This window comes from Macaca mulatta, chromosome 6 (assembly GCF_049350105.2).
Source record: "Macaca mulatta isolate MMU2019108-1 chromosome 6, T2T-MMU8v2.0, whole genome shotgun sequence".
NCBI lineage: Eukaryota > Metazoa > Chordata > Mammalia > Primates > Cercopithecidae > Macaca > Macaca mulatta.
Window position 1 is genome coordinate 52518572 of NC_133411.1, and position 144179 is coordinate 52662750.

A 144179-nucleotide genomic window follows, 5' to 3' on the forward strand; every position below is an offset into this window, starting at 1 on the left:
CAAAGTGATATTTGGAAGCCCATAGAGGGCTATGGTGAAAAAGGAAATATCCTCAGATGAAATCTGGAAAGAAGCTTTATGAGAAACTGCTTAGTGTTCTGTTAATTCATCTCACAGAGTTACATCTATATTTCGTGGATCTCTTTGCTAGCCTTATTTCTGTGGAATCTGAGAACAGATATTTCGGATCCCTTTGAAGACTATAGGGCCAAAGGAAATATCCTCCGAAAACTAAGAGAAAGAAGCTTTCTGAGAAACTTCTTTGTGTTCTGTCAAATCAGCTCACAGAGTTACAACTTTCCCCTCAAGAAGCCTTTCGCTAAGACAGTTCTTGTGGAATTGACAAAGTTATATTTGGAAGCCCATAGAGGGCTATGGTGAAAAAGGAAATATCCTCCGATGAAATCTGGAAAGAAGCTTTCTGAGAAACTGCTTAGTGTTCTGTTAATTCATCTCACAGAGTTACATATATATTTCGTGGATCTCTTTGCTAGCCTTATTTCTGTGGAATCTGAGAACAGATATTTCGGATCCCTTTGAAGAGTATAGGGCCAAGGGAAATATCCTCCGAAAACTAAGAGAAAGAAGCTTTCTGAGAAACTTCTTTGTGTTCTGTGAAATGAGCTCACAGAGTTACAGCTTTCCCCTCAAGAAGCCTTTTGCTAAGACAGTTCTTGTGGAATTGGCAAAGTGATATTTGGAAGCCCATAGAGGACTATGTTGAAAAAGGAAATATCCTCCGATGAAATCTGGAGAGAAGCTTTCTGAGAAACTGCTTAGTGTTCTGTTAATTCATCTCACAGAGTTACTTCTATATTTCGTGGTTCTCTTTGCTAGCCTTATTTCTGTGGAATCTGAGAACAGATATTTCGGATCCCTTTGAAGACTATAGGGCCAAAGGATATATCCTCCGATAACTAAGAGAAAGAAGCTTTCTGAGAAACTTCTTTGTGTTCTGTGAAATCATCTCAGAGAGTTACAGCTTTCCCCTCAAGAAGCCTTTCGCTAAGACAGTTCTTGTGGAATTGGCAAAGTGATATTTGGAAGCCCTTACAGGGCTATGGTGAAAAAGGAAATATCCTCAGATGAAATGTGGAAAGAAGCTTTCTGAGAAACTGCTTAGTGTTCTGTTAATTCATCTCACAGAGTTACTTCTATATTTCGTGGTTCTCTTTGCTAGCCTTATTTCTGTGGAATCTGAGAACAGATATTTCGGATCCCTTTGAAGACTATAGGGCCAAAGGAAATATCCTCCGATAACTAAGAGAAAGAAGCTTTCTGAGAAACTTCTTTGTGTTCCGTGAAATCATCTCACAGAGTTACAGCTTTCCCCTCAAGAAGCCTTTCGCTAAGACAGTTCTTGTGGAATTGGCAAAGTGATATTTGGAAGGCCATAGAGGTCTATGGTGAAAAAGGAAATATCCTCCGATGAAATCTGGAAAGAAGCTTTCTGAGAAACTGCTTAGTGTTCTGTTAATTCAGTTCACAGAGTTACATCTATATTTCGTGGATCTCTTTGCTAGCCTTATTTCTGTGGAATCTGAGAACAGATATTTCGGATCCCTTTGAAGACTATAGGGCCAAAGGAAATATCCTCCGATAACTAAGAGAAAGAAGCTTTCTGAGAAACTTCTTTGTGTTCTGTGAAATCATCTCACAGAGTTACAGCTTTCCCCTCAAGAAGCCTTTCGCTAAGACAGTTCTTGTGGAATTGGCAAAGTGATATTTGGAAGGCCATATGGGCTATGGTGAAAAAGGAAATATCCTCAGATGAAATCTGGAAAGAAGCTTTCTGAGAAACTGCTTAGTGTTCTGTTAATTCATCTCACAGAGTTACATCTGTATTTCGTGGATCTCTTTGCTAGCCTTATTTCTGTGGAATCTGAGAACAGATATTTAGGATCCCTTTGAAGACTATAGGGCCAAAGGAAATATCCTCCGATAACTAAGAGAAAGAAGCTTTCTGAGAAACTTCTTTGTGTTCTGTGAAATCATCTCACAGAGTTACAGCTTTCCCCTCAAGAAGCCTTTCGCTAAGACAGTTCTTGTGGAATTGGCAAAGTGATATTTGGAAGCCCTTAGAGGGCTATGGTGAAAAAGGAAATATCCTCCGATGAAATCTGGAAAGAAGCTTTCTGAGAAACTGCTTAGTGTTCTGTTAATTCATCTCACAGAGTTACATCTACATTTCGTGGATCTCTTTGCTAGCCTTATTTCTGTGGAATCTGAGAACAGATATTTCGGATCCCTTTGAAGACTATAGGGCCAAAGGAAATATCCTCCGAAAACTAAGAGAAAGAAGCTTTCTGAGAAACTTCTTTGTGTTCTGTCAAATCAGCTCACAGAGTTACAGCTTTCCCCTCAAGAAGCCTTTCGCTAAGACAGTTCTTGTGGAATTGGCAAAGTGATATTTGGAAGCCCATAGAGGGCTATGGTGAGAAAGGAAATATCCTCAGATGAAATCTGGAAAGAAGCTTTCTGAGAAACTGCTTAGTGTTCTGTTAATTCAGTTCACAGAGTTACATCTATATTTCGTGGATCTCTTTGCTAGCCTTATTTCTGTGGAATCTGAGAACAGATATTTCGGATACCTTTGAAGACTATAGGGCCAAAGGAAATATCATCCGATAACTAAGAGAAAGAAGCTTTCTGAGAAACTTCTTTGTGTTCTATGAAATCATCTCCCAGAGTTACAGCTTTCCCCTCAAGAAGCCTTTCGCTAAGACAGTTCTTGTGGAATTGGCAAAGTGATATTTGGAAGCCCATAGAGGGCTATGGTGAAAAAGGAAATATCCCCCGTGAAATCTGGAAAGAAACTTTCTGAGAAACTGCTTAGTGTTCTGTTAATTCATCTCACTGAGTTACATCTATATTTCGTGGATCTCCTTGCTAGCCTTATTTCTGTGGAATCTGAGAACAGACATTTCGGATCCCTTTGAAGACTATAGGGCCAAAGGAAATATCCTCCGATAACTAAGAGAAAGAAGCTTTCTGAGAAACTTCTTTGTGTTCTGTGAAATGAGCTCACAGAGTTACAGCTTTCCCCTCAAGAAGCCTTTCGCTAAGACAGTTCTTGTGGAATTGGCAAAGTGATATTTGGAAGGCCATAGAGTGCTATGGTGAAAAAGGAAATATCCTCAGATGAAATCTGGAAAGAAGCTTTCTGAGAAACTGCTTAGTGTTCTGTTAATTCATCTCACAGAGTTACATCTGTATTTCGTGGATCTCTTTGCTAGCCTTATTTCTGTGGAATCTGAGAACAGATATTTAGGATCCCTTTGAAGACTATAGGGCCAAAGGAAATATCCTCCGATAACTAAGAGAAAGAAGCTTTCTGAGAAACTTCTTTGTGTTCTGTGAAATCATCTCACAGAGTTACAGCTTTCATCTCAAGAAGCCTTTCGCTAAGACAGTTCTTGTGGAATTGGCAAAGTGATATTTGGAAACCCATAGAGGGCTATGGTGAAAAAGGAAATATCCTCCGATGAAATCTGGAAAGAAGCTCTCTGAGAAACTGCTTAGTGTTCTGTTAATTCATCTCACAGAGTTACAGCTATATTTCGTGGATCTCTTTGCTAGGCTTATTTCTGTGGAATCTGAGAACAGATATTTCGGATCCCTTTGAAGACTATAGGGCCAAAGGAAATATCCTCCGATAACTAAGAGAAAGAAGCTTTCTGAGAAACTTCTTTGTGTTCTATGAAATCATCTCCCAGAGTTACAGCTTTCCCCTCAAGAAGCCTTTCGCTAAGACAGTTCTTGTGGAATTGGCAAAGTGATATTTGGAAGCCCATAGAGGGCTATGGTGAAAAAGGAAATATCCCCCGTGAAATCTGGAAAGAAACTTTCTGAGAAACTGCTTAGTGTTCTGTTAATTCATCTCACTGAGTTACATCTATATTTCGTGGATCTCCTTGCTAGCCTTATTTCTGTGGAATCTGAGAACAGACATTTCGGATCCCTTTGAAGACTATAGGGCCAAAGGAAATATCCTCCGATAACTAAGAGAAAGAAGCTTTCTGAGAAACTTCTTTGTGTTCTGTGAAATGAGCTCACAGAGTTACAGCTTTCCCCTCAAGAAGCCTTTCGCTAAGACAGTTCTTGTGGAATTGGCAAAGTGATATTTGGAAGGCCATAGAGGGCTATGGTGAAAAAGGAAATATCCTCAGATGAAATCTGGAAAGAAGCTTTCTGAGAAACTGCTTAGTGTTCTGTTAATTCATCTCACAGAGTTACATCTGTATTTCGTGGATCTCTTTGCTAGCCTTATTTCTGTGGAATCTGAGAACAGATATTTAGGATCCCTTTGAAGACTATAGGGCCAAAGGAAATATCCTCCGATAACTAAGAGAAAGAAGCTTTCTGAGAAACTTCTTTGTGTTCTGTGAAATCATCTCACAGAGTTACAGCTTTCATCTCAAGAAGCCTTTCGCTAAGACAGTTCTTGTGGAATTGGCAAAGTGATATTTGGAAACCCATAGAGGGCTATGGTGAAAAAGGAAATATCCTCCGATGAAATCTGGAAAGAAGCTCTCTGAGAAACTGCTTAGTGTTCTGTTAATTCATCTCACAGAGTTACAGCTATATATCGTGGATCTCTTTGCTAGGCTTATTTCTGTGGAATCTGAGAACAGATATTTCGGATCCCTTTGAAGACTATAGGGCCAAAGGAAATATCCTCCGATAACTAAGAGAAAGAAGCTTTCTGAGAAACTTCTTTGTGTTCTATGAAATCATCTCACAGAGTTAAAGCTTTCCCCTCAAGAAGCCTTTCGCTAAGACAGTTCTTGTGGAATTGGCAAAGTGATATTTGGAAGCCCATAGAGGGCTATGGTGAAAAAGGAAATATCCTCCGATGAAATCTGGAAAGAAACTTTCTGAGAAACTGCTTAGTGTACTGTTAATTCATCTCACAGAGTTACATCTATATTTCGTGGATCTCCTTGCTAGCCTTATTTCTGTGGAATCTGAGAACAGATATTTCGGATCCCTTTGAAGACTATAGGGCCAAAGGAAATATCCTCCAAAAACTAAGAGAAAGAAGCTTTCTGAGAAACTTCTTCGTATTCTGTGAAATGAGCTCACAGAGTTACAGCTTTCCCCTCAAGAAGCCTTTCGCTAAGACAGTTCTTGTGGAATTTGCAAAGTGATATTTGGTAGCCCATAGAGGGCTATTGTGAAAAAGGAAATATCCTCCGATGAAATCTGGAAAGAAGCTTTCTGAGAAACTGCTTAGTGTTCTGTTAATTCATCTCACAGAGTTACATCTGTATTTCGTGGATCTCCTTGCCAGCCTTATTTCTGTGGAAACTGAGAACAGATATTTCGGATCCCTTTGAAGACTATAGGGCCAAAGGAAATATCCTCCGATAACTAAGAGAAAGAAGCTTTCTGAGAAACTTCTTTGTGTTCTGTGAAATCATCTCACAGAGTTACAGCTTTCCCCTCAAGAAGCCTTTCGCTAAGACAGTTCTTGTGGAATTGGCAAAGTGATATTTGGAAGCCCATAGAGGGCTATGGTGAAAAAGGAAATATCCTCCGATGAAATCTGGAAAGAAGCTTTCTGAGAAACTGCTCAGTGTTCTGTTAATTCATCTCACAGAGTTACATCTACATTTCGTGGATCTCTTTGCTAGCCTTATTTCTGTGGAATCTGAGAGCAGATATTTCGGATCCCTTTGAAGACTATAGGGCCAAAGGAAATATCCTCCGAAAACTAAGAGAAAGAAGCTTTCTGAGAAACTTCTTTGTGTTCTGTCAAATCAGCTCACAGAGTTACAGCTTTCCCCTCAAGAAGCCTTTCGCTAAGACAGTTCTTGTGGAATTGACAAAGTGATATTTGGAAGCCCATAGAGGGCTATGGTGAAAAAGGAAATATCCTCCGATGAAATCTGGAAAGAAGCTCTCTGAGAAACTGCTTAGTGTTCTGTTAATTCATCTCACAGAGTTACAGCTATATTTCGTGGATCTCTTTGCTAGGCTTATTTCTGTGGAATCTGAGAACAGATATTTCGGATCCCTTTGAAGACTATAGGGCCAAAGGAAATATCCTCCGATAACTAAGAGAAAGAAGCTTTCTGAGAAACTTCTTTGTGTTCTATGAAATCATCTCCCAGAGTTACAGCTTTCCCCTCAAGAAGCCTTTCGCTAAGACAGTTCTTGTGGAATTGGCAAAGTGATATTTGGAAGCCCATAGAGGGCTATGGTGAAAAAGGAAATATCCTCCAATGAAATCTGGAAAGAAACTTTCTGAGAAACTGCTTAGTGTACTGTTAATTCATCTCACAGAGTTACATCTATATTTCGTGGATCTCCTTGCTAGCCTTATTTCTGTGGAATCTGAGAACAGATATTTCGGATCCCTTTGAAGACTATAGGGCCAAAGGAAATATCCTCCAAAAACTAAGAGAAAGAAGCTTTCTGAGAAACTTCTTCGTATTCTGTGAAATGAGCTCACAGAGTTACAGCTTTCCCCTCAAGAAGCCTTTCGCTAAGACAGTTCTTGTGGAATTTGCAAAGTGATATTTGGTAGCCCATAGAGGGCTATTGTGAAAAAGGAAATATCCTCCGATGAAATCTGGAAAGAAGCTTTCTGAGAAACTGCTTAGTGTTCTGTTAATTCATCTCACAGAGTTACATCTGTATTTCGTGGATCTCCTTGCCAGCCTTATTTCTGTGGAAACTGAGAACAGATATTTCGGATCCCTTTGAAGACTATAGGGCCAAAGGAAATATCCTCCGATAACTAAGAGAAAGAAGCTTTCTGAGAAACTTCTTTGTGTTCTGTGAAATCATCTCACAGAGTTACAGCTTTCCCCTCAAGAAGCCTTTCGCTAAGACAGTTCTTGTGGAATTGGCAAAGTGATATTTGGAAGCCCATAGAGGGCTATGGTGAAAAAGGAAATATCCTCCGATGAAATCTGGAAAGAAGCTTTCTGAGAAACTGCTTAGTGTTCTGTTAATTCATCTCACAGAGTTACATCTACATTTCGTGGATCTCTTTGCTAGCCTTATTTCTGTGGAATCTGAGAGCAGATATTTCGGATCCCTTTGAAGACTATAGGGCCAAAGGAAATATCCTCCGAAAACTAAGAGAAAGAAGCTTTCTGAGAAACTTCTTTGTGTTCTGTCAAATCAGCTCACAGAGTTACAGCTTTCCCCTCAAGAAGCCTTTCGCTAAGACAGTTCTTGTGGAATTGACAAAGTGATATTTGGAAGCCCATAGAGGGCTATGGTGAAAAAGGAAATATCCTCCGATGAATTCTGGAAAGAAGCTCTCTGAGAAACTGCTTAGTGTTCTGTTAATTCATCTCACAGAGTTACAGCTATATTTCGTGGATCTCTTTGCTAGGCTTATTTCTGTGGAATCTGAGAACAGATATTTCGGATCCCTTTGAAGACTATAGGGCCAAAGGAAATATCCTCCGATAACTAAGAGAAAGAAGCTTTCTGAGAAACTTCTTTGTGTTCTATGAAATCATCTCCCAGAGTTACAGCTTTCCCCTCAAGAAGCCTTTCGCTAAGACAGTTCTTGTGGAATTGGCAAAGTGATATTTGGAAGCCCATAGAGGGCTATGGTGAAAAAGGAAATATCCCCCGTGAAATCTGGAAAGAAACTTTCTGAGAAACTGCTTAGTGTTCTGTTAATTCATCTCACTGAGTTACATCTATATTTCGTGGATCTCCTTGCTAGCCTTATTTCTGTGGAATCTGAGAACAGACATTTCGGATCCCTTTGAAGACTATAGGGCCAAAGGAAATATCCTCCGATAACTAAGAGAAAGAAGCTTTCTGAGAAACGTCTTTGTGTTCTGTGAAATGAGCTCACAGAGTTACAGCTTTCCCCTCAAGAAGCCTTTCGCTAAGACAGTTCTTGTGGAATTGGCAAAGTGATATTTGGAAGGCCATAGAGGGCTATGGTGAAAAAGGAAATATCCTCAGATGAAATCTGGAAAGAAGCTTTCTGAGAAACTGCTTAGTGTTCTGTTAATTAATCTCACAGAGTTACATCTGTATTTCGTGGATCTCTTTGCTAGCCTTATTTCTGTGGAATCTGAGAACAGATATTTCGGATCCCTTTGAAGACTATAGGGCCAAAGGAAATATCCTCCGATAACTAAGAGAAAGAAGCTTTCTGAGAAACTTCTTTGTGTTCTGTGAAATCATCTCACAGAGTTACAGCTTTCATCTCAAGAAGCCTTTCGCTAAGACAGTTCTTGTGGAATTGGCAAAGTGATATTTGGAAACCCATAGAGGGCTATGGTGAAAAAGGAAATATCCTCCGATGAAATCTGGAAAGAAGCTCTCTGAGAAACTGCTTAGTGTTCTGTTAATTCATCTCACAGAGTTACAGCTATATATCGTGGATCTCTTTGCTAGGCTTATTTCTGTGGAATCTGAGAACAGATATTTCGGATCCCTTTGAAGACTATAGGGCCAAAGGAAATATCCTCCGATAACTAAGAGAAAGAAGCTTTCTGAGAAACTTCTTTGTGTTCTATGAAATCATCTCACAGAGTTAAAGCTTTCCCCTCAAGAAGCCTTTCGCTAAGACAGTTCTTGTGGAATTGGCAAAGTGATATTTGGAAGCCCATAGAGGGCTATGGTGAAAAAGGAAATATCCTCCGATGAAATCTGGAAAGAAACTTTCTGAGAAACTGCTTAGTGTTCTGTTAATTCATCTCACAGAGTTACATCTATATTTCGTGGATCTCCTTGCTAGCCTTATTTCTGTGGAATCTGAGAACAGATATTTCGGATCCCTTTGAAGACTATAGGGCCAAAGGAAATATCCTCCAAAAACTAAGAGAAAGAAGCTTTCTGAGAAACTTCTTTGTATTCTGTGAAATGAGCTCACAGAGTTACAGCTTTCCCCTCAAGAAGCCTTTCGCTAAGACAGTTCTTGTGGAATTGGCAAAGTGATATTTGGAAGCCCATAGAGGGCTATGGTGAAAAAGGAAATATCCTCCGATGAAATCTGGAAAGAAGCTTTCTGAGAAACTGCTTAGTGTTCTGTTAATTCATCTCACAGAGTTACATCTACATTTCGTGGATCTCTTTGCTAGCCTTATTTCTGTGGAATCTGAGAACAGATATTTCGGATCCCTTTGAAGACTATAGGGCCAAAGGAAATATCCTCCGAAAACTAAGAGAAAGAAGCTTTCTGAGAAACTTCTTTGTGTTCTGTCAAATCAGCTCACAGAGTTACAGCTTTCCCCTCAAGAAGCCTTTCGCTAAGACAGTTCTTGTGGAATTGACAAAGTGATATTTGGAAGCCCATAGAGGGCTATGGTGAAAAAGGAAATATCCTCCGATGAAATCTGGAAAGAAGCTTTCTGAGAAACTGCTTAGTGTTCTGTTAATTCATCTCACAGAGTTACATATATATTTCGTGGATCTCTTTGCTAGCCTTATTTCTGTGGAAACTGAGAACAGATATTTCGGATCCCTTTGAAGAGTATAGGACCAAGGGAAATATCCTCCGAAAACTAAGAGAAAGAAGCTTTCTGAGAAACTTCTTTGTGTTCTGTGAAATGAGCTCACAGAGTTACAGCTTTCCCCTCAAGAAGCCTTTCGCTAAGACAGTTCTTGTGGAATTTGCAAAGTGATATTTGGTAGCCCATAGAGGGCTATTGTGAAAAAGGAAATATCCTCCGATGAAATCTGGAAAGAAGCTTTCTGAGAAACTGCTTAGTGTTCTGTTAATTCATCTCACAGAGTTACATCTGTATTTCGTGGATCTCCTTGCCAGCCTTATTTCTGTGGAAACTGAGAACAGATATTTCGGATCCCTTTGAAGACTATAGGGCCAAAGGAAATATCCTCCGATAACTAAGAGAAAGAAGCTTTCTGAGAAACTTCTTTGTGTTCTGTGAAATCATCTCACAGAGTTACAGCTTTCCCCTCAAGAAGCCTTTCGCTAAGACAGTTCTTGTGGAATTGGCAAAGTGATATTTGGAAGCCCATAGAGGGCTATGGTGAAAAAGGAAATATCCTCCGATGAAATCTGGAAAGAAGCTTTCTGAGAAACTGCTTAGTGTTCTGTTAATTCATCTCACAGAGTTACATCTACATTTCGTGGATCTCTTTGCTAGCCTTATTTCTGTGGAATCTGAGAGCAGATATTTCGGATCCCTTTGAAGACTATAGGGCCAAAGGAAATATCCTCCGAAAACTAAGAGAAAGAAGCTTTCTGAGAAACTTCTTTGTGTTCTGTCAAATCAGCTCACAGAGTTACAGCTTTCCCCTCAAGAAGCCTTTCGCTAAGACAGTTCTTGTGGAATTGACAAAGTGATATTTGGAAGCCCATAGAGGGCTATGGTGAAAAAGGAAATATCCTCCGATGAAATCTGGAAAGAAGCTCTCTGAGAAACTGCTTAGTGTTCTGTTAATTCATCTCACAGAGTTACAGCTATATTTCGTGGATCTCTTTGCTAGGCTTATTTCTGTGGAATCTGAGAACAGATATTTCGGATCCCTTTGAAGACTATAGGGCCAAAGGAAATATCCTCCGATAACTAAGAGAAAGAAGCTTTCTGAGAAACTTCTTTGTGTTCTATGAAATCATCTCCCAGAGTTACAGCTTTCCCCTCAAGAAGCCTTTCGCTAAGACAGTTCTTGTGGAATTGGCAAAGTGATATTTGGAAGCCCATAGAGGGCTATGGTGAAAAAGGAAATATCCTCCAATGAAATCTGGAAAGAAACTTTCTGAGAAACTGCTTAGTGTACTGTTAATTCATCTCACAGAGTTACATCTATATTTCGTGGATCTCCTTGCTAGCCTTATTTCTGTGGAATCTGAGAACAGATATTTCGGATCCCTTTGAAGACTATAGGGCCAAAGGAAATATCCTCCAAAAACTAAGAGAAAGAAGCTTTCTGAGAAACTTCTTCGTATTCTGTGAAATGAGCTCACAGAGTTACAGCTTTCCCCTCAAGAAGCCTTTCGCTAAGACAGTTCTTGTGGAATTTGCAAAGTGATATTTGGTAGCCCATAGAGGGCTATTGTGAAAAAGGAAATATCCTCCGATGAAATCTGGAAAGAAGCTTTCTGAGAAACTGCTTAGTGTTCTGTTAATTCATCTCACAGAGTTACATCTGTATTTCGTGGATCTCCTTGCCAGCCTTATTTCTGTGGAAACTGAGAACAGATATTTCGGATCCCTTTGAAGACTATAGGGCCAAAGGAAATATCCTCCGATAACTAAGAGAAAGAAGCTTTCTGAGAAACTTCTTTGTGTTCTGTGAAATCATCTCACAGAGTTACAGCTTTCCCCTCAAGAAGCCTTTCGCTAAGACAGTTCTTGTGGAATTGGCAAAGTGATATTTGGAAGCCCATAGAGGGCTATGGTGAAAAAGGAAATATCCTCCGATGAAATCTGGAAAGAAGCTTTCTGAGAAACTGCTTAGTGTTCTGTTAATTCATCTCACAGAGTTACATCTACATTTCGTGGATCTCTTTGCTAGCCTTATTTCTGTGGAATCTGAGAGCAGATATTTCGGATCCCTTTGAAGACTATAGGGCCAAAGGAAATATCCTCCGAAAACTAAGAGAAAGAAGCTTTCTGAGAAACTTCTTTGTGTTCTGTCAAATCAGCTCACAGAGTTACAGCTTTCCCCTCAAGAAGCCTTTCGCTAAGACAGTTCTTGTGGAATTGACAAAGTGATATTTGGAAGCCCATAGAGGGCTATGGTGAAAAAGGAAATATCCTCCGATGAATTCTGGAAAGAAGCTCTCTGAGAAACTGCTTAGTGTTCTGTTAATTCATCTCACAGAGTTACAGCTATATTTCGTGGATCTCTTTGCTAGGCTTATTTCTGTGGAATCTGAGAACAGATATTTCGGATCCCTTTGAAGACTATAGGGCCAAAGGAAATATCCTCCGATAACTAAGAGAAAGAAGCTTTCTGAGAAACTTCTTTGTGTTCTATGAAATCATCTCCCAGAGTTACAGCTTTCCCCTCAAGAAGCCTTTCGCTAAGACAGTTCTTGTGGAATTGGCAAAGTGATATTTGGAAGCCCATAGAGGGCTATGGTGAAAAAGGAAATATCCCCCGTGAAATCTGGAAAGAAACTTTCTGAGAAACTGCTTAGTGTTCTGTTAATTCATCTCACTGAGTTACATCTATATTTCGTGGATCTCCTTGCTAGCCTTATTTCTGTGGAATCTGAGAACAGACATTTCGGATCCCTTTGAAGACTATAGGGCCAAAGGAAATATCCTCCGATAACTAAGAGAAAGAAGCTTTCTGAGAAACGTCTTTGTGTTCTGTGAAATGAGCTCACAGAGTTACAGCTTTCCCCTCAAGAAGCCTTTCGCTAAGACAGTTCTTGTGGAATTGGCAAAGTGATATTTGGAAGGCCATAGAGGGCTATGGTGAAAAAGGAAATATCCTCAGATGAAATCTGGAAAGAAGCTTTCTGAGAAACTGCTTAGTGTTCTGTTAATTAATCTCACAGAGTTACATCTGTATTTCGTGGATCTCTTTGCTAGCCTTATTTCTGTGGAATCTGAGAACAGATATTTCGGATCCCTTTGAAGACTATAGGGCCAAAGGAAATATCCTCCGATAACTAAGAGAAAGAAGCTTTCTGAGAAACTTCTTTGTGTTCTGTGAAATCATCTCACAGAGTTACAGCTTTCATCTCAAGAAGCCTTTCGCTAAGACAGTTCTTGTGGAATTGGCAAAGTGATATTTGGAAACCCATAGAGGGCTATGGTGAAAAAGGAAATATCCTCCGATGAAATCTGGAAAGAAGCTCTCTGAGAAACTGCTTAGTGTTCTGTTAATTCATCTCACAGAGTTACAGCTATATATCGTGGATCTCTTTGCTAGGCTTATTTCTGTGGAATCTGAGAACAGATATTTCGGATCCCTTTGAAGACTATAGGGCCAAAGGAAATATCCTCCGATAACTAAGAGAAAGAAGCTTTCTGAGAAACTTCTTTGTGTTCTATGAAATCATCTCACAGAGTTAAAGCTTTCCCCTCAAGAAGCCTTTCGCTAAGACAGTTCTTGTGGAATTGGCAAAGTGATATTTGGAAGCCCATAGAGGGCTATGGTGAAAAAGGAAATATCCTCCGATGAAATCTGGAAAGAAACTTTCTGAGAAACTGCTTAGTGTTCTGTTAATTCATCTCACAGAGTTACATCTATATTTCGTGGATCTCCTTGCTAGCCTTATTTCTGTGGAATCTGAGAACAGATATTTCGGATCCCTTTGAAGACTATAGGGCCAAAGGAAATATCCTCCAAAAACTAAGAGAAAGAAGCTTTCTGAGAAACTTCTTTGTATTCTGTGAAATGAGCTCACAGAGTTACAGCTTTCCCCTCAAGAAGCCTTTCGCTAAGACAGTTCTTGTGGAATTGGCAAAGTGATATTTGGAAGCCCATAGAGGGCTATGGTGAAAAAGGAAATATCCTCCGATGAAATCTGGAAAGAAGCTTTCTGAGAAACTGCTTAGTGTTCTGTTAATTCATCTCACAGAGTTACATCTACATTTCGTGGATCTCTTTGCTAGCCTTATTTCTGTGGAATCTGAGAACAGATATTTCGGATCCCTTTGAAGACTATAGGGCCAAAGGAAATATCCTCCGAAAACTAAGAGAAAGAAGCTTTCTGAGAAACTTCTTTGTGTTCTGTCAAATCAGCTCACAGAGTTACAGCTTTCCCCTCAAGAAGCCTTTCGCTAAGACAGTTCTTGTGGAATTGACAAAGTGATATTTGGAAGCCCATAGAGGGCTATGGTGAAAAAGGAAATATCCTCCGATGAAATCTGGAAAGAAGCTTTCTGAGAAACTGCTTAGTGTTCTGTTAATTCATCTCACAGAGTTACATATATATTTCGTGGATCTCTTTGCTAGCCTTATTTCTGTGGAAACTGAGAACAGATATTTCGGATCCCTTTGAAGAGTATAGGACCAAGGGAAATATCCTCCGAAAACTAAGAGAAAGAAGCTTTCTGAGAAACTTCTTTGTGTTCTGTGAAATGAGCTCACAGAGTTACTGCTTTCCCCTCAAGAAGCCTTTTGCTAAGACAGTTCTTGTGGAATTGGCAAAGTGATATTTGGAAGCCCATAGAGGACTATGTTGAAAAAGGAAATATCCTCCGATGAAATCTGGAGAGAAGCTTTCTGAGAAACTGCTTAGTGTTCTGTTAATTCATCTCACAGAGTTACTTCTATATTTCGTGGTTCTCTTTGCTAGCCTTATTTCTGTGGAATCTGAGAACAGATATTTCGGATCCCTTTGAAGACTATAGGGCCAAAGGAAATATCCTCCGATAACAAAGAGAAAGAAGCTTTCTGAGAAACTTCTTTGTGTTCTGTGAAATCATCTCAGAGAGTTACAGCTTTCCCCTCAAGAAGCCTTTCGCTAAGACAGTTCTTGTGGAATTGGCAAAGTGATATTTGGAAGCCCTTAGAGGGCTATGGTGAAAAAGGAAATATCCTCAAATGAAATGTGGAAAGAAGCTTTCTGAGAAACTGCTTAGTGTTCTGTTAATTCATCTCACAGAGTTACTTCTATATTTCGTGGTTCTCTTTGCTAGCCTTATTTCTGTTGAATCTGAGAACAGATATTTCGGATCCCTTTGAAGACTATAGGGCCAAAGGAAATATCCTCCGATAACTAAGAGAAAGAAGCTTTCTGAGAAACTTCTTTGTGTTCCGTGAAATCATCTCACAGAGTTACAGCTTTCCCCTCAAGAAGCCTTTCGCTAAGACAGTTCTTGTGGAATTGGCAAAGTGATATTTGGAAGGCCATAGAGGGCTATGGTGAAAAAGGAAATATCCTCCGATGAAATCTGGAAAGAAGCTTTCTGAGAAACTGCTTAGTGTTCTGTTAATTCAGTTCACAGAGTTACATCTATATTTCGTGGATCTCTTTGCTAGCCTTATTTCTGTGGAATCTGAGAACAGATATTTCGGATCCCTTTGAAGACTATAGGGCCAAAGGAAATATCCTCCGATAACTAAGAGAAAGAAGCTTTCTGAGAAACTTCTTTGTGTTCTGTGAAATCATCTCACAGAGTTACAGCTTTCCCCTCAAGAAGCCTTTCGCTAAGACAGTTCTTGTGGAATTGGCAAAGTGATATTTGGAAGGCCATAGTGGGCTATGGTGAAAAAGGAAATATCCTCAGATGAAATCTGGAAAGAAGCTTTCTGAGAAACTGCTTAGTGTTCTGTTAATTCATCTCACAGAGTTACATCTGTATTTCGTGGATCTCTTTGCTAGCCTTATTTCTGTGGAATCTGAGAACAGATATTTAGGATCCCTTTGAAGACTATAGGGCCAAAGGAAATATCCTCCGATAACTAAGAGAAAGAAGGTTTCTGAGAAACTTCTTTGTGTTCTGTGAAATCATCTCACAGAGTTACAGCTTTCATCTCAAGAAGCCTTTCGCTAAGACAGTTCTTGTGGAATTGGCAAAGTGATATTTGGAAGCCCTTAGAGGGCTATGGTGAAAAAGGAAATATCCTCCGATGAAATCTGGAAAGAAGCTTTCTGAGAAACTGCTTAGTGTTCTGTTAATTCATCTCACAGAGTTACATCTACATTTCGTGGATCTCTTTGCTAGCCTTATTTCTGTGGAATCTGAGAACAGATATTTCGGATCCCTTTGAAGACTATAGGGCCAAAGGAAATATCCTCCGAAAACTAAGAGAAAGAAGCTTTCTGAGAAACTTCTTTGTGTTCTGTCAAATCAGCTCACAGAGTTACAGCTTTCCCCTCAAGAAGCCTTTCGCTAAGACAGTTCTTGTGGAATTGGCAAAGTGATATTTGGAAGCCCATAGAGGGCTATGGTGAGAAAGGAAATATCCTCAGATGGAATCTGGAAAGAAGCTTTCTGAGAAACTGCTTAGTGTTCTGTTAATTCAGTTCACAGAGTTACATCTATATTTCGTGGATCTCTTTGCTAGCCTTATTTCTGTGGAATGTGAGAACAGATATTTCGGATCCCTTTGAAGACTATAGGGCCAAAGGAAATATCATCCGATAACTAAGAGAAAGAAGCTTTCTGAGAAACTTCTTTGTGTTCTATGAAATCATCTCCCAGAGTTACAGCTTTCCCCTCAAGAAGCCTTTCGCTAAGACAGTTCTTGTGGAATTGGCAAAGTGATATTTGGAAGCCCATAGAGGGCTATGGTGAAAAAGGAAATATCCCCCGTGAAATCTGGAAAGAAACTTTCTGAGAAACTGCTTAGTGTTCTGTTAATTCATCTCACTGAGTTACATCTATATTTCGTGGATCTCCTTGCTAGCCTTATTTCTGTGGAATCTGAGAACAGACATTTCGGATCCCTTTGAAGACTATAGGGCCAAAGGAAATATCCTCCGATAACTAAGAGAAAGAAGCTTTCTGAGAAACTTCTTTGTGTTCTGTGAAATGAGCTCACAGAGTTACAGCTTTCCCCTCAAGAAGCCTTTCGCTAAGACAGTTCTTGTGGAATTGGCAAAGTGATATTTTTAAGCCCATAGAGGGCTATGGTGAAAAAGGAATTATCCTCCGATGAAATCTGGAAAGAAGCTTTCTGAGAAACTGCTTAGTGTTCTGTTAATTCATCTCAAAGAGTTACAGCTATATTTCGTGGATCTCTTTGCTAGGCTTATTTCTGTGGAATCTGAGAACAGATATTTCGGATCCCTTTGAAGACTATATGGCCAAAGGAAATATCCTCCGATAACTAAGAGAAAGAAGCTTTCTGAGAAACTTCTTTGTGTTCTATGAAATCATCTCACAGAGTTAAAGCTTTCCCCTCAAGAAGCCTTTCGCTAAGACAGTTCTTGTGGAATTGGCAAAGTGATATTTGGAAGCCCATAGAGGACTATGTTGAAAAAGGAAATATCCTCCGATGAAATCTGGAGAGAAGCTTTCTGAGAAACTGCTTAGTGTTCTGTTAATTCATCTCACAGAGTTACTTCTATATTTCGTGGTTCTCTTTGCTAGCCTTATTTCTGTGGAATCTGAGAACAGATATTTCGGATCCATTTGAAGACTATAGGGCCAAAGGAAATATCCTCCGATAACTAAGAGAAAGAAGCTTTCTGAGAAACTTCTTTGTGTTCTGTGAAATCATCTCAGAGAGTTACAGCTTTCCCCTCAAGAAGCCTTTCGCTAAGACAGTTCTTGTGGAATTGGCAAAGTGATATTTGGAAGCCCTTAGAGGGCTATGGTGAAAAAGGAAATATCCTCAAATGAAATGTGGAAAGAAGCTTTCTGAGAAACTGCTTAGTGTTCTGTTAATTCATCTCACAGAGTTACTTCTATATTTCGTGGTTCTCTTTGCTAGCCTTATTTCTGTGGAATCTGAGAACAGATATTTCGGATCCCTTTGAAGACTATAGGGCCAAAGGAAATATCCTCCGATAACTAAGAGAAAGAAGCTTTCTGAGAAACTTCTTTGTGTTCCGTGAAATCATCTCACAGAGTTACAGCTTTCCCCTCAAGAAGCCTTTCGCTAAGACAGTTCTTGTGGAATTGGCAAAGTGATATTTGGAAGCCCATAGAGGGCTATGGTGAAAAAGGAAATATCCCCCGTGAAATCTGGAAAGAAACTTTCTGAGAAACTGCTTAGTGTTCTGTTAATTCATCTCACTGAGTTACATCTATATTTCGTGGATCTCCTTGCTAGCCTTATTTCTGTGGAATCTGAGAACAGACATTTCGGATCCCTTTGAAGACTATAGGGCCAAAGGAAATATCCTCCGATAACTAAGAGAAAGAAGCTTTCTGAGAAACTTCTTTGTGTTCTGTGAAATGAGCTCACAGAGTTACAGCTTTCCCCTCAAGAAGCCTTTCGCTAAGACAGTTCTTGTGGAATTGGCAAAGTGATATTTTTAAGCCCATAGAGGGCTATGGTGAAAAAGGAATTATCCTCCGATGAAATCTGGAAAGAAGCTTTCTGAGAAACTGCTTAGTGTTCTGTTAATTCATCTCAAAGAGTTACAGCTATATTTCGTGGATCTCTTTGCTAGGCTTATTTCTGTGGAATCTGAGAACAGATATTTCGGATCCCTTTGAAGACTATATGGCCAAAGGAAATATCCTCCGATAACTAAGAGAAAGAAGCTTTCTGAGAAACTTCTTTGTGTTCTATGAAATCATCTCACAGAGTTAAAGCTTTCCCCTCAAGAAGCCTTTCGCTAAGACAGTTCTTGTGGAATTGGCAAAGTGATATTTGGAAGCCCATAGAGGACTATGTTGAAAAAGGAAATATCCTCCGATGAAATCTGGAGAGAAGCTTTCTGAGAAACTGCTTAGTGTTCTGTTAATTCATCTCACAGAGTTACTTCTATATTTCGTGGTTCTCTTTGCTAGCCTTATTTCTGTGGAATCTGAGAACAGATATTTCGGATCCCTTTGAAGACTATAGGGCCAAAGGAAATATCCTCCGATAACTAAGAGAAAGAAGCTTTCTGAGAAACTTCTTTGTGTTCTGTGAAATCATCTCAGAGAGTTACAGCTTTCCCCTCAAGAAGCCTTTCGCTAAGACAGTTCTTGTGGAATTGGCAAAGTGATATTTGGAAGCCCTTAGAGGGCTATGGTGAAAAAGGAAATATCCTCAAATGAAATGTGGAAAGAAGCTTTCTGAGAAACTGCTTAGTGTTCTGTTAATTCATCTCACAGAGTTACTTCTATATTTCGTGGTTCTCTTTGCTAGCCTTATTTCTGTGGAATCTGAGAACAGATATTTCGGATCCCTTTGAAGACTATAGGGCCAAAGGAAATATCCTCCGATAACTAAGAGAAAGAAGCTTTCTGAGAAACTTCTTTGTGTTCCGTGAAATCATCTCACAGAGTTACAGCTTTCCCCTCAAGAAGCCTTTCGCTAAGACAGTTCTTGTGGAATTGGCAAAGTGATATTTGGAAGGCCATAGAGGGCTATGGTGAAAAAGGAAATATCCTCCGATGAAATCTGGAAAGAAGCTTTCTGAGAAACTGCTTAGTGTTCTGTTAATTCAGTTCACAGAGTTACATCTATATTTCGTGGATCTCTTTGCTAGCCTTATTTCTGTGGAATCTGAGAACAGATATTTCGGATCCCTTTGAAGACTATAGGGCCAAAGGAAATATCCTCCGATAACTAAGAGAAAGAAGCTTTCTGAGAAACTTCTTTGTGTTCTGTGAAATCATCTCACAGAGTTACAGCTTTCCCCTCAAGAAGCCTTTTGCTAAGACAGTTCTTGTGGAATTGGCAAAGTGATATTTGGAAGGCCATCGTGGGCTATGGTGAAAAAGGAAATATCCTCAGATGAAATCTGGAAAGAAGCTTTCTGAGAAACTGCTTAGTGTTCTGTTAATTCATCTCACAGAGTTACATCTGTATTTCGTGGATCTCTTTGCTAGCCTTATTTCTGTGGAATCTGAGAACAGATATTTAGGATCCCTTTGAAGACTATAGGGCCAAAGGAAATATCCTCCGATAACTAAGAGAAAGAAGGTTTCTGAGAAACTTCTTTGTGTTCTGTGAAATCATCTCACAGAGTTACAGCTTTCATCTCAAGAAGCCTTTCGCTAATACAGTTCTTGTGGAATTGGCAAAGTGATATTTGGAAGCCCTTAGAGGGCTATGGTGAAAAAGGAAATATCCTCCGATGAAATCTGGAAAGAAGCTTTCTGAGAAACTGCTTAGTGTTCTGTTAATTCATCTCACAGAGTTACATCTACATTTCGTGGATCTCTTTGCTAGCCTTATTTCTGTGGAATCTGAGAACAGATATTTCGGATCCCTTTGAAGACTATAGGGCCAAAGGAAATATCCTCCGAAAACTAAGAGAAAGAAGCTTTCTGAGAAACTTCTTTGTGTTCTGTCAAATCAGCTCACAGAGTTACAGCTTTCCCCTCAAGAAGCCTTTCGCTAAGACAGTTCTTGTGGAATTGGCAAAGTGATATTTGGAAGCCCATAGAGGGCTATGGTGAGAAAGGAAATATCCTCAGATGAAATCTGGAAAGAAGCTTTCTGAGAAACTGCTTAGTGTTCTGTTAATTCAGTTCACAGAGTTACATCTATATTTCGTGGATCTCTTTGCTAGCCTTATTTCTGTGGAATCTGAGAACAGATATTTCGGATCCCTTTGAAGACTATAGGGCCAAAGGAAATATCATCCGATAACTAAGAGAAAGAATCTTTCTGAGAAACTTCTTTGTGTTCTATGAAATCATCTCCCAGAGTTACAGCTTTCCCCTCAAGAAGCCTTTCGCTAAGACAGTTCTTGTGGAATTGGCAAAGTGATATTTGGAAGCCCATAGAGGGCTATGGTGAAAAAGGAAATATCCCCCGTGAAATCTGGAAAGAAACTTTCTGAGAAACTGCTTAGTGTTCTGTTAATTCATCTCACTGAGTTACATCTATATTTCGTGGATCTCCTTGCTAGCCTTATTTCTGTGGAATCTGAGAACAGACATTTCGGATCCCTTTGAAGACTGTAGGGCCAAAGGAAATATCCTCCGATAACTAAGAGAAAGAAGCTTTCTGAGAAACTTCTTTGTGTTCTGTGAAATGAGCTCACAGAGTTACAGCTTTCCCCTCAAGAAGCCTTTCGCTAAGACAGTTCTTGTGGAATTGGCAAAGTGATATTTGGAAGCCCATAGAGGGCTATGGTGAAAAAGGAATTATCCTCCGATGAAATCTGGAAAGAAGCTTTCTGAGAAACTGCTTAGTGTTCTGTTAATTCATCTCAAAGAGTTACAGCTATATTTCGTGGATCTCTTTGCTAGGCTTATTTCTGTGGAATCTGAGAACAGATATTTCGGATCCCTTTGAAGACTATATGGCCAAAGGAAATATCCTCCGATAACTAAGAGAAAGAAGCTTTCTGAGAAACTTCTTTGTGTTCTATGAAATCATCTCACAGAGTTAAAGCTTTCCCCTCAAGAAGCCTTTCGCTAAGACAGTTCTTGTGGAATTGGCAAAGTGATATTTGGAAGCCCATAGAGGACTATGGTGAAAAAGGAAATATCCTCCGATGAAATCTTGAAAGAAACTTTCTGAGAAACTGCTTAGTGTTCTGTTAATTCATCCCACAGAGTTACTTCTATATTTCGTGGATCTCCTTGCTAGCCTTATTTCTGTGGAATCTGAGAACAGATATTTCGGATCCCTTTGAAGACTATAGGGCCAAAGGAAATATCCTCCAAAAACTAAGAGAAAGAAGCTTTCTGAGAAACTTCTTTGTATTCTGTGAAATGAGCTCACAGAGTTACAGCTTTCCCCTCAAGAAGCCTTTCGCTAAGACAGTTCTTGTGGAATTGGCAAAGTGATATTTGGTAGCCCATAGAGGGCTATGGTGAAAAAGGAAATATCCTCCGATGAAATCTGGAAAGAAGCTTTCTGAGAAACTGCTTAGTGTTCTGTTAATTCATCTCACAGAGTTACATCTGTATTTCGAGGATCTCCTTGCCAGCCTTGTTTCTGTGAAAACTGAGAACAGATATTTCGGATCCCTTTGAAGACTATAGGGCCAAAGGAAATATGCTCCGATAACTAAGAGAAAGAAGCTTTCTGAGAAACTTCTTTGTGTTCTGTGAAATCATCTCACAGAGTTACAGCTTTCCCCTCAAGAAGCCTTTCGCTAAGACAGTTCTTGTGGAATTGGCAAAGTGATATTTGGAAGCCCATAGAGGGCTATGGTGAAAAAGGAAATATCCTCAGATGAAACCTGGAAAGAAGCTTTCTGAGAAACTGCTTAGTGTTCTGTTAATTCATCTCACAGAGTTACATCTACATTTCGTGGATCTCTTTGCTAGCCTTATTCTGTGGAATCTGAGAACAGATATTTCGGATCCCTTTGAAGACTATAGGGCCAAAGGAAATATCCTTCGAAAACTAAGAGAAAGAAGCTTTCTGAGAAACTTCTTTGTGTTCTGTCAAATCAGCTCACAGAGTTACAGCTTTCCCCTCAAGAAGCCTTTCGCTAAGACAGTTCTTGTGGAATTGGCAAAGTGATATTTGGAAGCCCATAGAGGGCTATGGTGAAAAAGGAAATATCCTCCGATGAAATCTGGAAAGAAGCTTTCTGAGAAACTGCTTAGTGTTCTGTTAATTCATCTCACAGAGTTACATCTACATTTCGTGGATCTCTTTGCTAGCCTTATTTCTGTGGAATCTGAGAACAGATATTTCGGATCCCTTTGAAGACTATAGGGCCAAAGGAAATATCCTCCGAAAACTAAGAGAAAGAAGCTTTCTGAGAAACTTCTTTGTGTTCTGTCAAATCAGCTCACAGAGTTACAGCTTTCCCCTCAAGAAGCCTTTCGCTAAGACAGTTCTTGTGGAATTGGCAAAGTGATATTTGTAAGCCCATAGAGGGCTATGGTGAAAAAGGAAATATCCTCAGATGAAATCTGGAAAGAAGCTTTATGAGAAACTGCTTAGTGTTCTGTTAATTCATCTCACAGAGTTACATATATATTTCGTGGATCTCTTTGCTAGCCTTATTTCTGTGGAATCTGAGAACAGATATTTCGGATCCCTTTGAAGACTATAGGGCCAAAGGAAATATCCTCCGAAAACTAAGAGAAAGAAGCTTTCTGAGAAACTTCTTTGTGTTCTGTGAAATGAGCTCACAGAGTTACAGCTTTCCCCTCAAGAAGCCTTTCGCTAAGACAGTTCTTGTGGAATTGGCAAAGTGATATTTGGAAGCCCATAGAGGGCTATGGTGAAAAAGGAAATATCCTCCGATGAAATCTGGAAAGAAGCTTTCTGAGAAACTGCTTAGTGTTCTGTTAATTCATCTCACAGAGTTACATATATATTTCGTGGATCTCTTTGCTAGCCTTATTTCTGTGGAATCTGAGAACAGATATTTCGGATCCCTTTGAAGAGTATAGGGCCAAGGGAAATATCGTCCGAAAACTAAGAGAAAGAAGATTTCTGAGAAACTTCTTTGTGTTCTGTGAAATGAGCTCACAGAGTTACAGCTTTCCCCTCAAGAAGCCTTTTGCTAAGACAGTTCTTGTGGAATTGGCAAAGTGATATTTGGAAGCCCATAGAGGACTATGTTGAAAAAGGAAATATCCTCCGATGAAATCTGGAGAGAAGCTTTCTGAGAAACTGCTTAGTGTTCTGTTAATTCATCTCACAGAGTTACTTCTATATTTCGTGGTTCTCTTTGCTAGCCTTATTTCTGTGGAATCTGAGAACAGATATTTCGGATCCCTTTGAAGACTATAGGGCCAAAGGAAATATCCTCCGATAACTAAGAGAAAGAAGCTTTCTGAGAAACTTCTTTGTGTTCTGTGAAATCATCTCACAGAGTTACAGCTTTCCCCTCAAGAAGCCTTTCGCTAAGACAGTTCTTGTGGAATTGGCAAAGTGATATTTGGAAGCCCTTAGAGGACTATGTTGAAAAAGGCAATATCCTCCGATGAAATCTGGAGAGAAGCTTTCTGAGAAACTGCTTAGTGTTCTGTTAATTCATCTCACAGAGTTACTTCTATATTTCGTGGTTCTCTTTGCTAGCCTTATTTCTGTGGAATCTGAGAACAGATATTTCAGATCCCTTTGAAGACTATAGGGCCAAAGGAAATATCCTCCGATAACTAAGAGAAAGAAGCTTTCTGAGAAACTTCTTTGTGTTCTGTGAAATCATCTCACAGAGTTACAGCTTTCCCCTCAAGAAGCCTATCGCTAAGACAGTTCTTGTGGAATTGGCAAAGTGATATTTGGAAGCCCTTAGAGGGCTATGGTGAAAAAGGAAATATCCTCAGATGAAATCTGGAAAGAAGCTTTCTGAGAAACTGCTTAGTGTTCTGTTAATTCATCTCACAGAGTTACTTCTATATTTCGTGGTTCTCTTTGCTAGCCTTATTTCTGTGGAATCTGAGAACAGATATTTCGGATCCCTTTGAAGACTATAGGGCCAGAGGAAATATCCTCCGATAACTAAGAGAAAGAAGCTTTCTGAGAAACTTCTTTGTGTTCTGTGAAATCATCTCACAGAGATACAGCTTTCCCCTCAAGAAGCCTTTCGCTAAGACAGTTCTTGTGGAATTGGCAAAGTGATATTTGGAAGGCCATAGAGGGCTATGGTGAAAAAGGAAATATCCTCCGATGAAATCTGGAAAGAAGCTATCTGAGAAACTGCTTAGTGTTCTGTTAATTCAGTTCACAGAGTTACATCTATATTTCGTGGATCTCTTTGCTAGCCTTATTTCTGTGGAATCTGAGAACAGATATTTCGGATCCCTTTGAAGACTATAGGGCCAAAGGAAATATCCTCCGATAACTAAGAGAAAGAAGCTTTCTGAGAAACTTCTTTGTGTTCTGTGAAATCATCTCACAGAGTTACAGCATTCCCCTCAAGAAGCCTTTCGCTAAGACAGTTCTTGTGGAATTGGCAAAGTGATATTTGGAAGGCCATAGAGGGCTATGGTGAAAAAGGAAATATCCTCAGATGAAATCTGGAAAGAAGCTTTCTGAGAAACTGCTTAGTGTTCTGTTAATTCATCTCACAGAGTTACATCTGTATTTCGTGGATCTCTTTGCTAGCCTTATTTCTGTGGAATCTGAGAACAGATATTTAGGATCCCTTTGAAGACTATAGGGCCAAAGGAAATATCCTCCGATAACTAAGAGAAAGAAGCTTTCTGAGAAACTTCTTTGTGTTCTGTGAAATCATCTCACAGAGTTACAGCTTTCATCTCAAGAAGCCTTTCGCTAAGACAGTTCTTGTGGAATTGGCAAAGTGATATTTGGAAACCCATAGAGGGCTATGGTGAAAAAGGAAATATCCTCCGATGAAATCTGGAAAGAAGCTCTCTGAGAAACTGCTTAGTGTTCTGTTAATTCATCTCACAGAGTTACAGCTATATTTCGTGGATCTCTTTGCTAGGCTTATTTCTGTGGAATCTGAGAACAGATATTTCGGATCCCTTTGAAGACTATAGGGCCAAAGGAAATATCCTCCGATAACTAAGAGAAAGAAGCTTTCTGAGAAACTTCTTTGTGTTCTATGAAATCATCTCACAGAGTTAAAGCTTTCCCCTCAAGAAGCCTTTCGCTAAGACAGTTCTTGTGGAATTGGCAAAGTGATATTTGGAAGCCCATAGAGGGCTATGGTGAAAAAGGAAATATCCTCCGATGAAATCTGGAAAGAAACTTTCTGAGAAACTGCTTAGTGTTCTGTTAATTCATCTCACAGAGTTACATCTATGTTTCGTGGATCTCCTTGCTAGCCTTATTTCTGTGGAATCTGAGAACAGATATTTCGGATCCCTTTGAAGACTATAGGGCCAAAGGAAATATCCTCCAAAAACTAAGAGAAAGAAGCTTTCTGAGAAACTTCTTTGTATTCTGTGAAATGAGCTCACAGAGTTACAGCTTTCCCCTCAAGAAGCCTTTCGCTAAGACAGTTCTTCTGGAATTGGCAAAGTGATATTTGGTAGCCCATAGAGGGCTATGGTGAAAAAGGAAATATCCTCCGATGAAATCTGGAAAGAAGCTTTCTGAGAAACTGCTTAGTGTTCTGTGAATTCATCTCACAGAGTTACATCTGTATTTCGTGGATCTCCTTGCCAGCCTTATTTCTGTGGAAACTGAGAACAGATATTTCGGATCCCTTTGAAGACTATAGGGCCAAAGGAAATATCCTCCGATAACTAAGAGAAAGAAGCTTTCTGAGAAACTTCTTTGTGTTCTGTGAAATCATCTCACAGAGTTACAGCTTTCCCCTCAAGAAGCCTTTCGCTAAGACAGTTCTTGTGGAATTGGCAAAGTGATATTTGGAAGCCCATAGAGGGCTATGGTGAAAAAGGAAATATCCTCCGATGAAATCTGGAAAGAAGCTTTCTGAGAAACTGCTTAGTGTTCTGTTAATTCATCTCACAGAGTTACATCTACATTTCGTGGATCTCTTTGCTAGCCTTATTTCTGTGGAATCTGAGAACAGATATTTCGGATCCCTTTGAAGACTATAGGGCCAAAGGAAATATCCTCCGAAAACTAAGAGAAAGAAGCTTTCTGAGAAACTTCTTTGTGTTCTGTCAAATCATCTCACAGAGTTACAGCTTTCCCCTCAAGAAGCCTTTCGCTAAGACAGTTCTTGTGGAATTGGCAAAGTGATATTTGGATGCCCATAGAGGGCTATGGTGAGAAAGGAAATATCCTCAGATGAAATCTGGAAAGAAGCTTTCTGAGAAACTGCTTAGTGTTCTGTTAATTCAGTTCACAGAGTTACATCTATATTTCGTGGATCTCTTTGCTAGCCTTATTTCTGTGGAATCTGAGAACAGATATTTCGGATCCCTTTGAAGACTATAGGGCCAAAGGAAATATCATCCGATAACTAAGAGAAAGAAGCTTTCTGAGAAACTTCTTTGTGTTCTATGAAATCATCTCCCAGAGTTACAGCTTTCCCCTCAAGAAGCCTTTCGCTAAGACAGTTCTTGTGGAATTGGCAAAGTGATATTTGGAAGCCCATAGAGGGCTATGGTGAAAAAGGAAATATCCCCCGTGAAATCTGGAAAGAAACTTTCTGAGAAACTGCTTAGTGTTCTGTTAATTCATCTCACTGAGTTACATCTATATTTCGTGGATCTCCTTGCTAGCCTTATTTCTGTGGAATCTGAGAACAGACATTTCGGATCCCTTTGAAAACTATAGGGCCAAAGGAAATATCCTCCGATAACTAAGAGAAAGAAGCTTTCTGAGAAACTTCTTTGTGTTCTGTGAAATGAGCTCACAGAGTTACAGCTTTCCCCTCAAGAAGCCTTTCGCTAAGACAGTTCTTGTGGAATTGGCAAAGTGATATTTTTAAGCCCATAGAGGGCTATGGTGAAAAAGGAAATATCCTCCGATGAAATCTGGAAAGAAGCTTTCTGAGAAACTGCTTAGTGTTCTGTTAATTCATCTCACAGAGTTACAGCTATATTTCGTGGATGTCTTTGCTAGGCTTATTTCTGTGGAATCTGAGAACAGATATTTCGGATCCCTTTGAAGACTATAGGGCCAACGGAAATATCCTCCGATAACTAAGAGAAAGAAGCTTTCTGAGAAACTTCTTTGTGTTCTATGAAATCATCTCACAGAGATAAAGCTTTCCCCTCAAGAAGCCTTTCGCTAAGACAGTTCTTGTGGAATTGGCAAAGTGATATTTGGAAGCCCATAGAGGGCTATGGTGAAAAAGGAAATATCCTCCGATGAAATCTGGAAAGAAACTTTCTGCGAAACTGCTTAGTGTTCTGTTAATTCATCTCACAGAGTTACATCTATATTTCGTGGATCTCCTTGCTAGCCTTATTTCTGTGGAATCTGAGAACAGATATTTCGGATCCCTTTGAAGACTATAGGGCCAAAGGAAATATCCTCCAAAAACTAAGAGAAAGAAGCTTTCTGAGAAACTTCTTTGTATTCTGTGAAATGAGCTCACAGAGTTACAGCTTTCCCCTCAAGAAGCCTTTCGCTAAGACAGTTCTTGTGGAATTGGCAAAGTGATATTTGGTAGCCCATAGAGGGCTATGGTGAAAAAGGAAATATCCTCCGATGAAATCTGGAAAGAAGCTTTCTGAGAAACTGCTTAGTGTTCTGTTAATTCATCTCACAGAGTTACATCTGTATTTCGTGGATCTCCTTGCCAGCCTTATTTCTGTGAAAACTGAGAACAGATATTTCGGATCCCTTTGAAGACTATAGGGCCAAAGGAAATATCCTCCGATAACTAAGAGAAAGAAGCTTTCTGAGAAACTTCTTTGTGTTCTGTCAAATCAGCTCACAGAGTTACAGCATTCCCCTCAAGAAGACTTTCGCTAAGAGAGTTCTTGTGGAATTGGCAAAGTGATATTTGGAAGCCCATAGAGGACTATGTTGAAAAAGGAAATATCCTCCGATGAAATCTGGAGAGAAGTTTTCTGAGAAACTGCTTAGTGTTCTGTTAATTCATCTCACAGAGTTACATCGGTATTTCGTGGATCTCTTTGCTAGCCTTATTTCTGTGGAATCTGACAACAGATATTTCGGATCCCTTTGAAGACTATAGGGCCAAAGGAAATATCCTCCGATAACAAAGAGAAAGAAGCTTTGTGAGAAATTTCTTTCTGTTCTTCTAATCATCTCACAGAGTTACAGCTTTCCCCTCAAGAAGCCTTTCGCTAAGACAGTTCTTGTGGAATTGGCAAAGTGATATTTGGAAGCCCATAGAGGGCTATGGTGAAAAAGGAAATATCCTCAGATGAAATCTGGAAAGAAGCTTTCTGAGAAACTGCTTAGTGTTCTGTTAATTCATCTCACAGAGTTACTTCTATATTTCGTGGTTCTCTTTGCTAGCCTTATTTCTGTGGAATCTGAGAACAGATATTTCGGATCCCTTTGAAGACTATAGGGCCAAAGGAAATATCCTCCGATAACTAAGAGAAAGAAGGTTTCTGAGAAACTTCTTTGTGTTCTGTGAAATCATCTCACAGAGTTACAGCTTTCATCTCAAGAAGCCTTTCGCTAAGACAGTTCTTGTGGAATTGGCAAAGTGATATTTGGAAGCCCTTAGAGGGCTATGGTGAAAAAGGAAATATCCTCCGATGAAATCTGGAAAGAAGCTTTCTGAGAAACTGCTTAGTGTTCTGTTAATTCATCTCACAGAGTTACATCTACATTTCGTGGATCTCTTTGCTAGCCTTATTTCTGTGGAATCTGAGAACAGATATTACGGATCCCTTTGAAGACTATAGGGCCAAAGGAAATATCCTCCGAAAACTAAGAGAAAGAAGCTTTCTGAGAAACTTCTTTGTGTTCTGTCAAATCAGCTCACAGAGTTACAGCTTTCCCCTCAAGAAGCCTTTCGCTAAGACAGTTCTTGTGGAATTGGCAAAGTGATATTTGGAAGCCCATAGATGGCTATGGTGAAAAAGGAAATATCCTCAGATGAAATCTGGAAAGAAGCTTTCTGAGAAACTGCTTAGTGATCTGTTAATTCATCTCACAGAGTTACATCTATATTTCGTGGATCTCTTTGCTAGCCTTATTTCTGTGGAATCTGAGAACAGATATTTCAGATCCCTTTGAAGACTATAAGGCCAAAGGAAATATCCTCCGAAAACTAAGAGAAAGAAGCTTTCTGAGAGACTTCTTTGTGTTCTGTCAAATCAGCTCACAGAGTTACAGCTTTCCCCTCAAGAAGCCTTTCGCTAAGACAGTTCTTGTGGAATTGGCAAAGTGATATTTGCAAACCCATAGAGGGCTATGGTGAAAAAGGAAATATCCTCCGATGAAATCTGGAAAGAAGCTTTCTGAGAAACTGCTTAGTGTTCTGTTAATTCATCTCACAGAGTTACATATATATTTCGTGGATCTCTTTGCTAGCCTTATTTCTATGGAATCTGAGAACAGATATTTCGGATCCCTTTGAAGACTATAGGGCCAAGGGAAATATCCTCCGAAAAGTAAGAGAAAGAAGCTTTCTGAGAAACTTTTTTGTGTTCTGTGAAATGAGCTCACAGAGTTACAGCTTTCCCCTCAAGAAGCCTTTTGCTAAGACAGTTCTTGTGGAATTGGCAAAGTCATATTTTGAAGCCCATAGAGGGCTATGTTGAAAAAGGAAATATCCTCCAATGAAATCTGGCGAGAAGCTTTCTGAGAAACTGCTTAGTGTTCTGTTAATTCATCTCACAGAGTTACATCTACATTTCGTGGATCTCTTTGCTAGCCTTATTTCTGTGGAATCTGAGAACAGATATTTCGGATCCCTTTGAAGACTATAGGGCCAAAGGAAATATCCTCCGATAACTAAGAGAAAGAAGCTTTCTGAGAAACTTCTTTGTGTTCTGTGAAATCATCTCACAGAGTTACAGCATTCCCCTCAAGAAGCCTTTCGCTAAGACAGTTCTTGTGGAATTGGCAAAGTGATATTTGGAAGGCCATAGAGGGCTATGGTGAAAAAGGAAATATCCTCAGATGAAATCTGGAAAGAAGCTTTCTGAGAAACTGCTTAGTGTTCTGTTAATTCATCTCACAGAGTTACATCTGTATTTCGTGGATCTCTTTGCTAGCCTTATTTCTGTGGAATCTGAGAACAGATATTTCGGATCCCTTTGAAGACTATAGGGCCAAAGGAAATATCCTCCGATAACTAAGAGAAAGAAGCTTTCTGAGAAACTTCTTTGTGTTCTGTGAAATCATCTCACAGAGTTACAGCTTTCATCTCAAGAAGCCTTTCGCTAAGACAGTTCTTGTGGAATTGGCAAAGTGATATTTGGAAACCCATAGAGGGCTATGGTGAAAAAGGAAATATCCTCCGATGAAATCTGGAAAGAAGCTCTCTGAGAAACTGCTTAGTGTTCTGTTAATTCATCTCACAGAGTTACAGCTATATTTCGTGGATCTCTTTGCTAGGCTTATTTCTGTGGAATCTGAGAACAGATATTTCGGATCCCTTTGAAGACTATAGGGCCAAAGGAAATATCCTCCGATAACTAAGAGAAAGAAGCTTTCTGAGAAACTTCTTTGTGTTCTATGAAATCATCTCACAGAGTTAAAGCTTTCCCCTCAAGAAGCCTTTCGCTAAGACAGTTCTTGTGGAATTGGCAAAGTGATATTTGGAAGCCCATAGAGGGCTATGGTGAAAAAGGAAATATCCTCCGATGAAATCTGGAAAGAAACTTTCTGAGAAACTGCTTAGTGTTCTGTTAATTCATCTCACAGAGTTACATCTATGTTTCGTGGATCTCCTTGCTAGCCTTATTTCTGTGGAATCTGAGAACAGATATTTCGGATCCCGTTGAAGACTATAGGGCCAAAGGAAATATCCTCCAAAAACTAAGAGAAAGAAGCTTTCTGAGAAACTTCTTTGTATTCTGTGAAATGAGCTCACAGAGTTACAGCTTTCCCCTCAAGAAGCCTTTCGCTAAGACAGTTCTTCTGGAATTGTCAAAGTGATATTTGGTAGCCCTTAGAGGGCTATGGTGAAAAAGGAAATATCCTCCGATGAAATCTGGAAAGAAGCTTTCTGAGAAACTGCTTAGTGTTCTGTGAATTCATCTCACAGAGTTACATCTGTATTTCGTGGATCTCCTTGCCAGCCTTATTTCTGTGGAAACTGAGAACAGATATTTCGGATCCCTTTGAAGACTATAGGGCCAAAGGAAATATCCTCCGATAACTAAGAGAAAGAAGCTTTCTGAGAAACTTCTTTGTGTTCTGTGAAATCATCTCACAGAGTTACAGCTTTCCCCTCAAGAAGCCTTTCGCTAAGACAGTTCTTGTGGAATTGGCAAAGTGATATTTGGAAGCCCATAGAGGGCTATGGTGAAAAAGGAAATATCCTCCGATGAAATCTGGAAAGAAGCTTTCTGAGAAACTGCTTAGTGTTCTGTTAATTCATCTCACAGAGTTACATCTACATTTCGTGGATCTCTTTGCTAGCCTTATTTCTGTGGAATCTGAGAACAGATATTTCGGATCCCTTTGAAGACTATAGGGCCAAAGGAAATATCCTCCGAAAACTAAGAGAAAGAAGCTTTCTGAGAAACTTCTTTGTGTTCTGTCAAATCATCTCACAGAGTTACAGCTTTCCCCTCAAGAAGCCTTTCGCTAAGACAGTTCTTGTGGAATTGGCAAAGTGATATTTGGATGCCCATAGAGGGCTATGGTGAGAAAGGAAATATCCTCAGATGAAATCTGGAAAGAAGCTTTCTGAGAAACTGCTTAGTGTTCTGTTAATTCAGTTCACAGAGTTACATCTATATTTCGTGGATCTCTTTGCTAGCCTTATTTCTGTGGAATCTGAGAACAGATATTTCGGATCCCTTTGAAGACTATAGGGCCAAAGGAAATATCATCCGATAACTAAGAGAAAGAAGCTTTCTGAGAAACTTCTTTGTGTTCTATGAAATCATCTCCCAGAGTTACAGCTTTCCCCTCAAGAAGCCTTTCGCTAAGACAGTTCTTGTGGAATTGGCAAAGTGATATTTGGAAGCCCATAGAGGGCTATGGTGAAAAAGGAAATATCCCCCGTGAAATCTGGAAAGAAACTTTCTGAGAAACTGCTTAGTGTTCTGTTAATTCATCTCACTGAGTTACATCTATATTTCGTGGATCTCCTTGCTAGCCTTATTTCTGTGGAATCTGAGAACAGACATTTCGGATCCCTTTGAAGACTATAGGGCCAAAGGAAATATCCTCCGATAACTAAGAGAAAGAAGCTTTCTGAGAAACTTCTTTGTGTTCTGTGAAATGAGCTCACAGAGTTACAGCTTTCCCCTCAAGAAGCCTTTCGCTAAGACAGTTCTTGTGGAATTGGCAAAGTGATATTTTTAAGCCCATAGAGGGCTATGGTGAAAAAGGAAATATCCTCCGATGAAATCTGGAAAGAAGCTTTCTGAGAAACTGCTTAGTGTTCTGTTAATTCATCTCACAGAGTTACAGCTATATTTCGTGGATGTCTTTGCTAGGCTTATTTCTGTGGAATCTGAGAACAGATATTTCGGATCCCTTTGAAGACTATAGGGCCAACGGAAATATCCTCCGATAACTAAGAGAAAGAAGCTTTCTGAGAAACTTCTTTGTGTTCTATGAAATCATCTCACAGAGATAAAGCTTTCCCCTCAAGAAGCCTTTCGCTAAGACAGTTCTTGTGGAATTGGCAAAGTGATATTTGGAAGCCCATAGAGGGCTATGGTGAAAAAGGAAATATCCTCCGATGAAATCTGGAAAGAAACTTTCTGCGAAACTGCTTAGTGTTCTGTTAATTCATCTCACAGAGTTACATCTATATTTCGTGGATCTCCTTGCTAGCCTTATTTCTGTGGAATCTGAGAACAGATATTTCGGATCCCTTTGAAGACTATAGGGCCAAAGGAAATATCCTCCAAAAACTAAGAGAAAGAAGCTTTCTGAGAAACTTCTTTGTATTCTGTGAAATGAGCTCACAGAGTTACAGCTTTCCCCTCAAGAAGCCTTTCGCTAAGACAGTTCTTGTGGAATTGGCAAAGTGATATTTGGTAGCCCATAGAGGGCTATGGTGAAAAAGGAAATATCCTCCGATGAAATCTGGAAAGAAGCTTTCTGAGAAACTGCTTAGTGTTCTGTTAATTCATCTCACAGAGTTACATCTGTATTTCGTGGATCTCCTTGCCAGCCTTATTTCTGTGAAAACTGAGAACAGATATTTCGGATCCCTTTGAAGACTATAGGGCCAAAGGAAATATCCTCCGATAACTAAGAGAAAGAAGCTTTCTGAGAAACTTCTTTGTGTTCTGTCAAATCAGCTCACAGAGTTACAGCATTCCCCTCAAGACGACTTTCGCTAAGAGAGTTCTTGTGGAATTGGCAAAGTGATATTTGGAAGCCCATAGAGGACTATGTTGAAAAAGGAAATATCCTCCGATGAAATCTGGAGAGAAGTTTTCTGAGAAACTGCTTAGTGTTCTGTTAATTCATCTCACAGAGTTACATCGGTATTTCGTGGATCTCTTTGCTAGCCTTATTTCTGTGGAATCTGACAACAGATATTTCGGATCCCTTTGAAGACTATAGGGCCAAAGGAAATATCCTCCGATAACAAAGAGAAAGAAGCTTTGTGAGAAATTTCTTTCTGTTCTTCTAATCATCTCACAGAGTTACAGCTTTCCCCTCAAGAAGCCTTTCGCTAAGACAGTTCTTGTGGAATTGGCAAAGTGATATTTGGAAGCCCATAGAGGGCTATGGTGAAAAAGGAAATATCCTCAGATGAAATCTGGAAAGAAGCTTTCTGAGAAACTGCTTAGTGTTCTGTTAATTCATCTCACAGAGTTACTTCTATATTTCGTGGTTCTCTTTGCTAGCCTTATTTCTGTGGAATCTGAGAACAGATATTTCGGATCCCTTTGAAGACTATAGGGCCAAAGGAAATATCCTCCGATAACTAAGAGAAAGAAGGTTTCTGAGAAACTTCTTTGTGTTCTGTGAAATCATCTCACAGAGTTACAGCTTTCATCTCAAGAAGCCTTTCGCTAAGACAGTTCTTGTGGAATTGGCAAAGTGATATTTGGAAGCCCTTAGAGGGCTATGGTGAAAAAGGAAATATCCTCCGATGAAATCTGGAAAGAAGCTTTCTGAGAAACTGCTTAGTGTTCTGTTAATTCATCTCACAGAGTTACATCTACATTTCGTGGATCTCTTTGCTAGCCTTATTTCTGTGGAATCTGAGAACAGATATTACGGATCCCTTTGAAGACTATAGGGCCAAAGGAAATATCCTCCGAAAACTAAGAGAAAGAAGCTTTCTGAGAAACTTCTTTGTGTTCTGTCAAATCAGCTCACAGAGTTACAGCTTTCCCCTCAAGAAGCCTTTCGCTAAGACAGTTCTTGTGGAATTGGCAAAGTGATATTTGGAAGCCCATAGATGGCTATGGTGAAAAAGGAAATATCCTCAGATGAAATCTGGAAAGAAGCTTTCTGAGAAACTGCTTAGTGATCTGTTAATTCATCTCACAGAGTTACATCTATATTTCGTGGATCTCTTTGCTAGCCTTATTTCTGTGGAATCTGAGAACAGATATTTCAGATCCCTTTGAAGACTATAAGGCCAAAGGAAATATCCTCCGAAAACTAAAAGAAAGAAGCTTTCTGAGAGACTTCTTTGTGTTCTGTCAAATCAGCTCACAGAGTTACAGCTTTCCCCTCAAGAAGCCTTTCGCTAAGACAGTTCTTGTGGAATTGGCAAAGTGATATTTGCAAACCCATAGAGGGCTATGGTGAAAAAGGAAATATCCTCCGATGAAATCTGGAAAGAAGCTTTCTGAGAAACTGCTTAGTGTTCTGTTAATTCATCTCACAGAGTTACATATATATTTCGTGGATCTCTTTGCTAGCCTTATTTCTATGGAATCTGAGAACAGATATTTCGGATCCCTTTGAAGACTATAGGGCCAAGGGAAATATCCTCCGAAAAGTAAGAGAAAGAAGCTTTCTGAGAAACTTTTTTGTGTTCTGTGAAATGAGCTCACAGAGTTACAGCTTTCCCCTCAAGAAGCCTTTTGCTAAGACAGTTCTTGTGGAATTGGCAAAGTCATATTTTGAAGCCCATAGAGGGCTATGTTGAAAAAGGAAATATCCTACAATGAAATCTGGCGAGAAGCTTTCTGAGAAACTGCTTAGTGTTCTGTTAATTCATCTCACAGAGTTACATCTACATTTCGTGGATCTCTTTGCTAGCCTTATTTCTGTGGAATCTGAGAACAGATATTTCGGATCCCTTTGAAGACTATAGGGCCAAAGGAAATATCCTCCGAAAACTAAGAGAAAGAAGCTTTCTGAGAAACTTCTTTGTGTTCTGTCAAATCACCTCACAGAGTTACAGCTTTCCCCTCAAGAAGCCTTTCGCTAAGACAGTTCTTGTGGAATTGGCAAAGTGATATTTGGAAGCCCATAGAGGACTATGGTGAAAAAGGAAATATCCTCAGATGAAATCTGGAAAGAAGCTTTCTGAGAAACTGCTTAGTGTTCTGTTAATTCATCTCACAGAGTTACATATATATTTCGTGGATCTCTTTGCTAGCCTTATTTCTGTGGAATCTGAGAACAGATATTTCGGATCCCTTTGAAGACTATAGGGCCAAAGGAAATATCCTCCGAAAACTAAGAGAAAGAAGCTTTCTGAGAAACTTCTTTGTGTTCTGTCAAATCAGCTCACAGAGTTACAGCTTTCCCCTCAAGAAGCCTTTCGCTAAGACAGTTCTTGTGGAATTGGCAAAGTGATATTTGGAAACACATAGAGGGCTATGGTGAAAAAGGAAATATCCTCCGATGAAATCTGGAAAGAAGCTTTCTGAGAAACTGCTTAGTGTTCTGTTAATTCATCTCACAGAGTTACATCTATATTTCGTGGATCTCTTTGCTAGCCTTATTTCTGTGGAATCTGAGAACAGATATTTGGGATCCCTTTGAAGACTATAGGGCCAAAGGAAATATCCTCCGATAACTAAGAGAAAGAAGCTTTCTGAGAAACTTCTTTGTGTTCTGTGAAATGAGCTCACAGAGTTACAGCTTTCCCCTCAAGAAGCCTTTCGCTAAGACAGTTCTTGTGGAATTGGCAAAGTGATATTTGGAAGCCCATAGAGGGCTATGGTGAAAAAGGAAATATCCTCCGATGAAATCTGGAAAGAAGCTTTCTGAGAAACTGCTTAGTGTTCTGTTAATTCATCTCACAGAGTTACATCTGTATTTCGAGGATCTCCTTGCCAGCCTTATTTCTGTGGAATCTGAGAAGAGATATTTCGGATCCCTTTGAAGACTATAGGGCCAAAGGAAATATCCTCCGATAACTAAGAGAAAGAAGCTTTCTGAGAAACTTCTTTGTGTTCTGTGAAATCATCTCACAGAGTTACAGCTTTCCCCTCAAGAAGCCTTTCGCTAAGACAGTTCTTGTGGAATTGGCAAAGTGATATTTGGAAGCCCATAGAGGGCTATGGTGAAAAAGGAAATATCCTCAGATGAAATCTGGAAAGAAGCTTTCTGAGAAACTGCTTAGTGTTCTGTTAATTCGTCTCACAGAGTTACTTCTTTATTTCGTGGATCTCTTTGCTAGCCTTATTTCTGTGGAATCTGAGAACAGATATTTCGGATACCTTTGAAGACTATAGGGCCAAAGGAAATATCCTACGATAACTAAGAGAAAGAAGCTTTCTGAGAAACTTCTTTGTGTTCTGTGAAATCATCTCACAGAGTTAGAGCTTTCCCCTCAAGAAGCCTTTCGCTAAGACAGTTCTGGTGGAATTGGCAAAGTGATATTTGGAAGCCCTTAGAGGGCTATGGTGAAAAAGGAAATATCCTCAGATGAAATCTGGAAAGAAGCTTTCTGAGAAACTGCTTAGTGTTCTGTTAATTCATCTCACAGAGTTACATCTGTATTTCGTGGATCTCTTTGCTAGACTTATTTCTGTGGAATCTGAGAACAGATATTTCGGATCCCTTTGAAGACTATAGGGCCAAAGGAAATATCCTCCGATAACTAAGAGAAAGAAGCTTTCTGAGAAACTTCTTTGTGTTCTGTGAAATCATCATACAGAGTTACAGCTTTCATCTCAAGAAGCCTTTCGCTAAGACAGTTCTTGTGGAATTGGCAAAGTGATATTTTGAAGGCCATAGAGGGCTATGGTGAAAAAGGAAATATCCTCCGATGAAATCTGGAAAGAAGCTTTCTGAGAAACTGTTTAGTGTTCTGTTAATTCAGTTCACAGAGTTACATCTATATTTCGTGGATCTCTTTGCTAGCCTTATTTCTGTGGAATCTGAGAACAGATATTTCGGATCCCTTTGAAGACTATAGGGCCAAAGGAAATATCCTCCGAAAACTAAGAGAAAGAAGCTTTCTGAGAAACTTCTTTGTGTTCTGTGAAATGAGCTCACAGAGTTACAGCTTTCCCCTCAAGAAGCCTTTCGCTAAGACAGTTCTTGTGGAATTGGCAAAGTGATATTTGGAAGCCCATAGAGGGCTATGTTGAAAAAGGAAATATCCTCCGATGAAATCTGGAAAGAAGCTTTCTGAGAAACTGCTTAGAGTTCTGTTAATTCATCTCACAGAGTTACTTCTATATTTCGTGGATCTCTTTGCTAGCCTTATTTCTGTGGAATCTGAGAACAGATATTTCGGATCCCTTTGAAGACTATAGGGCCAAGGTAAATATCCTCCAAAAACTAAGAGAAAGAAGCTTTCTGAGAAACTTCTTTGTGTTCTGTCAAATCAGCTCACAGAGTTACAGCTTTCCCCTCAAGAAGCCTTTCGCTAAGACAGTTCTTGTGGAATTGGCAAAGTGATATTTGGAAACCCATAGAGGGCTATGGTGAAAAAGGAAATATCCTCCGATGAAATCTGGAGAGAAGCTTTCTGAGAAACTGCTCAGTGTTCTGTTAATTCATCTCACAGAGTTACATCTATATTTCGTGGATCTCTTTGCTAGCCTTATTTCTGTGGAATCTGAGAACAGATATTTCGGATCCCTTTGAAGACCATAGGGCCAAAGGAAATATCCTCGGAAAACTAAGAGAAAGAAGCTGTCTGAGAAACTTCTTTGTGTTCTGTGAAATGAACTCACAGAGTTACAGCTTTCCCCTCAAGAAGCCTTTCGCTAAGACAGTTCTTGTGGAATTGGCAAAGTGATATTTGGAAGCCCATAGAGGGCTATGGTGAAAAAGGAAATATCCTCCGATGAAATCTGGAAAGAAGCTTTCTGAGAAACTGCTTAGTGTTCTGTTAATTCATCTCACAGAATTACATCTATATTTCGTGGATCTCTTTGCTAGGCTTATTTCTGTGGAATCTGAGAACAGATATTTCGGATGCCTTTGAAGACTATAGGGCCATAGGAAATATCATCCGATAACTAAGAGAAAGAAGCTTTCTGAGAAACTCCTTTGTGTTCTATGAAATCATCTCACAGAGTTACAGCTTTCCCCTCAAGAAGCCTTTCGCTAAGACAGTTCTTGTGGAATTGGCAAAGTGATATTTGGAAGCCCATAGAGGGCTATGGTGAAAAAGGAAATATCCTCCGATGAAATCTGGAAAGAAACTTTCTGAGAAACTGCTTAGTGTTCTGTTAATTCATCTCACAGAGTTACATCTATATTTCGTGTATCTCCTTGCTAGCCTTATTTCTGTGGAATCTGAGAACAGATATTTCGGATCCCTTTGAAGACTATAGGGCCAAAGGAAATATCCTCCGAAAACTAAGAGAAAGAAGCTTTCTGAGAAACTTCTTTGTGTTCTGTGAAATCATCTCACAGAGTTACAGCTTTCCCCTCAAGAAGCCTTTCGCTAAGACAGTTCTTGTGGAATTGGCAAAGTGATATTTGGAAGCCCATAGAGGGCTATGGTGAAAAAGGAAATATCCTCCGATGAAATCTGGAAAGAAGCTTTCTGAGAAACTGCTTAGTGTTCTGTTAATTCATCTCACAGAGTTACATCTACATTTCGTGGATCTCTTTGCTAGCCTTATTTCTGTGGAATCTGAGAACAGATATTTCGGATCCCTTTGAAGACTATAGGGCCAAAGGAAATATGCTCCGAAAACTAAGAGAAAGAAGCTTTCTGAGAAACTTCTTTGTGTTCTGTCAAATCAGCTCACAGAGTTACAGCTTTCCCCTCAAGAAGCCTTTCGCTAAGACAGTTCTTGTGGAATTGGCAAAGTGATATTTGGATGCCCAGAGAGGGCTATGGTGAGAAAGGAAATATCCTCAGATGAAATCTGGAAAGAAGCTTTCTGAGAAACTGCTTAGTGTTCTGTTAATTCAGTTCACAGAGTTACATCTATATTTCGTGGATCTCTTTGCTAGCCTTATTTCTGTGGAATCTGAGAACAGATATTTCGGATCCCTTTGAAGACTATAGGGCCAAAGGAAATATCATCCGATAACTAAGAGAAAGAAGCTTTCTGAGAAACTTCTTTGTGTTCTATGAAATCATCTCCCAGAGTTACAGCTTTCCCCTCAAGAAGCCTTTCGCTAAGACAGTTCTTGTGGAATTGGCAAAGTGATATTTGGAAGCCCATAGAGGGCTATGGTGAAAAAGGAAATATCCCCCGTGAAATCTGGAAAGAAACTTTCTGAGAAACTGCTTAGTGTTCTGTTAATTCATCTCACTGAGTTACATCTATATTTCGTGGATCTCCTTGCTAGCCTTATTTCTGTGGAATCTGAGAACAGACATTTCGGATCCCTTTGAAGACTATAGGGCCAAAGGAAATATCCTCCGATAACTAAGAGAAAGAAGCTTTCTGAGAAACTTCTTTGTGTTCTGTGAAATGAGCTCACAGAGTTACAGCTTTCCCCTCAAGAAGCCTTTCGCTAAGACAGTTCTTGAGGAATTGGCAAAGTGATATTTTTAAGCCCATAGAGGGCTGTGGTGAAAAAGGAAATATCCTCCGAAGAAATCTGGAAAGAAGCTTTCTGAGAAACTGCTTAGTGTTCTGTTAATTCATCTCACAGAGTTACAGCTATATTTCGTGGATGTCTTTGCTAGGCTTATTTCTGTGGAATCTGAGAACAGATATTTCGGATCCCTTTGAAGACTATAGGGCCAACGGAAATATCCTCCGATAACTAAGAGAAAGAAGCTTTCTGAGAAACTTCTTTGTGTTCTATGAAATCATCTCACAGAGATAAAGCTTTCCCCTCAAGAAGCCTTTCGCTAAGACAGTTCTTGTGGAATTGGCAAAGTGATATTTGGAAGCCCATAGAGGGCTATGGTGAAAAAGGAAATATCCTCCGATGAAATCTGGAAAGAAACTTTCTGCGAAACTGCTTAGTGTTCTGTTAATTCATCTCACAGAGTTACATCTATATTTCGTGGATCTCCTTGCTAGCCTTATTTCTGTGGAATCTGAGAACAGATATTTCGGATCCCTTTGAAGACTATAGGGCCAAAGGAAATATCCTCCAAAAACTAAGAGAAAGAAGCTTTCTGAGAAACTTCTTTGTATTCTGTGAAATGAGCTCACAGAGTTACAGCTTTCCCCTCAAGAAGCCTTTCGCTAAGACAGTTCTTGTGGAATTGGCAAAGTGATATTTGGTAGCCCATAGAGGGCTATGGTGAAAAAGGAAATATCCTCCGATGAAATCTGGAAAGAAGCTTTCTGAGAAACTGCTTAGTGTTCTGTTAATTCATCTCACAGAGTTACATCTGTATTTCGTGGATCTCCTTGCCAGCCTTATTTCTGTGAAAACTGAGAACAGATATTTCGGATCCCTTTGAAGACTATAGGGCCAAAGGAAATATCCTCCGATAACTAAGAGAAAGAAGCTTTCTGAGAAACTTCTTTGTGTTCTGTCAAATCAGCTCACAGAGTTACAGCATTCCCCTCAAGAAGACTTTCGCTAAGAGAGTTCTTGTGGAATTGGCAAAGTGATATTTGGAAGCCCATAGAGGACTATGTTGAAAAAGGAAATATCCTCCGATGAAATCTGGAGAGAAGTTTTCTGAGAAACTGCTTAGTGTTCTGTTAATTCATCTCACAGAGTTACATCGGTATTTCGTGGATCTCTTTGCTAGCCTTATTTCTGTGGAATCTGACAACAGATATTTCGGATCCCTTTGAAGACTATAGGGCCAAAGGAAATATCCTCCGATAACAAAGAGAAAGAAGCTTTGTGAGAAATTTCTTTCTGTTCTTCTAATCATCTCACAGAGTTACAGCTTTCCCCTCAAGAAGCCTTTCGCTAAGACAGTTCTTGTGGAATTGGCAAAGTGATATTTGGAAGCCCTTAGAGGGCTATGGTGAAAAAGGAAATATCCTCAGATGAAATCTGGAAAGAAGCTTTCTGAGAAACTGCTTAGTGTTCTGTTAATTCATCTCACAGAGTTACTTCTATATTTCGTGGTTCTCTTTGCTAGCCTTATTTCTGTGGAATCTGAGAACAGATATTTCGGATCCCTTTGAAGACTATAGGGCCAAAGGAAATATCCTCCGATAACTAAGAGAAAGAAGGTTTCTGAGAAACTTCTTTGTGTTCTGTGAAATCATCTCACAGAGTTACAGCTTTCATCTCAAGAAGCCTTTCGCTAAGACAGTTCTTGTGGAATTGGCAAAGTGATATTTGGAAGCCCTTAGAGGGCTATGGTGAAAAAGGAAATATCCTCCGATGAAATCTGGAAAGAAGCTTTCTGAGAAACTGCTTAGTGTTCTGTTAATTCATCTCACAGAGTTACATCTACATTTCGTGGATCTCTTTGCTAGCCTTATTTCTGTGGAATCTGAGAACAGATATTACGGATCCCTTTGAAGACTATAGGGCCAAAGGAAATATCCTCCGAAAACTAAGAGAAAGAAGCTTTCTGAGAAACTTCTTTGTGTTCTGTCAAATCAGCTCACAGAGTTACAGCTTTCCCCTCAAGAAGCCTTTCGCTAAGACAGTTCTTGTGGAATTGGCAAAGTGATATTTGGAAGCCCATAGATGGCTATGGTGAAAAAGGAAATATCCTCAGATGAAATCTGGAAAGAAGCTTTCTGAGAAACTGCTTAGTGATCTGTTAATTCATCTCACAGAGTTACATCTATATTTCGTGGATCTCTTTGCTAGCCTTATTTCTGTGGAATCTGAGAACAGATATTTCAGATCCCTTTGAAGACTATAAGGCCAAAGGAAATATCCTCCGAAAACTAAGAGAAAGAAGCTTTCTGAGAGACTTCTTTGTGTTCTGTCAAATCAGCTCACAGAGTTACAGCTTTCCCATCAAGAAGCCTTTCGCTAAGACAGTTCTTGTGGAATTGGCAAAGTGATATTTCCAAACCCATAGAGGGCTATGGTGAAAAAGGAAATATCCTCCGATGAAATCTGGAAAGAAGCTTTCTGAGAAACTGCTTAGTGTTCTGTTAATTCATCTCACAGAGTTACATATATATTTCGTGGATCTCTTTGCTAGCCTTATTTCTATGGAATCTGAGAACAGATATTTCGGATCCCTTTGAAGACTATAAGGCCAAGGGAAATATCCTCCGAAAAGTAAGAGAAAGAAGCTTTCTGAGAAACTTTTTTGTGTTCTGTGAAATGAGCTCACAGAGTTACAGCTTTCCCCTCAAGAAGCCTTTTGCTAAGACAGTTCTTGTGGAATTGGCAAAGTCATATTTTGAAGCCCATAGAGGGCTATGTTGAAAAAGGAAATATCCTCCAATGAAATCTGGCGAGAAGCTTTCTGAGAAACTGCTTAGTGTTCTGTTAATTCATCTCACAGAGTTACATCTACATTTCGTGGATCTCTTTGCTAGCCTTATTTCTGTGGAATCTGAGAACAGATATTTCGGATCCCTTTGAAGACTATAGGGCCAAAGGAAATATCCTCCGAAAACTAAGAGAAAGAAGCTTTCTGAGAAACTTCTTTGTGTTCTGTCAAATCACCTCACAGAGTTACAGCTTTCCCCTCAAGAAGCCTTTCGCTAAGACAGTTCTTGTGGAATTGGCAAAGTGATATTTGGAAGCCCATAGAGGACTATGGTGAAAAAGGAAATATCCTCAGATGAAATCTGGAAAGAAGCTTTCTGAGAAACTGCTTAGTGTTCTGTTAATTCATCTCACAGAGTTACATATATATTTCGTGGATCTCTTTGCTAGCCTTATTTCTGTGGAATCTGAGAACAGATATTTCGGATCCCTTTGAAGACTATAGGGCCAAAGGAAATATCCTCCGAAAACTAAGAGAAAGAAGCTTTCTGAGAAACTTCTTTGTGTTCTGTCAAATCAGCTCACAGAGTTACAGCTTTCCCCTCAAGAAGCCTTTCGCTAAGACAGTTCTTGTGGAATTGGCAAAGTGATATTTGGAAACCCATAGAGGGCTATGGTGAAAAAGGAAATATCCTCCGATGAAATCTGGAAAGAAGCTTTCTGAGAAACTGCTTAGTGTTCTGTTAATTCATCTCACAGAGTTACATCTATATTTCGTGGATCTCTTTGCTAGCCTTATTTCTGTGGAATCTGAGAACAGATATTTGGGATCCCTTTGAAGACTATAGGGCCAAAGGAAATATCCTCCGATAACTAAGAGAAAGAAGCTTTCTGAGAAACTTCTTTGTGTTCTGTGAAATGAGCTCACAGAGTTACAGCTTTCCCCTCAAGAAGCCTTTCGCTAAGACAGTTCTTGTGGAATTGGCAAAGTGATATTTGGAAGCCCATAGAGGGCTATGGTGAAAAAGGAAATATCCTCCGATGAAATCTGGAAAGAAGCTTTCTGAGAAACTGCTTAGTGTTCTGTTAATTCATCTCACAGAGTTACATCTGTATTTCGAGGATCTCCTTGCCAGCCTTATTTCTGTGGAATCTGAGAAGAGATATTTCGGATCCCTTTGAAGACTATAGGGCCAAAGGAAATATCCTCCGATAACTAAGAGAAAGAAGCTTTCTGAGAAACTTCTTTGTGTTCTGTGAAATCATCTCACAGAGTTACAGCTTTCCCCTCAAGAAGCCTTTCGCTAAGACAGTTCTTGTGGAATTGGCAAAGTGATATTTGGAAGCCCATAGAGGGCTATGGTGAAAAAGGAAATATCCTCAGATGAAATCTGGAAAGAAGCTTTCTGAGAAACTGCTTAGTGTTCTGTTAATTCGTCTCACAGAGTTACTTCTTTATTTCGTGGATCTCTTTGCTAGCCTTATTTCTGTGGAATCTGAGAACAGATATTTCGGATACCTTTGAAGACTATAGGGCCAAAGGAAATATCCTACGATAACTAAGAGAAAGAAGCTTTCTGAGAAACTTCTTTGTGTTCTGTGAAATCACATCACAGAGTTAGAGCTTTCATCTCAAGAAGCCTTTCGCTAAGACAGTTCTTGTGGAATTGGCAAAGTGATATTTTGAAGGCCATAGAGGGCTATGGTGAAAAAGGAAATATCCTCCGATGAAATCTGGAAAGAAGCTTTCTGAGAAACTGTTTAGTGTTCTGTTAATTCAGTTCACAGAGTTACATCTATATTTCGTGGATCTCTTTGCTAGCCTTATTTCTGTGGAATCTGAGAACAGATATTTCGGATCCCTTTGAAGACTATAGGGCCAAAGGAAATATCCTCCGAAAACTAAGAGAAAGAAGCTTTCTGAGAAACTTCTTTGTGTTCTGTGAAATGAGCTCACAGAGTTACAGCTTTCCCCTCAAGAAGCCTTTCGCTAAGACAGTTCTTGTGGAATTGGCAAAGTGATATTTGGAAGCCCATAGAGGGCTATGTTGAAAAAGGAAATATCCTCCGATGAAATCTGGAAAGAAGCTTTCTGAGAAACTGCTTAGAGTTCTGTTAATTCATCTCACAGAGTTACTTCTATATTTCGTGGATCTCTTTGCTAGCCTTATTTCTGTGGAATCTGAGAACAGATATTTCGGATCCCTTTGAAGACTATAGGGCCAAGGTAAATATCCTCCAAAAACTAAGAGAAAGAAGCTTTCTGAGAAACTTCTTTGTGTTCTGTCAAATCAGCTCACAGAGTTACAGCTTTCCCCTCAAGAAGCCTTTCGCTAAGACAGTTCTTGTGGAATTGGCAAAGTGATATTTGGAAGCCCATAGAGGGCTATGGTGAAAAAGGAAATATCCTCCGATGAAATCTGGAGAGAAGCTTTCTGAGAAACTGCTCAGTGTTCTGTTAATTCATCTCACAGAGTTACATCTATATTTCGTGGATCTCTTTGCTAGCCTTATTTCTGTGGAATCTGAGAACAGATATTTCGGATCCCTTTGAAGACCATAGGGCCAAAGGAAATATCCTCCGAAAACTAAGAGAAAGAAGCTTTCTGAGAAACTTCTTTGTGTTCTGTGAAATGAACTCACAGAGTTACAGCTTTCCCCTCAAGAAGCCTTTCGCTAAGACAGTTCTTGTGGAATTGGCAAAGTGATATTTGGAAGCCCATAGAGGGCTATGGTGAAAAAGGAAATATCCTCCGATGAAATCTGGAAAGAAGCTTTCTGAGAAACTGCTTAGTGTTCTGTTAATTCATCTCACAGAATTACATCTATATTTCGTGGATCTCTTTGCTAGGCTTATTTCTGTGGAATCTGAGAACAGATATTTCGGATGCCTTTGAAGACTATAGGGCCATAGGAAATATCATCCGATAACTAAGAGAAAGAAGCTTTCTGAGAAACTCCTTTGTGTTCTATGAAATCATCTCACAGAGTTACAGCTTTCCCCTCAAGAAGCCTTTCGCTAAGACAGTTCTTGTGGAATTGGCAAAGTGATATTTGGAAGCCCATAGAGGGCTATGGTGAAAAAGGAAATATCCTCCGATGAAATCTGGAAAGAAACTTTCTGAGAAACTGCTTAGTGTTCTGTTAATTCATCTCACAGAGTTACATCTATATTTCGTGGATCTCCTTGCTAGCCTTATTTCTGTGGAATCTGAGAACAGATATTTCGGATCCCTTTGAAGACTATAGGGCCAAAGGAAATATCCTCCGAAAACTAAGAGAAAGAAGCTTTCTGAGAAACTTCTTTGTGTTCTGTGAAATGAACTCAAAGAGTTACAGCTTTCCCCTCAAGAAGCCTTTCACTAAGACAGTTCTTGTGGAATTGGCAAAGTGATATTTGGAAGCCCCTAGAGGGCTATGGTGAAAAAGGAAATATCCTGCGATGAAATCTGGAAAGAAGCTTTCTGAGAAACTGCTTAGTGTTCTGTTAATTCATCTCACAGAGTTACATCTGTATTTCGTGGATCTCCTTGCCAGCCTTATTTCTGTGGAATCTGAGAAGAGATATTTCGGATCCCTTTGAAGACTATAGGGTCAAAGGAAATATCCTCCGATAACTAAGAGAAAGAAGCTTTCTGAGAAACTTCTTTGTGTTCTGTCAAATCAGCTCACAGAGTTACAGCTTTTCCCTCAAGAAGCCTTTCGCTAAGACAGTTCTTGTGGAATTGGCAAAGTGATATTTGGAAGCCCATAGAGGGCTATGGTGAAAAAGGAAATATCCTCAGATGAAATCTGGAAAGAAGCTTTCTGAGAAACTGCTTAGTGTTCTGTTAATTCATCTCACAGAGTTACATCTGTATTTCGTGGATCTCTTTGCTAGCCTTATTTCTGTGGAATCTGAGAACAGATATTTCGGATCCCTTTGAAGACTATAGGGCCAAAGGAAATATCTTCCGATAACAAAGAGAAAGAAGCTTTGTGAGAAATTTCTTTGTGTTCTATGTAATCATCTCACAGAGTTACAGCTTTCCCCTCAAGAAGCCTTTCGCTAAGACAGTTCTTGTGGAATTGGCAAAGTGATATTTGGAAGCCCATAGAGAGCTACTGTGAAAAAGGAAATATCCTCAGATGAAATCTGGAAAGAAGCTTTCTGAGAAACTGCTTAGTGTTCTGTTAATTCATCTCACAGAGTTACATCTATATTTCGTGGATCTCTTTGCTAGCCTTATTTCTGTGGAATCTGAGAACAGATATTTCGGATCCCTTTGAAGACTATAGGGCCAAAGGAAATATCCTCCGAAAACTAAGAGAAAGAAGCTTTCTGAGAAACTTCTTAGTGTTCTGTGAAATGAGCTCACAGAGTTACAGCTTTCCCCTCAAGAAGCCTTTCGCTAAGACAGTTCTTGTGGAATTGGCAAAGTGATATTTGGAAGCCCATAGAGGGCTATGGTGAAAAAGGAAATATCCTCCGATGAAATCTGCAAAGAAGCTTTCTGAGAAACTGCTTAGTGTTCTGTTAATTCATCTCACAGAGTTACATCTATATTTCGTGGATCTCTCTGCTAGGCTTATTTCTGTGGAATGTGAGAACAGATATTTCGGATCCCTTTGAAGACTATAGGGCCAAAGGAAATATCCTCCGAAAACTAAGAGAAAGAAGCTTTCTGAGAAACTTCTTTGTGTTCTGTGAAATGAGCTCACAGAGTTACAGCTTTCCCCTCAAGAAGCCTTTCGCTAAGACAGTTCTTGTGGAATTGGCAAAGTGATATTTGGAAGCCCATAGAGTGCTATGTTGAAAAAGGAAATATCCTCCGATGAAATCTGGAAAGAAGCTTTCTGAGAAACTGCTTAGAGTTCTGTTAATTCATCTCACAGAGTTACTTCTATATTTCGTGGATCTCTTTGCTAGCCTTATTTCTGTGGAATCTGAGAACAGATATTTCGGATCCCTTTGAAGACTATAGGGCCAAGGTAAATATCCTCCAAAAACTAAGAGAAAGAAGCTTTCTGAGAAACTTCTTTGTGTCCTGTCAAATCAGCTCACAGAGTTACAGCTTTCCCCTCAAGAAGCCTTTCGCTTAGACAGTTCTTGTGGAATTGGCAAAGTGATATTTGGAAACCCATAGAGGGCTATGGTGAAAAAGGAAATATCCTCCGATGAAATCTGGAAAGAAGCTTTCTGAGAAACTGCTTAGTGTTCTGTTAATTCATCTCACAGAGTTACATCTGTATTTCGTGGATCTCCTTGCCAGCCTTATTTCTGTGGAATCTGAGAACAGATATTTCGGATCCCTTTGAAGACTATAGGGCCAAAGGAAATATCCTCCGATAACTAAGAGAAAGAAGCTTTCTGAGAAAGTTCTTTGTGTTCTGTCAAATCAGCTCACAGAGTTACAGCTTTCCCCTCAAGAAGCCTTTCGCTAAGACAGTTCTTGTGGAATTGGCAAAGTGATATTTGGAAGCCCATAGAGGGCTACGGTGAAAAAGGAAATATCCTCAGATGAAATCTGGAAAGAAGATTTCTGAGAAACTGCTTAGTGTTCTGTTAATTCATCTAACAGAGTTACATCTATATTTCGTGGATCTCTTTGCTAGGCTTATTTCTGTGGAATCTGAGAACAGATATTTCGGATGCCTTTGAAGACTATAGGGCCATAGGAAATATCCTCCGATAACTAAGAGAAAGAAGCTTTCTGAGAAACTCCTTTGTGTTCTATGAAATCATCTCACAGAGTTACAGCTTTCCCCTCAAGAAGCCTTTCGCTAAGACAGTTCTTGTGGAATTGGCAAAGTGATATTTGGAAGCCCATAGAGGGCTATGGTGAAAAAGGAAATATCCTCCGATGAAATCTGGAAAGAAACTTTCTGAGAAACTGCTTAGTGTTCTGTTAATTCATCTCACAGAGTTACATCTATATTTCGTGGATCTCCTTGCTAGCCTTATTTCTGTGGAATCTGAGAACAGATATTTCGGATCCCTTTGAAGACTATAGGGCCAAAGGAAATATCCTCCGAAAACTAAGAGAAAGAAGCTTTCTGAGAAACTTCTTTGTGTTCTGTGAAATGAACTCAAAGAGTTACAGCTTTCCCCTCAAGAAGCCTTTCACTAAGACAGTTCTTGTGGAATTGGCAAAGTGATATTTGGAAGCCCCTAGAGGGCTATGGTGAAAAAGGAAATATCCTGCGATGAAATCTGGAAAGAAGCTTTCTGAGAAACTGCTTAGTGTTCTGTTAATTCATCTCACAGAGTTACATCTGTATTTCGTGGATCTCCTTGCCAGCCTTATTTCTGTGGAATCTGAGAAGAGATATTTCGGATCCCTTTGAAGACTATAGGGCCAAAGGAAATATCCTCCGATAACTAAGAGAAAGAAGCTTTCTGAGAAAGTTCTTTGTGTTCTGTCAAATCAGCTCACAGAGTTACAGCTTTCCCCTCAAGAAGCCTTTCGGTAAGACAGTTCTTGTGGAATTGGCAAAGTGATATTTGGAAGCCCATAGAGGGCTACGGTGAAAAAGGAAATATCCTCAGATGAAATCTGGAAAGAAACTTTCTGAGAAACTGCGTAGTGTTCTGTTAATTCATCTCACAGAGTTACATCTATATTTCGTGGATCTCCTTGCTAGCCTTATTTCTGTGGAATCTGAGAACATATATTTCGGATCCCTTTGAAGACTATAGGGCCAAAGGAAATATCCTCCGAAAACTAAGAGAAAGAAGCTTTCTGAGAAACTTCTTTGTGTTCTGTCAAATCATCTCACAGAGTTACAGCTTTCCCCTCAAGAAGCCTTTCGCTAAGACAGTTCTTGTGGAATTGGCAAAGTGATATTTGGAAACCCATAGAGGGCTATGGTGAAAAAGGAGATATCCTCCGAAGAAATCTGGAAACAAGCTTTCTGAGAAACTGCTTAGTGTTCTGTTAATTCATCTCCCAGAGTTACATCTATATTTCGTGGATCTCTTTGCTAGCCTTATTTCTGTGGAATCTGAGAACAGATATTTCGGATCCCTTTGAAGACTATAGGGCCAAAGGAAATATCCTCCGAAAACTAAGAGAAAGAAGCTTTCTGAGAAACTTCTTTGTGTTCTGTGAAATGAGCTCACAGAGTTACAGCTTTGCCCTCAAGAAGCCTTTCGCTAAGACAGTTCTTGTGGAATTGGCAAAGTGATATTTGGAAGCCCCTAGAGGGCTATGGTGAAAAAGGAAATATCCTCCGATGAAATCTGGAAAGAAGCTTTCTGAGAAACTGCTTAGTGTTCTGTTAATTCATCTCACAGAGTTACATCTGTATTTCGAGGATCTCCTTGCCAGCCTTATTTCTGTGGAATGTGAGAAGAGATATTTCGGATCCCTTTGAAGACTATAGGGCCAAAGGAAATATCCTCCGATAACTAAGAGAAAGAAGCTTTCTGAGAAACTTCTTTGTGTTCTGTGAAATCATCTCACAGAGTTACAGCTTTCCCCTCAAGAAGCCTTTCGCTAAGACAGTTCTTGTGGAATTGGCAAAGTGATATTTGGAAGCCCATAGAGGGCTATGGTGAAAAAGGAAATATCCTCAGATGAAATCTGGAAAGAAGCTTTCTGAGAAACTGCTTAGTGTTCTGTTAATTCGTCTCACAGAGTTACTTCTGTATTTCGTGGATCTCTTTGCTAGCCTTATTTCTGTGGAATCTGAGAACAGATATTTCGGATACCTTTGAAGACTATAGGGCCAAAGGAAATATCCTACGATAACTAAGAGAAAGAAGCTTTCTGAGAAACTTCTTTGTGTTCTGTGAAATCATCTCACAGAGTTAGAGCTTTCCCCTCAAGAAGCCTTTCGCTAAGACAGTTCTGGTGGAATTGGCAAAGTGATATTTGGAAGCCCTTGGAGGGCTATGGTGAAAAAGGAAATATCCTCAGATGAAATCTGGAAAGAAGCTTTCTGAGAAACTGCTTAGTGTTCTGTTAATTCATCTCACAGAGTTACATCTGTATTTCGTGGATCTCTTTGCTAGACTTATTTCTGTGGAATCTGAGAACAGATATTTCGGATCCCTTTGAAGACTATAGGGCCAAAGGAAATATCCTCCGATAACTAAGAGAAAGAAGCTTTCTGAGAAACTTCTTTGTGTTCTGTGAAATCATCATACAGAGTTACAGTTTTCATCTCAAGAAGCCTTTCGCTAAGACAGTTCTTGTGGAATTGGCAAAGTGATATTTTGAAGGCCATAGAGGGCTATGGTGAAAAAGGAAATATCCTCCGATGAAATCTGGAAAGAAGCTTTCTGAGAAACTGTTTAGTGTTCTGTTAATTCAGTTCACAGAGTTACATCTATATTTCGTGGATCTCTTTGCTAGCCTTATTTCTGTGGAATCTGAGAACAGATATTTCGGATCCCTTTGAAGACTATAGGGCCAAAGGAAATATCCTCCGAAAACTAAGAGAAAGAAGCTTTCTGAGAAACTTCTTTGTGTTCTGTTAAATGAGCTCACAGAGTTACAGCTTTCCCCTCAAGAAGCCTTTCGCTAAGACAGTTCTTGTGGAATTGGCAAAGTGATATTTGGAAGCCCATAGAGGGCTATGTTGAAAAAGGAAATATCCTCCGATGAAATCTGGAAAGAAGCTTTCTGAGAAACTGCTTAGAGTTCTGTTAATTCATCTCACAGAGTTACTTCTATATTTCGTGGATCTCTTTGCTAGCCTTATTTCTGTGGAATCTGAGAACAGATATTTCGGATCCCTTTGAAGACTATAGGGCCAAGGGAAATATCCTCCAAAAACTAAGAGAAAGAAGCTTTCTGAGAAACTTCTTTGTGTTCTGTCAAATAAGCTGACAGAGTTACAGCTTTCCCCTCAAGAAGCCTTTCGCTAAGACAGTTCTTGTGGAATTGGCAAAGTGAAATTTGGAAACCCATAGAGGGCTATGGTGAAAAAGGAAATATCCTCCGATGAAATCTGGAGAGAAGCTTTCTGAGAAACTGCTTAGTGTTCTGTTAATTCATCTCACAGAGTTACATCTATATTTCGTGGATCTCTTTGCTAGCCTTATTTCTGTGGAATCTGAGAACAGATATTTCGGATCCCTTTGAAGACTATAGGGCCAAAGGAAATATCCTCCGAAAACTAAGAGAAAGAAGCTTTCTGAGAAACTTCTTTGTGTTCTGTGAAATGAACTCACAGAGTTACAGCTTTCCCCTCAAGAAGCCTTTCGCTAAGACAGTTCTTGTGGAATTGGCAAAGTGATATTTGGAAGCCCATAGAGGGCTATGGTGAAAAAGGAAATATCCTCCGATGAAATCTGGAAAGAAGCTTTCTGAGAAACTGCTTAGTGTTCTGTTAATTCATCTCACAGAATTACATCTATATTTCGTGGATCTCTTTGCTAGCCTTATTTCTGTGGAATCTGAGAACAGATATTTCGGATGCCTTTGAAGACTATAGGGCCATAGGAAATATCATCCGATAACTAAGAGAAAGAAGCTTTCTGAGAAACTCCTTTGTGTTCTATGAAATCATCTCACAGAGTTACAGCTTTCCCCTCAAGAAGCCTTTCGCTAAGACAGTTCTTGTGGAATTGGCAAAGTGATATTTGGAAGCCCATAGAGGGCTATGGTGAAAAAGGAAATATCCTCCGATGAAATCTGGAAAGAAACTTTCTGAGAAACTGCTTAGTGTTCTGTTAATTCATCTCACAGAGTTACATCTATATTTCGTGGATCTCCTTGCTAGCCTTATTTCTGTGGAATCTGATAACAGATATTTCGGATCCCTTTGAAGACTATAGGGCCAAAGGAAATATCCTCCGAAAACTAAGAGAAAGAAGCTTTCTGAGAAACTTCTTTGTGTTCTGTGAAATGAACTCAAAGAGTTACAGCTTTCCCCTCAAGAAGCCTTTCACTAAGACAGTTCTTGTGGAATTGGCAAAGTGATATTTGGAAGCCCCTAGAGGGCTATGGTGAAAAAGGAAATATCCTCCGATGAAATCTGGAAAGAAGCTTTCTGAGAAACTGCTTAGTGTTCTGTTAATTCATCTCACAGAGTTACATCTGTATTTCGTGGATCTCCTTGCCAGCCTTATTTCTGTGGAATCTGAGAAGAGATATTTCGGATCCCTTTGAAGACTATAGGGCCAAAGGGAATATCCTCCGATAACTAAGAGAAAGAAGCTTTCTGAGAAACTTCTTTGTGTTCTGTCAAATCAGCTCACAGAGTTACAGCTTTTCCCTCAAGAAGCCTTTCGCTAAGACAGTTCTTGTGGAATTGGCAAAGTGATATTTGGAAGCCCATAGAGGGCTATGGTGAAAAAGGAAATATCCTCAGATGAAATCTGGAAAGAAGCTTTCTGAGAAACTGCTTAGTGTTCTGTTAATTCATCTGACAGAGTTACATCTGTATTTCGTGGATCTCTTTGCTAGCCTTATTTCTGTGGAATCTGAGAACAGATATTTCAGATCCCTTTGAAGACTATAGGGCCAAAGGAAATATCTTCCGATAACAAAGAGAAAGAAGCTTTGTGAGAAATTTCTTTGTGTTCTATGTAATCATCTCACAGAGTTACAGCTTTCCCCTCAAGAAGCCTTTCGCTAAGACAGTTCTTGTGGAATTGGCAAAGTGATATTTGGAAGCCCATAGAGAGCTACGGTGAAAAAGGAAATATCCTCAGATGAAATCTGGAAAGAAGCTTTCTGAGAAACTGCTTAGTGTTCTGTTAATTCATCTCACAGAGTTACATCTATATTTCGTGGATCTCTTTGCTAGCCTTATTTCTGTGGAATCTGAGAACAGATATTTCGGATCCCTCTGAAGACTATAGGGCCAAAGGAAATATCCTCCGAAAACTAAGAGAAAGAAGCTTTCTGAGAAACTTCTTAGTGTTCTGTGAAATGAGCTCACAGAGTTACAGCTTTCCCCTCAAGAACCCTTTCGCTAAGACAGTTCTTGTGGAATTGGCAAAGTGATATTTGGAAGCCCATAGAGGGCTATGGTGAAAAAGGAAATATCCTCCGATGAAATCTGGAAAGAAGCTTTCTGAGAAACTGCTTAGAGTTCTGTTAATTCATCTCACAGAGTTACATCTATATTTCGTGGATCTCTCTGCTAGGCTTATTTCTGTGGAATCTGAGAACAGATATTTCGGATCCCTTTGAAGACTATAGGGCCAAAGGAAATATCCTCCGAAAACTAAGAGAAAGAAGCTTTCTGAGAAACTTCTTTGTGTTCTGTGAAATGAGCTCACAGAGTTACAGCTTTCCCCTCAAGAAGCCTTTCGCTAAGACAGTTCTTGTGGAATTGGCAAAGTGATATTTGGAAGCCCATAGAGTGCTATGTTGAAAAAGGAAATATCCTCCGATGAAATCTGGAAAGAAGCTTTCTGAGAAACTGCTTAGAGTTCTGTTAAGTCATCTCACAGAGTTACTTCTATATTTCGTGGATCTCTTTGCTAGCCTTATTTCTGTGGAATCTGAGAACAGATATTTCGGATCCCTTTGAAGACTATAGGGCCAAGGTAAATATCCTCCAAAAACTAAGAGAAAGAAGCTTTCTGAGAAACTTCTTTGTGTTCTGTCAAATCAGCTCACAGAGTTACAGCTTTCCCCTCAAGAAGCCTTTCGCTTAGACAGTTCTTGTGGAATTGGCAAAGTGATATTTGGAAACCCATAGAGGGCTATGGTGAAAAAGGAAATATCCTCCGATGAAATCTGGAAAGAAGCTTTCTGAGAAACTGCTTAGTGTTCTGTTAATTCACCTCACAGAGTTACATCTGTATTTCGTGGATCTCCTTGCCAGCCTTATTTCTGTGGAATCTGAGAACAGATATTTCGGATCCCTTTGAAGACTATAGGGCCAAAGGAAATATCCTCCGATAACTAAGAGAAAGAAGCTCTGAGAAAGTTCTTTGTGTTCTGTCAAATCAGCTCACAGAGTTACAGCTTTCCCCTCAAGAAGACTTTCGCTAAGACAGTTCTTGTGGAATTGGCAAAGTGATATTTGGAAGCCCATAGAGGGCTACGGTGAAAAAGGAAATATCCTCAGATGAAATCTGGAAAGAAGCTTTCTGAGAAACTGCTTAGTGTTCTGTTAATTCATCTCACAGAGTTACATCTATATTTCGTGGATCTCTTTGCTAGGCTTATTTCTGTGGAATCTGAGAACAGATATTTCGGATCCCTTTGAAGACTATAGGGCCATAGGAAATATCATCCGATAACTAAGAGAAAGAAGCTTTCTGAGAAACTCCTTTGTGTTCTATGAAATCATCTCACAGAGTTACAGCTTTCCCCTCAAGAAGCCTTTCGCTAAGACAGTTCTTGTGGAATTGGCAAAGTGATATTTGGAAACCCCTAGAGGGCTATGGTGAAAAAGGAAATATCCTCCGATGAAATCTGGAAAGAAACTTTCTGAGAAACTGCTTAGTGTTCTGTTAATTCATCTCACAGAGTTACATCTATATTTCGTGGATCTCCTTTCTAGCCTTATTTCTGTGGAATCTGAGAACAGATATTTCGGATCCCTTTGAAGACTATAGGGCCAAAGGAAATATCCTCCGAAAACTAAGAGAAAGAAGCTTTCTGAGAAACTTCTTTGTGTTCTGTGAAATGAACTCAAAGAGTTACAGCTTTCCCCTCAAGAAGCCTTTCACTAAGACAGTTCTTGTGGAATTGGCAAAGTGATATTTGGAAGCCCATAGAGGGCTATGGTGAAAAAGGAAATATCCTCCGATGAAATCTGGAAAGAAGCTTTCTGAGAAACTGCTTAGTGTTCTGTTAATTCATCTCACAGAGTTACATCTGTATTTCGTGGATCTCCTTGCCAGCCTTATTTCTGTGGAATCTGAGAAGAGATATTTCGGATCCCTTTGAAGACTATAGGGCCAAAGGAAATATCCTCCGATAACTAAGAGAAAGAAGCTTTCTGAGAAACTTCTTTGTGTTCTGTCAAATCAGCTCACAGAGTTACAGCTTTCCCCTCAAGAAGCCTTTCGCTAAGACAGTTCTTGTGGAATTGGCAAAGTGATATTTGGAAGCCCATAGAGGGCTATGGTGAAAAAGGAAATATCCTCAGATGAAATCTGGAAAGAAGCTTTCTGAGAAACTGCTTAGTGTTCTGTTAATTCATCTGACAGAGTTACATCTGTATTTCGTGGATCTCTTTGCTAGCCTTATTTCTGTGGAATCTGAGAACAGATATTTCGGATCCCTTTGAAGACTATACGGCCAAAGGAAATATCTTCCGATAACAAAGAGAAAGAAGCTTTGTGAGAAATTTCTTTGTGTTCTATGTAATCATCTCACAGAGTTACAGCTTTCCCCTCAAGAAGCCTTTCGCTAAGACAGTTCTTGTGGAATTGGCAAAGTGATATTTGGAAGCCCTTAGAGAGCTATGGTGAAAAAGGAAATATCCTCAGATGAAATCTGGAAAGAAGCTTTCTGAGAAACTGCTTAGTGTTCTGTTAATTCATCTCACAGAGTTACATCTATATTTCGTGGATCTCTTTGCTAGCCTTATTTCTGTGGAATCTGAGAACAGATATTTCGGATCCCTTTGAAGACTATAGGGCCAAAGGAAATATCCTCCGAAAACTAAGAGAAAGAAGCTTTCTGAGAAACTTCTTTGTGTTCTGTGAAATGAGCTCACAGAGTTACAGCTTTCCCCTCAAGAAGCCTTTCGCTAAGACAGTTCTTGTGGAATTGGCAAAGTGATATTTGGAAGCCCATAGAGGGCTATGGTGAAAAAGGAAATATCCTCCGATGAAACCTGGAAAGAAGCTTTCTGAGAAACTGCTTAGTGTTCTGTTAATTCATCTCACTTAGTTACATCTATATTTCGTGAATCTCTTTGCTAGGCTTATTTCTGTGCAATCTGAGAACAGATATTTCGGATCCCTTTGAAGACTATAGGGCCAAAGGAAATATCATTCGATAACTAAGAGAAAGAAGCTTTCTGAGAAACTCCTTTGTGTTCTATGAAATCATCTCACAGAGTTACAGCTTTCCCCTCAAGAAGCCTTTCGCTAAGACAGTTCTTGTGGAATTGGCAAAGTGATATATGGAAGCCCATAGAGGGCTATGGTGAAAAAGGAAATATCCTCCGATGAAATCTGGAAAGAAACTTTCTGAGAAACTGCTTAGTGTTCTGTCAATTCATCTCACAGAGTTACATCTATATTTCGTGGATCTCCTTGGTAGCCTTATTTCTGTGGAATCTGAGAACAGATATTTCGGATCCCTTTGAAGACTATAGGGCCAAAGGAAATATCCTCCGAAAACTAAGAGAAAGAAGCTTTCTGAGAAACTTCTTTGTGTTCTGTGAAATGAGCTCACAGAGTTACAGCTTTCTCCTCAAGAAGCCTTTCGCTAAGACAGTTCTTGTGGAATTGGCAAAGTGATATTTGGAAGCCCCTAGAGGGCTATGGTGAAATAGGAAATATCCTCCGATGAAATCTGGAAAGAAGCTTTCTGAGAAACTGCTTAGTGTTCTGTTAATTCATCTCACAGAGTTACATCTGTATTTCGTGGATCTCCTTGCCAACCTTATTTTTGTGGTATCTGAGAACAGATATTTCGGATCCCTTTGAAGACTATAGGGCCAAAGGAAATATCCTTCGAAAACTAAGAGAAAGAAGCTTTCTGAGAAACTTCTTTGTGTTCTGTGAAATCATCTCACAGAGTTACAGCTTTCCCCTCAAGAAGCCTTTCGCTAAGACAGTTCTTGTGGAATTGATAAAGTGATATTTGGAAGCCCATAGAGGGCTATGGTGAAAAAGGAAATATCCTCCGATGAAATCTGGAAAGAAGCTTTCTGAGAAACTGCTTAGTGTTCTGTTAATTCATCTCACAGAGTTACATATATATTTCGTGGATCTCTTTGCTAGCCTTATTTCTGTGGAATCTGCGAACAGATATTTCGGATCCCTTTGAAGACTATAGGGCCAAGGGAAATATCCTCCGATAACTAAGAGAAAGAAGCTTTCTGAGAAACTTCTTTGTGTTCTGTGAAATGAGCTCACAGAGTTACAGCTTTCCCCTCAAGAAGCCTTTCGCTAAGACAGTTCTTGTGGAATTGGCAAAGTGATATTTGGAAGCCCATAGAGGGCTATGTTGAAAAAGGAAATATCCTCCGATGAAATCTGGAGAGAAGCTTTCTGAGAAACTGCTTAGTGTTCTGTTAATTCATCTCACAGAGTTACTTCTATATTTCGTGGTTCTCTTTGCTAGCCTTATTTCTGTGGAATCTGAGAACAGATATTTCGGATCCCTTTGAAGACTATAGGGCCAAAGGAAATATCCTCCGATAACTAAGAGAAAGAAGCTTTCTGAGAAACTTCTTTGTGTTCTGTGAAATCATCTCACAGAGTTACAGCTGTCCCCTCAAGAAGCCTTTCGCTAAGACAGTTCTTGTGGAATTGGCAAAGTGATATTTGGAAGCCCATAGAGGGCTATGGTGAAAAAGGAAATATCCTCCGATGAAATCTGGAAAGAAGCTTTCTGAGAAACTGCTTAGTGTTCTGTTAATTCATCTCACAGATTTACATCTGTATTTCGTGGATCTCCTTGCCAGCCTTATTTCTGTGGAATCTGAGAAGAGATATTTCGGATCCCTTTGAAGACTATAGGGCCAAAGGAAATATCTTCCGATAACTAAGAGAAAGAAGCTTTCTGAGAAATTTCTTTGTGTTCTATGTAATCATCTCACAGAGTTACAGCTTTCCCCTCAAGAAGCCTTTCGCTAAGACAGTTCTTGTGGAATTGGCAAAGTGATATTTGGAAGCCCATAGAGGGCTATGGTGAAAAAGGAAATATCCTCAGATGAAATCTGGAAAGAAGCTTTCTGAGAAACTGCTTAGTGTTCTGTTAATTCATCGCACAGAGTTACATCTATATTTCGTGGATCTCTTTGCTAGCCTTATTTCTGTGGAATCTGAGAACAGATATTTCGGATCCCTTTGAAGACTATAGGGCCAAAGGAAATATCCTCCGAAAACTAAGAGAAAGAAGCTTTCTGAGAAACTTCTTAGTGTTCTGTGAAATGAGCTCACAGAGTTACAGCTTTCCCCTCAAGAAGCCTTTCGCTAAGACAGTTCTTGTGGAATTGGCAAAGTGATATTTGGAAGCCCATAGAGGGCTATGGTGAAAAAGGAAATATCCTCCGATGAAATCTGGAAAGAAGCTTGCTGAGAAACTGCTTAGTGTTCTGTTAATTCATCTCACTTAGTTACATCTATATTTCGTGGATCTCTCTGCTAGGCTTATTTCTGTGGAATCTGAGAACAGATATTTCGGATCCCTTTGAAGACTATAGGGCCAAAGGAAATATCATCCGATAACTAAGAGAAAGAAGCTTTCTGAGAAACTTCTTTGTGTTCTGTGAAATGAGCTCACAGAGTTACAGCTTTCCCCTCAAGAAGCCTTTCGCTAAGACAGTTCTTGTGGAATTGGCAAAGTGATATTTGGAAGCCCATAGAGGGCTATGGTGAAAAAGGAAATATCCTCCGATGAAATCTGGAAAGAAACTTTCTGAGAAACTGCTTAGTGTTCTGTTAATTAATCTCACAGAGTTACATCTATATTTCGTGGATCTCCTTGCTAGCCTTATTTCTGTGGAATCTGAGAACAGATATTTCGGATCCCTTTGAAGACTATAGGGCCAAGGGAAATATCCTCCGAAAAGTAAGAGAAAGAAGCTTTCTGAGAAACTTCTTTGTGTTCTGTGAAATGAGCTCACAGAGTTACAGCTTTCCCCTCAAGAAGCCTTTTGCTAAGACAGTTCTTGTGGAATTGGCAAAGTGATATTTGGAAGCCCATAGAGGGCTATGGTGAAAAAGGAAGTATCCTCAGATGAAATCTGGAAAGAAGCTTTCTGAGAAACTGCTTAGAGTTTTGTTAGTTCATCTCACAGAGTTACTTCTATATTTCGTGGATCTCTTTGCTAGCCTTATTTCTGTGGAATCTGAGAACAGATATTTCGGATCCCTTTGAAGACTATAGGGCCAAAGTAAATATCCTCCAAAAACTAAGAGAAAGAAGCTTTCTGAGAAACTTCTTTGTGTTCTGTGAAATCATCTCACAGAGTTACAGCTTTCCCCTCAAGAAGCCTTTCGCTAAGACAGTTCTTGTGGAATTGGCAAAGTGATATTTGGAAACCCATAGAGGGCTATGGTGAAAAAGGAAATATCCTCCGATGAAATCTGGAAAGAAGCTTTCTGAGAAACTGCTTAGTGTTCTGTTAATTCATCTCACAGAGTTACATCTATATTTCGTGGATCTCTTTTCTAGCCTTATTTCTGTGGAATCTGAGAACAGATATTTCGGATCCCTTTGAAGACTATAGGGCCAAAGGAAATATCCTCCGAAAACTAAGAGAAAGAAGCTTTCTGAGAAACTTCTTTGTGTTCTGTGAAATCATCTCGCAGAGTTACAGCTTTCCCCTCAAGAAGCCTTTCGCTAAGACAGTTCTTGTGGAATTGGCAAAGTGATATTTGGAAGCCCATAGAGGGCTATGGTGAAAAAGGAAATATCCTCCGATGAAATCTGGAAAGAAGCTTTCTGAGAAACTGCTTAGTGTTCTGTTAATTCATCTCACAGAGTTACATCTATATTTCGTGAATCTCTTTGCTAGGCTTATTTCTGTGGAATCTGAGAACAGATATTTCGGATCCCTTTGAAGACTATAGGGCCAAAGGAAATATCATCCGATAACTAAGAGAAAGAAGCTTTCTGAGAAACTCCTTTGTGTTCTATGAAATCATCTCACAGAGTTACAGCTTTCCCCTCAAGAAGCCTTTCGCTAAGACAGTTCTTGTGGAATTGGCAAAGTGATATTTGGAAGCCCATAGAGGGCTATGGTGAAAAAGGAAATATCCTCCGATGAAATCTGGAAAGAAACTTTCTGAGAAACTGCTTAGTGTTCTGTCAATTCATCCCACAGAGTTACATCTATATTTCGTGGATCTCCTTGCTAGCCTTATTTCTGTGGAATCTGAGAACAGATATTTCGGATCCCTTTGAAGACTATAGGGCCAAAGGAAATATCCTCCGAAAACTAAGAGAAAGAAGCTTTCTGAGAAACTTCTTTGTGTTCTGTGAAATGAGCTCACAGAGTTACAGCTTTCTCCTCAAGAAGCCTTTCGCTAAGACAGTTCTTGTGGAATTGGCAAAGTGATATTTGGAAGCCCCTAGAGGGCTATGGTGAAAAAGGATATATCCTCCGATGAAATCTGGAAAGAAGCTTTCTGAGAAACTGCTTAGTGTTCTGTTAATTCATCTCACAGAGTTACATCTGTATTTCGTGGATCTCCTTGCCAACCTTATTTCTGTGGAATCTGAGAACAGATATTTCGGATCCCTTTGAAGACTATAGGGCCAAAGGAAATATCCTTCGAAAACTAAGAGAAAGAAGCTTTCTGAGAAACTTCTTTGTGTTCTGTGAAATCATCTCACAGAGTTACAGCTTTCCCCTCAAGAAGCCTTTCGCTAAGACAGTTCTTGTGGAATTGATAAAGTGATATTTGGAAGCCCATAGAGGGCTATGGTGAAAAAGGAAATATCCTCCGATGAAATCTGGAAAGAAGATTTCTGAGAAACTGCTTAGTGTTCTGTTAATTCATCTCACAGAGTTACATATATATTTCGTGGATCTCTTTGCTAGCCTTATTTCTGTGGAATCTGAGAACAGATATTTCGGATCCCTTTGAAGACTATAGGGCCAAGGGAAATATCCTCCGATAACTAAGAGAAAGAAGCTTTCTGAGAAACTTCTTTGTGTTCTGTGAAATCATCTCACAGAGTTACAGCTTTCCCCTCAAGAAGCCTTTCGCTAAGACAGTTCTTGTGGAATTGGCAAAGTGATATTTGGAAGCCCATAGAGGGCTATGGTGAAAAAGGAAATATCCTCCGATGAAATCTGGAAAGAAGCTTTCTGAGAAACTGCTTAGTGTTCTGTTAATTCATCTCACAGTGTTACATCTACATTTCGTGGATCTCTTTGCTAGCCTTATTTCTGTGGAATCTGAGAACAGATATTTCGGATCCCTTTGAAGACTATAGGGCCAAAGGAAATATCCTCCGAAAACTAAGAGAAAGAAGCTTTCTGAGAAACTTCTTTGTGTTCTGTCAAATCAGCTCACAGAGTTACAGCTTTCCCCTCAAGAAGCCTTTCGCTAAGACAGTTCTAGTGGAATTGGCAAAGTGATATTTGGAAGCCCCTAGAGGGCTATGGTGAAAAAGGAAATATCCTCCGATGAAATCTGGAAAGAAGCTTTCTGAGAAACTGCTTAGTGTTCTCTTAATTCATCTCACAGAGTTACATGTATATTTCGTGGATCTCTTTGCTAGCCTTATTTCTGTGGAATCTGAGAACAGATATTTCGGATCCCTTTGAAGACTATAGGGCCAAAGGAAATATCCTCCGAAAACTAAGAGAAAGAAGCTTTCTGAGAAACTTCTTTGTGTTCTGTGAAATGAGCTCACAGAGTTACATCTTTCCCCTCAAGAAGCCTTTCGCTAAGACAGTTCTTGTGGAATTGGCAAAGTGATATTGGGAAACCCATATAGGGCTATGGTGTAAAAGGAAATATCCTCCGATGAAATCTGGAAAGAAGCTTTCTGAGAAACTGCTTAGTGTTCTGTTAATTCATCTCACAGAGTTACATCTATATTTCGTGGATCTCTTTGCTAGCCTTATTTCTGTGGAATCTGAGAACAGATATTTCGGATCCCTTTGAAGACTATAGGGCCAAAGGAAATATCCTCCGAAAACTAAGAGAAAGAAGCTTTCTGAGAAACTTCTTTGTGTTCTGTGAAATGAGCTCACAGAGTTACAGCTTTCCCCTCAAGAAGCCTTTCGCTAAGACAGTTCTTGTGGAATTGGCAAAGTGATATTTGGAAGCCCATAGAGGGCTATGTTGAAAAAGGAAATATCCTCCGATGAAATCTGGAAAGAAGCTTTCTGAGAAACTGCTTAGTGTTCTGTTAATTCATCTCACAGAGTTACTTCTATATTTCGTGGTTCTCTTTGCTAGCCTTATTTCTGTGGAATCTGAGAACAGATATTTCGGATCCCTTTGAAGACTATAGGGCCAAAGGAAATATCCTCCGATAACTAAGAGAAAGAAGCTTTCTGAGAAACTTCTTTGTGTTCTGTGAAATCATCTCACAGAGTTACAGCTTTCCCCTCAAGAAGCCTTTCGCTAAGACAGTTCTTGTGGAATTGGCAAAGTGATATTTGGAAGCCCATAGAGGGCTGTGGTGAAAAAGGAAATATCCTCAGATGAAATCTGGAAGGAAGCTTTCTGAGAAACTGCTTAGTGTCCTGTTAATTCATCTCACAGAGTTACATCTATATTTCGTGGATCTCTTTGCTAGGCTTATTTCTGTGGAATCTGAGAACAGATATTACGGATCCCTTTGAAGACTATAGGGCCAAAGGAAATATCCTCCGATAACTAAGAGAAAGAAGCTTTCTGAGAAACTTCTTTGTGTTCTATGAAATCATCTCACAGAGTTACAGCTTTCCCCTCAAGAAGCCTTTCGCTAAGACAGTTCTTGTGGAATTGGCAAAGTGATATTTGGAAGCCCATAGAGGGCTATGGTGAAAAAGGAAATATCCTCCGATGAAATCTGGAAAGAAACTTTCTGAGAAACTGCTTAGTGTTCTGTTAATTCATCTCACAGAGTTACATCTATATTTCGTGGATCTCCTTGCTAGCCTTCTTTCTGTGGAATCTGAGAACAGATATTTCGGATCCCTTTGAAGACTATAGGGCCAAAGGAAATATCCTCCGAAAACTAAGAGAAAGAAGCTTTCTGAGAAATTTCTTTGTGTTCTGTGAAATGAGCTCACAGAGTTACAGCTTTCTCCTCAAGAAGCCTTTCGCTAAGACAGTTCTTGTGGAATTGGCAAAGTGATATTTGGAAGCCCCTAGAGGGCTATGGTGAAAAAGGAAATATCCTCCGATGAAATCTGGAAAGAAGCTTTCTGAGAAACTGCTTAGTGTTCTGTTAATTCATCTCACAGAGTTACATCTGTATTTCGTGGATCTCCTTGCCAACCTTATTTCTGTGGAATCTGAGAACAGATATTTCGGATCCCTTTGAAGACTATAGGGCCAAAGGAAATATCCTCCGAAAACTAAGAGAAAGAAGCTTTCTGAGAAACTTCTTTGTGTTCTGTGAAATCATCTCACAGAGTTACAGCTTTCCCCTCAAGAAGCCTTTCGCTAAGACAGTTCTTGTGGAATTGATAAAGTGATATTTGGAAGCCCATAGAGGGCTATGGTGAAAAAGGAAATATCCTCCGATGAAATCTGGAAAGAAGCTTTCTGAGAAACTGCTTAGTGTTCTGTTAATTCATCTCACAGAGTTACATATATATTTCGTGGATCTCTTTGCTAGCCTTATTTCTGTGGAATCTGAGAACAGATATTTCGGATCCCTTTGAAGACTATAGGGCCAAGGGAAATATCCTCCGATAACTAAGAGAAAGAAGCTTTCTGAGAAACTTCTTTGTGTTCTGTGAAATGAGCTCACAGAGTTACAGCTTTCCCCTCAAGAAGCCTTTCGCTAAGACAGTTCTTGTGGAATTGGCAAAGTGATATTTGGAAGCCCATAGAGGGCTATGTTGAAAAAGGAAATATCCTCCGATGAAATCTGGAGAGAAGCTTTCTGAGAAACTGCTTAGTGTTCTGTTAATTCATCTCACAGAGTTACTTCTATATTTCGTGGTTCTCTTTGCTAGCCTTATTTCTGTGGAATCTGAGAACAGATATTTCGGATCCCTTTGAAGACTATAGGGCCAAAGGAAATATCCTCCGATAACAAAGAGAAAGAAGCTTTCTGAGAAACTTCTTTGTGTTCTGTGAAATCATCTCACAGAGTTACAGATTTCCCCTCAAGAAGCCTTTCGCTAAGACAGTTCTTGTGGAATTGGCAAAGTGATATTTGGAAGCCCATAGAGGGCTATGGTGAAAAAGGAAATATCCTCCGATGAAATCTGGAAAGAAGCTTTCTGAGAAACTGCTTAGTGTTCTTTTAATTCATCTCTCAGAGTTACATCTGTGTTTCGTGGATCTCTTTGCTAGCCTTATTTCTGTGGAATCTGAGAACAGATATTTCGGATCCCTTTGAAGACTATAGGGCCAAAGGAAATATCCTCCGATAACTAAGAGAGAGAAGCTTTCTGAGAAACTTCTTTGTGTTCTGTGAAATCATCTCACAGAGTTACAGCTTTCATCTCAAGAAGCCTTTCGCTAAGACAGTTCTTGTGGAATTGGCAAAGTGATATTTGGAAGCCCTTAGAGGGCTATGGTGAAAAAGGAAATATTCTCCGATGAAATCTGGAAAGAAGCTTTCTGAGAAACTGCTTAGTGTTCTGTTAATTCATCTCACAGAGTTACATCTACATTTCGTGGATCTCTTTGCTAGCCTTATTTCTGTGGAATCTGAGAACAGATATTTCGGATCCCTTTGAAGACTATAGGGCCAAAGGAAATATCCTCCGAAAACTAAGAGAAAGAAGCTTTCTGAGAAACTTCTTTGTGTTCTGTGAAATGAGCTCACAGAGTTACAGCTTTCCCCTCAAGAAGCCTTTCGCTAAGACAGTTCTTGTGGAATTGGCAAAGTGATATTTGGAAGCCCATAGAGGGCTATGTTGAAAAAGGAAATATCCTCCGATGAAATCTGGAAAGAAGCTTTCTGAGAAACTGCTTAGTGTTCTGTTAATTCATCTCACAGAGTTACTTCTATATTTCGTGGTTCTCTTTGCTAGCCTTATTTCTGTGGAATTTGAGAACAGATATTTCGGATCCCTTTGAAGACTATAGGGCCAAAGGAAATATCCTCCGATAACTAAGAGAAAGAAGCTTTCTGAGAAACTTCTTTGTGTTCTGTGAAATCATCTCACAGAGTTACAGCTTTCCCCTCAAGAAGCCTTTCGCTAAGACAGTTCTTGAGGAATTGGCAAAGTGATATTTGGAAGCCCATAGAGGGCTGTGGTGAAAAAGGAAATATCCTCAGATGAAATCTGGAAAGAAGCTTTCTGAGAAACTGCTTAGTGTCCTGTTAATTCATCTCACAGAGTTACATCTATATTTCGTGGATCTCTTTGCTAGGCTTATTTCTGTGGAATCTGAGAACAGATATTACGGATCCCTTTGAAGACTATAGGGCCAAAGGAAATATCCTCCGATAACTAAGAGAAAGAAGCTTTCTGAGAAACTTCTTTGTGTTCTATGAAATCATCTCACAGAGTTACAGCTTTCCCCTCAAGAAGCCTTTCGCTAAGAGAGTTCTTGTGGAATTGGCAAAGTGATATTTGGAAGCCCATAGAGGGCTATGGTGAAAAAGGATATATACTCCAATGAAATCTGGAAAGAAACTTTCTGAGAAACTGCTTAGTGTTCTGTTAATTCATCTCACAGAGTTACATCTATAATTCGTGCATCTCCTTGCTAGCCTTATTTCTGTGGAATCTGAGAACAGATATTTCGGATCCCTTTGAAGACTATAGGGCCAAAGGAAATATCCTCCGAAAACTAAGAGAAAGAAGCTTTCTGAGAAACTTCTTTGTGTTCTGTGAAATGAACTCACAGAGTTACAGCTTTCCCCTCAAGAAGCCTTTCACTAAGACAGTTCTTGAGGAATTGGCAAAGTGATATTTGAAAGCCCATAGAGGGCTATGGTGAAAAAGGAAATATCCTCCGATGAAATCTGGAAAGAAGCTTTCTGAGAAACTGCTTAGTGTTCTGTTAATTCATCTGACAGAGTTACATCTGTATTTCGTGGATCTCTTTGCTAGGCTTATTTCTGTGGAATCTGAGAACAGATATTTCGGATCCCTTTGAAGACTATAGGGCCAAAGGAAATATCATCCGATAACTAAGAGAAAGAAGCTTTCTGAGAAACTCCTTTGTGTTCTATGAAATCATCTCACAGAGTTACAGCTTTCCCCTCAAGAAGCCTTTTGCTAAGACAGTTCTTGTGGAATTGGCAAAGTGATATTTGGAAGCCCATAGAGGGCTATGGTGAAAAAGGAAATATCCTCCGATGAAATCTGGAAAGAAACTTTCTGAGAAACTGCTTAGTGTTGTGTTAATTCATCTCACAGAGTTACATCTATATTTCGTGGATCTCCTTGCTAGCCTTCTTTCTGTGGAATCTGAGAACAGATATTTCGGATCCCTTTGAAGACTATAGGGCCAAAGGAAATATCCTCCGAAAACTAAGAGAAAGAAGCTTTCTGAGAAACTTCTTTGTGTTCTGTGAAATGAGCTCACAGAGTTACAGCTTTCTCCTCAAGAAGCCTTTCGCTAAGACAGTTCTTGTGGAATTGGCAAAGTGATATTTGGAAGCCCCTAGAGGGCTATGGTGAAAAAGGAAATATCCTCCGATGAAATCTGGAAAGAAGCTTTCTGAGAAACTGCTTAGTGTTCTGTTAATTCATCTCACAGAGTTACATCTGTATTTCGTGGATCTCCTTGCCAACCTTATTTCTGTGGAATCTGAGAACAGATATTTCGGATCCCTTTGAAGACTATAGGGCCAAAGGAAATATCCTCCGAAAACTAAGAGAAAGAAGCTTTCTGAGAAACTTCTTTGTGTTCTGTGAAATCATCTCACAGAGTTACAGCTTTCCCCTCAAGAAGCCTTTCGCTAAGACAGTTCTTGTGGAATTGATAAAGTGATATTTGGAAGCCCATAGAGGGCTATGGTGAGAAAGGAAATATCCTCCGATGAAATCTGGAAAGAAGCTTTCTGAGAAACTGCTTAGTGTTCTGTTAATTCATCTCACAGAGTTACATATATATTTCGTGGATCTCTTTGCTAGCCTTATTTCTGTGGAATCTGAGAACAGATATTTCGGATCCCTTTGAAGACTATAGGGCCAAGGGAAATATCCTCCGATAACTAAGAGAAAGAAGCTTTCTGAGAAACTTCTTTGTGTTCTGTGAAATGAGCTCACAGAGTTACAGCTTTCCCCTCAAGAAGCCTTTCGCTAAGACAGTTCTTGTGGAATTGGCAAAGTGATATTTGGAAGCCCATAGAGGGCTATGGTGAAAAAGGAAATATCCTCAGATGAAATCTGAAAAGAAGCTTTCTGAGAAACTGCTTAGTGTTCTGTTAATTCATCTCACAGAGTTACATCTGTATTTCGTGGATCTCCTTGCCAGCCTTATTTCTGTGGAATCTGAGAAGAGATATTTCGGATCCCTTTGAAGACTATAGGGCCAATGGAAATATCATCCGATAACTAAGAGAAAGAAGCTTTCTGAGAAACTTCTTTGTGTTCTATGAAATCATCTCACAGAGTTACAGCTTTCCCCTCAAGAAGCCTTTCGCTAAGACAGTTCTTGTGGAATTGGCAAAGTGATATTTGGAAGGCCATAGAGGGCTATGGTGAAAAAGGAAATATCCTCCAATGAAATCTGGAAGGAAACTTTCTGAGAAACTGCTTAGTGTTCTGATAATTAATCTCACAGAGTTACATCTATATTTCGTGGATCTCCTTGCTAGCCTTATTTCTGTGGAATCTGACAACAGATATTTCGGATCCCTTTGAAGACTATAGGGCCAAGGGAAATATCCTCCGAAAAGTAAGAGAAAGAAGCTTTCTGAGAAACTTCTTTCTGTTCTGTGAAATGAGCTCACAGAGTTACAGCTTTCCCCTCAAGAAGCCTTTTGCTAAGACAGTTCTTGTGGAATTGGCAAAGTGATATTTGGAAGCCCTTAGAGGGCTATGGTGAAAAAGGAAGTATCCTCAGATGAAATCTGGAAAGAAGCTTTCTGAGAAACTGCTTAGTGTTCTGTTAATTCATCTCACAGAGTTACTTCTATATTTCGTGGATCTCTTTGCTAGCATTATTTCTGTGGAATCTGAGAACAGATATTTCGGATCCCTTTGAAGACTATAGGGCCAAAGTAAATATCCTCCGAAAACTAAGAGAAAGAAGCTTTCTGAGAAACTTCTTTGTGCTCTGTCAAATCAGCTCACAGAGTTACAGCTTTCCCTTCAAGAAGCCTTTCGCTAAGACAGTTCTTGTGGAATTGGCAAAGTGATATTTGGAAGCCCATAGAGGGCTATGGTGAAAAAGGAAATATCCTCAGATGAAATCTGGAAAGAAGCTTTCTAAGAAACTGCTTAGTGTTCTGTTAATTCATCTCACAGAGTTACATCTGTATTTCGTGGATCTCCTTGCCAGCCTTATTTCTGTGGAATCTGAGAAGAGATATTTCGGATCCCTTTGAAGACTATAGGGCCAAAGGAAATATCCTCCGATAACTAAGAGAAAGAAGCTTTCTGAGAAACTTCTTTGTGTTCTGTCAAATCAGCTCACAGAGTTACAGCTTTTCCCTCAAGAAGCCTTTCGCTAAGACACTTCTTGTGGAATTGGCAAAGTGATATTTGGAAGCCCATAGAGGGCTATGGTGAAAAAGGAAATATCCTCCGATGAAATCTGGAAAGAAGCTTTCTGAGAAACTGCTTAGTGTTCTGTTAATTCATCTCACAGAGTTACATCTATATTTCGTGGATCTCTTTGCTAGCCTTATTTCTGTGGAATCTGAGAACAGATATTTCGGATCCCTTTGAAGACTATAGGGCCAAAGGAAATATCCTCCGAAAACTAAGAGAAAGAAGCTTTCTGAGAAACTTCTTTGTGTTCTGTGAAATGAGCTCACAGAGTTACAGCTTTCCCCTCAAGAAGCCTTTCGCTAAGACAGTTCTTGTGGAATTGGCAAAGTGATATTTGGAAGCCCATAGAGGGCAATGGTGAAAAAGGAAATATCCTCCGATGAAATCTGGAAAGAAGCTTTCTGAGAAACTGCTTAGTGTTCTGTTAATTCATCTCACAGAGTTACATCTATATTTCGTGGATCTCTTTGCTAGGCTTATTTCTGTGGAGTCTGAGAACAGATATTTCGGATCCCTTTGAAGACTATAGGGCCAAAGGAAATATCATCCGATAACTAAGAGAAAGAAGCTTTCTGAGAAACTCCTTTGTGTTCTATGAAATCATCTCACAGAGTTACAACTTTCCCCTCAAGAAGCCTTTCGGTAAGACAGTTCTTGTGGAATTGGCAAAGTGATATTTGGAAGCCCATCGAGGGCTATGGTGAAAAAGGAAATATCCTCCGATGAAATCTGGAAAGAAACTTACTGAGAAACTGCTTAGTGTTCTGTTAATTCATCTCACAGAGTTACATCTATATTTCGTGGATCTCCTTGCTAGCCTTATTTCTGTGGAATCTGAGAACAGATATTTCGGATCCCTTTGAAGATTATAGGGCCAAAGGAAATATCCTCCGAAAACTAAGAGAAAGAAGCTTTCTGAGAAACTTCTTCGTGTTCTGTCAAATCAGCTCACAGAGTTACAGCTTTCCCCTCAAGAAGCCTTTAGCTAAGACAGTTCTTGTGGAATTGGCAAAGTGATATTTGGAAGCCCATAGAGGGCTATGGTGAAAAAGGAAATATCCTCAGATGAAATCTGGAAAGAAGCTTTCTGAGAAACTGCTTAGTGTTCTGTTAATTCATCTCACAGAGTTACATCTATATTTCGTGGATCTCTTTGCTAGCCTTATTTCTGTGGAATCTGAGAACAGATATTTCGTATCCCTTTGAAGACTATAGGGCCAAAGTAAATATCCTCCGAAAACTAAGAGAAAGAAGCTTTCTGAGAAACTTCTTTGTGTTCTGTCAAATCAGCTCACAGAGTTACAGCTTTCCCCTCAAGAAGCCTTTCGCTAAGACAGTTCTTGTGGAATTGTCAAAGTGATATTTGGAAGCCCATAGAGGGCTATGGTGAAAAAGGAAATATCCTCAGATGAAATCTGGAAAGAAGCTCTCTGAGAAACTGCTTAGTGTTCTGTTAATTCATCTCACAGAGTTACATCTATATTTCGTGGATCTCTTTGCTAGCCTTATTTCTGTGGAATCTGAGAACAGATATTTCGGATCCCTTTGAAGACTATAGGGCCAAAGGAAATATCCTCCGAAAACTAAGAGAAAGAAGCTTTCTGAGAAACTTCTTTGTGTTCTGTGAAATGAGCTCACAGAGTTACAGCTTTCCCCTCAAGAAGCCTTTCGCTAAGACAGTTCTTGTGGAATTGGCAAAGTGATATTTGGAAGCCCATAGAGGGCTACGGTGAAAAAGGAAATATCATCCGATGAAATCTGGAAAGAAGCTTTCTGAGAAACTGCTTAGTGTTCTGTTAATTCATCTCACAGAGTTACATCTGTATTTCGTGGATCTCCTTGACAGCCTTATTTCTGTGGAATCTGAGAACAGATATTTCGGATCCCTTTGAAGACTATAGGGCCAAAGGAAATATCCTCCGAAAACTAAGAGAAAGAAGCTTTCTGACAAACTTCTTTGTGTTCTGTCAAATCAGCTCACAGAGTTACAGCTTTCCCCTCAAGAAGCCTTTCGCTAAGACAGTTCTTGTGGAATTGACAAAGTGATATTTGGAAGACCATAGAGGTCTACGGTGAAAAAGGAAATATCCTCCGATGAAATCTGGAAAGAAGCTTTCTGAGAAACTGCTTAGTGTTCTGTTAATTCATCTCACAGAGTTACATATATATTTCGTGGATCTCTTTGCTAGCCTTATTTCTGTGGAATCTGAGAACAGATATTTCGGATCCCTTTGAAGACTATAGGGCCAAGGGAAATATCCTCCGAAAAGTAAGAGAAAGAAGCTTTCTGAGAAACTTCTTGGTGTTCTGTGAAATGAGCTCACAGAGTTACAGCTTTCCCCTCAAGAAGCCTTTCGCTAAGAAAGTTCTTGTGGAATTGGCAAAGTGATATTTGGAAGCCCATAGAGGGCTATGGTGAAAAAGGAAATATCCTCAGATGAAATCTGGAAAGAAGCTTTCTGAGAAACTGCTTAGTGTTCTGTTAATTCATCTCACAGAGTTACATCTATATTTCGTGGATCTCTTTGCTAGGCTTATTTCTGTGGAATCTGAGAACAGATATTTCGGATCCCTTTGAAGACTATAGGGCCAAAGGAAATATCCTCCGATAACTAAGAGAAAGAAGCTTTCTGAGAAACTTCTTTGTGTTCTGTGAAATGAGCTCACAGAGTTACAGCTTTCCCCTCAAGAAGCCTTTCGCTAAGACAGTTCTTGTGGAATTGGCAAAGTGATATTTGGAAACCCATAGAGGGCTATGGTGAAAAAGGAAATATCCTCCGATGAAATCTGGAAAGAAGCTTTCTGAGAAACTGCTTAGTGTTCTGTTAATTCATCTCACAGAGTTACATCTATATTTCGTGGATCTCTTTGCTAGCCTTATTTCTGTGGAATCTGAAAACAGATATTTCGGATCCCTTTGAAGACTATAGGGCCAAAGGAAATATCCTCCGAAAACTAAGAGAAAGAAGCTTTCTGAGAAACTTCTTTGTGTTCTGTGAAATGAGCTCACAGAGTTACAGCTTTCCCCTCAAGAAGCCTTTCGCTAAGACAGTTCTTGTGGAATTGGCAAAGTGATATTTGGAAGCCCATAGAGGGCTATGTTGAAAAAGGAAATATCCTCCGATGAAATCTGGAAAGAAGCTTTCTGAGAAACTGCTTAGTGTTCTGTTAATTCATCTCACAGAGTTACTTCTATATTTCGTGGTTCTCTTTGCTAGCCTTATTTCTGTGGAATTTGAGAACAGATATTTCGGATCCCTTTGAAGACTATAGGGCCAAAGGAAATATCCTCCGATAACTAAGAGAAAGAAGCTTTCTGAGAAACTTCTTTGTGTTCTGTGAAATCATCTCACAGAGTTACAGCTTTCCCCTCAAGAAGCCTTTCGCTAAGACAGTTCTTGAGGAATTGGCAAAGTGATATTTGGAAGCCCATAGAGGGCTGTGGTGAAAAAGGAAATATCCTCAGATGAAATCTGGAAAGAAGCTTTCTGAGAAACTGCTTAGTGTCCTGTTAATTCATCTCACAGAGTTACATCTATATTTCGTGGATCTCTTTGCTAGGCTTATTTCTGTGGAATCTGAGAACAGATATTACGGATCCCTTTGAAGACTATAGGGCCAAAGGAAATATCCTCCGATAACTAAGAGAAAGAAGCTTTCTGAGAAACTTCTTTGTGTTCTATGAAATCATCTCACAGAGTTACAGCTTTCCCCTCAAGAAGCCTTTCGCTAAGACAGTTCTTGTGGAATTGGCAAAGTGATATTTGGAAGCCCATAGAGGGCTATGGTGAAAAAGGAAATATACTCCAATGAAATCTGGAAAGAAACTTTCTGAGAAACTGCTTAGTGTTCTGTTAATTCATCTCACAGAGTTACATCTATAATTCGTGCATCTCCTTGCTAGCCTTATTTCTGTGGAATCTGAGAACAGATATTTCGGATCCCTTTGAAGACTATAGGGCCAAAGGAAATATCCTCCGAAAACTAAGAGAAAGAAGCTTTCTGAGAAACTTCTTTGTGTTCTGTGAAATGAACTCACAGAGTTACAGCTTTCCCCTCAAGAAGCCTTTCACTAAGACAGTTCTTGAGGAATTGGCAAAGTGATATTTGAAAGCCCATAGAGGGCTATGGTGAAAAAGGAAATATCCTCCGATGAAATCTGGAAAGAAGCTTTCTGAGAAACTGCTTAGTGTTCTGTTAATTCATCTGACAGAGTTACATCTGTATTTCGTGGATCTCTTTGCTAGGCTTATTTCTGTGGAATCTGAGAACAGATATTTCGGATCCCTTTGAAGACTATAGGGCCAAAGGAAATATCATCCGATAACTAAGAGAAAGAAGCTTTCTGAGAAACTCCTTTGTGTTCTATGAAATCATCTCACAGAGTTACAGCTTTCCCCTCAAGAAGCCTTTTGCTAAGACAGTTCTTGTGGAATTGGCAAAGTGATATTTGGAAGCCCATAGAGGGCTATGGTGAAAAAGGAAATATCCTCCGATGAAATCTGGAAAGAAACTTTCTGAGAAACTGCTTAGTGTTGTGTTAATTCATCTCACAGAGTTACATCTATATTTCGTGGATCTCCTTGCTAGCCTTCTTTCTGTGGAATCTGAGAACAGATATTTCGGATCCCTTTGAAGACTATAGGGCCAAAGGAAATATCCTCCGAAAACTAAGAGAAAGAAGCTTTCTGAGAAACTTCTTTGTGTTCTGTGAAATGAGCTCACAGAGTTACAGCTTTCTCCTCAAGAAGCCTTTCGCTAAGACAGTTCTTGTGGAATTGGCAAAGTGATATTTGGAAGCCCCTAGAGGGCTATGGTGAAAAAGGAAATATCCTCCGATGAAATCTGGAAAGAAGCTTTCTGAGAAACTGCTTAGTGTTCTGTTAATTCATCTCACAGAGTTACATCTGTATTTCGTGGATCTCCTTGCCAACCTTATTTCTGTGGAATCTGAGAACAGATATTTCGGATCCCTTTGAAGACTATAGGGCCAAAGGAAATATCCTCCGAAAACTAAGAGAAAGAAGCTTTCTGAGAAACTTCTTTGTTTTCTGTGAAATCATCTCACAGAGTTACAGCTTTCCCCTCAAGAAGCCTTTCGCTAAGACAGTTCTTGTGGAATTGATAAAGTGATATTTGGAAGCCCATAGAGGGCTATGGTGAGAAAGGAAATATCCTCCGATGAAATCTGGAAAGAAGCTTTCTGAGAAACTGCTTAGTGTTCTGTTAATTCATCTCACAGAGTTACATATATATTTCGTGGATCTCTTTGCTAGCCTTATTTCTGTGGAATCTGAGAACAGATATTTCGGATCCCTTTGAAGACTATAGGGCCAAGGGAAATATCCTCCGATAACTAAGAGAAAGAAGCTTTCTGAGAAACTTCTTTGTGTTCTGTGAAATGAGCTCACAGAGTTACAGCTTTCCCCTCAAGAAGCCTTTCGCTAAGACAGTTCTTGTGGAATTGGCAAAGTGATATTTGGAAGCCCATAGAGGGCTATGTTGAAAAAGGAAATATCCTCCGATGAAATCTGGAGAGAAGCTTTCTGAGAAACTTCTTAGTGTTCTGTTAATTCATCTCACAGAGTTACATATATATTTCGTGGTTCTCTTTGCTAGCCTTATTTCTGTGGAATCTGAGAACAGATATTTCGGATCCCTTTGAAGACTATAGGGCCAAAGGAAATATCCTCCGATAACTAAGAGAAAGAAGCTTTCTGAGAAACTTCTTTGTGTTCTGTGAAATCATCTCACAGAGTTACAGCTTTCCCCTCAAGAAGCCTTTCGCTAAGACAGTTCTTGTGGAATTGGCAAAGTGATATTTGGAAGCCCATAGAGGGCTATGGTGAAAAAGGAAATATCCTCAGATGAAATCTGAAAAGAAGCTTTCTGAGAAACTGCTTAGGGTTCTTTTAATTCATCTCTCAGAGTTACATCTGTGTTTCGTGGATCTCTTTGCTAGCCTTATTTCTGTGGAATCTGAGAACAGATATTTCGGATCCCTTTGAAGACTATAGGGCCAAAGGAAATATCCTCCGATAACTAAGAGAGAGAAGCTTTCTGAGAAACTTCTTTGTGTTCTGTGAAATCATCTCACAGAGTTACAGCTTTCATCTCAAGAAGCCTTTCGCTAAGACAGTTCTTGTGGAATTGGCAAAGTGATATTTGGAAGCCCTTAGAGGGCTATGGTGAAAAAGGAAATATCCTCCGATGAAATCTGGAAGGAATCTTTCTGAGAAACTGCTTAGTGTTCTGTTAATTCATCTCACAGAGTTACTTCTATATTTCGTGGTTCTCTTTGCTAGCCTTATTTCTGTGGAATCTGAGAAGAGATATTTCGGATCCCTTTGAAGACTATAGGGCCAAAGGAAATATCCTCCGATAACTAAGAGAAAGAAGCTTTCTGAGAAACTTCTTTGTGTTCTGTCAAATCAGCTCACAGAGTTACAGCTTTCCCCTCAAGAAGCCTTTCGCTAAGACAGTTCTTGTGGAATTGGCAAAGTGATATTTGGAAGCCCGTAGAGGGCTATGGTGAAAAAGGAAATATCCTCCGATGAAATCTGGAAAGAAACTTTCTGAGAAACTGCTTAGTGTTCTGTTAATTCATCTCACAGAGTTACATCTATATTTCGTGCATCTCCTTGCTAGCCTTATTTCTGTGGAATCTGAGAACAGATATTTCGGATCCCTTTGAAGACTATAGGGCCAAAGTAAATATCCTCCGAAAACTAAGAGAAAGAAGCTTTCTGAGAAACTTCTTTGTGTTCTGTGAAATGAACTCACAGAGTTACAGCTTTCCCCTCAAGAAGTCTTTCACTAAGACAGTTCTTGTGGAATTGGCAAAGTGATATTTGGAAGACCTTAGAGGGCTATGGTGAAAAAGGAAATATCCTCCGATGAAATCTGGAAAGAAGCTTTCTGAGAAACTGCTTAGTGTTCTGTTAATTCATCTCACAGAGTTACATCTGTATTTCGTGGATCTCCTTGCCAGCCTTATTTCTGTGGAATCTGAGAAGAGATATTTCGGATCCCTTTGAAGACTATAGGGCCAATGGAAATATCATCCGATAACTAAGAGAAAGAAGCTTTCTGAGAAACTTCTTTGTGTTCTATGAAATCATCTCACAGAGTTACAGCTTTCCCCTCAAGAAGCCTTTCGCTAAGACAGTTCTTGTGGAATTGGCAAAGTGATATTTGGAAGGCCATAGAGGGCTATGGTGAAAAAGGAAATATCCTCCAATGAAATCTGGAAGGAAACTTTCTGAGAAACTGCTTAGTGTTCTGATAATTAATCTCACAGAGTTACATCTATATTTCGTGGATCTCCTTGCTAGCCTTATTTCTGTGGAATCTGACAACAGATATTTCGGATCCCTTTGAAGACTATAGGGCCAAGGGAAATATCCTCCGAAAAGTAAGAGAAAGAAGCTTTCTGAGAAACTTCTTTCTGTTCTGTGAAATGAGCTCACAGAGTTACAGCTTTCCCCTCAAGAAGCCTTTTGCTAAGACAGTTCTTGTGGAATTGGCAAAGTGATATTTGGAAGCCCATAGAGGGCTATGGTGAAAAAGGAAGTATCCTCAGATGAAATCTGGAAAGAAGCTTTCTGAGAAACTGCTTAGTGTTCTGTTAATTCATCTCACAGAGTTACTTCTATATTTCGTGGATCTCTTTGCTAGCATTATTTCTGTGGAATCTGAGAACAGATATTTCGGATCCCTTTGAAGACTATAGGGCCAAAGTAAATATCCTCCGAAAACTAAGAGAAAGAAGCTTTCTGAGAAACTTCTTTGTGCTCTGTCAAATCAGCTCACAGAGTTACAGCTTTCCCTTCAAGAAGCCTTTCGCTAAGACAGTTCTTGTGGAATTGGCAAAGTGATATTTGGAAGCCCATAGAGGGCTATGGTGAAAAAGGAAATATCCTCAGATGAAATCTGGAAAGAAGCTTTCTAAGAAACTGCTTAGTGTTCTGTTAATTCATCTCACAGAGTTACATCTGTATTTCGTGGATCTCCTTGCCAGCCTTATTTCTGTGGAATCTGAGAAGAGATATTTCGGATCCCTTTGAAGACTATAGGGCCAAAGGAAATATCCTCCGATAACTAAGAGAAAGAAGCTTTCTGAGAAACTTCTTTGTGTTCTGTCAAATCAGCTCACAGAGTTACAGCTTTTCCCTCAAGAAGCCTTTCGCTAAGACACTTCTTGTGGAATTGGCAAAGTGATATTTGGAAGCCCATAGAGGGCTATGGTGAAAAAGGAAATATCCTCCGATGAAATCTGGAAAGAAGCTTTCTGAGAAACTGCTTAGTGTTCTGTTAATTCATCTCACAGAGTTACATCTATATTTCGTGGATCTCTTTGCTAGCCTTATTTCTGTGGAATCTGAGAACAGATATTTCGGATCCCTTTGAAGACTATAGGGCCAAAGGAAATATCCTCCGATAACTAAGAGAAAGAAGCTTTCTGAGAAACTCCTTTGTGTTCTATGAAATCATCTCACAGAGTTACAGCTTTCCCCTCAAGAAGCCTTTCGCTAAGACAGTTCTTGTGGAATTGGCAAAGTGATATTTGGAAGCCCATAGAAGGCTATGGTGAAAAAGGAAATATCCTCAGATGAAATCTGGAAAGAAGCTTTCTGAGAAACTGCTTAGTGTTCTGTTAATTCATCTCACAGAGTTACATCTGTGTTTCGTGGATCTCTTTGCTAGCCTTATTTCTGTGGAATCTGAGAACAGATATTTCGGATCCCTTTGAAGACTATAGGTCCAAAGGAAATATCCTCCGATAACTAAGAGAGACAAGCTTTCTGAGAAACTTCTTTGTGTTTTGTGAAATCATCTCACAGAGTTACAGCTTTCATCTCAAGAAGCCTTTCGCTAAGACAGTTCTTGTGGAATTGGCAAAGTGATATTTGGAAGCCCTTAGAGGGCTATGGTGAAAAAGGAAATATCCTCCGATGAAATATGGAAAGAAGCTTTCTGAGAAACTGCTTAGTGTTCTGTTAGTTCATCTCACAGAGTTACATCTACATTTCGTGGATCTCTTTGCTAGCCTTATTTCTGTGGAATCTGAGAACAGATATTTCGGATCCCTTGGAAGACTATAGGGCCAATGGAAATATCCTCCGAAAACTAAGAGAAAGAAGCTTTCTGAGAAACTTCTTTGTGTTCTGTCAAATCAGCTCACGGAGTTACAGCTTTCCCCTCAAGAAGCCTTTCGCTAAGACAGTTCTTGTGGAATTGGCAAAGTGATATTTGGAAGCCCATAGAGGGCTATGGTGAAAAAGGAAATATCCTCCGATGAAATCTGGAAAGAAGCTTTCTGAGAAACTGCTTAGTGTTCTGTTAATTCATCTCACAGAGTTACTTCTATATTTCGTGGTTCTCTTTGCTAGCCTTATTTCTGTGGAATCTGAGAACAGATATTTCGGATCCCTTTGAAGACTATAGGGCCAAAGGAAATATCCTCCGATAACTAAGAGAAAGAAGCTTTCTGAGAAACTTCTTTGTGTTCTGTGAAATCATCTCACAGAGTTACAGCTTTCCCCTCAAGAAGCCTTTTGCTAAGACAGTTCTTGTGGAATTGGCAAAGTGATATTTGGAAGCCCATAGAGGGCTGTGGTGAAAAAGGAAATATCCTCAGATGAAATCTGGAAAGAAGCTTTCTGAGAAACTGCTTAGTGTTCTGTTAATTCATCTCACAGAGTTACATCTATATTTCGTGGATCTCTTTGCTACCCTTATTTCTGTGGAATCTGAGAACAGATATTTCGGATCCCTTTGAAGACTATAGGGCCAAAGGAAATATCCTCCGATAACTAAGAGAAAGAAGCTTTCTGAGAAACTTCTTTGTGTTCTATAAAATCATCTCACAGAGTTACAGCTTTCCCCTCAAGAAGCCTTTCGCTAAGACAGTTCTTGTGGAATTGGCAAAGTGATATTTGGAAGCCCATATAGGGCTATGGTGAAAAAGGAAATATCCTCAGATGAAATCTGGAAAGAAGCTTTCTAAGAAACTGCTTAGTGTTCTGTTAATTCATCTCACAGAGTTACATCTGTATTTCGTGGATCTCCTTGCCAGCCTTATTTCTGTGGAATCTGAGAAGAGATATTTCGGATCCCTTTGAAGACTATAGGGCCAAAGGAAATATCCTCCGATAACTAAGAGAAAGAAGCTTTCTGAGAAACTTCTTTGTGTTCTGTCAAATCAGCTCACAGAGTTACAGCTTTTCCCTCAAGAAGCCTTTCGCTAAGACAGTTCTTGTGGAATTGGCAAAGTGATATTTGGAAGCCCGTAGAGGGCTATGGTGAAAAAGGAAATATCCTCCGATGAAATCTGGAAAGAAGCTTTCTGAGAAACTACTTAGTGTTCTGTTAATTCATCTCACAGAGTTACATCTATATTTCGTGGATCTCTTTGCTAGCCTTATTTCTGTGGAATCTGAGAACAGATATTTCGGATCCCTTTGAAGACTATAGGGCCAAAGGAAATATCCTCCGATAACTAAGAGAAAGAAGCTTTCTGAGAAACTCCTTTGTGTTCTATGAAATCATCTCACAGAGTTACAGCTTTCCCCTCAAGAAGCCTTTCGCTAAGACAGTTCTTGTGGAATTGGCAAAGTGATATTTGGAAGCCCATAGAGGGCTATGGTAAAAAAGGAAATATCCTCAGATGAAATCTGGAAAGAAGCTTTCTGAGAAACTGCTTAGTGTTCTGTTAATTCATCTCACAGAGTTACATCTGTGTTTCGTGGATCTCTTTGCTAGCCTTATTTCTGTGGAATCTGAGAACAGATATTTCGGATCCCTTTGAAGACTATAGGGCCAAAGGAAATATCCTCCGATAACTAAGAGAGACAAGCTTTCTGAGAAACTTCTTTGTGTTTTGTGAAATCATCTCACAGAGTTACAGCTTTCATCTCAAGAAGCCTTTCGCTAAGACAGTTCTTGTGGAATTGGCAAAGTGATATTTGGAAGCCCATAGAGGGCTATGGTGAAAAAGGAAATATCCTCCGATGAAATCTGGAAAGAAGCTTTCTGAGAAACTGCTTAGTGTTCTGTTAATTCATCTCACAGAGTTACATATATATTTCGTGGATCTCTTTGCTAGCCTTATTTCTGTGGAATCTGAGAACAGATATTTCGGATCCCTTTGAAGACTATAGGGCCAAGGGAAATATCCTCCGATAACTAAGAGAAAGAAGCTTTCTGAGAAACTTCTTTGTGTTCTGTGAAATGAGCTCACAGAGTTACAGCTTTCCCCTCAAGAAGCCTTTCGCTAAGACAGTTCTTGTGGAATTGGCAAAGTGATATTTGGAAGCCCATAGAGGGCTATGTTGAAAATGGAAATATCCTCCGATGAAATCTGGAGAGAAGCTTTCTGAGAAACTGCTTAGTGTTCTGTTAATTCATCTCACAGAGTTACTTCTATATTTCGTGGTTCTCTTTGCTAGCCTTATTTCTGTGGAATCTGAGAACAGATATTTCGGATCCCTTTGAAGACTATAGGGCCAAAGGAAATATCATCCGATTACTAAGAGAAAGAAGCTTTCTGAGAAATTTCTTTGTGTTCTGTGAAATGAGCTCACAGAGTTACAGCTTTCCCCTCAAGAAGCCTTTCGCTAAGACAGTTCTTGTGGAATTGGCAAAGTGATATTTGGAAGCCCATAGAGGGCTATGGTGAAAAAGGAAATATCCTCCGATGAAATCTGGAAAGAAACTTTCTGAGAAACTGCTTAGTGTTCTGTTAATTAATCTCACAGAGTTACATCTATATTTCGTGGATCTCCTTGCTAGCCTTATTTCTGTGGAATCTGAGAACAGATATTTCGGATCCCTTTGAAGACTATAGGGCCAAGGGAAATATCCTCCGAAAAGTAAGAGAAAGAAGCTTTCTGAGAAACTTCTTTGTGTTCTGTGAAATGAGCTCACAGAGTTACAGGTTTCCCCTCAAGAAGCCTTTTGCTAAGACAGTTCTTGTGGAATTGGCAAAGTGATATTTGGAAGCCCATAGAGGGCTATGGTGAAAAAGGAAGTATCCTCAGATGAAATCTGGAAAGAAGCTTTCTGAGAAACTGCTTAGAGTTCTGTTAATTCATCTCACAGAGTTACTTCTATATTTCGTGGATCTCTTTGCTAGCCTTATTTCTGTGGAATCTGAGAACAGATATTTCGGATCCCTTTGAAGACTATAGGGCCAAAGTAAATATCCTCCAAAAACTAAGAGAAAGAAGCTTTCTGAGAAACTTCTTTGTGTTCTGTCAAATCAGCTCACAGAGTTACAGCTTTCCCCTCAAGAAGCCTTTCGCTAAGACAGTTCTTGTGGAATTGGCAAAGTGATATTTGGAAACCCATAGAGGGCTATGGTGAAAAAGGAAATATCCTCCGATGAAATCTGGAAAGAAGCTTTCTGAGAAACTGCTTAGTGTTCTGTTAATTCATCTCACAGAGTTACATCTATATTTCGTGGATCTCTTTTCTAGCCTTATTTCTGTGGAATCTGAGAACAGATATTTCGGATCCTTTTGAAGACTATAGGGCCAAAGGAAATATCCTCCGAAAACTAAGAGAAAGAAGCTTTGTGAGGAACTTCTTTGTGTTCTGTGAAATGAGCTCACAGAGTTACAGCTTTCCCCTCAAGAAGTCTTTCGCTAAGACAGTTCTTGTGGAATTGGCAAAGTGATATTTGGAAGCCCATAGAGGGCTATGGTGAAAAAGGAAATATCCTCCGATGAAATCTGGAAAGAAGCTTTCTGAGAAACTGCTTAGTGTTCTGTTAATTCATCTCACAGAGTTACATCTAAATTTCGTGAATCTCTTTGCTAGGCTTATTTCTGTGGAATCTGAGAACAGATATTTCGGATCCCTTTGAAGACTATAGGGCCAAAGGAAATATCATCCGATAACTAAGAGAAAGAAGCTTTCTGAGAAACTCCTTTGTGTTCTATGAAATCATCTCACAGAGTTACAGCTTTCCCCTCAAGAAGCCTTTCGCTAAGACAGTTCTTGTGGAATTGGCAAAGTGATATTTGGAAACCCATAGAGGGCTATGGTGAAAAAGGAAATATCCTCCGATGAAATCTGGAAAGAAACTTTCTGAGAAACTGCTTAGTGTTCTGTCAATTCATCTCACAGAGTTACATCTATATTTCGTGGATCTCCTTGCTAGCCTTATTTCTGTGGAATCTGAGAACAGATATTTCGGATCCCTTTGAAGACTATAGGGCCAAGGGAAATATCCTCCGAAAAGTAAGAGAAAGAAGCTTTCTGAGAAACTTCTTTGTGTTCTGTGAAATGAGCTCACAGAGTTACAGCTTTCCCCTCAAGAAGCCTTTTGCTAAGACAGTTCTTGTGGAATTGGCAAAGTGATATTTGGAAGCCCATAGAGGGCTATGGTGAAAAAGGAATTATCCTCAGATGAAATCTGGAAAGAAGCTTTCTGAGAAACTGCTTAGTGTTCTGTTAATTCATCTCACAGAGTTACTTCTATATTTCGTGGATCTCTTTGTTAGACTTATTTCTGTGGAATCTGAGAACAGATATTTCGGATCCCTTTGAAGACTATAGGGCCAAAGTAAATATCCTACGAAAACTAAGAGAAAGAAGCTTTCTGAGAAACTTCTTCGTGTTCTGTCAAATCAGCTCACAGAGTTACAGCTTTCCCCTCAAGAAGCCTTTCGCTAAGACAGTTCTTGTGGAATTGGCAAAGTGATATTTGGAAGCCCATAGAGGGCTATGGTGAAAAAGGAAATATCCTCCGATGAAATCTGGAAAGAAACTTTCTGAGAAACTGCTTAGTGTTCTGTTAATTCATCTCACAGAGTTACATCTATATTTCTTGCATCTCCTTGCTAGCCTTATTTCTGTGGAATCTGAGAACAGATATTTCGGATCCCTTTGAAGACTATAGGGCCAAAGGAAATATCCTCCGAAAACTAAGAGAAAGAAGCTTTCTGAGAAACTTCTTTGTGTTCTGTGAAATGAACTCACAGAGTTACAGCTTTCCCCTCAAGAAGCCTTTCACTAAGACAGTTCTTGTGGAATTGGCAAAGTGATATTTGGAAGCCCATAGAGGGCTATGGTGAAAAAGGAAATATCCTCCGATGAAATCTGGAAAGAAGCTTTCTGAGAAACTGCTTAGTGTTCTGTTAATTCATCTCACAGAGTTACATCTGTATTTCGTGGATCTCTTTGCTAGCCTTATTTCTGTGGAATCAGAGAACAGATATTTCGGATCCCTTTGAAGACTATAGGGCCAAAGGAAATATCCTCCGAAAACTAAGAGAAAGAAGCTTTCTGAGAAACTTCTTAGTGTTCTGTGAAATGAGCTCACAGAGTTACAGCTTTCCCCTCAAGAAGCCTTTCGCTAAGACAGTTCTTGTGGAATTGGCAAAGTGATATTTGGAAGCCCATAGAGGGCTATGGTGAAAAAGGAAATATCCTCCGATGAAATCTGGAAAAAACTTTCTGAGAAACTGCTTAGTGTTCTGTTAATTAATCTCACAGAGTTACATCTATATTTCGTGGATCTCCTTGCTAGCCTTATTTCTGTGGAAACTGAGAACAGATATTTCGGATCCCTTTGAAGACTATAGGGCCAAAGGAAATATCCTCCGAAAAGTAAGAGAAAGAAGCTTTCTGAGAAACTTCTTTGTGTTCTGTGAAATGAGCTCACAGAGTTACAGCTTTCCCCTCAAGAAGCCTTTTGCTAAGACAGTTCTTGTGGAATTGGCAAAGTGATATTTGGAAGCCCATAGAGGGCTATGGTGAAAAAGGAAGTATCCTCCGATGAAATCTGGAAAGAAGCTTTCTGAGAAACTGCTTAGTGTTCTGTTAATTCATCTCACAGAGTTACTTCTATATTTCGTGGATCTCTTTGTTAGACTTATTTCTGTGGAATCTGAGAACAGATATTTCGGATCCCTTTGAAGACTATAGGGCCAAAGTAAATATCCTCCGAAAACTAAGAGAAAGAAGCTTTCTGAGAAACTTCTTCGTATTCTGTCAAATCAGCTCACAGAGTTACAGCTTTCCCCTCAAGAAGCCTTTCGCTAAGACAGTTCTTGTGGAATTGGCAAAGTGATATTTGGAAGCCCCTAGAGGGCTAGGGTGAAAAAGGAAATATCCTCCGATGAAATCTGGAAAGAAACTTTCTGAGAAACTGCTTAGTGTTCTGTTAATTCATCTCACAGAGTTACATCTATATTTCGTGGATCTCCTTGCTAGCCTTATTTCTGTGGAATCTGAGAACAGATATTTCGGATCCCTTTGAAGACTATAGGGCCAAAGGAAATATCCTCCGAAAACTAAGAGAAAGAAGCTTTCTGAGAAACTTCTTCGTGTTCTGTCAAATCAGCTCACAGAGTTACAGCTTTCCCCTCAAGAAGCCTTTCGCTAAGACAGTTCTTGTGGAATTGGCAAAGTGATATTTGGAAGCCCATAGAGGGCTAAGGTGAAAAAGGAAATATCCTCAGATGAAATCTGGAAAGAAGCTTTCTGAGAAACTGCTTAGTGTTCTGTTAATTCATCTCACAGAGTTACATATATATTTCGTGGATCTCTTTGCTAGCCTTATTTCTGTGGAATCTGAGAACAGATATTTCGTATCCCTTTGAAGACTATAGGGCCAAAGGAAATATCCTCCGAAAACTAAGAGAAAGAAGCTATCTGAGAAACTTCTTTGTGTTCTGTGAAATGAGCTCACAGAGCTACAGCTTTCCCCTCAAGAAGCCTTTCGCTAAGACAGTTCTTGTGGAATTGGCAAAGTGATATTTGGAAGCCCATAGAGGGCTATGGTGAAAAAGGAAATATCCTCCGATGAAATCTGGAAAGAAGCTTTCTGAGAAACTGCTTAGTGTTCTGTTAATTCATCTCACAGAGTTACATCTATATTTCGTGAATCTCTTTGCTAGGCTTATTTCTGTGGAATCTGAGAACAGATATTTCGGATCCCTTTGAAGACTATAGGGCCAAAGGAAATATCATCCGATAACTAAGAGAAAGAAGCTTTCTGAGAAACTCCTTTGTGTTCTATGAAATCGTCTCACAGAGTTACAGCTTTCCCCTCAAGAAGCCTTTCGCTAAGACAGTTCTTGTGGAATTGGCAAAGTGATATTTGGAAGCCCATAGAGGGCTATGGTGAAAAAGGAAATATCCTCCGATGAAATCTGGAAAGAAGCTTTCTGAGAAACTGCTTAGTGTTCTGTTAATTCATCTCACAGAGTTACATCTGTATTTCGTGGATCTCCTTGCCAACCTTATTTCTGTGGAATCTGAGAACAGATATTTCGGATCCCTTTGAAGACTATAGGGCCAAAGGAAATATCCTTCGAAAACTAAGAGAAAGAAGCTTTCTGAGAAACTTCTTTGTGTTCTGTGAAATCATCTCACAGAGTTACAGCTTTCCCCTCAAGAAGCCTTTCGCTAAGACAGTTCTTGTGGAATTGATAAAGTGATATTTGGAAGCCCATAGAGGGCTATGGTGAAAAAGGAAATATCCTCCGATGAAATCTGGAAAGAAGCTTTCTGAGAAACTGCTTAGTGTTCTGTTAATTCATCTCACAGAGTTACATATATATTTCGTGGATCTCTTTGCTAGCCTTATTTCTGTGGAATCTGAGAACAGATATTTCGGATCCCTTTGAAGACTATAGGGCCAAGGGAAATATCCTCCGATAACTAAGAGAAAGAAGCTTTCTGAGAAACTTCTTTGTGTTCTGTGAAATGAGCTCACAGAGTTACAGCTTTCCCCTCAAGAAGCCTTTCGCTAAGACAGTTCTTGTGGAATTGGCAAAGTGATATTTGGAAGCCCATAGAGGGCTATGTTGAAAAAGGAAATATCCTCCGATGAAATCTGGAAAGAAGCTTTCTGAGAAACTGCTTAGTGTTCTGTTAATTCATCTCACAGAGTTACATCTGTATTTCGTGGATCTCCTTGCCAACCTTATTTCTGTGGAATCTGAGAACAGATATTTCGGATCCCTTTGAAGACTATAGGGCCAAAGGAAATATCCTTCGAAAACTAAGAGAAAGAAGCTTTCTGAGAAACTTCTTTGTGTTCTGTGAAATCATCTCACAGAGTTACAGCTTTCCCCTCAAGAAGCCTTTCGCTAAGACAGTTCTTGTGGAATTGATAAAGTGATATTTGGAAGCCCATAGAGGGCTATGGTGAAAAAAGAAATATCCTCCGATGAAATCTGGAAAGAAGCTTTCTGAGAAACTGCTTAGTGTTCTGTTAATTCATCTCACAGAGTTACATATATATTTCGTGGATCTCTTTGCTAGCCTTATTTCTGTGGAATCTGAGAACAGATATCTCGGATCCCTTTGAAGACTATAGGTCCAAGGGAAATATCCTCCGATAACTAAGAGAAAGAAGCTTTCTGAGAAACTTCTTTGTGTTCTGTGAAATGAGCTCACAGAGTTACAGCTTTCCCCTCAAGAAGCCTTTCGCTAAGACAGTTCTTGTGGAATTGGCAAAGTGATATTTGGAAGCCCATAGAGGGCTATGTTGAAAAAGGAAATATCCTCCGATGAAATCTGGAGAGAAGCTTTCTGAGAAACTGCTTAGTGTTCTGTTAATTCATCTCACAGAGTTACTTCTATATTTCCTGGTTCTCTTTGCTAGCCTTATTTCTGTGGAATCTGAGAACAGATATTTCGGATCCCTTTGAAGACTATAGGGCCAAAGGAAATATCCTCCGAAAACTAAGAGAAAGAAACTTTCTGAGAAACTTCTTAGTGTTCTGTGAAATGAGCTCACAGAGTTACAGCTTTCCCCTCAAGAAGCCTTTCGCTAAGACAGTTCTTGTGGAATTGGCAAAGTGATATTTGGAAGCCCATAGAGGGCTATGGTGAAAAAGGAAATATCCTCCGATGAAATCTGGAAAGAAGCTTTCTGAGAAACTGCTTAGTGTTCTGTTAATTCATCTCACTGAGTTACATCTATATTTCGTGGATCTCTCTGCTAGGCTTATTTCTGTGGAATCTGAGAACAGATATTTCGGATCCCTTTGAAGACTATAGGGCCAAAGGAAATATCATCCGATTACTAAGAGAAAGAAGCTTTCTGAGAAACTTCTTTGTGTTCTGTGAAATGAGCTCACAGAGTTACAGCTTTCCCCTCAAGAAGCCTTTCGCTAAGACAGTTCTTGTGGAATTGGCAAAGTGATATTTGGAAGCCCATAGAGGGCTATGGTGAAAAAGGAAATATCCTCCGATGAAATCTGGAAAGAAACTTTCTGAGAAACTGCTTAGTGTTCTGTTAATTAATCTCACAGAGTTACATCTATATTTCGTGGATCTCCTTGCTAGCCTTATTTCTGTGGAATCTGAGAACAGATATTTCGGATCCCTTTGAAGACTATAGGGCCAAGGGAAATATCCTCCGAAAAGTAAGAGAAAGAAGCTTTCTGAGAAACTTCTTTGTGTTCTGTGAAATGAGCTCACAGAGTTACAGGTTTCCCCTCAAGAAGCCTTTTGCTAAGACAGTTCTTGTGGAATTGGCAAAGTGATATTTGGAAGCCCATAGAGGGCTATGGTGAAAAAGGAAGTATCCTCAGATGAAATCTGGAAAGAAGCTTTCTGAGAAACTGCTTAGAGTTCTGTTAATTCATCTCACAGAGTTACTTCTATATTTCGTGGATCTCTTTGCTAGCCTTATTTCTGTGGAATCTGAGAACAGATATTTCGGATCCCTTTGAAGACTATAGGGCCAAAGTAAATATCCTCCAAAAACTAAGAGAAAGAAGCTTTCTGAGAAACTTCTTTGTGTTCTGTCAAATCAGCTCACAGAGTTACAGCTTTCCCCTCAAGAAGCCTTTCGCTAAGACAGTTCTTGTGGAATTGGCAAAGTGATATTTGGAAACCCATAGAGGGCTATGGTGAAAAAGGAAATATCCTCCGATGAAATCTGGAAAGAAGCTTTCTGAGAAACTGCTCAGTGTTCTGTTAATTCATCTCACAGAGTTACATCTATATTTCGTGGATCTCTTTTCTAGCCTTATTTCTGTGGAATCTGAGAACAGATATTTCGGATCCCTTTGAAGACTATAGGGCCAAAGGAAATATCCTCCGAAAACTAAGAGAAAGAAGCTTTGTGAGAAACTTCTTTGTGTTCTGTGAAATGAGCTCACAGAGTTACAGCTTTCCCCTCAAGAAGTCTTTCGCTAAGACAGTTCTTGTGGAATTGGCAAAGTGATATTTGGAAGCCCATAGAGGGCTATGGTGAAAAAGGAAATATCCTCCGATGAAATCTGGAAAGAAGCTTTCTGAGAAACTGCTTAGTGTTCTGTTAATTCATCTCACAGAGTTACATCTATATTTCGTGAATCTCTTTGCTAGGCTTATTTCTGTGGAATCTGAGAACAGATATTTCGGATCCCTTTGAAGACTATAGGGCCAAAGGAAATATCATCCGATAACTAAGAGAAAGAAGCTTTCTGAGAAACTCCTTTGTGTTCTATGAAATCATCTCACAGAGTTACAGCTTTCCCCTCAAGAAGCCTTTCGCTAAGACAGTTCTTGTGGAATTGGCAAAGTGATATTTGGAAGCCCATAGAGGGCTATGGTGAAAAAGGAAATATCCTCCGATGAAATCTGGAAAGAAACTTTCTGAGAAACTGCTTAGTGTTCTGTCAATTCATCTCACAGAGTTACATCTATATTTCGTGGATCTCCTTGCTAGCCTTATTTCTGTGGAATCTGAGAACAGATATTTCGGATCCCTTTGAAGACTATAGGGCCAAAGGAAATATCCTCCGAAAACTAAGAGAAAGAATCTTTCTGAGAAACTTCTTTGTGTTCTGTGAAATGAGCTCACAGAGTTACAGCTTTCACCTCAAGAAGCCTTTCGCTAAGACAGTTCTTGTGGAATTGGCAAAGTGATATTTGGAAGCCCCTAGAGGGCTATGGTGAAAAAGGAAATATCCTCCGATGAAATCTGGAAAGAAGCTTTCTGAGAAACTGCTTAGTGTTCTGTTAATTCATCTCACAGAGTTACATCTGTATTTCGTGGATCTCCTTGCCAACCTTATTTCTGTGGAATCTGAGAACAGATATTTCGGATCCCTTTGAAAACTATAGGGCCAAAGGAAATATCCTTCGAAAACTAAGAGAAAGAAGCTTTCTGAGAAACTTCTTTGTGTTCTGTGAAATCATCTCACAGAGTTACAGCTTTCCCCTCAAGAAGCCTTTCGCTAAGACAGTTCTTGTGGAATTGAGAAAGTGATATTTGGAAGCCCATAGAGGGCTATGGTGAAAAAGGAAATATCCTCCGATGAAATCTGGAAAGAAACTTTCTGAGAAACTGCTTAGTGTTCTGTTAATTCATCTCACAGAGTTACATATATATTTCGTGGATCTCTTTGCTAGCCTTATTTCTGTGGAATCTGAGAACAGATATTTCGGATCCCTTTGAAGAATATAGGGCCAAGGGAAATATCCTCCGATAACTAAGAGAAAGAAGCTTTCTGAGAAACTTCTTTGTGTTCTGTGAAATGAGCTCACAGAGTTACAGCTTTCCCCTCAAGAAGCCTTTCGCTAAGACAGTTCTTGTGGAATTGGCAAAGTGATATTTGGAAGCCCATAGAGGGCTATGTTGAAAAAGGAAATATCCTCCGATGAAATCTGGAGAGAAGCTTTCTGAGAAACTGCTTAGTGTTCTGTTAATTCATCTCACAGAGTTACTTCTATATTTCGTGGTTCTCTTTGCTAGCCTTATTTCTGTGGAATCTGAGAACAGATATTTCGGATCCCTTTGAATACTATAGGGCCAAAGGAAATATCCTCCGATAACTAAGAGAAAGAAGCTTTCTGAGAAACTTCTTTGTGTTCTGTGAAATCATCTCACAGAGTTACAGCTTTCCCCTCAAGAAGCCTTTCGCTAAGACAGTTCTTGTGGAATTGGCAAAGTGATATTTGGAAGCCCATAGAGGGCTATGGTGAAAAAGGAAATATCCTCCGATGAAATCTGGAAAGAAGCTTTCTGAGAAACTGCTTAGTGTTCTGTTAATTCATCTCACAGAGTTACATCTACATTTCGTGGATCTCTTTGCTAGCCTTATTTCTGTGGAATCTGAGAAGAGATATTTCGGATCCCTTTGAAGACTATAGGGCCAAAGGAAATATCCTCCGATAACTAAGAGAAATAAGCTTTCTGAGAAACTTCTTTGTGTTCTGTCAAATCAGCTCACAGAGTTACAGCTTTTCCCTCAAGCAGCCTTTCGCTAAGACAGTTCTTGTGGAATTGGCAAAGTGATATTTGGAAGCCCATAGAGGGCTATGGTGAAAAAGGAAATATCCTCAGATGAAATCTGGAAAGAAGCTTTCTGAGAAACTGCTTAGTGTTCTGTTAATTCATCTGACAGAGTTACATCTGTATTTCGTGGATCTCTTTGCTAGCCTTATTTCTGTGGAATCTGAGAACAGATATTTCGGATCCCTTTGAAGACTATAGGGCCAAAGGAAATATCTTCCGATAACAAAGAGAAAGAAGCTTTGTGAGAAATTTCTTTGTGTTCTATGTAATCATCTCACAGAGTTACAGCTTTCCCCTCAAGAAGCCTTTCGCTAAGACAGTTCTTGTGGAATTGGCAAAGTGATATTTGGAAGCCCTTAGAGAGCTATGGTGAAAAAGGAAATATCCTGCGATGAAATCTGGAAAGAAGCTTTCTGAGAAACTGCTTAGTGTTCTGTTAATTCATCTCACTGAGTTACATCTATATTTCGTGGATCTCTCTGCTAGGCTTATTTCTGTGGAATCTGAGAACAGATATTTCGGATCCCTTTGAAGACTATAGGGCCAAAGGAAATATCTTCCGATAACTAAGAGAAAGAAGCTTTCTGAGAAACTTCTTTGTGTTCTGTGAAATGAGCTCACAGAGTTACAGCTTTCCCCTCAAGAAGCCTTTCGCTAAGACAGTTCTTGTGGAATTGGCAAAGTGATATTTGGAAGCCCATAGAGGGCTATGGTGAAAAAGGAAATATCCTCCGATGAAATCTGGAAAGAAACTTTCTGAGAAACTGCTTAGTGTTCTGTTAATTAATCTCACAGAGTTACATCTATATTTCGTGGATCTCCTTGCTAGCCTTATTTCTGTGGAATCTGAGAACAGATATTTCGGATCCCTTTGAAGACTATAGGGCCAAGGGAAATATCCTCCGAAAAGTAAGAGAAAGAAGCTTTCTGAGAAACTTCTTTGTGTTCTGTGAAATGAGCTCACAGAGTTACAGCTTTCCCCTCAAGAAGCCTTTTGCTAAGACAGTTCTTGTGGAATTGGCAAAGTGATATTTGGAAGCCCATAGAGGGCTATGGTGAAAAAGGAAGTATCCTCAGATGAAATCTGGAAAGAAGCTTTCTGAGAAACTGCTTAGAGTTCTGTTAATTCATCTCACAGAGTTACTTCTATATTTCGTGGATCTCTTTGCTAGCCTTATTTCTGTGGAATCTGAGAACAGATATTTCGGATCCCTTTGAAGACTATAGGGCCAAAGTAAATATCCTCCAAAAACTAAGAGAAAGAAGCTTTCTGAGAAACTTCTTTGTGTTCTGTCAAATCAGCTCACAGAGTTACAGCTTTCCCCTCAAGAAGCCTTTCGCTAAGACTGTTCTTGTGGAATTGGCAAAGTGATATTTGGAAACCCATAGAGGGCTATGGTGAAAAAGGAAATATCCTCCGATGAAATCTGGAAAGAAGCTTTCTGAGAAACTGCTTAGTGTTCTGTTAATTCATCTCACAGAGTTACATCTATATTTCGTGGATCTCTTTTCTAGCCTTATTTCTGTGGAATCTGAGGACAGATATTTCGGATCCCTTTGAAGACTATAGGGCCAAAGGAAATATCCTCCGAAAACTAAGAGAAAGAAGCTTTGTGAGAAACTTCTTTGTGTTCTGTGAAATGAGCTCACAGAGTTACAGCTTTCCCCTCAAGAAGTCTTTCGCTAAGACTGTTCTTGTGGAATTGGCAAAGTGATATTTGGAAGCCCATAGAGGGCTATGGTGAAAAAGGAAATATCCTCCGATGAAATCTGGAAAGAAGCTTTCTGAGAAACTGCTTAGTGTTCTGTTAATTCATCTCACAGAGTTACATCTATATTTCGTGAATCTCTTTGCTAGGCTTATTTCTGTGGAATCTGAGAACAGATATTTCGGATCCCTTTGAAGACTATAGGGCCAAAGGAAATATCATCCGATAACTAAGAGAAAGAAGCTTTCTGAGAAACTCCTTTGTGTTCTATGAAATCATCTCACAGAGTTACAGCTTTCCCCTCAAGAAGCCTTTCGCTAAGACAGTTCTTGTGGAATTGGCAAAGTGATATTTGGAAGCCCATAGAGGGCTATGGTGAAAAAGGAAATATCCTCCGATGAAATCTGGAAAGAAACTTTCTGAGAAACTGCTTAGTGTTCTGTCAATTCATCTCACAGAGTTACATCTATATTTCGTGGATCTCCTTGCTAGCCTTATTTCTGTGGAATCTGAGAACAGATATTTCGGATCCCTTTGAAGACTATAGGGCCAAAGGAAATATCCTCCGAAAACTAAGAGAAAGAAGCTTTCTGAGAAACTTCTTTGTGTTCTGTGAAATGAGCTCACAGAGTTACAGCTTTCACCTCAAGAAGCCTTTCGCTAAGACAGTTCTTGTGGAATTGGCAAAGTGATATTTGGAAGCCCCTAGAGTGCTATGGTGAAAAAGGAAATATCCTCCGATGAAATCTGGAAAGAAGCTTTCTGAGAAACTGCTTAGTGTTCTGTTAATTCATCTCACAGAGTTACATCTGTATTTCGTGGATCTCCTTGCCAACCTTATTTCTGTGGAATCTGAGAACAGATATTTCGGATCCCTTTGAAGACTATAGGGCCAAAGGAAATATCCTTCGAAAACTAAGAGAAAGAAGTTTTCTGAGAAACTTCTTTGTGTTCTGTGAAATCATCTCACAGAGTTACAGCTTTCCCCTCAAGAAGCCTTTCGCTAAGACAGTTCTTGTGGAATTGATAAAGTGATATTTGGAAGCCCATAGAGGGCTATGGTGAAAAAGGAAATATCCTCCGATGAAATCTGGAAAGAAGCTGTCTGAGAAACTGCTTAGTGTTCTGTTAATTCATCTCACAGAGTTACATATATATTTCGTGGATCTCTTTGCTAGCCTTATTCCTGTGGAATCTGAGAACAGATATTTCGGATCCCTTTGAAGACTATAGGGCCAAGGGAAATATCCTCCGATAACTAAGAGAAAGAAGCTTTCTGAGAAACTTCTTTGTGTTCTGTGAAATGAGCTCACAGAGTTACAGCTTTCCCCTCAAGAAGCCTTTCGCTAAGACAGTTCTTGTGGAATTGGCAAAGTGATATTTGGAAGCCCATAGAGGGCTATGTTGAAAAAGGAAATATCCTCCGATGAAATCTGGAGAGAAGCTTTCTGAGAAACTGCTTAGTGTTCTGTTAATTCATCTCACAGAGTTACTTCTATATTTCGTGGTTCTCTTTGCTAGCCTTATTTCTGTGGAATCTGAGAACAGATATTTCGGATCCCTTTGAAGACTATAGGGCCAAAGGAAATATCCTCCGATAACTAAGAGAAAGAAGCTTTCTGAGAAACTTCTTTGTGTTCTGTCAAATCAGCTCACAGAGTTACAGCTTTCCCCTCAAGAAGCCTTTCGCTAAGACAGTTCTTGTGGAATTGGCAAAGTGATATTTGGAAGCCCATAGAGGGCTATGGTGAAAAAGGAAATATCCTCCGATGAAATCTGGAAAGAAGCTTTCTGAGAAACTGCTTAGTGTTCTGTTAATTCATCTCACAGAGTTACATCTACATTTCGTGGATCTCTTTGCTAGCCTTATTTCTGTGGAATCTGAGAACAGATATTTCGGATCCCTTTGAAGACTATAGGGCCAAAGGAAATATCATCCGATAACTAAGAGAAAGAAGCTTTCTGAGAAACTCCTTTGTGTTCTATGAAATAATCTCACAGAGTTACAGCTTTCCCCTCAAGAAGCCTTTCGCTAAGACAGTTCTTGTGGAATTGGCAAAGTGATATTTGGAAGCCCATAGAGGGCTATGGTGAAAAAGGAAATATCCTCCGATGAAATCTTGAAAGAAACTTTCTGAGAAACTGCTTAGTGTTCTGTCAATTCATCTCACAGAGTTACATCTATATTTCGTGGATCTCCTTGCTAGCCTTATTTCTGTGGAATCTGAGAACAGATATTTCGGATCCCTTTGAAGACTATAGGGCCAAAGGAAATATCCTCCGAAAACTAAGAGAAAGAAGCTTTCTGAGAAACTTCTTTGTGTTCTGTGAAATGAGCTCATAGAGTTACAGCTTTCACCTCAAGAAGCCTTTCGCTAAGACAGTTCTTGTGGAATTGGCAAAGTGATATTTGGAAGCCCCTAGAGTGCTATGGTGAAAAAGGAAATATCCTCCGATGAAATCTGGAAAGAAGCTTTCTGAGAAACTGCTTAGTGTTCTGTTAATTCATCTCACAGAGTTACATATATATTTCGTGGATCTCTTTGCTAGCCTTATTTCTGTGGAATCTGAGAACAGATATTTCGGATCCCTTTGAAGACTATAGGGCCAAGGGAAATATCCTCCGATAACTAAGAGAAAGAAGCTTTCTGAGAAACTTCTTTGTGTTCTGTCAAATCAGCTCACAGAGTTACAGCTTTCCCCTCAAGAAGCCTTTCGCTAAGACAGTTCTTGTGGAATTGGCAAAGTGATATTTGGAAGCCCATAGAGGGCTATGTTGAAAAAGGAAATATCCTCCGATGAAATCTGGAGAGAAGCTTTCTGAGAAACTGCTTAGTGTTCTGTTAATTCATCTCACAGAGTTACTTCTATATTTCGTGGTTCTCTTTGCTAGCCTTATTTCTGTGGAATCTGAGAACAGATATTTCGGATCCCTTTGAAGACTATAGGGCCAAAGGAAATATCCTCCGATAACTATGAGAAAGAAGCTTTCTGAGAAACTTCTTTGTGTTCTGTGAAATCATCTCACAGAGTTACAGCTTTCCCCTCAAGAAGCCTTTCGCTAAGACAGTTCTTGTGGAATTGGCAAAGTGATATTTGGAAGCCCATAGAGGGCTATGGTGAAAAAGGAAATATCCTCCGATGAAATCTGGAAAGAAGCTTTCTGAGAAACTGCTTAGTGTTCTGTTAATTCATCTCACAGAGTTACATCTACATTTCGTGGATCTCTTTGCTAGCCTTATTTCTGTGGAATCTGAGAACAGATATTTCGGATCCCTTTGAAGACTATAGGGCCAAAGGAAATATCTTCCGAAAACTAAGAGAAAGAAGCTTTCTGAGAAACTTCTTTGTGTTCTGTCAAATCAGCTCACAGAGTTACAGCTTTCCCCTCAAGAAGCCTTTCGCTAAGACAGTTCTTGTGGAATTGGCAAAGTGATATTTGGAAGCCCATAGAGGGCTATGGTGAAAAAGGAAATATCCTCCGATGAAATCTGGAAGGAAGCTTTCTGAGAAACTGCTTAGTGTTCTGTTAATTCATCTCACAGAGTTACATATATATTTCGGGGATCTCTTTGCTAGCCTTATTTCTGTGGAATCTGAGAACAGATATTTCGGATCCCTTTGAAGACTATAGGGCCAAAGGAAATATCCTCCGAAAACTAAGAGAAAGAAGCTTTCTGAGAAACTTCTTTGCTTTCTGTGAAATGAGCTCACAGAGTTACAGCTTTCCCCTCAAGAAGCCTTTCGCTAAGACAGTTCTTGTGGAATTGGCAAAGTGATATTTGGAAACCCATAGAGGGCTATGGTGAAAAAGGAAATATCCTCCGATGAAATCTGGAAAGAAGCTTTCTGAGGAACTGCTTAGTGTTCTGTTAATTCATCTCACAGAGTTACATCTATATTTCGTGAATCTCTTTGCTAGGCTTATTTCTGTGGAATCTGAGAACAGATATTTCGGATCCCTTTGAAGACTATAGGGCCAAAGGAAATATCCTCCGATAACTAAGAGAAAGAAGCTTTCTGAGAAACTCCTTTGTGTTCTATGAAATCATCTCACAGAGTTACAGCTTTCCCCTCAAGAAGCCTTTCGCTAAGACAGTTCTTGTGGAATTGGCAAAGTGATATTTGGAAGCCCATAGAGGGCTATGGTGAAAAAGGAAATATCCTCCGATGAAATCTGGAAAGAAACTTTCTGAGAAACTGCTTAGTGTTCTGTCAATTCATCTCACAGAGTTACATCTATATTTCGTGGATCTCCTTGCTAGCCTTATTTCTGTGGAATCTGAGAACAGATATTTCGGATCCCTTTGAAGACTATAGGGCCAAAGGAAATATCCTCCGAAAACTAAGAGAAAGAAGCTTTCTGAGAAACTTCTTTGTGTTCTGTGAAATGAGCTCACAGAGTTACAGCTTTCACCTCAAGAAGCCTTTCGCTAAGACAGTTCTTGTGGAATTGGCAAAGTGATATTTGGAAGCCCCTAGAGTGCTATGGTGAAAAAGGAAATATCCTCCGATGAAATCTGGAAAGAAGCTTTCTGAGAAACTGCTTAGTGTTCTGTTAATTCATCTCACAGAGTTACATCTGTATTTCGTGGATCTCCTTGCCAACCTTATTTCTGTGGAATCTGAGAACAGATATTTCGGATCCCTTTGAAGACTATAGGGCCAAAGGAAATATCCTTCGAAAACTAAGAGAAAGAAGCTTTCTGAGAAACTTCTTTGTGTTCTGTGAAATCATCTCACAGAGTTACAGCTTTCCCCTCAAGAAGCCTTTCGCTAAGACAGTTCTTGTGGAATTGATAAAGTGATATTTGGAAGCCCATAGAGGGCTATGGTGAAAAAGGAAATATCCTCCGATGAAATCTGGAAAGAAGCTTTCTGAGAAACTGCTTAGTGTTCTGTTAATTCATCTCACAGAGTTACATATATATTTCGTGGATCTCTTTGCTAGCCTTATTCCTGTGGAATCTGAGAACAGATATTTCGGATCCCTTTGAAGACTATAGGGCCAAGGGAAATATCCTCCGATAACTAAGAGAAAGAAGCTTTCTGAGAAACTTCTTTGTGTTCTGTGAAATGAGCTCACAGAGTTACAGCTTTCCCCTCAAGAAGCCTTTCGCTAAGACAGTTCTTGTGGAATTGGCAAAGTGATATTTGGAAGCCCATAGAGGGCTATGTTGAAAAAGGAAATATCCTCCGATGAAATCTGGAGAGAAGCTTTCTGAGAAACTGCTTAGTGTTCTGTTAATTCATCTCACAGAGTTACTTCTATATTTCGTGGTTCTCTTTGCTAGCCTTATTTCTGTGGAATCTGAGAACAGATATTTCGGATCCCTTTGAAGACTATAGGGCCAAAGGAAATATCCTCCGATAACTAAGAGAAAGAAGCTTTCTGAGAAACTTCTTTGTGTTCTGTCAAATCAGCTCACAGAGTTACAGCTTTCCCCTCAAGAAGCCTTTCGCTAAGACAGTTCTTGTGGAATTGGCAAAGTGATATTTGGAAGCCCATAGAGGGCTATGGTGAAAAAGGAAATATCCTCCGATGAAATCTGGAAAGAAGCTTTCTGAGAAACTGCTTAGTGTTCTGTTAATTCATCTCACAGAGTTACATCTACATTTCGTGGATCTCTTTGCTAGCCTTATTTCTGTGGAATCTGAGAACAGATATTTCGGATCCCTTTGAAGACTATAGGGCCAAAGGAAATATCATCCGATAACTAAGAGAAAGAAGCTTTCTGAGAAACTCCTTTGTATTCTATGAAATCATCTCACAGAGTTACAGCTTTCCCCTCAAGAAGCCTTTCGCTAAGACAGTTCTTGTGGAATTGGCAAAGTGATATTTGGAAGCCCATAGAGGGCTATGGTGAAAAAGGAAATATCCTCCGATGAAATCTGGAAAGAAACTTTCTGAGAAACTGCTTAGTGTTCTGTCAATTCATCTCACAGAGTTACATCTATATTTCGTGGATCTCCTTGCTAGCCTTATTTCTGTGGAATCTGAGAACAGATATTTCGGATCCCTTTGAAGACTATAGGGCCAAAGGAAATATCCTCCGAAAACTAAGAGAAAGAAGCTTTCTGAGAAACTTCTTTGTGTTCTGTGAAATGAGCTCATAGAGTTACAGCTTTCACCTCAAGAAGCCTTTCGCTAAGACAGTTCTTGTGGAATTGGCAAAGTGATATTTGGAAGCCCCTAGAGTGCTATGGTGAAAAAGGAAATATCCTCCGATGAAATCTGGAAAGAAGCTTTCTGAGAAACTGCTTAGTGTTCTGTTAATTCATCTCACAGAGTTACATATATATTTCGTGGATCTCTTTGCTAGCCTTATTTCTGTGGAATCTGAGAACAGATATTTCGGATCCCTTTGAAGACTATAGGGCCAAGGGAAATATCCTCCGATAACTAAGAGAAAGAAGCTTTCTGAGAAACTTCTTTGTGTTCTGTCAAATCAGCTCACAGAGTTACAGCTTTCCCCTCAAGAAGCCTTTCGCTAAGACAGTTCTTGTGGAATTGGCAAAGTGATATTTGGAAGCCCATAGAGGGCTATGTTGAAAAAGGAAATATCCTCCGATGAAATCTGGAGAGAAGCTTTCTGAGAAACTGCTTAGTGTTCTGTTAATTCATCTCACAGAGTTACTTCTATATTTCGTGGTTCTCTTTGCTAGCCTTATTTCTGTGGAATCTGAGAACAGATATTTCGGATCCCTTTGAAGACTATAGGGCCAAAGGAAATATCCTCCGATAACTAAGAGAAAGAAGCTTTCTGAGAAACTTCTTTGTGTTCTGTGAAATCATCTCACAGAGTTACAGCTTTCCCCTCAAGAAGCCTTTCGCTAAGACAGTTCTTGTGGAATTGGCAAAGTGATATTTGGAAGCCCTTAGAGGGCTATGGTGAAAAAGGAAATATCCTCCGATGAAATCTGGAAAGAAGCTTTCTGAGAAACTGCTTAGTGTTCTGTTAATTCATCTCACAGAGTTACATCTACATTTCGTGGATCTCTTTGCTAGCCTTATTTCTGTGGAATCTGAGAACAGATATTTCGGATCCCTTTGAAGACTATAGGGCCAAAGGAAATATCTTCCGAAAACTAAGAGAAAGAAGCTTTCTGAGAAACTTCTTTGTGTTCTGTCAAATCAGCTCACAGAGTTACAGCTTTCCCCTCAAGAAGCGTTTCGCTAAGACAGTTCTTGTGGAATTGGCAAAGTGATATTTGGAAGCCCATAGAGGGCTATGGTGAAAAAGGAAATATCCTCCGATGAAATCTGGAAGGAAGCTTTCTGAGAAACTGCTTAGTGTTCTGTTAATTCATCTCACAGAGTTACATATATATTTCGTGGATCTCTTTGCTAGCCTTATTTCTGTGGAATCTGAGAACAGATATTTCGGATCCCTTTGAAGACTATAGGGCCAAAGGAAATATCCTCCGAAAACTAAGAGAAAGAAGCTTTCTGAGAAACTTCTTTGCTTTCTGTGAAATGAGCTCACAGAGTTACAGCTTTCCCCTCAAGAAGCCTTTCGCTAAGACAGTTCTTGTGGAATTGGCAAAGTGATATTTGGAAACCCATAGAGGGCTATGGTGAAAAAGGAAATATCCTCCGATGAAATCTGGAAAGAAGCTTTCTGAGAAACTGCTTAGTGTTCTGTTAATTCATCTCACAGAGTTACATCTATATTTCGTGAATCTCTTTGCTAGGCTTATTTCTGTGGAATCTGAGAACAGATATTTCGGATCCCTTTGAAGACTATAGGGCCAAAGGAAATATCATCCGATAACTAAGAGAAAGAAGCTTTCTGAGAAACTCCTTTGTGTTCTATGAAATCATCTCACAGAGTTACAGCTTTCCCCTCAAGAAGCCTTTCGCTAAGACAGTTCTTGTGGAATTGGCAAAGTGATATTTGGAAGCCCATAGAGGGCTATGGTGAAAAAGGAAATATCCTCCGATGAAATCTGGAAAGAAACTTTCTGAGAAACTGCTTAGTGTTCTGTCAATTCATCTCACAGAGTTACATCTATATTTCGTGGATCTCCTTGCTAGCCTTATTTCTGTGGAATCTGAGAACAGATATTTCGGATCCCTTTGAAGACTATAGGGCCAAAGGAAATATCCTCCGAAAACTAAGAGAAAGAAGCTTTCTGAGAAACTTCTTTGTGTTCTGTGAAATGAGCTCACAGAGTTACAGCTTTCACCTCAAGAAGCCTTTCGCTAAGACAGTTCTTGTGGAATTGGCAAAGTGATATTTGGAAGCCCCTAGAGTGCTATGGTGAAAAAGGAAATATCCTCCGATGAAATCTGGAAAGAAGCTTTCTGAGAAACTGCTTAGTGTTCTGTTAATTCATCTCACAGAGTTACATCTGTATTTCGTGGATCTCCTTGCCAACCTTATTTCTGTGGAATCTGAGAACAGATATTTCGGATCCCTTTGAAGACTATAGGGCCAAAGGAAATATCCTTCGAAAACTAAGAGAAAGAAGCTTTCTGAGAAACTTCTTTGTGTTCTGTGAAATCATCTCACAGAGTTACAGCTTTCCCCTCAAGAAGCCTTTCGCTAAGACAGTTCTTGTGGAATTGATAAAGTGATATTTGGAAGCCCATAGAGGGCTATGGTGAAAAAGGAAATATCCTCCGATGAAATCTGGAAAGAAGCTTTCTGAGAAACTGCTTAGTGTTCTGTTAATTCATCTCACAGAGTTACATATATATTTCGTGGATCTCTTTGCTAGCCTTATTTCTGTGGAATCTGAGAACAGATATTTCGGATCCCTTTGAAGACTATAGGGCCAAGGGAAATATCCTCCGATAACTAAGAGAAAGAAGCTTTCTGAGAAACTTCTTTGTGTTCTGTGAAATGAGCTCACAGAGTTACAGCTTTCCCCTCAAGAAGCCTTTCGCTAAGACAGTTCTTGTGGAATTGGCAAAGTGATATTTGGAAGCCCATAGAGGGCTATGTTGAAAAAGGAAATATCCTCCGATGAAATCTGGAGAGAAGCTTTCTGAGAAACTGCTTAGTGTTCTGTTAATTCATCTCACAGAGTTACTTCTATATTTCGTGGTTCTCTTTGCTAGCCTTATTTCTGTGGAATCTGAGAACAGATATTTCGGATCCCTTTGAAGACTATAGGGCCAAAGGAAATATCCTCCGATAACTAAGAGAAAGAAGCTTTCTGAGAAACTTCTTTGTGTTCTGTCAAATCAGCTCACAGAGTTACAGCTTTCCCCTCAAGAAGCCTTTCGCTAAGACAGTTCTTGTGGAATTGGCAAAGTGATATTTGGAAGCCCATAGAGGGCTATGGTGAAAAAGGAAATATCCTCCGATGAAATCTGGAAAGAAGCTTTCTGAGAAACTGCTTAGTGTTCTGTTAATTCATCTCACAGAGTTACATCTACATTTCGTGGATCTCTTTGCTAGCCTTATTTCTGTGGAATCTGAGAACAGATATTTCGGATCCCTTTGAAGACTATAGGGCCAAAGGAAATATCATCCGATAACTAAGAGAAAGAAGCTTTCTGAGAAACTTCTTTGTGTTCTGTCAAATCAGCTCACAGAGTTACAGCTTTCCCCTCAAGAAGCCTTTCGCTAAGACAGTTCTTGTGGAATTGGCAAAGTGATATTTGGAAGCCCATAGAGGGCTATGGTGAAAAAGGAAATATCCTCCGATGAAATCTGGAAGGAAGCTTTCTGAGAAACTGCTTAGTGTTCTGTTAATTCATCTCACAGAGTTACATATATATTTCGTGGATCTCTTTGCTAGCCTTATTTCTGTGGAATCTGAGAACAGATATTTCGGATCCCTTTGAAGACTATAGGGCCAAAGGAAATATCCTCCGAAAACTAAGAGAAAGAAGCTTTCTGAGAAACTTCTTTGCTTTCTGTGAAATGAGCTCACAGAGTTACAGCTTTCCCCTCAAGAAGCCTTTCGCTAAGACAGTTCTTGTGGAATTGGCAAAGTGATATTTGGAAACCCATAGAGGGCTATGGTGAAAAAGGAAATATCCTCCGATGAAATCTGGAAAGAAGCTTTCTGAGAAACTGCTTAGTGTTCTGTTAATTCATCTCACAGAGTTACATCTATATTTCGTGAATCTCTTTGCTAGGCTTATTTCTGTGGAATCTGAGAACAGATATTTCGGATCCCTTTGAAGACTATAGGGCCAAAGGAAATATCATCCGATAACTAAGAGAAAGAAGCTTTCTGAGAAACTCCTTTGTGTTCTATGAAATCATCTCACAGAGTTACAGCTTTCCCCTCAAGAAGCCTTTCGCTAAGACAGTTCTTGTGGAATTGATAAAGTGATATTTGGAAGCCCATAGAGGGCTATGGTGAAAAAGGAAATATCCTCCGATGAAATCTGGAAAGAAGCTTTCTGAGAAACTGCTTAGTGTTCTGTTAATTCATCTCACAGAGTTACATATATATTTCGTGGATCTCTTTGCTAGCCTTATTTCTGTGGAATCTGAGAACAGATATTTCGGATCCCTTTGAAGACTATAGGGCCAAGGGAAATATCCTCCGATAACTAAGAGAAAGAAGCTTTCTGAGAAACTTCTTTGTGTTCTGTGAAATGAGCTCACAGAGTTACAGCTTTCCCCTCAAGAAGCCTTTCGCTAAGACAGTTCTTGTGGAATTGGCAAAGTGATATTTGGAAGCCCATAGAGGGCTATGTTGAAAAAGGAAATATCCTCCGATGAAATCTGGAGAGAAGCTTTCTGAGAAACTGCTTAGTGTTCTGTTAATTCATCTCACAGAGTTACTTCTATATTTCGTGGTTCTCTTTGCTAGCCTTATTTCTGTGGAATCTGAGAACAGATATTTCGGATCCCTTTGAAGACTATAGGGCCAAAGGAAATATCCTCCGATAACTAAGAGAAAGAAGCTTTCTGAGAAACTTCTTTGTGTTCTGTCAAATCAGCTCACAGAGTTACAGCTTTCCCCTCAAGAAGCCTTTCGCTAAGACAGTTCTTGTGGAATTGGCAAAGTGATATTTGGAAGCCCATAGAGGGCTATGGTGAAAAAGGAAATATCCTCCGATGAAATCTGGAAAGAAGCTTTCTGAGAAACTGCTTAGTGTTCTGTTAATTCATCTCACAGAGTTACATCTACATTTCGTGGATCTCTTTGCTAGCCTTATTTCTGTGGAATCTGAGAACAGATATTTCGGATCCCTTTGAAGACTATAGGGCCAAAGGAAATATCATCCGATAACTAAGAGAAAGAAGCTTTCTGAGAAACTCCTTTGTGTTCTATGAAATCATCTCACAGAGTTACAGCTTTCCCCTCAAGAAGCCTTTCGCTAAGACAGTTCTTGTGGAATTGGCAAAGTGATATTTGGAAGCCCATAGAGGGCTATGGTGAAAAAGGAAATATCCTCCGATGAAATCTGGAAAGAAGCTTTCTGAGAAACTGCTTAGTGTTCTGTTAATTCATCTCACAGAGTTACATCTATATTTCGTTGATCTCTTTTCTAGCCTTATTTCTGTGGAATCTGAGAACAGATATTTCGGATCCCTTTGAAGACTATAGGGCCAAAGGAAATATCCTCCGAAAACTAAGAGAAAGAAGCTTTGTGAGAAACTTCTTTGTGTTCTGTGAAATGAGCTCACAGAGTTACAGCTTTCCCCTCAAGAAGTCTTTCGCTAAGACAGTTCTTGTGGAATTGGCAAAGTGATATTTGGAAGCCCATAGAGGGCTATGGTGAAAAAGGAAATATCCTCCGATGAAATCTGGAAAGAAGCTTTCTGAGAAACTGCTTAGTGTTCTGTTAATTCATCTCACAGAGTTACATCTATATTTCGTGAATCTCTTTGCTAGGCTTATTTCTGTGGAATCTGAGAACAGATATTTCGGATCCCTTTGAAGACTATAGGGCCAAAGGAAATATCATCCGATAACTAAGAGAAAGAAGCTTTCTGAGAAACTCCTTTGTGTTCTATGAAATCATCTCACAGAGTTACAGCTTTCCCCTCAAGAAGCCTTTCGCTAAGACAGTTCTTGTGGAATTGGCAAAGTGATATTTGGAAGCCCATAGAGGGATATGGTGAAAAAGGAAATATCCTCCGATGAAATCTGGAAAGAAACTGTCTGAGAAACTGCTTAGTGTTCTTTCAATTCATCTCACAGAGTTACATCTATATTTCGTGGATCTCCTTGCTAGCCTTATTTCTGTGGAATCTGAGAACAGATATTTCGGATCCCTTTGAAGACTATAGGGCCAAAGGAAATATCCTCCGAAAACTAAGAGAAAGAAGCTTTCTGAGAAACTTCTTTGTGTTCTGTGAAATGAGCTCACAGAGTTACAGCTTTCACCTCAAGAAGCCTTTCGCTAAGACAGTTCTTGTGGAATTGGCAAAGTGATATTTGGAAGCCCCTAGAGGGCTATGGTGAAAAAGGAAATATCCTCCGATGAAATCTGGAAAGAAGCTTTCTGAGAAACTGCTTAGTGTTCTGTTAATTCATCTCACAGAGTTACATCTGTATTTCGTGGATCTCCTTGCCAACCTTATTTCTGTGGAATCTGAGAACAGATATTTCGGATCCCTTTGAAGACTATAGGGCCAAAGGAAATATCCTTCGAAAACTAAGAGAAAGAAGCTTTCTGAGAAACTTCTTTGTGTTCTGTGAAATCATCTCACAGAGTTACAGCTTTCCCCTCAAGAAGCCTTTCGCTAAGACAGTTCTTGTGAAATTGATAAAGTGATATTTGGAAGCCCATAGAGGGCTATGGTGAAAAAGGAAATATCCTCCGATGAAATCTGGAAAGAAGCTTTCTGAGAAACTGCTTAGTGTTCTGTTAATTCATCTCACAGAGTTACATATATATTTCGTGGATCTCTTTGCTAGCCTTATTTCTGTGGAATCTGAGAACAGATATTTCGGATCCCTTTGAAGACTATAGGGCCAAGGGAAATATCCTCCGATAACTAAGAGAAAGAAGCTTTCTGAGAAACTTCTTTGTGTTCTGTGAAATGAGCTCACAGAGTTACAGCTTTCCCCTCAAGAAGCCGTTCGCTAAGACAGTTCTTGTGGAATTGGCAAAGTGATATTTGGAAGCCCATAGAGGGCTATGTTGAAAAAGGAAATATCCTCCGATGAAATCTGGAGAGAAGCTTTCTGAGAAACTGCTTAGTGTTCTGTTAATTCATCTCACAGAGTTACTTCTATATTTCGTGGTTCTCTTTGCTAGCCTTATTTATGTGGAATCTGAGAACAGATATTTCGGATCCCTTTGAAGACTATAGGGCCAAAGGAAATATCCTCCGATAACTAAGAGAAAGAAGCTTTCTGAGAAACTTCTTTGTTTTCTGTGAAATCATCTCACAGCGTCACAGCTTTCCCCTCAAGAAGCCTTTCGCTAAGACAGTTCTTGTGGAATTGGCAAAGTGATATTTGGAAGCCCATAGAGGGCTATGGTGAAAAAGGAAATATCCTCCGATGAAATCTGGAAAGAAGCTTTCTGAGAAACTGCTTAGTGTTCTGTTAATTCATCTCACAGAGTTACATCTACATTTCGTGGATCTCTTTGCTAGCCTTATTTCTGTGGAATCTGAGAACAGATATTTCGGATCCCTTTGAAGACTATAGGGCCAAAGGAAATATCCTCCGAAAACTAAGAGAAAGAAGCTTTCTGAGAAACTTCTTTGTGTTCTGTCAAATCAGCTCACAGAGTTACAGCTTTCCCCTCAAGAAGCCTTTCGCTAAGACAGTTCTTGTGGAATTGGCAAAGTGATATTTGGAAGCCCTTAGAGGGCTATGGTGAAAAAGGAAATATCCTCCCATGAAATCTGGAAAGAAGCTTTCTGAGAAACTGCTTAGTGTTCTGTTAATTCATCTCACAGAGTTACATATATATTTCGTGGATCTCTTTGCTAGCCTTATTTCTGTGGAATCTGAGAACAGATATTTCGGATCCCTTTGAAGACTATAGGGCCAAAGGAAATATCCTCCGAAAACTAAGAGAAAGAAGCTTTCTGAGAAACTTCTTTGTGTTCTGTGAAATGAGCTCACAGAGTTACAGCTTTCCCCTCAAGAAGCCTTTCGCTAAGACAGTTCTTGTGGAATTGGCAAAGTGATATTTGGAAACCCATAGAGGGCTATGGTGTAAAAGGAAATATCCTCCGATGAAATCTGGAAAGAAGCTTTCTGAGAAACTGCTTAGTGTTCTGTTAATTCATCTCACAGAGTTACATCTATATTTCGTGGATCTCTTTGCTAGCCTTATTTCTGTGGAATCTGAGAACAGATATTTCGGATCCCTTTGAAGACTATAGGGCCAAAGGAAATATCCTCCGAAAACTAAGAGAAAGAAGCTTTCTGAGAAACTTCTTTGTGTTCTGTGAAATGAGCTCACAGTGTTACAGCTTTCCCCTCAAGAAGCCTTTCGCTAAGACAGTTCTTGTGGAATTGGCAAAGTGATATTTGGAAGCCCATAGAGGGCTATGTTGAAAAAGGAAATATCCTCCGATGAAATCTGGAAAGAAGCTTTCTGAGAAACTGCTTAGTGTTCTGTTAATTCATCTCACAGAGTTACTTCTATATTTCGTGGTTCTCTTTGCTAGCCTTATTTCTGTGGAATCTGAGAACAGATATTTCGGATCCCTTTGAAGACTATAGGGCCAAAGGAAATATCATCCGATAACTAAGAGAAAGAAGCTTTCTGAGAAACTCCTTTGTGTTCTATGAAATCATCTCTCAGAGTTACAGCTTTCCCCTCAAGAAGCCTTTCGCTAAGACAGTTCTTGTGGAATTGGCAAAGTGATATTTGGAAGCCCATACAGGGCTATGGTGAAAAAGGAAATATCCTCCGATGAAATCTGGAAAGAAACTTTCTGAGAAACTGCTTAGTGTTCTGTTAATTCATCTCACAGAGTTACATCTATATTTCTTGGATCTCCTTGCTAGCCTTATTTCTGTGGAATCTGAGAACAGATATTTCGGATCCCTTTGAAGACTATAGGGCCAAGGGAAATATCCTCCGATAACTAAGAGAAAGAAGCTTTCTGAGAAACTTCTTTGTGTTCTGTGAAATGAGCTCACAGAGTTACAGCTTTCCCCTCAAGAAGCCTTTCGCTAAGACAGTTCTTGTGGAATTAGCAAAGTGATATTTGGAAGCCCATAGAGGGCTATGTTGAAAAATGAAATATCCTCCGATGAAATCTGGAAAGAAGCTTTCTGAGAAACTGCTTAGTGTTCTGTTAATTCATCTCACAGAGTTACTTCTATATTTCGTGGTTCTCTTTGCTAGCCTTATTTCTGTGGAATCTGAGAACAGATATTTCGTATCTCTTTGAAGACTATAGGGCCAAAGTAAATATCCTCCGATAACTAAGAGAAAGAAGCTTTCTGAGAAACTTCTTTGTGTTCTGTGAAATCATCTCACAGAGTTACAGCTTTCCCCTCAAGAAGCCTTTCGCTAAGACAGTTCTTGTGGAATTGGCAAAGTGATATTTGGAAGCCCATAGAGGGCTGTGGTGAAAAAGGAAATATCCTCCGATGAAATCTGGAAAGAAGCTTTCTGAGAAACTGCTTAGTGTCCTGTTAATTCATCTCACAGAGTTACATCTATATTTCGTGGATCTCTTTGCTAGGCTTATTTCTGTGGAATCTGAGAACAGATATTTCGGATCCCTTTGAAGACTATAGGGCCAAAGGAAATATCCTCCGATAACTAAGAGAAAGAAGCTTTCTGAGAAACTTCTTTGTGTTCTATGAAATCATCTCACAGAGTTACAGCTTTCCCCTCAAGAAGCCTTTCGCTAAGACAGTTCTTGTGGAATTGGCAAAGTGATATTTGGAAGCCCATAGAGGGCTATGGTGAAAAAGGAAGTATCCTCCAATGAAATCTGGAAAGAAACTTTCTGAGAAACTGCTTAGTGTTCTGTTAATTCATCTCACAGAGTTACATCTATATTTCGTGCATCTCCTTGCTAGCCTTATTTCTGTGGAATCTGAGAACAGATATTTCGGATCCCTTTGAAGACTATAGGGCCAAAGGAAATATCCTCCGAAAACTAAGAGAAAGAAGCTTTCTGAGAAACTTCTTTGTGTTCTGTGAAATGAACTCACAGAGTTACAGCTTTCCCCTCAAGAAGCCTTTCACTAAGACAGTTCTTGTGGAATTGGCAAAGTGATATTTGGAAGCCCATAGAGGGCTATGGTGAAAAAGGAAATATCCTCCGATGAAATCTGGAAAGAAGCTTTCTGAGAAACTGCTTAGTGTTCTGTTAATTCATCTCACAGAGTTACATCTGTATTTCGTGGATCTCTTTGCTAGCCTTATTTCTGTGGAATCAGAGAACAGATATTTCGGATCCCTTTGAAGACTATAGGGCCAAAGGAAATATCCTCCGAAAACTAAGAGAAAGAAGCTTTCTGAGAAACTTCTTTGTGTTCTGTGAAATGAGCTTACAGAGTTACAGCTTTCCCCTCAAGAAGCCTTTCGCTAAGACAGTTCTTGTGGAATTGGCAAAGTGATATTTGGAAGCCCATAGAGGGCTACGGTGAAAAAGGAAATATCCTCCGATGAAATCTGGAAAGAAGCTTTCTGAGAAACTGCTTAGTGTTCTGTTAATTCATCTCACAGAGTTACATCTGTATTTCGTGGATCTCCTTGACAGCCTTATTTCTGTGGAATCTGAGAACAGATATTTCGGATCCCTTTGAAGACTATAGGGCCAAAGGAAATATCCTCCGAAAACTAAGAGAAAGAAGCTTTCTGAGAAACTTCTTTGTGTTCTGTCAAATCAGCTCACAGAGTTACAGCTTTCCCCTCAAGAAGCCTTTCGCTAAGACAGTTCTTGTGGAATTGGCAAAGTGATATTTGGAAGCCCATAGAGGGCTGTGGTGAAAAAGGAAATATCCTCAGATGAAATCTGGAAAGAAGCTTTCTGAGAAACTGCTTAGTGTTCTGTTAATTCATCTCACAGAGTTACATCTATATTTCGTGGATCTCTTTGCTAGCCTTATTTCTGTGGAATCTGAGAACAGATATTTCGGATCCCTTTGAAGACTATAGGGCCAAAGGAAATATCCTCCGATAACTAAGAGAAAGAAGCTTTCTGAGAAACTTCTTTGTGTTCTATGAAATCATCTCACAGAGTTACAGCTTTCCCCTCAAGAAGCCTTTCGCTAAGACAGTTCTTGTGGAATTGGCAAAGTGATATTTGGAAGCCCATAGAGGGCTATGGTGAAAAAGGAAATATCCTCCGATGAAATCTGGAAAGAAACTTTCTGAGAAACTGCTTAGTGTTCTGTTAATTCATCTCACAGAGTTACATCTATATTTCGTGCATCTCCTTGCTAGCCTTATTTCTGTGGAATCTGAGAACAGATATTTCGGATCCCTTTGAAGACTATAGGGCCAAAGGAAATATCCTCCGAAAACTAAGAGAAAGAAGCTTTCTGAGAAACTTCTTTGTGTTCTGTGAAATGAACTCACAGAGTTACAGCTTTCCCCTCAAGAAGCCTTTCACTAAGACAGTTCTTGTGGAATTGGCAAAGTGATATTTGGAAGCCCATAGAGGGCTATGGTGAAAAAGGAAATATCCTCCGATGAAATCTGGAAAGAAGCTTTCTGAGAAACTGCTTAGTGTTCTGTTAATTCATCTCACAGAGTTACATCTGTATTTCGTGGATCTCTTTGCTAGCCTTATTTCTGTGGAATCAGAGAACAGATATTTCGGATCCCTTTGAAGACTATAGGGCCAAAGGAAATATCCTCCGAAAACTAAGAGAAAGAAGCTTTCTGAGAAACTTCTTAGTGTTCTGTGAAATGAGCTCACAGAGTTACAGCTTTCCCCTCAAGAAGCCTTTCGCTAAGACAGTTCTTGTGGAATTGGCAAAGTGATATTTGGAAGCCCATAGAGGGCTATGGTGAAAAAGGAAGTATCCTCAGATGAAATCTGGAAAGAAGCTTTCTGAGAAACTGCTTAGTGTTCTGTTAATTCATCTCACAGAGTTACTTCTATATTTCGTGGATCTCTTTGTTAGACTTATTTCTGTGGAATCTGAGAACAGATATTTCGGATCCCTTTGAAGACTATAGGGCCAAAGTAAATATCCTCCGAAAACTAAGAGAAAGAAGCTTTCTGAGAAACTTCTTCGTATTCTGTCAAATCAGCTCACAGAGTTACAGCTTTCCCCTCAAGAAGCCTTTCGCTAAGACAGTTCTTGTGGAATTGGCAAAGTGATACTTGGAAGCCCATAGAGGGCTATGGTGAAAAAGGAAATATCCTCCGATGAAATCTGGAAAGAAACTTTCTGAGAAACTGCTTAGTGTTCTGTTAATTCATCTCACAGAGTTACATCTATATTTCGTGGATCTCCTTGCTAGCCTTAATTCTGTGGAATCTGAGAACAGATATTTCGGATCCCTTTGAAGACTATAGGGCCAAAGGAAATATCCTCCGAAAACTAAGAGAAAGAAGCTTTCTGAGAAACTTCTTCGTGTTCTGTGAAATGAGCTCACAGAGTTAGAGCTTTCCCCTCAAGAAGCCTTTCGCTAAGACAGTTCTTGTGGAATTTGCAAAGTGATATTTGGAAGCCCATAGAGGGCTAAGGTGAAAAAGGAAATATCCTCAGATGAAATCTGGAAAGAAGCTTTCTGAGAAACTGCTTAGTGTTCTGTTAATTCATCTCACAGAGTTACATATATATTTCGTGGATCTCTTTGCTAGCCTTATTTCTGTGGAATCTGAGAACAGATATTTCGTATCCCTTTGAAGACTATAGGGCCAAAGGAAATATCCTCCGAAAACTAAGAGAAAGAAGCTTTCTGAGAAACTTCTTTGTGTTCTGTCAAATCAGCTCACAGAGTTACAGCTTTCCCCTCAAGAAGCCTTTCGCTAAGACAGTTCTTGTGGAATTGGCAAAGTGATATTTGGAAGCCCATAGAGGGCTATAGTGAAAAAGGAAATATCCTCAGATGAAATCTGGAAAGAAGCTCTCTGAGAAACTGCTTAGTGTTCTGTTAATTCATCTCACAGAGTTACATATATATTTCGTGGATCTCTTTGCTAGCCTTATTTCTGTGGAATCTGAGAACAGATATTTCGGATCCCTTTGAAGACTATAGGGCCAAAGGAAATATCCTCCGAAAACTAAGAGAAAGAAGCTTTCTGAGAAACTTCTTTGTGTTCTGTGAAATGAGCTCACAGAGCTACAGCTTTCCCCTCAAGAAGCCTTTCGCTAAGACAGTTCTTGTGGAATTGGCAAAGTGATATTTGGAAACCCATAGAGGGCTATGGTGAAAAAGGAAATATCCTCCGATGAAATCTGGAAAGAAGCTTTCTGAGAAACTGCTTAGTGTTCTGTTAATTCATCTCACAGAGTTACATCTATATTTCGTGGATCTCTTTGCTAGCCTTATTTCTGTGGAATCTGAGAACAGATATTTCGGATCCCTTTGAAGACTATAGGGCCAAAGTAAATATCCTCCAAAAACTAAGAGAAAGAAGCTTTCTGAGAAACTTCTTTGTGTTCTGTCAAATCAGCTCACAGAGTTACAGCTTTCCCCTCAAGAAGCCTTTCGCTAAGACAGTTCTTGTGGAATTGGCAAAGTGATATTTGGAAACACATAGAGGGCTATGGTGAAAAAGGAAATATCCTCCGATGAAATCTGGAAAGAAGCTTTCTGAGAAACTGCTTAGTGTTCTGTTAATTCATCTCACAGAGTTACATCTATATTTCGTGGATCTCTTTGCTAGCCTTATTTCTGTGGAATCTGAGAACAGATATTTCGGATCCCTTTGAAGACTATAGGGCCAAAGGAAATATCCTCCGAAAACTAAGAGAAAGAAGCTTTCTGAGAAACTTCTTTGTGTTCTGTGAAATGAGCTCACAGAGTTACAGCTTTCCCCTCAAGAAGCCTTTCGCTAAGACAGTTCTTGTGGAATTGATAAAGTGATATTTGGAAGCCCATAGAGGGCTATGGTGAAAAAGGAAATATCCTCCGATGAAATCTGGAAAGAAGCTTTCTGAGATACTGCTTAGTGTTCTGTTAATTCATCTCACAGAGTTACATCTATATTTCGTGGATCTCTTTGCTAGCCTTATTTCTGTGGAATCTGAGAACAGATATTTCGGATCCCTTTGAAGACTATAGGGCCAAGGGAAATATCCTCCGATAACTAAGAGAAAGAAGCTTTCTGAGAAACTTCTTTGTGTTCTGTGAAATGAGCTCACAGAGTTACAGCTTTCCCCTCAAGAAGCCTTTCGCTAAGACAGTTCTTGTGGAATTGGCAAAGTGATATTTGGAAGCCCATAGAGGGCTATGTTGAAAAAGGAAATATCCTCCGATGAAATCTGGAAAGAAGCTTTCTGAGAAACTGCTTAGTGTTCTGTTAATTCATCTCACAGAGTTACATCTGTATTTCGTGGATCTCCTTGCCAACCTTATTTCTGTGGAATCTGAGAACAGATATTTCGGATCCCTTTGAAGACTATAGGGCCAAAGGAAATATCCTTCGAAAACTAAGAGAAAGAAGCTTTCTGAGAAACTTCTTTGTGTTCTGTGAAATGAGCTCACAGAGTTACAGCTTTCCCCTCAAGAAGCCTTTCGCTAAGACAGTTCTTGTGGAATTGGCAAAGTGATATTTGGAAGCCCATTGAGGGCTATGTTGAAAAAGGAAATATCCTCCGATGAAATCTGGAGAGAAGCTTTCTGAGAAACTGCTTAGTGTTCTGTTAATTCATCTCACAGAGTTACTTCTATATTTCGTGGTTCTCTTTGCTAGCCTTATTTCTGTGGAATCTGAGAACAGATATTTCGGATCCCTTTGAAGACTATAGGGCCAAAGGAAATATCTTCCGATAACAAAGAGAAAGAAGCTTTGTGAGAAATTTCTTTGTGTTCTATGTAATCATCTCACAGAGTTACAGCTTTCCCCTCAAGAAGCCTTTCGCTAAGACAGTTCTTGTGGAATTGGCAAAGTGATATTTGGAAGCCCATAGAGAGCTATGGTGAAAAAGGAAATATCCTCAGATGAAATCTGGAAAGAAGCTTTCTGAGAAACTGCTTAGTGTTCTGTTAATTCATCTCACAGAGTTACATCTATATTTCGTGGATCTCTTTGCTAGCCTTATTTCTGTGGAATCTGAGAACAGATATTTCGGATCCCTTTGAAGACTATAGGGCCAAAGGAAATATCCTCCGAAAACTAAGAGAAAGAAACTTTCTGAGAAACTTCTTAGTGTTCTGTGAAATGAGCTCACAGAGATACAGCTTTCCCCTCAAGAAGCCGTTCGCTAAGACAGTTCTTGTGGAATTGGCAAAGTGATATTTGGAAGCCCATAGAGGGCTATGGTGAAAAAGGAAATATCCTCCGATGAAATCTGGAAAGAAGCTTTCTGAGAAACTGCTTAGTGTTCTGTTAATTCATCTCACTGAGTTACATCTATATTTCGTGGATCTCTCTGCTAGGCTTATTTCTGTGGAATCTGAGAACAGATATTTCGGATCCCTTTGAAGACTATAGGGCCAAAGGAAATATCATCCGATAACTAAGAGAAAGAAGCTTTCTGAGAAACTTCTTTGTGTTCTGTGAAATGAGCTCACAGAGTTACAGCTTTCCCCTCAAGAAGCCTTTCGCTAAGACAGTTCTTGTGGAATTGGCAAAGTGATATTTGGAAGCCCATAGAGGGCTATGGTGAAAAAGGAAATATCCTCCGATGATATCTGGAAAGAAACTTTCTGAGAAACTGCTTAGTGTTCTGTTAATTCATCTCACAGAGTTACATCTATATTTCGTGGATCTCCTTGCTAGCCTTATTTCTGTGGAATCTGAGAACAGATATTTCGGATCCCTTTGAAGACTATAGGGCCAAGGGAAATATCCTCCGAAAAGTAAGAGAAAGAAGCTTTCTGAGAAACTTCTTTGTGTTCTGTGAAATGAGCTCACAGAGTTACAGGTTTCCCCTCAAGAAGCCTTTTGCTAAGACAGTTCTTGTGGAATTGGCAAAGTGATATTTGGAAGCCCATAGAGGGCTATGGTGAAAAAGGAAGTATCCTCAGATGAAATCTGGAAAGAAGCTTTCTGAGAAACTGCTTAGAGTTCTGTTAATTCATCTCACAGAGTTACTTCTATATTTCGTGGATCTCTTTGCTAGCCTTATTTCTGTGGAATCTGAGAACAGATATTTCGGATCCCTTTGAAGACTATAGGGCCAAAGTAAATATCCTCCAAAAACTAAGAGAAAGAAGCTTTCTGAGAAACTTCTTTGTGTTCTGTCAAATCAGCTCACAGAGTTACAGCTTTCCCCTCAAGAAGCCTTTCGCTAAGACAGTTCTTGTGGAATTGGCAAAGTGATATTTGGAAACCCATAGAGGGCTATGGTGAAAAAGGAAATATCCTCCGATGAAATCTGGAAAGAAGCTTTCTGAGAAACTGCTTAGTGTTCTGTTAATTCATCTCACAGAGTTACATCTATATTTCGTGGATCTCTTTTCTAGCCTTATTTCTGTGGAATCTGAGAACAGATATTTCGGATCCCTTTGAAGACTATAGGGCCAAAGGAAATATCCTCCGAAAACTAAGAGAAAGAAGCTTTGTGAGAAACTTCTTTGTGTTCTGTGAAATGAGCTCACAGAGTTACAGCTTTCCCCTCAAGAAGTCTTTCGCTAAGACAGTTCTTGTGGAATTGGCAAAGTGATATTTGGAAGCCCATAGAGGGCTATGGTGAAAAAGGAAATATCCTCCGATGAAATCTGGAAAGAAGCTTTCTGAGAAACTGCTTAGTGTTCTGTTAATTCATCTCACAGAGTTACATCTATATTTCGTGAATCTCTTTGCTAGGCTTATTTCTGTGGAATCTGAGAACAGATATTTCGGATCCCTTTGAAGACTATAGGGCCAAAGGAAATATCATCCGATAACTAAGAGAAAGAAGCTTTCTGAGAAACTCCTTTGTGTTCTATGAAATCATCTCACAGAGTTACAGCTTTCCCCTCAATAAGCCTTTCGCTAAGACAGTTCTTGTGGAATTGGCAAAGTGATATTTGGAAGCCCATAGAGGGCTATGGTAAAAAGGAAATATCCTCCGATGAAATCTGGAAAGAAACTTTCTGAGAAACTGCTTAGTGTTCTGTCAATTCATCTCACAGAGTTACATCTATATTTCGTGGATCTCCTTGCTAGCCTTATTTCTGTGGAATCTGAGAACAGATATTTCGGATCCCTTTGAAGACTATAGGGCCAAAGGAAATATCCTCCGAAAACTAAGAGAAAGAAGCTTTCTGAGAAACTTCTTTGTGTTCTGTGAAATGAGCTCACAGAGTTACAGGTTTCCCCTCAAGAAGCCTTTTGCTAAGACAGTTCTTGTGGAATTGGCAAAGTGATATTTGGAAGCCCATAGAGGGCTATGGTGAAAAAGGAAGTATCCTCAGATGAAATCTGGAAAGAAGCTTTCTGAGAAACTGCTTAGAGTTCTGTTAATTCATCTCACAGAGTTACTTCTATATTTCGTGGATCTCTTTGCTAGCCTTATTTCTGTGGAATCTGAGAACAGATATTTCGGATCCCTTTGAAGACTATAGGGCCAAAGGAAATATCCTCCAAAAACTAAGAGAAAGAAGCTTTCTGAGAAACTTCTTTGTGTTCTGTCAAATCAGCTCACAGAGTTACAGCTTTCCCCTCAAGAAGCCTTTCGCTAAGACAGTTCTTGTGGAATTGGCAAAGTGATATTTGGAAACCCATAGAGGGCTATGGTGAAAAAGGAAATATCCTCCGATGAAATCTGGAAAGAAGCTTTCTGAGAAACTGCTTAGTGTTCTGTTAATTCATCTCACAGAGTTACATCTATATTTCGTGGATCTCTTTTCTAGCCTTATTTCTGTGGAATCTGAGAACAGATATTTCGGATCCCTTTGAAGACTATAGGGCCAAAGGAAATATCCTCCGAAAACTAAGAGAAAGAAGCTTTGTGAGAAACTTCTTTGTGTTCTGTGAAATGAGCTCACAGAGTTACAGCTTTCCCCTCAAGAAGTCTTTCGCTAAGACAGTTCTTGTGGAATTGGCAAAGTGATATTTGGAAGCCCATAGAGGGCTATGGTGAAAAAGGAAATATCCTCCGATGAAATCTGGAAAGAAGCTTTCTGAGAAACTGCTTAGTGTTCTGTTAATTCATCTCACAGAGTTACATCTATATTTCGTGAATCTCTTTGCTAGGCTTATTTCTGTGGAATCTGAGAACAGATATTTCGGATCCCTTTGAAGACTATAGGGCCAAAGGAAATATCATCCGATAACTAAGAGAAAGAAGCTTTCTGAGAAACTCCTTTGTGTTCTATGAAATCATCTCACAGAGTTACAGCTTTCCCCTCAAGAAGCCTTTCGCTAAGACAGTTCTTGTGGAATTGGGAAAGTGATATTTGGAAGCCCATAGAGGGCTATGGTGAAAAAGGAAATATCCTCCGATGAAATCTGGAAAGAAACTTTCTGAGAAACTGCTTAGTGTTCTGTCAATTCATCTCACAGAGTTACATCTATATTTCGTGGATCTCCTTGCTAGCCTTATTTCTGTGGAATCTGAGAACAGATATTTCGGATCCCTTTGAAGACTATAGGGCCAAAGGAAATATCCTCCGAAAACTAAGAGAAAGAAGCTTTCTGAGAAACTTCTTTGTGTTCTGTGAAATGAGCTCACAGAGTTACAGCTTTCACCTCAAGAAGCCTTTCGCTAAGACAGTTCTTGTGGAATTGGCAAAGTGATATTTGGAAGCCCCTAGAGGGCTATGGTGAAAAAGGAAATATCCTCCGATGAAATCTGGAAAGAAGCTTTCTGAGAAACTGCTTAGTGTTCTGTTAATTCATCTCACAGAGTTACATCTGTATTTCGTGGATCTCCTTGCCAACCTTATTTCTGTGGAATCTGAGAACAGATATTTCGGATCCCTTTGAAAACTATAGGGCCAAAGGAAATATCCTTCGAAAACTAAGAGAAAGAAGCTTTCTGAGAAACTTCTTTGTGTTCTGTGAAATCATCTCACAGAGTTACAGCTTTCCCCTCAAGAAGCCTTTCGCTAAGACAGTTCTTGTGGAATTGATAAAGTGATATTTGGAAGCCCATAGAGGGCTATGGTGAAAAAGGAAATATCCTCCGATGAAATCTGGAAAGAAACTTTCTGAGAAACTGCTTAGTGTTCTGTTAATTCATCTCACAGAGTTACATATATATTTCGTGGATCTCTTTGCTAGCCTTATTTCTGTGGAATCTGAGAAGAGATATTTCGGATCCCTTTGAAGACTATAGGGCCAAAGGAAATATCCTCCGATAACTAAGAGAAAGAAGCTTTCTGAGAAACTTCTTTGTGTTCTGTCAAATCAGCTCACAGAGTTACAGCTTTTCCCTCAAGAAGCCTTTCGCTAAGACAGTTCTTGTGGAATTGGCAAAGTGATATTTGGAAGCCCATAGAGGGCTATGGTGAAAAAGGAAATATCCTCAGATGAAATCTGGAAAGAAGCTTTCTGAGAAACTGCTTAGTGTTCTGTTAATTCATCTGACAGAGTTACATCTGTATTTCGTGGATCTCTTTGCTAGCCTTATTTCTGTGGAATCTGAGAACAGATATTTCGGATCCCTTTGAAGACTATAGGGCCAAAGGAAATATCTTCCGATAACTAAGAGAAAGAAGCTTTCTGAGAAACTTCTTTGTGTTCTGTGAAATGAGCTCACAGAGTTACAGCTTTCCCCTCAAGAAGCCTTTCGCTAAGACAGTTCTTGTGGAATTGGCAAAGTGACATTTGGAAGCCCATAGAGGGCTATGGTGAAAAAGGAAATATCCTCCAATGAAATCTGGAAAGAAACTTTCTGAGAAACTGCTTAGTGTTCTGTTAATTAATCTCACAGAGTTACATCTATATTTCGTGGATCTCCTTGCTAGCCTTATTTCTGTGGAATCTGAGAACAGATATTTCGGATCCCTTTGAAGACTATAGGGCCAAGGGAAATATCCTCCGAAAAGTAAGAGAAAGAAGCTTTCTGAGAAACTTCTTTGTGTTCTGTGAAATGAGCTCACAGAGTTACAGCTTTCCCCTCAAGAAGCCTTTTGCTAAGACAGTTCTTGTGGAATTGGCAAAGTGATATTTGGAAGCCCATAGAGGGCTATGGTGAAAAAGGAAGTATCCTCAGATGAAATCTGGAAAGAAGCTTTCTGAGAAACTGCTTAGAGTTCTGTTAATTCATCTCACAGAGTTACTTCTATATTTCGTGGATCTCTTTGCTAGCCTTATTTCTGTGGAATCTGAGAACAGATATTTCGGATCCCTTTGAAGACTATAGGGCCAAAGTAAATATCCTCCAAAAACTAAGAGAAAGAAGCTTTCTGAGAAACTTCTTTGTGTTCTGTCAAATCAGCTCACAGAGTTACAGCTTTCCCCTCAAGAAGCCTTTCGCTAAGACTGTTCTTTTGGAATTGGCAAAGTGATATTTGGAAACCCATAGAGGGCTACGGTGAAAAAGGAAATATCCTCCGATGAAATCTGGAAAGAAGCTTTCTGAGAAACTGCTTAGTGTTCTGTTAATTCATCTCACAGAGTTACATCTATATTTCGTGGATCTCTTTTCTAGCCTTATTTCTGTGGAATCTGAGGACAGATATTTCGGATCCCTTTGAAGACTATAGGGCCAAAGGAAATATCCTCCGAAAACTAAGAGAAAGAAGCTTTGTGAGAAACTTCTTTGTGTTCTGTGAAATGAGCTCACAGAGTTACAGCTTTCCCCTCAAGAAGCCTTTCGCTAAGACAGTTCTTGTGGAATTGGCAAAGTGATATTTGGAAGCCCATAGAGGGCTATGGTGAAAAAGGAAATATCCTCCGATGAAATCTGGAAAGAAGCTTTCTGAGAAACTGCTTAGTGTTCTGTTAATTCATCTCACAGAGTTACATATATATTTCGTGGATCTCTTTGCTAGCCTTATTTCTGTGGAATCTGAGAACAGATATTTCGGATCCCTTTGAAGATTATAGGGCCAAAGGAAATATCCTCCGAAAACTAAGAGAAAGAAGCTTTCTGAGAAACTTCTTTGCTTTCTGTGAAATGAGCTCACAGAGTTACAGCTTTCCCCTCAAGAAGCCTTTCGCTAAGACAGTTCTTGTGGAATTGGCAAAGTGATATTTGGAAACCCATAGAGGGCTATGGTGTAAAAGGAAATATCCTCCGATGAAATCTGGAAAGAAGCTTTCTGAGAAACTGCTTAGTGTTCTGTTAATTCATCTCACAGAGTTACATCTATATTTCGTGGATCTCTTTGCTAGCCTTATTTCTGTGGAATCTGAGAACAGATATTTCGGATCCCTTTGAAGACTATAGGGCCAAAGGAAATATCCTCCGAAAACTAAGAGAAAGAAGCTTTCTGAGAAACTTCTTTGTGTTCTATGAAATCATCTCACAGAGTTACAGCTTTCCCCTCAAGAAGCCTTTCGCTAAGACAGTTCTTGTGGAATTGGCAAAGTGATATTTGGAAGCCCATAGATGGCTATGGTGAAAAAGGAAGTATCCTCAGATGAAATCTGGAAAGAAGCTTTCTGAGAAACTGCTTAGAGTTCTGTTAATTCATCTCACAGAGTTACATCTGTATTTCGTGGATCTCTTTGCTAGCCTTATTTCTGTGGAATCTGAGAACAGATATTTCGGATCCCTTTGAAGACTATAGGGCCAAAGTAAATATCCTCCAAAAACTAAGAGAAAGAAGCTTTCTGAGAAACTTCTTTGTGTTCTGTCAAATCAGCTCACAGAGTTACAGCTTTCCTCTCAAGAAGCCTTTCGCTAAGACAGTTCTTGTGGAATTGGCAAAGTGATATTTGGAAACCCATAGAGGGCTATGGTGAAAAAGGAAATATCCTCCGATGAAATCTGGAAAGAAGCTTTCTGAGAAACTGCTTAGTGTTCTGTTAATTCATCTCACAGAGTTACATCTATATTTCGTTGATCTCTTTTCTAGCCTTATTTCTGTGGAATCTGAGAACAGATATTTCGGATCCCTTTGAAGACTATAGGGCCAAAGGAAATATCCTCCGAAAACTAAGAGAAAGAAGCTTTGTGAGAAACTTCTTTGTGTTCTGTGAAATGAGCTCACAGAGTTACAGCTTTCCCCTAAGAAGTCTTTCACTAAGAACGTTCTTGTTGAATTGGCAAAGTGATATTTGGAAGCCCATAGAGGGCTATGGTGAAAAAGGAAATATCCTCCGATGAAATCTGGAAAGAAGCTTTCTGAGAAACTGCTTAGTGTTCTGTTAATTCATCTCACAGAGTTACATCTGTATTTCGTGGATCTCCTTGCCAACCTTATTTCTGTGGAATCTGAGAACAGATATTTCGGATCCCTTTGAAGACTATAGGGCCAAAGGAAATATCCTTCGAAAACTAAGAGAAAGAAGCTTTCTGAGAAACTTCTTTGTGTTCTGTGAAATCATCTCACAGAGTTACAGCTTTCCCCTCAAGAAGCCTTTCGCTAAGACAGTTCTTGTGAAATTGATAAAGTGATATTTGGAAGCCCATAGAGGGCTATGGTGAAAAAGGAAATATCCTCCGATGAAATCTGGAAAGAAGCTTTCTGAGAAACTGCTTAGTGTTCTGTTAATTCATCTCACAGAGTTACATCTATATTTCGTGGATCTCTTTGCTAGCCTTATTTCTGTGGAATCTGAGAACAGATATTTCGGATCCCTTTGAAGACTATAGGGCCAAGGGAAATATCCTCCGATAACTAAGAGAAAGAAGCTTTCTGAGAAACTTCTTTGTGTTCTGTGAAATGAGCTCACAGAGTTACAGCTTTCCCCTCAAGAAGCCTTTCGCTAAGACAGTTCTTGTGGAATTGGCAAAGTGATATTTGGAAGCCCATAGAGGGCTATGGTGAAAAAGGAAATATCCTCCGATGAAATCTGGAAAGAAGCTTTCTGAGAAACTGCTTAGTGTTCTGTTAATTCATCTCACAGAGTTACATCTACATTTCGTGGATCTCTTTGCTAGCCTTATTTCTGTGGAATCTGAGAACAGATATTTCGGATCCCTTTGAAGACTATAGGGCCAAAGGAAATATCCTCCGAAAACTAAGAGAAAGAAGCTTTCTGAGAAACTTCTTTGTGTTCTGTCAAATCAGCTCACAGAGTTACAGCTTTCCCCTCAAGAAGCCTTTCGCTAAGACAGTTCTTGTGGAATTGGCAAAGTGATATTTGGAAGCCCATAGAGGGCTATGGTGAAAAAGGAAATATCCTCCGATGAAATCTGGAAAGAAGCTTTCTGAGAAACTGCTTAGTGTTCTGTTAATTCATCTCACAGAGTTACATATATATTTCGTGGATCTCTTTGCTAGCCTTATTTCTGTGGAATCTGAGAACAGATATTTCGGATCCCTTTGAAGACTATAGGGCCAAAGGAAATATCCTCCGAAAACTAAGAGAAAGAAGCTTTCTGAGAAACTTCTTTGTGTTCTGTGAAATGAGCTCACAGAGTTACAGCTTTCCCCTCAAGAAGCCTTTCGCTAAGACAGTTCTTGTGGAATTGGCAAAGTGATATTTGGAAACCCATAGAGGGCTATGGTGTAAAAGGAAATATCCTCCGATGAAATCTGGAAAGAAGCTTTCTGAGAAACTGCTTAGTGTTCTGTTAATTCATCTCACAGAGTTACATCTATATTTCGTGGATCTCTTTGCTAGCCTTATTTCTGTGGAATCTGAGAACAGATATTTCGGATCCCTTTGAAGACTATAGGGCCAAAGGAAATATCCTCCGAAAACTAAGAGAAAGAAGCTTTCTGAGAAACTTCTTTGTGTTCTGTGAAATGAGCTCACAGAGTTACAGCTTTCCCCTCAAGAAGCCTTTCGCTAAGACAGTTCTTGTGGAATTGGCAAAGTGATATTTGGAAGCCCATAGAGGGCTGTGGTGAAAAAGGAAATATCCTCCGATGAAATCTGGAAAGAAGCTTTCTGAGAAACTGCTTAGTGTCCTGTTAATTCATCTCACAGAGTTACATCTATATTTCGTGGATCTCTTTGCTAGGCTTATTTCTGTGGAATCTGAGAACAGATATTTCGGATCCCTTTGAAGACTATAGGGCCAAAGGAAATATCCTCCGATAACTAAGAGAAAGAAGCTTTCTGAGAAACTTCTTTGTGTTCTATGAAATCATCTCACAGAGTTACAGCTTTCCCCTCAAGAAGCCTTTCGCTAAGACAGTTCTTGTGGAATTGGCAAAGTGATATTTGGAAGCCCATAGAGGGCTATGGTGAAAAAGGAAATATCCTCCAATGAAATCTGGAAAGAAACTTTCTGAGAAACTGCTTAGTGTTCTGTTAATTCATCTCACAGAGTTACATCTATATTTCGTGCATCTCCTTGCTAGCCTTATTTCTGTGGAATCTGCGAACAGATATTTCGGATCCCTTTGAAGACTATAGGGCCAAAGGAAATATCCTCCGAAAACTAAGAGAAAGAAGCTTTCTGAGAAACTTCTTTGTGTTCTGTGAAATGAACTCACAGAGTTACAGCTTTCCCCTCAAGAAGCCTTTCACTAAGACAGTTCTTGTGGAATTGGCAAAGTGATATTTGAAAGCCCATAGAGGGCTATGGTGAAAAAGGAAATATCCTGCGATGAAATCTGGAAAGAAGCTTTCTGAGAAACTGCTTAGTGTTCTGTTAATTCATCTCACAGTGTTATATCTGTATTTCGTGTATCTCCTTGCCAGCCTTATTTCTGTGGAATCTGAGAAGAGATATTTCGGATCCCTTTGAAGACTATAGGGCCAAAGGAAATATCCTCCGATAACTAAGAGAAAGAAGTTTTCTGAGAAACTTCTTTGTGTTCTGTCAAATCAGCTCACAGAGTTACAGCTTTCCCCTGAAGAAGCCTTTCGCTAAGACAGTTCTTGTGGAATTGGCAAAGTGATATTTGGAAGCCCATAGAGGGCTATGGTGAAAAAGGAAATATCCTCAGATGAAATCTGGAAAGAAGCTTTCTGAGAAACTGCTTAGTGTTCTGTTAATTCATCTGACAGAGTTACATCTGTATTTCGTGGTTCTCTTTGCTAGGCTTATTTCTGTGGAATCTGAGAACAGATATTTCGGATCCCTTTGAAGACTATAGGGCCAAAGGAAATATCATCCGATAACTAAGAGAAAGAAGCTTTCTGAGAAACTCCTTTGTGTTCTATGAAATCATCTCACAGAGTTACAGCTTTCCCCTCAAGAAGCCTTTCGCTAAGACAGTTCTTGTGGAATTGGCAAAGTGATATTTGGAAGCCCATAGAGGGCTATGGTGAAAAAGGAAATATCCTCCGATGAAATCTGGAAAGAAACTTTCTGAGAAACTGCTTAGTGTTCTGTTAATTCATCTCACAGAGTTACATCTATATTTCGTGTATCTCCTTGCTAGCCTTATTTCTGTGGAATCTGAGAACAGATATTTCGGATCCCTTTGAAGACTATAGGGCCAAAGGAAATATCCTCCGAAAACTAAGAGAAAGAAGCTTTCTGAGAAACTTCTTTGTGTTCTGTGAAATGAGCTCACAGAGTTACAGCTTTCCCCTCAAGAAGCCTTTCGCTAAGGCAGTTCTTGTGGAATTGGCAAAGTGATATTTGGAAGCCCCTAGAGGGCTATGGTGAAAAAGGAAATATCCTCCGATGAAATCTGGAAAGAAGCTTTCTGAGAAACTGCTTAGTGTTCTGTTAATTCATCTCACAGAGTTACATCTGTATTTCGTGGATCTCCTTGCCAACCTTATTTCTGTGGAATCTGAGAACAGATATTTCGGATCCCTTTGAAGACTATAGGGCCAAAGGAAATATCCTCCGAAAACTAAGAGAAAGAAGCTTTCTGAGAAACTTCTTTGTGTTCTGTGAAATCATCTCACAGAGTTACAGCTTTCCCCTCAAGAAGCCTTTCGCTAAGACAGTTCTTGTGGAATTGATAAAGTGATATTTGGAAGCCCATAGAGGGCTATGGTGAAAAAGGAAATATCCTCCGATGAAATCTGGAAAGAAGCTTTCTGAGAAACTGCTTAGTGTTCTGTTAATTCATCTCACAGAGTTACATATATATTTCGTGGATCTCTTTGCTAGCCTTATTTCTGTGGAATCTGAGAACAGATATTTCGGATCCCTTTGAAGACTATAGGGCCAAAGGAAATATCCTCCGAAAACTAAGAGAAAGAAGCTTTCTGACAAACTTCTTTGTGTTCTGTCAAATCAGCTCACAGAGTTACAGCTTTCCCCTCAAGAAGCCTTTCGCTAAGACAGTTCTTGTGGAATTGGGAAAGTGATATTTGGAAACCCATAGAGGGCTATGGTGTAAAAGGAAATATCCTCCGATGAAATCTGGAAAGAAGCTTTCTGAGAAACTGCTTAGTGTTCTGTTAATTCATCTCACAGAGTTACATCTATATTTCGTGGATCTCTTTGCTAGCCTTATTTCTGTGGAATCTGAGAACAGATATTTCGGATCCCTTTGAAGACTATAGGGCCAAAGGAAATATCCTCCGAAAACTAAGAGAAAGAAGCTTTCTGAGAAACTTCTTTGTGTTCTGTGAAATGAGCTCACAGAGTTACAGCTTTCCCCTCAAGAAGCCTTTCGCTAAGACAGTTCTTGTGGAATTGGCAAAGTGATATTTGGAAGCCCATAGAGGGCTATGTTGAAAAAGCAAATATCCTCCGATGAAATCTGGAAAGAAGCTTTCTGAGAAACTGCTTAGTGTTCTGTTAATTCATCTCACAGAGTTACTTCTATATTTCGTGGTTCTCTTTGCTAGCCTTATTTCTGTGGAATCTGAGAACAGATATGTCGGATCCCTTTGAAGACTATAGGGCCAAAGGAAATATCCTCCGATAACTAAGAGAAAGAAGCTTTCTGAGAAAATTCTTTGTGTTCTGTGAAATCATCTCACAGAGTTACAGCTTTCCCCTCAAGAAGCCTTTCGCTAAGACAGTTCTTGTGGAATTGGCAAAGTGATATTTGGAAGCCCATAGAGGGCTGTGGTGAAAAAGGAAATATCCTCCGATGAAATCTGGAAAGAAGCTTTCTGAGAAACTGCTTAGTGTCCTGTTAATTCATCTCACAGAGTTACATCTATATTTCGTGGATCTCTTTGCTAGGCTTATTTCTGTGGAATCTGAGAACAGATATTTCGGATCCCTTTGAAGACTATAGGGCCAAAGGAAATATCCTCCGATAACTAAGAGAAAGAAGCTTTCTGAGAAACTTCTTTGTGTTCTATGAAATCATCTCACAGAGTTACAGCTTTCCCCTCAAGAAGCCTTTCGCTAAGACAGTTCTTGTGGAATTGGCAAAGTGATATTTGGAAGCCCATAGAGGGCTATGGTGAAAAAGGAAATATCCTCCAATGAAATCTGGAAAGAAACTTTCTGAGAAACTGCTTAGTGTTCTGTTAATTCATCTCACAGAGTTACATCTATATTTCTTGCATCTCCTTGCTAGCCTTATTTCTGTGGAATCTGAGAACAGATATTTCGGATCCCTTTGAAGACTATAGGGCCAAAGGAAATATCCTCCGAAACCTAAGAGAAAGAAGCTTTCTGAGAAACTTCTTTGTGTTCTGTGAAATGAACTCACAGAGTTACAGCTTTCCCCTCAAGAAGCCTTTCACTAAGACAGTTCTTGTGGAATTGGCAAAGTGATATTTGAAAGCCCATAGAGGGCTATGGTGAAAAAGGAAATATCCTCCGATGAAATCTGGAAAGAAGCTTTCTGAGAAACTGCTTAGTGTTCTGTTAATTCATCTCACAGTGTTATATCTGTATTTCGTGTATCTCCTTGCCAGCCTTATTTCTGTGGAATCTGAGAAGAGATATTTCGGATCCCTTTGAAGACTATAGGGCCAAAGGAAATATCCTCCGATAACTAAGAGAAAGAAGTTTTCTGAGAAACTTCTTTGTGTTCTGTCAAATCAGCTCACAGAGTTACAGCTTTCCCCTCAAGAAGCCTTTCGCTAAGACAGTTCTTGTGGAATTGGCAAAGTGATATTTGGAAGCCCATAGAGGGCTATGGTGAAAAAGGAAATATCCTCAGATGAAATCTGGAAAGAAGCTTTCTGAGAAACTGCTTAGTGTTCTGTTAATTCATCTGACAGAGTTACATCTGTATTTCGTGGTTCTCTTTGCTAGGCTTATTTCTGTGGAATCTGAGAACAGATATTTCGGATCCCTTTGAAGACTATAGGGCCAAAGGAAATATCATCCGATAACTAAGAGAAAGAAGCTTTCTGAGAAACTCCTTTGTGTTCTATGAAATCATCTCACAGAGTTACAGCTTTCCCCTCAAGAAGCCTTTCGCTAAGACAGTTCTTGTGGAATTGGCAAAGTGATATTTGGAAGCCCATAGAGGGCTATGGTGAAAAAGGAAATATCCTCCGATGAAATCTGGAAAGAAACTTTCTGAGAAACTGCTTAGTGTTCTGTTAATTCATCTCACAGAGTTACATCTATATTTCGTGGATCTCCTTGCTAGCCTTATTTCTGTGGAATCTGAGAACAGATATTTCGGATCCCTTTGAAGACTATAGGGCCAAAGGAAATATCCTCCGAAAACTAAGAGAAAGAAGCTTTCTGAGAAACTTCTTTGTGTTCTGTGAAATGAGCTCACAGAGTTACAGCTTTCCCCTCAAGAAGCCTTTCGCTAAGGCAGTTCTTGTGGAATTGGCAAAGTGATATTTGGAAGCCCCTAGAGGGCTATGGTGAAAAAGGAAATATCCTCCGATGAAATCTGGAAAGAAGCTTTCTGAGAAACTGCTTAGTGTTCTGTTAATTCATCTCACAGAGTTACATCTGTATTTCGTGGATCTCCTTGCCAACCTTATTTCTGTGGAATCTGAGAACAGATATTTCGGATCCCTTTGAAGACTATAGGGCCAAAGGAAATATCCTCCGAAAACTAAGAGAAAGAAGCTTTCTGAGAAACTTCTTTGTGTTCTGTGAAATCATCTCACAGAGTTACAGCTTTCCCCTCAAGAAGCCTTTCGCTAAGACAGTTCTTGTGGAATTGATAAAGTGATATTTGGAAGCCCATAGAGGGCTATGGTGAAAAAGGAAATATCCTCCGATGAAATCTGGAAAGAAGCTTTCTGAGAAACTGCTTAGTGTTCTGTTAATTCATCTCACAGAGTTACATATATATTTCGTGGATCTCTTTGCTAGCCTTATTTCTGTGGAATCTGAGAACAGATATTTCGGATCCCTTTGAAGACTAAAGGGCCAAGGGAAATATCCTCCGATAACTAAGAGAAAGAAGCTTTCTGAGAAACTTCTTTGTGTTCTGTGAAATGAGCTCACAGAGTTACAGCTTTCCCCTCAAGAAGCCTTTCGCTAAGACAGTTCTTGTGGAATTAGCAAAGTGATATTTGGAAGCCCATAGAGGGCTATGTTGAAAAAGGAAATATCCTCCGATGAAATCTGGAAAGAAGCTTTCTGAGAAACTGCTTAGTGTTCTGTTAATTAATCTCACAGAGTTACTTCTATATTTCGTGGTTCTCTTTGCTAGCCTTATTTCTGTGGAATCTGAGAACAGATATTTCGTATCTCTTTGAAGACTATAGGGCCAAAGTAAATATCCTCCGATAACTAAGAGAAAGAAGCTTTCTGAGAAACTTCTTTGTGTTCTGTGAAATCATCTCACAGAGTTACAGCTTTCCCCTCAAGAAGCCTTTCGCTAAGACAGTTCTTGTGGAATTGGCAAAGTGATATTTGGAAGCCCATAGAGGGCTATGGTGAAAAAGGAAATATCCTCCGATGAAATCTGGAAAGAAGCTTTCTGAGAAACTGCTTAGTGTTCTGTTAATTCATCTCACAGAGTTACATCTATATTTCGTGGATCTCTTTGCTAGCCTTATTTCTGTGGAATCTGAGAACAGATATTTCGGATCCCTTTGAAGACTATAGGGCCAAAGGAAATATCCTCCGAAAACTAAGAGAAAGAAGCTTTCTGAGAAACTTCTTTGTGTTCTGTAAAATGAGCTCACAGAGTTACAGCTTTCCCCTCAAGAAGCCTTTCGCTAAGACAGTTCTTGTGGAATTGGCAAAGTGATATTTGGAAACCCATAGAGGGCTATGGTGTAAAAGGAAATATCCTCCGATGAAATCTGGAAAGAAGCTTTCTGAGAAACTGCTTAGTGTTCTGTTAATTCATCTCACAGAGTTACTTCTATATTTCGTGGTTCTCTTTGCTAGCCTTATTTCTGTGGAATCTGAGAACAGATATTTCGGATCCCTTTGAAGACTATAGGGCCAAGGGAAATATCCTCCGATAACTAAGAGAAAGAAGCTTTCTGAGAAACTTCTTTGTGTTCTGTGAAATCATCTCACAGAGTTACACCTTTCCCCTCAAGAAGCCTTTCGCTAAGACAGTTCTTGTGGAATTGGCAAAGTGATATTTGGAAGCCCATAGAGGGCTGTGGTGAAAAAGGAAATATCCTCCGATGAAATCTGGACAGAAGCTTTCTGAGAAACTGCTTAGTGTTCTGTTAATTCATCTCACAGAGTTACATCTGTATTTCGTGGATCTCCTTGCCAACCTTATTTCTGTGGAATCTGAGAACAGATATTTCGGATCCCTTTGAAGACTATAGGGCCAAAGGAAATATCCTCCGAAAACTAAGAGAAAGAAGCTTTCTGAGAAACTTCTTTGTGTTCTGTGAAATGAGCTCACAGAGTTACAGCTTTCCCCTCAAGAAGCCTTTCGCTAAGACAGTTCTTGTGGAATTAGCAAAGTGATATTTGGAAGCCCATAGAGGGCTATGTTGAAAAAGGAAATATCCTCCGATGAAATCTGGAAAGAAGCTTTCTGAGAAACTGCTTAGTGTTCTGTTAATTCATCTCACAGAGTTACTTCTATATTTCGTGGTTCTCTTTGCTAGCCTTATTTCTATGGAATCTGAGAACAGATATTTCGTATCTCTTTGAAGACTATAGGGCCAAAGTAAATATCCTCCGATAACTAAGAGAAAGAAGCTTTCTGAGAAACTTCTTTGTGTTCTGTGAAATCATCTCACAGAGTTACAGCTTTCCCCTCAAGAAGCCTTTCGCTAAGACAGTTCTTGTGGAATTGGCAAAGTGATATTTGGAAGCCCATAGAGGGCTGTGGTGAAAAAGGAAATATCCTCCGATGAAATCTGGAAAGAAGCTTTCTGAGAAACTGCTTAGTGTTCTGTTAATTCATCTCACAGAGTTACATCTATATTTCGTGGATCTCTTTGCTAGCCTTATTTCTGTGGAATCTGAGAACAGATATTTCGGATCCCTTTGAAGACTATAGGGCCAAAGGAAATATCCTCCGAAAACTAAGAGAAAGAAGCTTTCTGAGAAACTTCTTTGTGTTCTGTAAAATGAGCTCACAGAGTTACAGCTTTCCCCTCAAGAAGCCTTTCGCTAAGACAGTTCTTGTGGAATTGGCAAAGTGATATTTGGAAACCCATAGAGGGCTATGGTGTAAAAGGAAATATCCTCCGATGAAATCTGGAAAGAAGCTTTCTGAGAAACTGCTTAGTGTTCTGTTAATTCATCTCACAGAGTTACTTCTATATTTCGTGGTTCTCTTTGCTAGCCTTATTTCTGTGGAATCTGAGAACAGATATTTCGGATCCCTTTGAAGACTATAGGGCCAAAGGAAATATCCTCCGATAACTAAGAGAAAGAAGCTTTCTGAGAAACTTCTTTGTGTTCTGTGAAATCATCTCACAGAGTTACACCTTTCCCCTCAAGAAGCCTTTCGCTAAGACAGTTCTTGTGGAATTGGCAAAGTGATATTTGGAAGCCCATAGAGGGCTATGGTGAAAAAGGAAATATCCTCCGATGAAATCTGGAAAGAAACTTTCTGAGAAACTGCTTAGTGTTCTGTTAATTCATCTCACAGGGTTACATCTATATTTCGTGGATCTCCTTGCTAGCCTTATTTCTGTGGAATCTGAGAACAGATATTTCGGATCCCTTTGAAGACTATAGGGCCAAAGGAAATATCCTCCGATAACTAAGAGAAAGAAGCTTTCTGAGAAACTTCTTTGTGTTCTGTGAAATGAGCTCACAGAGTTACAGCTTTCTCCTCAAGAAGCCTTTCGCTAAGGCAGTTCTTGTGGAATTGGCAAAGTGATATTTGGAAGCCCCTAGAGGGCTATGGTGAAAAAGGAAATATCCTCCGATGAAATCTGGAAAGAAGCTTTCTGAGAAACTGCTTAGTGTTCTGTTAATTCATCTCACAGAGTTACATCTGTATTTCGTGGATCTCCTTGCCAACCTTATTTCTGTGGAATCTGAGAACAGATATTTCGGATCCCTTTGAAGACTATAGGGCCAAAGGAAATATCCTCCGAAAACTAAGAGAAAGAAGCTTTCTGAGAAACTTCTTTGTGTTCTGTGAAATCATCTCACAGAGTTACAGCTTTCCCCTCAAGAAGCCTTTCGCTAAGACAGTTCTTGTGGAATTGATAAAGTGATATTTGGAAGCCCATAGAGGGCTATGGTGAAAAAGGAAATATCCTCCGATGAAATCTGGAAAGAAGCTTTCTGAGAAACTGCTTAGTGTTCTGTTAATTCATCTCACAGAGTTACATATATATTTCGTGGATCTCTTTGCTAGCCTTATTTCTGTGGAATCTGAGAACAGATATTTCGGATCCCTTTGAAGACTAAAGGGCCAAGGGAAATATCCTCCGATAACTAAGAGAAAGAAGCTTTCTGAGAAACTTCTTTGTGTTCTGTGAAATGAGCTCACAGAGTTACAGCTTTCCCCTCAAGAAGCCTTTCGCTAAGACAGTTCTTGTGGAATTAGCAAAGTGATATTTGGAAGCCCATAGAGGGCTATGTTGAAAAAGGAAATATCCTCCGATGAAATCTGGAAAGAAGCTTTCTGAGAAACTGCTTAGTGTTCTGTTAATTCATCTCACAGAGTTACCTCTATATTTCGTGGTTCTCTTTGCTAGCCTTATTTCTGTGGAATCTGAGAACAGATATTTCGTATCTCTTTGAAGACTATAGGGCCAAAGTAAATATCCTCCGATAACTAAGAGAAAGAAGCTTTCTGAGAAACTTCTTTGTGTTCTGTGAAATCATCTCACAGAGTTACAGCTTTCCCCTCAAGAAGCCTTTCGCTAAGACAGTTCTTGTGGAATTGGCAAAGTGATATTTGGAAGCCCCTAGAGGGCTATGGTGAAAAAGGAAATATCCTCAGATGAAATCTGGAAAGAAGCTTTCTGAGAAACTGCTTAGTGTTCTTTTAATTCATCTCTCAGAGTTACATTTGTGTTTCGTGGATCTCTTTGCTAGCCTTATTTCTGTGGAATCTGAGAACAGATATTTCGGATCCCTTTGAAGTCTATAGGGCCAAAGGAAATATCCTCCGATAACTAAGAGAGAGAAGCTTTCTGCGAAACTTCTTTGTGTTCTGTGAAATCATCTCACAGAGTTACAGCTTTCATCTCAAGAAGCCTTTCGCTAAGACAGTTCTTGTGGAATTGGCAAAGTGATATTTGGAAGCCCTTATAGGGCTATGGTGAAAAAGGAAATATCCTCCGATGAAATCTGGAAAGAAGCTTTCTGAGAAACTGCTTAGTGTTCTGTTAATTCATCTCACAGAGTTACATCTACATTTCGTGGATCTCTTTGCTAGCCTTATTTCTGTGGAATCTGAGAACAGATATTTCGTATCCCTTTGAAGACTATAGGGCCAAAGGAAATATCCTCCGAAAACTAAGAGAAAGAAGCTTTCTGAGAAACTTCTTTGTGTTCTGTCAAATCAGCTCACAGAGTTACAGCTTTCCCCTCAAGAAGCCTTTCGCTAAGACAGTTCTTGTGGAATTGGCAAAGTGATATTTGGAAGCCCATAGAGGGCTATGGTGAAAAAGGAAATATCCTCCGATGAAATGTGGAAAGAAGCTTTCTGAGAAACTGCTTAGTGTTCTGTTAATTCATCTCACAGAGTTACATCTATATTTCGTGGATCTCTTTGCTAGCCTTATTTCTGTGGAATCTGAGAACAGATATTTCGGATCCCTTTGAAGACTATAGGGCCAAAGGAAATATCCTCCGAAAACTAAGAGAAAGAAGCTTTCTGAGAAACTTCTTTGTGTTCTGTAAAATGAGCTCACAGAGTTTCAGCTTTCCCCTCAAGAAGCCTTTCGCTAAGACAGTTCTTGTGGAATTGGCAAAGTGATATTTGGAAACCCATAGAGGGCTATGGTGTAAAAGGAAATATCCTCCGATGAAATCTGGAAAGAAGCTTTCTGAGAAACTGCTTAGTGTTCTGTTAATTCATCTCACAGAGTTACATTTATATTTCGTGGATCTCTTTGCTAGCCTTATTTCTGTGGAATCTGAGAACAGATATTTCGGATCCCTTTGAAGACTATAGGGCCAAAGGAAATATCCTCCGAAAACTAAGAGAAAGAAGCTTTCTGAGAAACTTCTTTGTGTTCTGTGAAATGAGCTCACAGAGTTACAGCTTTCCCCTCAAGAAGCCTTTCGCTACGACAGTTCTTGTGGAATTGGCAAAGTGATATTTGGAAGCCCATAGAGGGCTATGTTGAAAAAGGAAATATCCTCCGATGAAATCTGGAAAGAAGCTTTCTGAGAAACTGCTTAGTGTTCTGTTAATTCATCTCACAGAGTTACTTCTATATTTCGTGGTTCTCTTTGCTAGCCTTATTTCTGTGGAATCTGAGAACAGATATTTCGGATCCCTTTGAAGACTATAGGGCCAAAGGAAATATCCTCCGATAACTAAGAGAAAGAAGCTTTCTGAGAAACTTCTTTGTGTTCTGTGAAATCATCTCACAGAGTCACAGCTTTCCCCTCAAGAAGCCTTTCGCTAAGACAGTTCTTGTGGAATTGGCAAAGTGATATTTGGAAGCCCATAGAGGGCTATGGTGAAAAAGGAAATATCCTCCGATGAAATCGGGAAAGAAACTTTCTGAGAAACTGCTTAGTGTTCTGTTAATTCATCTCACAGAGTTACATCTATATTTCGTGCATCTCCTTGCTAGCCTTATTTCTGTGGAATCTGAGAACAGATATTTCGGATCCCTTTGAAGACTATAGGGCCAAAGGAAATATCCTCCGAAAACTAAGAGAAAGAAGCTTTCTGAGAAACTTCTTTGGGTTCTGTGAAATGAACTCACAGAGTTACAGCTTTCCCCTCAAGAAGCCTTTCACTAAGACAGTTCTTGTGGAATTGGCAAAGTGATATTTGGAAGCCCCTAGAGGGCTATGGTGAAAAAGGAAATATCCTCCGATGAAATCTGGAAAGAAGCTTTCTGAGAAACTGCTTAGTGTTCTGTTAATTCATCTCACAGAGTTACATCTGTTTTTCGTGGATCTCCTTGCCAGCCTTATTTCTGTGGAATCTGAGAAGAGATATTTCGGATCCCTTTGAAGACTATAGGGCCAAAGGAAATATCATCCGATAACTAAGAGAAACAAGCTTTCTGAGAAACTTCTTTGTGTTCTATGAAATCATCTCACAGAGTTACAGCTTTCCCCTCAAGAAGCCTTTCGCTAAGACAGTTTTGTGGAATTGGCAAAGTGATATTTGGAAGGCCATAGAGGGCTATGGTGAAAAAGGAAATATCCTCCAATGAAATCTGGAAAGAAACTTTCTGAGAAACTGCTTAGTGTTCTGTTAATTAATCTCACAGAGTTACATCTATATTTCGTGGATCTCCTTGCTAGCCTTATTTCTGTGGAATCTGACAACAGATATTTCGGATCCCTTTGAAGACTATAGGGCCAAGGGAAATATCCTCCGAAAAGTAAGAGAAAGAAGCTTTCTGAGAAACTTCTTTCTGTTCTGTGAAATGAGCTCACAGAGTTACAGCTTTCCCCTCAAGAAGCCTTTTGCTAAGACAGTTCTTGTGGAATTGGCAAAGTGATATTTGGAAGCCCATAGAGGGCTATGGTGAAAAAGGAAGTATCCTCAGATGAAATCTGGAAAGAAGCTTTCTGAGAAACTGCTTAGTGTTCTGTTAATTCATCTCACAGAGTTACTTCTATATTTCGTGGATCTCTTTGCTAGCCTTATTTCTGTGGAATCTGAGAACAGATATTTCGGATCCCTTTGAAGACTATAGGGCCAAAGGAAATATCCTCCGAAAACTAAGAGAAAGAAGCTTTCTGAGAAACTTCTTTGTGTTCTGTCAAATCAGCTCACAGAGTTACAGCTTTCCCCTCAAGAAGCCTTTCGCTAAGACAGTTCTTGTGGAATTAGCAAAGTGATATTTGGAAGCCCATAGAGGGCTATGTTGAAAAAGGAAATATCCTCCGATGAAATCTGGAAAGAAGCTTTCTGAGAAACTGCTTAGTGTTCTGTTAATTCATCTCACAGAGTTACTTCTATATTTCGTGGTTCTCTTTGCTAGCCTTATTTCTGTGGAATCTGAGAACAGATATTTCGTATCTCTTTGAAGACTATAGGGCCAAAGTAAATATCCTCCGATAACTAAGAGAAAGAAGCTTTCTGAGAAACTTCTTTGTGTTCTGTGAAATCATCTCACAGAGTTACAGCTTTCCCCTCAAGAAGCCTTTCGCTAAGACAGTTCTTGTGGAATTGGCAAAGTGATATTTGGAAGCCCATAGAGGGCTATGGTGAAAAAGGAAATATCCTCAGATGAAATCTGGAAAGAAGCTTTCTGAGAAACTGCTTAGTGTTCTTTTAATTCATCTCTCAGAGTTACATTTGTGTTTCGTGGATCTCTTTGCTAGCCTTATTTCTGTGGAATCTGAGAACAGATATTTCGGATCCCTTTGAAGACTATAGGGCCAAAGGAAATATCCTCCGATAACTAAGAGAGAGAAGCTTTCTGAGAAACTTCTTTGTGTTCTGTGAAATCATCTCACAGAGTTACAGCTTTCATCTCAAGAAGCCTTTCGCTAAGACAGTTCTTGTGGAATTGGCAAAGTGATATTTGGAAGCCCTTAGAGGGCTATGGTGAAAAAGGAAATATCCTCCGATGAAATCTGGAAAGAAGCTTTCTGAGAAACTGCTTAGTGTTCTGTTAATTCATCTCACAGAGTTACATCTACATTTCGTGGATCTCTTTGCTAGCCTTATTTCTGTGGAATCTGAGAACAGATATTTCGTATCCCTTTGAAGACTATAGGGCCAAAGGAAATATCCTCCGAAAACTAAGAGAAAGAAGCTTTCTGAGAAACTTCTTTGTGTTCTGTCAAATCAGCTCACAGAGTTACAGCTTTCCCCTCAAGAAGCCTTTCGCTAAGACAGTTCTAGTGGAATTGGCAAAGTGATATTTGGAAGCCCATAGAGGGCTATGGTGAAAAAGGAAATATCCTCCGATGAAATGTGGAAAGAAGCTTTCTGAGAAACTGCTTAGTGTTCTGTTAATTCATCTCACAGAGTTACATCTATATTTCGTGGATCTCTTTGCTAGCCTTATTTCTGTGGAATCTGAGAACAGATATTTCGGATCCCTTTGAAGACTATAGGGCCAAAGGAAATATCCTCCGAAAACTAAGAGAAAGAAGCTTTCTGAGAAACTTCTTTGTGTTCTGTAAAATGAGCTCACAGAGTTTCAGCTTTCCCCTCAAGAAGCCTTTCGCTAAGACAGTTCTTGTGGAATTGGCAAAGTGATATTTGGAAACCCATAGAGGGCTATGGTGTAAAAGGAAATATCCTCCGATGAAATCTGGAAAGAAGCTTTCTGAGAAACTGCTTAGTGTTCTGTTAATTCATCTCACAGAGTTACATTTATATTTCGTGGATCTCTTTGCTAGCCTTATTTCTGTGGAATCTGAGAACAGATATTTCGGATCCCTTTGAAGACTATAGGGCCAAAGGAAATATCCTCCGAAAACTAAGAGAAAGAAGCTTTCTGAGAAACTTCTTTGTGTTCTGTGAAATGAGCTCCCAGAGTTACAGCTTTCCCCTCAAGAAGCCTTTCGCTACGACAGTTCTTGTGGAATTGGCAAAGTGATATTTGGAAGCCCATAGAGGGCTATGTTGAAAAAGGAAATATCCTCCGATGAAATCTGGAAAGAAGCTTTCTGAGAAACTGCTTAGTGTTCTGTTAATTCATCTCACAGAGTTACTTCTATATTTCGTGGTTCTCTTTGCTAGCCTTATTTCTGTGGAATCTGAGAACAGATATTTCGGATCCCTTTGAAGACTATAGGGCCAAAGGAAATATCCTCCGATAACTAAGAGAAAGAAGCTTTCTGAGAAACTTCTTTGTGTTCTGTGAAATCATCTCACAGAGTTACAGCTTTCCCCTCAAGAAGCCTTTCGCTAAGACAGTTCTTGTGGAATTGGCAAAGTGATATTTGGAAGCCCATAGAGGGCTATGGTGAAAAAGGAAATATCCTCCGATGAAATCGGGAAAGAAACTTTCTGAGAAACTGCTTAGTGTTCTGTTAATTCATCTCACAGAGTTACATCTATATTTCGTGCATCTCCTTGCTAGCCTTATTTCTGTGGAATCTGAGAACAGATATTTCGGATCCCTTTGAAGACTATAGGGCCAAAGGAAATATCCTCCGAAAACTAAGAGAAAGAAGCTTTCTGAGAAACTTCTTTGGGTTCTGTGAAATGAACTCACAGAGTTACAGCTTTCCCCTCAAGAAGCCTTTCACTAAGACAGTTCTTGTGGAATTGGCAAAGTGATATTTGGAAGCCCCTAGAGGGCTATGGTGAAAAAGGAAATATCCTCCGATGAAATCTGGAAAGAAGCTTTCTGAGAAACTGCTTAGTGTTCTGTTAATTCATCTCACAGAGTTACATCTGTATTTCGTGGATCTCCTTGCCAGCCTTATTTCTGTGGAATCTGAGAAGAGATATTTCGGATCCCTTTGAAGACTATAGGGCCAAAGGAAATATCATCCGATAACTAAGAGAAAGAAGCTTTCTGAGAAACTTCTTTGTGTTCTATGAAATCATCTCACAGAGTTACAGCTTTCCCCTCAAGAAGCCTTTCGCTAAGACAGTTTTGTGGAATTGGCAAAGTGATATTTGGAAGGCCATAGAGGGCTATGGTGAAAAAGGAAATATCCTCCAATGAAATCTGGAAAGAAACTTTCTGAGAAACTGCTTAGTGTTCTGTTAATTAATCTCACAGAGTTACATCTATATTTCGTGGATCTCCTTGCTAGTCGTATTTCTGTGGAATTTGACAACAGATATTTCGGATCCCTTTGAAGACTATAGGGCCAAGGGAAATATCCTCCGAAAAGTAAGAGAAAGAAGCTTTCTGAGAAACTTCTTTCTGTTCTCTGAAATGAGCTCACAGAGTTACAGCTTTCCCCTTAAGAAGCCTTTTGCTAAGACAGTTCTTGTGGAATTGGCAAAGTGATATTTGGAAGCCCATAGAGGGCTATGGTGAAAAAGGAAGTATCCTCAGATGAAATCTGGAAAGAAGCTTTCTGAGAAACTGCTTAGTGTTCTGTTAATTCATCTCACAGAGTTACTTCTATATTTCGTGGATCTCTTTGCTAGCCTTATTTCTGTGGAATCTGAGAACAGATATTTCGGATCCCTTTGAAGACTATAGGGCCAAAGTAAATATCCTCCGAAAACTAAGAGAAAGAAGCTTTCTGAGAAACTTCTTTGTGTTCTGTCAAATCAGCTCACAGAGTTACAGCTTTCCCCTCAAGAAGCCTTTCGCTAAGACAGTTCTTGTGGAATTGGCAAAGTGATATTTGGAAGCCCATAGAGGGCTATGGTGAAAAAGGAAATATCCTCAGATGAAATCTGGAAAGAAGCTTTCTGAGAAACTGCTTAGTGTTCTGTTAATTCATCTCACAGAGTTACATCTGTATTTCGTGGATCTCCTTGCCAGCCTTATTTCTGTGGAATCTGAGAAGAGATATTTCGGATCCCTTTGAAGACTATAGGGCCAAAGGAAATATCCTCCGATAACTAAGAGAAAGAAGCTTTCTGAGAAACTTCTTTGTGTTCTGTCAAATCAGCTCACAGAGTTACAGCTTTTCCCTCAAGAAGCCTTTTGCTAAGACAGTTCTGGTGGAATTGGCAAAGTGATATTTGGAAGCCCATAGAGGGCTATGGTGAAAAAGGAAATATCCTCAGATGAAATCTGGAAAGAAGCTTTCTGAGAAACTGCTTAGTGTTCTGTTAATTCATCTCACAGAGTTACATCTATATTTCGTGGATCTCTTTGCTAGCCTTATTTCTGTGGAATCTGAGAACAGATATTTCGGATCCCTTTGAAGACTATAGGGCCAAAGGAAATATCATCCGATAACTAAGAGAAAGAAGCTTTCTGAGAAACTCCTTTGTGTTCTATGAAATCATCTCACAGAGTTACAGCTTTCCCCTCAAGAAGCCTTTCGCTAAGACAGTTCTTGTGGAATTGGCAAAGTGATATTTGGAAGCCCATAGAGGGCTATGGTGAAAAAGGAAATATCCTCAGATGAAATCTGGAAAGAAGCTTTCTGAGAAACTGCTTAGTGTTCTGTTAATTCATCTCACAGAGTTACATCTGTGTTTCGTGGATCTCTTTGCTAGCCTTATTTCTGTGGAATCTGAGAACAGATATTTCGGATCCCTTTGAAGACTATAGGGCCAAAGGAAATATCCTCCGATAACTAAGAGAGAGAAGCTTTCTGAGAAACTTCTTTGTGTTCTGTGAAATCATCTCACAGAGTTACAGCTTTCATCTCAAGAAGCCTTTCGCTAAGACAGTTCTTGTGGAATTGGCAAAGTGATATTTGGAAGCCCTTAGAGGGCGATGGTGAAAAAGGAAATATCCTCCGATGAAATATGGAAAGAAGCTTTCTGAGAAACTGCTTAGTGTTCTGTTAGTTCATCTCACAGAGTTACATCTACATTTCGTGGATCTCTTTGCTAGCCTTATTTCTGTGTAATCTGAGAACAGATATTTCGGATCCCTTGGAAGACTATAGGGCCAATGGAAATATCCTCCGAAAACTAAGAGAAAGAAGCTTTCTGAGAAACTTCTTTGTGTTCTGTCAAATCAGCTCACAGAGTTACAGCTTTCCCCTCAAGAAGCCTTTCGCTAAGACAGTTCTTGTGGAATTGGCAAAGTGATATTTGGAAGCCCATAGAGGGCTATGGTGAAAAAGGAAATATCCTCAGATGAAATCTGGAAAGAAGCTTTCTGAGAAACTGCTTAGTGTTCTTTTAATTCATCTCTCAGAGTTACATTTGTGTTTCGTGGATCTCTTTGCTAGCCTTATTTCTGTGGAATCTGAGAACAGATATTTCGGATCCCTTTGAAGACTATAGGGCCAAAGGAAATATCCTCCGATAACTAAGAGAGAGAAGCTTTCTGAGAAACTTCTTTGTGTTCTGTGAAATCATCTCACAGAGTTACAGCTTTCATCTCAAGAAGCCTTTCGCTAAGACAGTTCTTGTGGAATTGGCAAAGTGATATTTGGAAGCCCTTAGAGGGCTATGGTGAAAAAGGAAATATCCTCCGATGAAATCTGGAAAGAAGCTTTCTGAGAAACTGCTTAGTGTTCTGTTAATTCATCTCACAGAGTTACATCTACATTTCGTGGATCTCTTTGCTAGCCTTATTTCTGTGGAATCTGAGAACAGATATTTCGTATCCCTTTGAAGACTATAGGGCCAAAGGAAATATCCTCCGAAAACTAAGAGAAAGAAGCTTTCTGAGAAACTTCTTTGTGTTCTGTCAAATCAGCTCACAGAGTTACAGCTTTCCCCTCAAGAAGCCTTTCGCTAAGACAGTTCTTGTGGAATTGGCAAAGTGATATTTGGAAGCCCATAGAGGGCTATGGTGAAAAAGGAAATATCCTCCGATGAAATGTGGAAAGAAGCTTTCTGAGAAACTGCTTAGTGTTCTGTTAATTCATCTCACAGAGTTACATCGATATTTCGTGGATCTCTTTGCTAGCCTTATTTCTGTGGAATCTGAGAACAGATATTTCGGATCCCTTTGAAGACTATAGGGCCAAAGGAAATATCCTCCGAAAACTAAGAGAAAGAAGCTTTCTGAGAAACTTCTTTGTGTTCTGTAAAATGAGCTCACAGAGTTTCAGCTTTCCCCTCAAGAAGCCTTTCGCTAAGACAGTTCTTGTGGAATTGGCAAAGTGATATTTGGAAACCCATAGAGGGCTATGGTGTAAAAGGAAATATCCTCCGATGAAATCTGGAAAGAAGCTTTCTGAGAAACTGCTTAGTGTTCTGTTAATTCATCTCACAGAGTTACATTTATATTTCGTGGATCTCTTTGCTAGCCTTATTTCTGTGGAATCTGAGAACAGATATTTCGGATCCCTTTGAAGACTATAGGGCCAAAGGAAATATCCTCCGAAAACTAAGAGAAAGAAGCTTTCTGAGAAACTTCTTTGTGTTCTGTGAAATGAGCTCCCAGAGTTACAGCTTTCCCCTCAAGAAGCCTTTCGCTACGACAGTTCTTGTGGAATTGGCAAAGTGATATTTGGAAGCCCATAGAGGGCTATGTTGAAAAAGGAAATATCCTCTGATGAAATCTGGAAAGAAGCTTTCTGAGAAACTGCTTAGTGTTCTGTTAATTCATCTCACAGAGTTACTTCTATATTTCGTGGTTCTCTTTGCTAGCCTTATTTCTGTGGAATCTGAGAACAGATATTTCGGATCCCTTTGAAGACTATAGGGCCAAAGGAAATATCCTCCGATAACTAAGAGAAAGAAGCTTTCTGAGAAACTTCTTTGTGTTCTGTGAAATCATCTCACAGAGTTACAGCTTTCCCCTCAAGAAGCCTTTCGCTAAGACAGTTCTTGTGGAATTGGCAAAGTGATATTTGGAAGCCCATAGAGGGCTATGGTGAAAAAGGAAATATCCTCCGATGAAATCGGGAAAGAAACTTTCTGAGAAACTGCTTAGTGTTCTGTTAATTCATCTCACAGAGTTACATCTATATTTCGTGCATCTCCTTGCTAGCCTTATTTCTGTGGAATCTGAGAACAGATATTTCGGATCCCTTTGAAGACTATAGGGCCAAAGGAAATATCCTCCGAAAACTAAGAGAAAGAAGCTTTCTGAGAAACTTCTTTGGGTTCTGTGAAATGAACTCACAGAGTTACAGCTTTCCCCTCAAGAAGCCTTTCACTAAGACAGTTCTTGTGGAATTGGCAAAGTGATATTTGGAAGCCCCTAGAGGGCTATGGTGAAAAAGGAAATATCCTCCGATGAAATCTGGAAAGAAGCTTTCTGAGAAACTGCTTAGTGTTCTGTTAATTCATCTCACAGAGTTACATCTGTATTTCGTGGATCTCCTTGCCAGCCTTATTTCTGTGGAATCTGAGAAGAGATATTTCGGATCCCTTTGAAGACTATAGGGCCAAAGGAAATATCATCCGATAACTAAGAGAAAGAAGCTTTCTGAGAAACTTCTTTGTGTTCTATGAAATCATCTCACAGAGTTACAGCTTTCCCCTCAAGAAGCCTTTCGCTAAGACAGTTTTGTGGAATTGGCAAAGTGATATTTGGAAGGCCATAGAGGGCTATGGTGAAAAAGGAAATATCCTCCAATGAAATCTGGAAAGAAACTTTCTGAGAAACTGCTTAGTGTTCTGTTAATTAATCTCACAGAGTTACATCTATATTTCGTGGATCTCCTTGCTAGTCGTATTTCTGTGGAATCTGACAACAGATATTTCGGATCCCTTTGAAGACTATAGGGCCAAGGGAAATATCCTCCGAAAAGTAAGAGAAAGAAGCTTTCTGAGAAACTTCTTTCTGTTCTCTGAAATGAGCTCACAGAGTTACAGCTTTCCCCTTAAGAAGCCTTTTGCTAAGACAGTTCTTGTGGAATTGGCAAAGTGATATTTGGAAGCCCATAGAGGGCTATGGTGAAAAAGGAAGTATCCTCAGATGAAATCTGGAAAGAAGCTTTCTGAGAAACTGCTTAGTGTTCTGTTAATTCATCTCACAGAGTTACTTCTATATTTCGTGGATCTCTTTGCTAGCCTTATTTCTGTGGAATCTGAGAACAGATATTTCGGATCCCTTTGAAGACTATAGGGCCAAAGTAAATATCCTCCGAAAACTAAGAGAAAGAAGCTTTCTGAGAAACTTCTTTGTGTTCTGTCAAATCAGCTCACAGAGTTACAGCTTTCCCCTCAAGAAGCCTTTCGCTAAGACAGTTCTTGTGGAATTGGCAAAGTGATATTTGGAAGCCCATAGAGGGCTATGGTGAAAAAGGAAATATCCTCAGATGAAATCTGGAAAGAAGCTTTCTGAGAAACTGCTTAGTGTTCTGTTAATTCATCTCACAGAGTTACATCTGTATTTCGTGGATCTCCTTGCCAGCCTTATTTCTGTGGAATCTGAGAAGAGATATTTCGGATCCCTTTGAAGACTATAGGGCCAAAGGAAATATCCTCCGATAACTAAGAGAAAGAAGCTTTCTGAGAAACTTCTTTGTGTTCTGTCAAATCAGCTCACAGAGTTACAGCTTTTCCCTCAAGAAGCCTTTTGCTAAGACAGTTCTGGTGGAATTGGCAAAGTGATATTTGGAAGCCCATAGAGGGCTATGGTGAAAAAGGAAATATCCTCAGATGAAATCTGGAAAGAAGCTTTCTGAGAAACTGCTTAGTGTTCTGTTAATTCATCTCACAGAGTTACATCTATATTTCGTGGATCTCTTTGCTAGCCTTATTTCTGTGGAATCTGAGAACAGATATTTCGGATCCCTTTGAAGACTATAGGGCCAAAGGAAATATCATCCGATAACTAAGAGAAAGAAGCTTTCTGAGAAACTCCTTTGTGTTCTATGAAATCATCTCACAGAGTTACAGCTTTCCCCTCAAGAAGCCTTTCGCTAAGACAGTTCTTGTGGAATTGGCAAAGTGATATTTGGAAGCCCATAGAGGGCTATGGTGAAAAAGGAAATATCCTCAGATGAAATCTGGAAAGAAGCTTTCTGAGAAACTGCTTAGTGTTCTGTTAATTCATCTCACAGAGTTACATCTGTGTTTCGTGGATCTCTTTGCTAGCCTTATTTCTGTGGAATCTGAGAACAGATATTTCGGATCCCTTTGAAGACTATAGGGCCAAAGGAAATATCCTCCGAAAACTAAGAGAAAGAAGCTTTCTGAGAAACTTCTTTGTGTTCTGTGAAATGAGCTCCCAGAGTTACAGCTTTCCCCTCAAGAAGCCTTTCGCTACGACAGTTCTTGTGGAATTGGCAAAGTGATATTTGGAAGCCCATAGAGGGCTATGTTGAAAAAGGAAATATCCTCCGATGAAATCTGGAAAGAAGCTTTCTGAGAAACTGCTTAGTGTTCTGTTAATTCATCTCACAGAGTTACTTCTATATTTCGTGGTTCTCTTTGCTAGCCTTATTTCTGTGGAATCTGAGAACAGATATTTCGGATCCCTTTGAAGACTATAGGGCCAAAGGAAATATCCTCCGATAACTAAGAGAAAGAAGCTTTCTGAGAAACTTCTTTGTGTTCTGTGAAATCATCTCACAGAGTTACAGCTTTCCCCTCAAGAAGCCTTTCGCTAAGACAGTTCTTGTGGAATTGGCAAAGTGATATTTGGAAGCCCATAGAGGGCTATGGTGAAAAAGGAAATATCCTCCGATGAAATCGGGAAAGAAACTTTCTGAGAAACTGCTTAGTGTTCTGTTAATTCATCTCACAGAGTTACATCTATATTTCGTGCATCTCCTTGCTAGCCTTATTTCTGTGGAATCTGAGAACAGATATTTCGGATCCCTTTGAAGACTATAGGGCCAAAGGAAATATCCTCCGAAAACTAAGAGAAAGAAGCTTTCTGAGAAACTTCTTTGGGTTCTGTGAAATGAACTCACAGAGTTACAGCTTTCCCCTCAAGAAGCCTTTCACTAAGACAGTTCTTGTGGAATTGGCAAAGTGATATTTGGAAGCCCCTAGAGGGCTATGGTGAAAAAGGAAATATCCTCCGATGAAATCTGGAAAGAAGCTTTCTGAGAAACTGCTTAGTGTTCTGTTAATTCATCTCACAGAGTTACATCTGTATTTCGTGGATCTCCTTGCCAGCCTTATTTCTGTGGAATCTGAGAAGAGATATTTCGGATCCCTTTGAAGACTATAGGGCCAAAGGAAATATCATCCGATAACTAAGAGAAAGAAGCTTTCTGAGAAACTTCTTTGTGTTCTATGAAATCATCTCACAGAGTTACAGCTTTCCCCTCAAGAAGCCTTTCGCTAAGACAGTTTTGTGGAATTGGCAAAGTGATATTTGGAAGGCCATAGAGGGCTATGGTGAAAAAGGAAATATCCTCCAATGAAATCTGGAAAGAAACTTTCTGAGAAACTGCTTAGTGTTCTGTTAATTAATCTCACAGAGTTACATCTATATTTCGTGGATCTC